Source organism: Heloderma suspectum, chromosome 2 (assembly GCF_057233095.1).
Source record: "Heloderma suspectum isolate Gila_16-S chromosome 2, 16-S_ref, whole genome shotgun sequence".
NCBI lineage: Eukaryota > Metazoa > Chordata > Lepidosauria > Squamata > Helodermatidae > Heloderma > Heloderma suspectum.
In genome coordinates, this window is record NC_139459.1 from 302,454,097 (window position 1) to 302,598,275 (window position 144,179).

The following is a 144,179-nucleotide window of genomic DNA, read 5'->3' on the forward strand; positions in this document are numbered from 1 at the left end:
GAAGGTCCCATTTATAAGCACTCTTTGAGTCTGATTGTGTAGCCAACTGTGGATCCACCGGATCGTTGTTTCATCTAGCCCACTTTGAGTTAGTTTGCTCATCAGGATATCATAGGGCACTTTGTCAAAAGCTTTGCTGAAGTCGAGGTATATGATGTCCACAGTATTCCCACAGTCCACAAGGGAGGTGACTTGATCAAAAAATGAGATCGGATTTGTCTGGCAGGATTTGTTCTTGACAAATCCATGTTGGCTTTGAGTAATCACTGCATTGTTTTCAAGGTGCTTCCAGATGGATTGCTTTATCATCTGCTCCAGAGTTTTCCCAGGGATTGATGTCAGACTAGCTGGTTTGTAGTTTCTAGGTTCCTCCTTTTTACCCTTTTTGAAGATAGGGACAACATTAGCCCTCCTCCAGTCATCTGGCACTTCCCCCGTCCTCCATGATTGCTCAAAGATAATAGACAGTGGTTCTGAGAGTTCTTCTGCCAGTTCCTTTATTACTCTAGGGTGCAGTTCATCTGGCCCTGGAGATTTAAACTCATTCAAAGAAATTAGGTGTTCCTTGACCATATACCTATCGATCTCAAGCTGCAATCCTGCCCCTTCAGCCTGTATTTTGCCTTTGCTGGGGGCTCATAGACCCTCTTTTGGGAGAAGACCGAGCCAAAGTAGAAATTGAGCACTTCTGCCTTTGTCATGTGTTATCATTTTGCCATCCTTATTTAATAGCTGAACCACCATTTCTTTCCTCTTATCTTTTACTATGCACGTAGTTGAAGAAAGCTTTTTTGTTGCTTTTAGCATCCCTTGCTAACCTCAGCTCGTTCTCAGCTTTAGCCTTCCTGACACCATCCCTGCAAGTCTGTGCTACCTGCCTGTACTCTTCCTTTGTTGCTTGGCCTGCCTTCCACTTCCTATATGTGTCCTTTTTTGTTTTCAGGTCATCCCTAAGCTTTTTGTGAAGGCACATTGGCTTCTTCTGTTGTCTTCCCCCTTTCTTCTTGTTGGAATTGTTTGTAATTGTGCCTTGAGAATTTCCTTTTTTAAAAGCTCCCACCCGTCTTGGACTCCTTTTCTCGTTAGAGTCGCTTACCATGGGACCTTACTGATCATTGTTCTGAGTTTATTAAAATCACCTTTCCTAAAATCCAGGGTACGCGTCTGGCTACACTCGGCTTTTGCTTCCTTTAGAACCATGAACTCAAGTATAACATGTTCACTTTCCCCCAGAGTTCCTGTAACTGCTACTTTATCCACTAAGTCATCTTTGTTGGTTAGGATCAAATCAAGGATAGCCAATCCTCTAGTTCCTTCCTCTACTTTCTGTAGGAGGAAGTTATCCACCACATAAGTCAGGAATTTCCTGGAGGGGCCATGTTTTGCAGAATTTGTCTCCCAACAAATATCGGAAAAATTGAAGTTCCCCATTACTACTACATCATGCTTCCTTTGGCTGTTTGCTTTTCAAAAGTTTCATCCTCGTCTTCTCCTTGATTGGGTGGCTGATAGTAGACTCTGACCACCATGTTCCTTTTAGTCTTTGCTCCATTTATTTTAACCCAGATGCTCTCAATGGGGCTACCAAGTTCATCCTCCTGTATTTCTGTGCAGAGATATGTATTTTTCACATATAGTGCAACCCTGCCTCCCTTTCTGTTCCTCCTGTTCTTTTTGAATAAGTTATATCCTTCAATTGCTGTATTCCAGTCATGAGAATCATCCTACCAAGTCTCAGTTATTTATTTTTTATTTATTATTAAATTTATTAATCGCCCATCTGGCTGGTTTTTCCCATACTCGGGGCATTAGTATATAGACATCAAAGACCATGTGCTTCATGGTCTGGCTTTCTTCCAACGTGTTTGTGAAGACTATTATTAGGCACTATCAGAGCTGTTCTCTCCATTGCAGTGCATGCGCCTACGTCCATTACATCTCCCTTCCCCGTAGGATTCAGTTTAAAGCCCTCCTGATGAAGTTCTCATGCTGTGGCCAAACACATTCTTCCCATCCTTTGTGAGGTGCAACCTGTCCCTTGCCAACAGCCCATCTTCCAGGAAGTATAGCCTGTGGTCCCAGAATCCAAATCTCTCTCGTCAGCACCACCTTCGTAGCCAGTCATTCACCCGGAGTATTTTTCGTTCCCTTTCTATCCCTCTTCTAACTACTGGAAGGATGGATGAGAAAACTATCTGGGCCCCAAAAGTTCTTGAGTTTCCTTCCCGAAGCTTCAAAGTCTGACGTGATTTCTTCATAGCTCCGCTTGGCAGTATCATTTGTTCCCACATGGATGAGAAGAAAGTCAGCGGGCTTTATGAGTGCAGGCAACCCTTCAGTCACGTCTCTAATCTGTCCTCCTAGGAGACAGCATACCTGGCGAGTCCACAGGTCTTTGCAACAAAAGAAGACACCAATTTGCTGATGCTAATTTATATGTATAGATGCAAATGTAGAAATATTATTATAATTTAAACAGAAATACAGTAGTACATCTCACCATAGTGTGGAAGACTGTGACCAGGTGACCTGTGTGGCTTGCTCAGTCTGCTGTGCAGGTGCTGTTGATGGGCAACTTCAAGGCCCAGCTCCTCCTTCTGATGGTTCTTTATCTTTAAACTGGACTTGGACTGGACAGCCCTTCAAATAGAGGATGCCTTCAAAACAGAGGACAGACCTCTGGCAATTGGTCAAATAGAGGGCTGTACTCTGTAAAAGAGGACACATGGCCATCCTAGCTGGCTGTGGTAATATTGTGCTTCAGTTTATTGGCCCTTATTAGATGAGGGCCAATAAACTGAAGCACAATCTGACCAAAATTATTTCAGGCAAGATTTATTCCTGTTAGTGGGTGGTTCGTCTGTCCAGGTGAGTGCTGTTCAACCTGTTCTGGAAGGGGTTGCACTCCCCCAAAGGATCAAGTCTATAGCTTGTGAGTATTTGTAGGTCCTTTTTTCGTCATTAGAGACACAAGTGTCCTCTGTGGCATGGAGCACCTTTTAACAGCCGAGGCTGGTATGCCAACCACAGCCCTACATGGACAGAGGACAGCCTGGTTTCAGTGATCCATGCCCTGATAACCTCCCATTTAGATTGCTGCAAGGTGCTGTATGTGGGACTGCCCTTGAAGATGATCCAGAAGCATCCAGTTGTATTGGGTATTGACTGGCACTGGGAGGGATCATCATGTCATGGCAGTATTGTATTATTTTCACTGGCTTCCAGTTCGTTTCTGGGCCCAGTTCAAAGTGCTGGTGTTAACCTATAAGGCCCTTCACGGAGTGCCTCTTCCTATATATTCCTTCCTACTCAAGCCCTGTAATTATCATCGGAGGCCCTGCGCATGTTGAGGCACAACGGGTGGCTACTCAGGAGTGGGCCTTTTCAGTAGTAGCCCCCCCTTTTGGGAATACCCTCCCCAGTGAGGCCTGCTTGGTAACTACTTTGTTCCTCTTTTGGCACCAGGCAAAGACCATTTATTCTCTCAAACTTTTAAACCTCTGTATCCTTGAGCAGCTATGTTGTGTAAGTAGTTTTATCTCTGTGATATTTTTAGATCTTCTTGTGATGCCCACTTTAGCTTTTGATGCTTTTAACTGATTGTCTTATTATGCTGCTTTCGATTGGATTTCTTTGGATTTTGGATTTTATTTGTGTTTCTATTGTATGTCATCCTGTGAGCTATTAGCTATAGGGCGACTACAACATCTTAGAAATAAATAAACGGACAACAATATACATGGGGCTTCCACCTTGTCAACCTTAAAACAGAATGATCTTTCCTCTCACAACTTCACCTGTCTGTTAGGCTACGGATGTTTCTAAATTGAAATAATTAGCATTTGCAAACATACACATCCTACGAAAGCTATGTTACATGAAACAGGAAAGAAGTCCTTCTTTCTCCATGGACAACATCATGTTCATAAGGGGGACACTTGGGTAAAGATGTGAAGTCAACCCATGTCCAGGAGCCTCAGCCAATCACACTGGACAAACTTGCCTCCAACCACTCTGGAGAGGCGAGATACAACTTTATTAAACCAATAAACAAACAAACAAATAATAGGAGCTTGTCTTTCCTAAAATGTGTGAAGTGCTTCTAAGAGTGATAAGAATCCTTCATTCACACTCTAGAGCAGGAGTGGTCAATGTGTGACCCTCCAGAGGTTGTTGGACATCAGCCCACTCCAACATTGGGGGCGGGGGATCTCCACGGCGACAGGTTTAGTTCACTCCCCACTTTGCTGCGGTTTTTACTGGAGTCGAATCTGCTCCATCTAGGGACACACAGGGCTTGAAACCCCGGATTATCCCAAAGCTCACATGGGGCTCTCTGCAGGTCACATGGCAGTTTAATGCAAATTGTTTGGGTGGCTACTGGGTGGAGTGTCATCCACATCATCATTTAGAGAGCCTGTTCCCTCCCGCCCTGGCTCACCTTGTTCCACCCCTTCTGCTTTCTCTGGCCAGTGTGTGTGTTAGTGCCCCCTGCCTCCCCATCCTATGTCCGGCCCTCCCCTTCCCAATTTTAAAATTTATTTTCCCTCTAAAATGCAATAGCACAATAGTGACAGGCCTAAATGCTCAGACCCATTGATTTCATTTTACTTGGGTTGCTGGAACCATCAGGTAGAGTAGTTCTTTCCTGGGGAAGAACTTTACCCATTCCCCTTTGTTTCCCCAGTGGAAGTAGTTTTTCGCACTCCCATTGAGAAAATCCCCAGGAGCGCAGCAGCGACCCCTCACATTGCCACAGTAGTGGGGACACTCAATTACTTTAGATAGCCTGCTTTCAATCTTTAACATATCCTGCCCTTCAGTGCATGTTTTCTCAGGAGTAAGAAATAAATCTTGCTCCCCTGCAGTGAAAGGGCTAAAGGGTAACTTTGGTAACTCACCCTAAAGTGCTCTTTCACTTCTCTAATGCTCTCTTAGATCACTATTGTGAGGTTGTGCTTCTTTGATGTTCTGTAGTTTCTCTGCTGTTATGTAAAGTCTCTTCTTTGCTTGATTGCAGTAATGATCTTTCCTTCTCATTGTGAGCAGGGAGAAGGACAAAGGAGTGGTGGAAGCAATAGGCAAAAGTGCACACATGGGAAAAATGGGGTGGGGAGCAATAACTCTGCAGCAGATTGCTGGTATGTCGTGAAATTGGGATGGGAGAGCTCTCAAGAACTTTCAGATGTTGCACTGGAGGACTGGGGATTTTGGTTTCTTCAGGGAAATCTGCACACAGGGAAAATTAGTTGCTGTCCATTCATAATGTAGTAGCAGTGGGGAGCCTGCGAGCAGGGAGAAGGAGAAAGGGAGCAGCGACTCCTTACATTACTACAGTAGTGGGGATACTCAATCATTTTAGGTAACCTGCTTTTAATCTTTAACATACCCCCCTTTCTGTGCATGTTTACTCAGAAGTAAGAAATAAATCTCACTCCCCTGCAGTGAAAGGGTTAAAAGCTAACTTCAGTAATTTGCCCTAAAGTGCTCTTTCATGACTCCCATGCTCTCTTAAAATGCTATTGTGAGGTTGTGCTTCTTTGATGTTCTGAACTTCTGTTATGTAAAATCCTTTCTCTGCTTGATCACTTTATCGCAGTAATGTCTCATTGTGAGCAGGGCAAAGGAGAAAGGGAGAAAGGGGGTGGGTGGGAAACAAGCCTCACTCATTGGTCTCCCCACCTTTTTTTCTCTAGGTCCACCCACCCCATGTTGTTGTTGTTCAGTCGTTCAGTTGTGTCCGACTCTTCGTGACCCCATGGACCATAGCACACCAGGCCTTCCTGTCCTCCGCTGTCTCCCAGCGTGTGCTCAAGTTCATATTCATTGCATCGGTGATGCTATCTAGCCATCTCATCCTCTGCTGTCCCCTTCTCCTTTTGCCTTCAATCTTTCCCAGCATCAGGGTCTTTTCCAGGGAGTTTTCTCTTCGCCTTAGGTAGCCAAAATATTTGAGTTTCAGCTTCAGTATCTGTCCTTCCAATGAGCACTCAGGGTTGATTTCTTTTAGGATTGACTGATTTGACCTCCTTGCAGTCCAGGGGACTCATAAGAGTCTTCTCCAGCACCACAGTTCGAAAGCATCAATTCTTCGGCGCTCAGCCTTCCTTATAGTCCAGCTCTCACAGCCATATGTTGATACTGGGAAAACCACAGCTTTGATTATACGAATCTTTGTCGGCAAGGTGATGTCTCTGCTTCTTACTATGCTGTCTAGGTTTGCCATAGCTTTCCTCCCAAGGAGCAAGCGTCTTTTAATTTCATGGCTACAGTCACCGTCTGCGGTGATTTTGGAGCCCAAGAAAATAAAATCCGTCTCTGCTGCCATTTCCTCCCCTTCTATATGCCAGGAAGTGATGGGGCCAGATGCCATGATCTTCGTTTTTTTAATGTTGAGATCCTCTTCACTTTCTGCCATTAGGGTGGTATCATCTGCGTATCTGAAGTTGTTGATAATTCTCCCGGCAATCTTAATTCCGACCTGTGATTCATCCAACCCAGCATTTCTCTTGATGTACTCTGCATATAAGTTAAATAAGCAGGGCGACAATATACAGCCTTGTCGTACTCCTTTCCCAATTTTGAACCAATCGGTTGTTCCATGTCCGGTTCTTACTGTTGCTTCTTGACCCTCGTACAGGTTTCTCAGGAGACAGGTAAGGTGGTCTGGTACTCCCATCACTTTAAGAATTTGCCACAGTTTGTTGTGATCCACACAATCAAAGGCTTTAGCATGGTCAATGAAGCAGAAATAGACGTTTTTCTGGAATTCTCTTGCTTTCTCCATGATCCAGCGAATGTTGGCGATTTGATCTCTCGTTCCTCTGCCTCTTCGGAACCCAGCTTGTACTTCCGGTAGTTCTCGGTTCACATACTGCTGAAGCCTAGCTTGTAGGATTTTGTGCATAACCTTGCTGGCATGTGAATTGAGCGCAATTGTGTGGTAGTTTGAACACTCTTTGGCATTGCCCTTCTTTGGAATTGGAATGTAAACTGACCTTTTCCAGTCTTGTGGCCACTGTTGAGTGTTCCAAATTTGTTGGCATATTGAGTGCAGCACTTTAACAGCATCATCTTTTAGGATTTTAAATAGCTCAGCTGGAATACTGTCATCTCTGCTAGCTTTGTTGTTAGTAATGCTTCCTAAGGCCCACTTGACTTCACTCTCTAGGATGTCCAGCTGAAGTTCAGTGACCGCACTATCATGGCTATCAGGGACATTCAGATCTTTCCTGTATAGTTCTTCTGTGTATTCTTTCCACCTCTTCTTAATCTCATCTGCTTCTGTTAGGTCCCTGCCTTCTTTGTCCTTTATCATGCCCGTCTTTGCACAAAACGTTCCCTTGATATCTCCGATTTTCTTGAAGAGATCTCTAGTCTTTCCCATTCTATTGTTTTCCCTGATTTCTTTTCATTGTTCATTTAAGAAGGCCTTCTTGTCTTTCCTTGCTATTCTCTGGAAATCTGCATTCAGTGGGATATATCTTCCCCTTTCTCCCTTGCTTTTCGCTTCCCTTCTTTCCTCAGCTACTTGTAAAGCCTGATCAGACAGCCACTTTGCTTTCTTGCATTTCTTTTTCTTTGGGATGGATTGAGTTGCTGCCTCCTGAATAATGTTACAGACCTCCGTCCATAGTTCCTCAGGCACTCTGTCTATCAGGTCTAATCCCTTAAATCTATTAGTCACCTCCACTGTATATTCATAAGGGATATGATTGAGGTCATACCTGAATGGTTTAGTGGTTTTCCCTACGTTCTTCAATTTAAGCCAAAATTTTGCAAGAAGAAGCTCATGATCTGAGCCACAGTCAGCTCCAGGTCTTGTTTTTACTGACTGTATAGAGCTTCTCCATCTTTGGCTGTAAAGTACATAATCAATCTGATTTTGATGTTGACCATCTGGTGATGTCCATGTGTAGAGTCGCCTCTTGTGCTGTTGGAAATGAGTGTTTGCTATGATCAGCGTGTTCTCTTGGCAAAACTCTATTAGCCTTTGTCCTGCTTCATTTTGTACACCAAGGCCATGCTTGCCTGTTATACCGGTGATTTCTTGACTTCCTGCTTTAGCATTCCAATCCCCTATGATGAAGAGGACATCTTTTTTTGGTGTTAGTTCCAGAAGGTGTTGTAGGTCTTCATAGAACCGATCAACCTCAGCTTCTTCGGCCTCAGTGGTTGGGGCATAGACTTGAATTACTGTGATGTTGAATGGTTTGCCTTGGATTCGTACTGAGATCATTCTATCATTTTTGAGATTGTACCCCAGTACTGCTTTTCCCACCCTTTTGTTGACTATGAGTGCTACTCCATTTCTTCTAAGGGATTCTTGCCCACAGTAGTAGATATAATGGTCACCTGAATTAAATTCACCCATGCTTGTCCATTTTAGTTCGCTGATTCCCAAGATGTTGATGTTCAGTCTTGCCATCTCATGTTTGACCACCTCCAATTTACCTTAATTCATTGATCTTACATTCCAGGTTCCGAAACAATATTGTTCTTTACAGCATCAGACTTTCTTTTCACCACCAGACACATCCACAGCTGAGTGTCCTTTCGGCTTTGGCCCAGCCGCTTCACTCTTTCTGGCGCTACTTGGAAATTCCCTCTGCTCTTCCCCAGTAGTATATTGGACACCTTCCGACCCGAGGGGCTCATCTTCCGGCGTCATATCTTTTAGCCTTGTGATACATTCCATGGGGTTTTCTTGGCAAGAATACTGGAGTGGGTTGCCATTTCCTTCTCCAGTGGACCACATTTTGTCAGAACTCTCCACCATGACCTGTCCATCTTGGGTGGCCCTGCACGGCATAGCTTATGGCTTCACTGAGTTACGAAAGCCCCTTCACCACAACAAGGCAGTGATCCATGAAGGGGCCACCCACCCCATACCCCACTTTTAAATAACCCCACTTCCCCCAGGTGGCTGTGGTTGGTGAACCTGGAGCACTTACTTCGGGTTCACGATGTAGCAGCAATGCACTATTTTGATGTCGCGTTTTTACATGGTATCAGTTTAAGAGGATTTTTTTAAAAAAGTTAGAGGCTGCCAAGCAGAGCACATCTATACTTTGGGGGGGATAGCCTCCAGAGGTTGGTGGAAGGCAAGATGAAGTTAATACCATGAGGTAGCTTAGAACTCCTGAAGGGCCAGCTGCAAAATGGCGGAAATATCGGGGAAACACTGGGGGAACACCCCTTGCCCAGGGTCAGTGAGATCACAGCCTGGTGGAAGACACACCGCTGGGCAGGGCTATCATGCTGAAGTAAATTGGTACACACTACAACAGAAGCGCAGACAAGCTGGATTAAGGAAAACAATCTGACTAAAAGTAGTCTCAGAAAAAACGGTTTTTCTGCGAAAATCTCCGAGATGGCTCCAGGTTGGCCATGATGTCATGTGCCCCGAATTACCTCCAAATGCAGCCAGCTCGCAAGTGAATCCCCTGTGGAGACACTCCTCTGGAGGGCCACAGATGGCCCACCCTGGCTCTAGACAAATATGCCCACAGATCTGAGTCTCACTTGGTTTTCACAGAGTTATTTCTCCTAGTTAATCCTTTTCATGAAGTTATTAAGGGCCTAGCCTAAGGAAAGAAGAAAGACACGGCACTAGGACTGCTGTATGTAACACTGTCCTTGAAAAAGGAGCCAATCAGTTAAGGTCAGTGGATTACTCCATCTTTTTCTCCCTTGAAAATAAAAAAGATCGTATGCTTTAAAATAGTGGCTTCCAAAGCTGCATAGACTTGGGAAGGTGGGGCTGGGTAGGGTGGGAAGCTATTCCTCTGGACTAGCATGTTTCTTCACCTGATGGGTTTAGCAGGGTTAACTAGGCAGACAAAGGAACAGAGGATTTCCGGTTGCTTAATGACGTTGATGGTAAAGACTGCAGTTGCAATATCCCTGCCCTGATGACCCCACTGGGTCCTCTTTGTCGACTGCCTTTGCATATTACTTGCAATCCAGCCACTTGATTTCCATTGAGAATTTTTGCTAGGGGACGTGTTGTCTTTCCCACCACCATTTGAACACAGCAACAACGTTGTCTAGCTTAAGATCTCAACAGGCATTTCACAAGTTGCTCTTGAGATCTCAGCTAACTTTTTTTTCCCCATTTCCAATTTTCCGGTCCTAAAAAGTTTGCTCTGCTGGAGCCATTGGTTCCACTTCCTTGCTCATTCCTAACAAACTCTTCCTGCTCCGTGATGGCAGGAGTTCTCTGGCATGTACAGACTCCTGGGAGGCTGGGATTTCCTTTCCTGAAAGCCGAATTCTGCTCTTCTCTATTGACATAGGATGTCTGTGTAACTAATTATCATTAGGCTCTGCACCGTGATAGGACTGTACAAATTGCTAATAAATGGAGCTGGGAATACATGGGCATTCATGCAAAGCTCTGTGATGAACCCATTCCCACATTACTGAGTTTCCTGAGCAAAATTGGAGCTACTGAAGTAAACAGAACGCAATTAGCAAAGCCTCTTTGCTCAGAAAAGTTCTCCTAAAACTAGATGCTTTTTAGTTACAGAAGAGGAGAATGACAGATACACCTAAATTCTAGCCATCCTTCTGGAGAACTAGAAGGGCAAAGCGTGACCCAAGTACAGTTCAGCTATGAGAATTAATGGAGTAAATCTAAAATTCCAGAACTTAAATCTAAGCTTGAAAGTGGCTCTTGAACCTCAATAATAATCTAAAATCCAAAGGAAAAACAAAACCTGTAAGTGAACTGGTGATTTTCGAGGGCAAAAATCCAGCATTTCTCCATCTTTTGGATTCATTATTTCAGATTACCCTATGAAGGACATTAACTTAATGGGACTCATTCATTTCAAGATGTGCTCACCTGTTTCGGATCCTCATTATCTTCAAAGGGGCAAAATATTTACAAATTCGGACCAGATCATGAGTAGAATCTTAGATTAATAGAGGAGTCAGCTCTTAATCTAATGGAGGATAGCCACTTATTAGAACTGAGGGATAAGAGAGGTTGGCAGGTTTGTGCACATCAAGAGTACAAAAATGGACAGATAAGAGTTACAGTTCCAGGAACATGACCTGTTTTTTGCTCAGCATGACCTGACTTGCTCTTTTCTTCTTCCTCTCTGGGTAGACCCAGATATGAGTCTGAGGAATCCCCTCCCTATCCCTTGGAAGTTTTGTACATGAATCAGGTTTATCCCCATTGTATTATCCACATCTGTGAAAAGCCACTCCATGAGATCTAGGACAGAGCAAAAAGTGGCCTCCCAAAATTCTCCGCCATGCAACCATCATGACAGGGTCACTCCTACCCCACCGTTGGACCACCTATCATGTCACCCAAATACTAAATCAAGGGTATGTCCCGGTCAACAGCTGGTTGGCCACTGTGTGAATGGAATGCTGGACTAGATGGACCCTTGGTCTGATGTGGCTGCAAAAAAGGCAAATGCTATTTTGGGCTGCATTAAGAGAAGCATAGCTTCCAAATCCTGGGAAGTACTAGTTCCCCTCTACTCAGCACTGGTTTGGCCTCATCTGGAGTACTGTGTCCAGTTCTGGGCACCACACTTTAAGAAGGATGCAGACAAACTGGAGAGGGTTCAGAGGAGGGCAACAAAGATGACCAGGGGACTGGAAACAAAGCCCTATGAAGAGAGACTGAAAGAACTGGGCATGTTTAGCCTTGAGAAGAGAAGACTGAGGGGAGATATGAGAGCGCTCTTGAAGTACTTGAAAGGTTGTCACAGAGAGGAAGGCCAGGATCTCTTCTCGATCATGCCAGAATGCAGGACATGGAATAATGGGCTCAAGTTACAGGAAGCCAGATTCCAGCTGAACACCAGGAAAAATTTCCTGACTGTTAGAGCAATACGACAATGGAACCAATGACCTAGGGAGGTGGTGGGCTCTCCCACACTGGAGGCGTTTAAGACGAGGCTGGACAGCCATCTGTCAGGGATGCTCTGACTGGGATTCCTGCATTGAGCAGCGGGTTGGACTTGATGGTCTTATGGGCCCCTTCCAACCCTAATATTCTATGATGCTATGATTCGCTGATCCAACATGGCTCTTCTTATGTTCCTACATTTTTCTGTTCCTGCTCTGTGTGTTGGGGCTGTGGCAACTTGAGACAGCCCCTTGGTTGTCATGGAGGCTATGAAGTCCTGAGCTGGACCAGAGGCAGCATCAGCATGGATGCTGAAGTCACCAAGGAGCACCCGGTTCCTCCAACACCATACTTGAGACCGTACTGGCAAGCTTGGTCAGAGAGGCCTCAGGGCAGCAGGGTGGATGTACATCAGCTGCATCCCCAGTCTGTCTCTCTGGCCCAACATCAGATGCAGGTGCTGGAGTCCAGCTCCTGGACAAAATCATTTCCTGATGATGGAGATGGATGGAAGTAAGATGTGCTGGGACATAGTTCAGACCTTTATAGTTATGGTCCTACAGCTTTCTGTAGCATGGGATCTGCAAGCTTTTGAGAAATCTGTCAAAACATTTCTTTTTAGACAAGCTTTTTCTAATGTTTCATAACTGGGATAACTGATGGCTCGGGTTTCTATTAAATACATAGAGTAAAAAGGTAAAGGTGTCCCCAACCAGTCGTATCCGACTCTAGGATGCGGTGCTCATCTCCATTTCTAAGCTGAAGAGCCAGCGCTGTCCGAAGATGATTCCGTGGCCATGTGGCCGGCATGACTGAACACCGAGGTGCACGGAAAGCTGTTACCTTTCCCGCCGAGGTGGTACCTATTTATCTACTTGCAATTTCTTGCTTTCGAACTGCTAGGTTGGCAGAAGCTGGGACTGAAGATGGGAGCTCACTCCGTCACGCAGCACTCGGGTCTCGAACTGCTGACCTGCCGACCTTCCAGTCTGCAGTTCAGCATCTTAACCACTAAGCCACCACGGCCCCAAAATACATAGAGTACCTTACGATTTAAAAAAAAAAAATGTTGTTTTCTTGTACTTTCTTGTGCCTTGTATAGATGAAAGGCAAGGTGCAAAGACATGTCTACAAGTCTGTGCAGTCTTATGGTCTAGAGACTTGTTTTTTTCAATGAAAGCTGAGATTTTCTGAACGCTATATGCAGCATCCATTGAACACACAGTTATCTGTGCCTTCTTCAGTTCTTGGTAGGCAGAAACACAACTGGACTTTTCTCTACCTATACAATACATGTTCCTCATTGAAGCATATCGCCTCCCCACCCCCACCCCTTATCCTGAACAGTGAGCAATCTAGTCACCGCCTGAGCTGCCAGGTCAGCCGAAGGGCTCTAGCAAAGCCAGAAGTATTCCAGGCACGCTGCAGGAAGAGCGATTCAGGTTTCCACTGCTTAGGAATGCTGCTGCAGCCCCGCCAGCTTTGGCTTTTGTACCGCGAACTTCCTGAAGTACCGATACACACTTCCTGCTTCGCTTCCTGTCTCTCTCTCTCCACCCCCACCCCTGCTCCCCCATGCCATTCTCCTCTGTGTAGCCAAGGCCGGAGTCTTACTGGAAACACTGAGCTTTCTCTGAAGCTTTCAGCACCAGGCCAACATTTCCACTTGGCATCTGGCTGGAGTTCCCAGCCTCCTCTTAAAGAAACCGTTCCTATTATTATTATCATCATCATCATCATTTTAAATGCAGGAGGAGAGAGTGTTTTACAGAAACAACTGCGGACATATATACCTGCACAGCACACCTACGCTGATTCTAGCAGAGCAAAAAAAAAAATCTAATCAGTGCAATGTTTCGTGCAATGTTGGTCTTCAAATCTGGCTCGAAGCTACACCTTCTGGCCTGGACTTCCATCCTTTACTCTCAGCTGTCAGGGAAGGTTGTTGTTATACAACAGTAAGGGAAAGTCACTCCGGGTGCAATCCTATGCATGTTTAGACAGAGAAAAGGCCTACAACTCCCAGCAATGCTGGGAGTTGTAGGCCTTTTCTCTGTCTAAACATGCATAGGATTGCGCCCTCAGTCCACCATCTCAAGCACACTGCCATGTTAATTATGTGGCTGAGTTTCTGAGTCGAGCCTCAGCTCAGAGGAAGACTTGGATCAACCCTGGGAATTTGCCCCCCAAACCATGCATGTTCTCAGACCCAATTTTTAAAATTCAGCGTCTCAGGGCGCTTGCACACGGGCCCTTTCCCTGGTATTTCACGCCACGCACTCACACATTCCTTGCCTCGACTCCAGATGACAAGTCTTCCAAACTGTGCTTTTTCTGTTGCCCTGATTTTGCGCTTAGAGTGCTGGCTCCTAGCCATGGTTGGGGCTTGCGTCGCAGCTGCAGCGCATGCCTCCACACCAGGAGAGTGTTATGGTCTCACCTGGTGCGGAGGAGTAGCTCGTGATATGCGTGGGGACAGCGGGCGCCTCCCGATGGGGGTCTTAGTGCCAACAGTCCATAGCCACTGTGCAGCTATTCCGTATTTTCTTTATGTATTTTTCTAGTAAAACGTAAAGGTGGATGAAGTGGTGGGGACAGAAGGGAGGGCTACGAATTGAAGATGGCAGCCTCTGGACCACCCATAAAATTATGTGAATGAGGCACGGCAATAGCACAATAAAAGCCTCCTCTGGAAGCCGTCAGTGTGTAACTTCAGCTTTCTCTGTTGCCTGCCTGCACCTTCATCGCTACTTGCTCTGCAACAGAGTCCCGTCTACTGTCACCTAGAGCTTCACCACATCATGCTAAAATCCCGCATCGTTACTGAGGCCTCTGCTTCTGGATTCTTTGCAGGTTTAACATTGGCTCCTTCGCATGGGGCGGACACAAGCTTCCTTGGGGTGGGGGGAATCGGGAGGGGTGGTGCCGGGAGAGGAAGGCCCACTGCATGGCACGGGCAGGTCGGTGTGTCTGCCATCACCCCACACAGGACACGCTGCAGCATGGAGGAATCTCGAGAAGGCGGCACCCCGAAGGTGGGCGGGGGAGGCGTGTTTTCTATATGTTGTATTATACAGCCACTAGTTGGCGCTGCTAATACAGCAGATTATCTCTGTGCCCTTTCAAAGCGGGATAAATGAGGAAAAGCACGTGAGGCGTCCTGGAGGTTGACGTCGTCGTCTAAAGGACCCACAAACTTCCATGAGTGGCCAATCACAAGCATGCAATAAATCACTCATGTAAAGAAGGTCCTAGTCTACTGCTAGCATTCTGGCCATTTTTTCTTCCTAAAAGCACACCTGTGCATAAACGTTGTTTTTTCTTTTAAACCAGGGATTGCTGTGGTTGGCTGTACTGGCGGCAGTCGTGGAAATGGGGTTTTGTGGAGGAGTGAGATTTAGGATCATCCCAGACATTTGGGGGAAAGCGAAGATTTAATTCCAACATGCCCCAGCCACCGCAGTATTGATGTGTTCATGGAGGTTGCAAGGGAAATGGCCCCCTTTGGTCATAAACAGCAATAAAGTGATGCTCCAAGGCAATGGCCCTTTTCAGACCATCACCTGCATAGACCGAAACTGCAGGGCGGAGGGTGTGTGTGTGTGTGTGTGTGTGTGTGAGGAGAGCAGAATTGTGCCCACTGCCCCCCTGGCCCCAATCCCTGTGCATGTGCTTGCCCTGCTCCTAACTTCCATGAAGACGGTTTGAAAGGTATACAGCTGTATGTGTGTAAGGTCATGCCACTGGGGGCTCTGGGTGGTGCAGGATTTCTGATTGTGCGATGAGGTGATGAATGTACAGCTGTCTGTTCGCAGAAGCCCCTTTCGGACCTCCAGCTGAATGTGCGGGGCCAACAGGCACAATCTGGCTTCCCCTTCACGCATCCAGTCTACAAGTGAGTAGGGTATCCGAGACCGGCTGGGGTGTGCAGGGAGAGGCTTGCAGGGTTCTGAAACATAACAAACATTCCAGGAACAATACATGGGCTTCCAGAGGAGACTTTTGTCATGAAATTGCTCCGTTCACAGAATTTTACAGGTAGGGGATGGGGCGGGGGTTCCTGAAATGGTGGCCTTCCATTTGTAACCCTCCTGCATTTTCTCACTGCTTCTTCCATCTTTTTTTATTTCCACAGAAAATCTGTGGAGGAAGAGACAGAATAACTGCACAGTTTCTTTGGCCTGATGGCGCTAGGAGCCTTCAGTCTGGAAGCACCCTAAGGACTACCTGGTTTTAACTGTGAGCAGCTATGTTGGATCCTTTGAGGGGATGCAAGTGTCCAGCTTGAACGTAAGTCTAGAAACCTGAAATTCACCTGGCTACTGATGCTGCTGGAGCTCTGAGCAGGACACCCCAAGGAAGCCTTTCATGCACCATCTCCTAAACACAGAGCCAAGCTTGAAGATTAAATTTTTATTCATTTTATTTATGTATACAACTTTCAAGGAACCCAAGGTGGCTTACATGATCCTCCTCCTCTCCATTTTATCCTCACAACAACCCTGTGAGGTAGGTTAGGCTGAGAGAACCACAAAGTCACCCAGTGAACTTCATGGCAGAGGGGGACTAGAACCCAGGTCTCCTGAATCCCAGCTCAGCTTTCTGACCACTACACTACACTGGCTCTCACTTACACACTTACAACCATGCTAGTTGAAAAAGCGCAAAGCAAGTTAACAAAGCACAGGTAGGCCCTCCTTGGCCTAAAGCAGCATCGGTCACCAAAGCTACAACAATGACCTACTCTCCAGGCCTGTTTCTTGCCAGCCAGCTTCAGAGCTCAACATGGTTGCTCTCTGCCCAAATTCAAAACTGCCTCTTTCCCCACATTTGCTTAGCGCACGTGCACGCACACACGCACACCCTCCCAGGCAGAAAACAATAATCATTCTCCAGTCGCACCTTGGCAGGTAGGTTGAGTTGCGTTACTAGCTAGACTTGATTGCCTATTTCTTAGTAGTCTTTTAAAAAAAAAACCTCTTTATTTTAGTTATTTTTCTTTTAGACAACAGTTGCAATGAAGAACACAGCAGCCCATCATGAGCAAAAGGGACACTTGCATGTAATAACTAGAAACTTTGAAAACATAACAAAAGGGCTATAAAGAGCTAGATACAGATCAAGGGATTAAGTATAATTGTAACAATTTGTAATGTGTCATTCAAAAGGGGTAACACTACTCTAAACCCAGATAATTTAGCAGTAGTCTAGTCGGGGAAGACTGATGGAAATCTTATCTGGATGTTTGTATTTCCACTCTGCAGAATCTACTTTGGATAAGAAAAGAAACCACTTTTCCAAGAAATTGTCAGTTATATTTGGGGTTGGATATCCCTGCTGGCTGAGTAGATACCTTGTTCATGGGAAATACTTCCCAAGTGGCCACATCAAAACAAAAAGGGACATTTTGAATAGCGGGACAGCACGGGCCCTGACACGACAGTGCCGTTCAAATCTGCAGCAGATCCTGCTTTTACAATGAACCCCAGATCAGCTCAGGATCCACAACAGAGCCCAGATTTGTAAGGTGGCAGGCAATGCCACTCCTGGGGGCTGGGAGATCTGAAGGAAGGGGAAGAGCCTCATCCCAAGCCCTGCTGGGCCCACACCAGCAGGATGCAAGGGAGGGAGGACGTTGTGTGGGGCTTCCCCCCTCTGTTTAGTTTTTGCTTTCCTTGATGATTTTCCTCCCATCGGAACCAATGAGAGGGAAATAACATATGCTAACTACAGGGTTGGCATATATCCCCCCCCGCCATGTTGGGGGCATGTCTGAGGACCTGGAGGGCTTTGGATCCTGTGGATCCCTGTATCTACCCATTATGCACTTCCTGACCCACCCCCTTGCTGCATCTGCCAATGCTGGAACTCCGCCAGAGAGGCTGGGGCCACAAACATTTCCTTGGGGACTGGGAGGGGGCATCTGAGGTGCGGACCCCCCCCTCCAAGGGTGGGCCTTTCTCTCCTTCCTTGGAGGGGAAATATGAGCTACCTAGTGGCCCCTGGAACACCCTCCAAGAAGCCATAGGATTGTTCCCTTAGATATTATTAAATGGATGCTTGCATTTATTTAAAACATTTATATCCCACTTTTCTACCTGGGGGGCAGGGAGGGGGGAGGGCAGTCACATCAATTTCAAACACTGCCATATAATAAAACAGATTTTAAGTAAAATACTAGGACTGCAAATATTCAAATATACAAGACACCAATACCATCAAAACGAACGTACATTCCTCCCTAAAGTCTAGGAGGCCAGAACACAGATTAACCTTAAGCTCCTGGGAGAGGGCACTCCACCAAGCCAGGGCAACCCGTAAAAAAGCACTGCTCCTTCCTGTTAACAATTGGACATCCCCAAAAGAGGATACCCAGTGCGAGACTTTCAGTGAAGATCCAGTGCAGTTGGCATAGCCTGCCTACAAACTCCCCCCAGCAGGCATGCTGTGGCATTCTGTGTTAGCTGCCTCTTCCAAACCATCTTCAAGAGCAGCCCCACATAGAGTGCACTGCAGTAGCCAATCTATGAAGGAACAAAGGCATGGATAACTGTTGTATGGTTACAGCTGTCTGCACAGAGATGGAGCCGGTATTTCAGATGTAACAGATAAAAAACTCTCCTGGTTTCTAGTGATGGGTGAACTCCCCTTGAGTCAGTTTCCACTCACATTGACCTAGTTTGCATGAGATGACAGCCCACCATGGTTTAATTTAACTGCAGGGGCTCTCACGTTGTTCTGGGCACCCACAGGCACCATTCTTGCATGGCACCTGTAGGCGTCCAGCTTGCCATGGCTTGTTGTGTCATGTGAACCCTGTCAGTAGGGATTGTTAGAAGGTTAGACAACTCTCAGATAATCCATGGCTTGTCTTAGGGTTATTCGAGGGTGCTGTAACCGCCAAACAACCCCTGCCGCATGGGTTTGCACGATATGACAGGCCACGGCAAGCCAGGTGCCTGATATGACACAACAGCTCCCACGGGCAAGTTAAGCCACGATGGGCTGTCATGCTGTGTGAACGTTTACTTTGTGTGACCTCTCCTTGCAAGCCAAAAAACGCAAGATGAAACAAAATTCACCTGGAGTCTGAGTGCTCACAAGAAAAGATAATAAAGGGTGGATTAGAACATGCCCTCTTCCCCACACATGCCACTTCCTGAACTTTTAGTCCAGGGGTGGCAAACCTTTTCCAGCTGAGGGGTGGAATCCCACTTTGGAAGGGTTTCAGGGGCACATTCCAGCACTGGGTGGGGCTAAGGACACCAGACAGGACCAAGGACAGAGGTGAGACACCAACAATTTGGGTATTTTCCCACCAAGCATAGAAAACACAGATCAGTTCTAAGCAAGCCTGCATGGACATGCGCTCCAGTGCAACAGTTCTCCTGCCTGCAGAAACAACACTCAGTGCTATGCAGGGTTTGTAAAGATTAATTACCTTTAGATCCCCTCTTCTCTCCCATCACAGGTCAGAGACAACAGCAGAAGAAGGTGTGGGCAAGACAGGGAATTCCTGGGAATCACATCCAGCTCACTGGCCAGAGGTTTCCCATCTCTGCCTTAGTCGCAGCACCACGCTTCCTCCTTTCCTCTCCTCTCCAACATACCCACCAGTGGGGCAGCAGCGTGGTGTCTTTCTCCACCTGCTTCTTCAAGAGCAACAGTGCATCAAGGAGGACACCCAAGTTATATACCTGCTCCAGTAAAGCAACACATACACCCCAGTGCGGTGCCCATGGGCACTATGGTGACCACAGAGACCTCCAACAGCACTCATGAAGGGGTCCCCAACATGGCATCTGTGGGCACCCGCAAAACTTTTTTTTTTAAATGGCCCTTAAGAAAAAATACGTATATGGATGATATATATCCATAGCAATGAATACATATGAAATCCATACAACTTTCTAGGAATTATACATTGGCTTCAACAAAAGCTGACTAACTATCCAAATAAGTATCCATTTGAAGGTGGTGCCTATATGCCACCTGTTCAGATATGGAAAGCATTGTAAGGTCCTCAGTCCATTGCATTATAGGAGTTGGGTGTTTATGCTTCCAGTGTCCTAATATCACCCTTTTAGCTGTCAAAAGGGCATGGAGAATCCATTTACACTGACCATTTGTTTGTTCCCATGAAGCAGGTAAATAATTTAAAAGAATATATACATCAGTGAATATTAAAGACTGTTCCAGTACAAATTATATCTGTGTAATAACCTCCTCCCAATAAGAAGCAACGCCTGGACATTGCCAAAACATACGTTTAAAAGAAGCATTCACTGTATTGCATGGCCTGCAATTAGCCAAATTAGACATCCCTTATTCAAGAGACGTTGTGGTGTCCAACAGACATAAAACAAACATTTGTGTTGAATAAGATGTAGCCTGGGATCCATAGACGCAACAGGTAGATGCCAAAGTGGCGATCCACTGATTAGGCCTTTTCTGGTGGTGCCCACAGCAGTTTCTCCAATTCCCAGATGTGTCCACAGATCCAAACAGGTTGGGGGCCCCTGACAGACACCACTGTAGATGACATTACCCTAGACCTCCTGGCTGCCCTGTCAGCATAATTTCTAATTTATCTGGATACAACCTCAGCTTTTAACCTTCATCCACCTGACTACAGCTTCCAGACATTGAGTCAGAACAGTGACAGCTTCTCCCACTTAAAGAAATATAGAACTGCATGTCATCAGCATATCAATGATGCCCAAAGCTCTGGATGATCTCTCTCAAGAGCTTTATATCCAAACAAATTTAATATATTAAATAATATAGGTGATAAGACAGTCATCTGTCTTTGCAGGGGAGGGGGAAGGGGTGTCAATGGAAAATATTAAATGAGACATATTTTCAGCCAAACCAGAACTACATCGAAAGTCCAAAAGAACCTCAAGGCCCTGGGCTGGATCTAGACTCCGCTATACTTAGAGAAGACCCACTGAAATCTGGCTCCAACCCCCTGTGTTTACATTACTGACTGATAGATTAATGTTACCTTTGAAAGGCAAAATGTTAAACACTTCTCAAAGAGAAATGAATGGAAAGCTCAGGAAAGTGATGAAGATCCCGCCAAAGATACGACCCTCAAAGCAAAGCAAACCAGCTGAACGTGGATCTTCTTCTGAGATGCTTTCTGCACACAAAACAGAGTGTTGTGAGGCTCGTAATATCTTGCTTTTTAATTTGGAGCCTTGAAACTGGGCAGCTGAGATTGAAACTTTCCCTACATAAGTACACTTTGGAGATTCTCTCCCATTGGATCTTTTTTTTAAATAGTCGTAGTGGTGGTGGTGGTAGTAGTAGTAATAATAATAATAATTTTAAAAACCAAACCTATGCCTCTTTTGGCCCTGCATTCTGCTTTGCAAAACTGAGCACCAGCCCTGCATCTTAACTGAGTTTGGTCATATCCTCTCCTGAAGCTGAGCCTCTATCCTGCTTCTCCCTGACTGTTGTGAGTTCTTTAAATAACTCTTTTATTGGTTGGTTGGTTGGTTTATTGTTAACCACCCTGAACAACCCAACAATAAACCACTGGTTCTCAAGGTGGATTGTTCGAGAAAAATAAGCCACACTACATGGTTAACAAGCCACCCTGTGGAAAATGTCCTGGGTTCAGACAACACACTAACCCATTGTCCAACAAACACGGTTCAACAACAACCCACAACACGCTAATGTGAGTTAGTGTGTTGTGCAAACTCAGACTATATCACATGGGTTCTCTAATAGTGGCTTCCTCTCCTAAATTTGGTCAAATCCTGAAAAGACTTGTAGTTGAAATTTATACTGACTTTTAGCATGGCATTTTAACATGGGACTGGTCCTTGTTTTCATGGTCCTAGGACTCTGTCTCACCAGTCCTGTTCCAGTGTGGATGTTAAACAATTGTGGGTGAGCAAATTTTTAGTTACAGGCTAAATAAACAATAAAGCTGTCATACAAGACTGACCCCTGCAAGGGTTCACATTATTGAGAGGACTGGGACATTTGTTCGTGGATTTGCAATGAAACTGAAAACCAGCTACCTCTCACATTAAATTAATTTTTAGAAGACAACAGCATGGATGGCCAAAATAGGCCAAATTACGGTGTGCAATATGCAGTGAATAGACCTACATGGGTCAAAGTGAGTTGGCCCCCCAAAAACCTTCTCTCCCCTGCAATCATAATTATTATTTTGTGATTTGGTGTCTGATTCTCACAAGTGTAACAGATGCTAGTAATGGCATGGTGGCATTTATGTCTCAGCAGACTTTACAGGATTTAATATGTCTGCAGAGGCTGAAATAAACTGAAGGTGACTCAAGGGAAATGGGTGTTGTGGGGAAGGAGCCGCTGCACAAGGAATGGCAATGAAGGGATTTCTGTAAGTGAAGTGCAGAGAGGGCAGGCGATGGGGATTTTGAGCTACAGGTTCAGGCCTTCCTTTGCAACTACAAAATGGTCCAGCAACATCAAGACTGGCTTTGAAGTTGAAAGGTATGATTTTGGCAGGTAGGAGATGTGCCATTTAAAACAGGGGTAGGTAACCTGGTGCCCTCCAGCTGTTTTGGGCTACAACTCCCATAAGCCTCAGCCAGCATGGTCGATGGTCAGGAATCTGGGGAGTAGCAGTCCAAAACATCTGAAGTGGAACAGGTTGCCTACCCCTGATTTAGAATGACTGGAAAGCAATGGAACCACCAGGTTTATCCACCATCCGCTACAATTCCAAACTGTCTTCTTCTTTTCTAAACTAAGAAGCCCCCAGTGTTTCAGCCTTTTCTTGCAGGGAAGGTGCTGTCACCCCTTGATCATTTCGTACATCTTCTGTACTTTCTCTAGAGCTATGACATCCTGTTTCCGATGGGGCTACCCGAACTGCACACCGTCTTCCAAATGCAGCTGCATCATGGAGTCCTATCAAGACACGGTAATACTGGCAGATTTATTTTCAATCCCTTACTAACAATTCCTCACTTCTGTGTCTTATCTTTATTTCATTCCCTATTCCTATGAGTGGATTTAACCACAGAGCGACCACCCACGGCTGCTCCTTTAATCCATGGGCTAACCAGCCGGGCACCATAAACGCTAACACCGTAAGTGGTAATGAAGGCCAGTTTCTCCAGCTGAAGGAGCATAGGGTATACTGCCTATATCAGTATTAAGCCACTGTAAGTGTCACGATATCCCCTCAAGAATTCTGGGAATTGGACTTTGGTGTGGTGCTGAAATGGCCTGGTAACGATCCAGGCCCCTCCCCACATCACCTCGCAGAACCACAATTCCCAGGGTTCCCTGGAAAAAATGCGAGATTTAAAACCAGTTTAAGTCTGTAGTGTAGACATATGATCTGAAAACTGTGTGGTTAACTTCTTTTTTCTTTTTCCTTCAGTGACCAGCTATGAACATGTTATAGACAAAATCAAAATCATGATTTAACTGATTAATGGATTAAAAAGCCCTTTTGCTTTATTAAAAGGGGTGTCCCATTTTACCAGTCAGAAGATTTTAAAATGTATTGCTTTTAATAAAGGTCCTTGCAAAAACTGGATGGCAGCCACTACTTTGAGGAGACCTTTTCTCTTCACTCATACACAGGAGGAAATATCTCTTCTAAAGTAATACACAAGGTGTGTGTAATAATCTAAAAACAAAGTATGCTTTTTGCTCCAGAACAAATGCTTTACTCATATGCACATTGGACTGACTATTTGATCAAACAGTCAACTAAAGCTCATATGTTTAAATGACTAAGGGTGCAATCCTATGCATGTTTAGACAGAAAAAAGTCCTACAACTGGGAGTTGTAGGACTTTTTTTTCCTGTCTAAACGTGCATAGAATTGCGCCCTAATGTCCTTTAGATTGGATGGCAGCCCTCCAAATCAGAGAATCACAGAGCAGGATGGGACCAACACGCTGTCACAACCTTATACAAAAGGCCATCTTGTCCACCAGCCTCCCACTGAACCAGCTGTGCTATCTCCCTAGACTGATTTATGTCCAATATTGTTATGTATATCACAATGGATCTCCTGTTAGATATTCCTCCTGGTCTCACTTCTCATTCTCAAACACAAAGGTAGAGGTTATATGCCCAGTTGTACGCATCAACCACAGTATCCGTCCACCAAATGGCAATACGGTTGTATGGATTAATTCTGTGTACCAAATGTTTGGCCCCAAAAGAAGCCCTCGGGGCTTTCCACTTCAGTGGAAACAAAAATCATGCCTGTTTAGGTATGAAATTCCAAGCAACACAAGAGGTATTATATTTAAACCTCTTCCTTTACAGCCTGAGGTCTCCCACATCTGAGTTGCTCCATAACTCATGCTCCATCCATCTTCTTTCCCATTCAAAATAATTTTACATGGCCATTTAAAAGTAAGCAAGTCAAATTTTGAACAGAGGGTCAAAAAAGAAGCGAGTAATGAAAAATGATCAAAGGCCGACCCCCCAAAAAGAATGGCAAATCATAAATGTCAATGGGGAGTTGTCATAAGCCACTCATGAAAGATCTAAGTGATGCACCCTGGGCCTCACACTCTTGTACAAGGGAATAAATGTAAGAGGGAAGCTTTCTGGAGGCCACAAAACTGGCATTGTCTTTGTGCGTGCCCTGTCAGCTGACAGCCGGACATATGACTGCAGCTGGAGTGATAGATGGGGGCTCAGAATTTCTCTCCCTGTCTCTCCAGTCTAACAGTGGTTTCCGTAAGTTAATGAAAGTTGCACAATACAGCTGCCAACTGCCATGCCGGATATATTTTGCAACCCAGGCTGCCATGCTACATGAGTAGGACAATATACCCAGAGACTTTGGAGGAAGCCATGAGGAAGTCCAGGTGCAAATTTTTTGAAAGGAAAATGTTTTAGAAGCCAGTTCACCCATTTGTATACAGCTGCTATGTGGACCAGCAGTTCTGAGTGATGACTGGATGCTCCAGATGTCCACAGCGAAGAGCCATATTTGATGGCTGATCTTCCCTACTGGTGAGGGAGAAGTCAGATCTGACTATAATCCTAGTGATGCTAGAAAAGAGAGCATGCCAGTGGTATGAACCATTGTGAGAAATAGCTGGCTGGGACAACTGGTAACACTTGTATTTTTCATCCATTGCTATGTCCTTCAAGAAGGATGTCCAGGAGCTCTGTAACACACCAGCCAAGTAAGTCTTTACTGGGTTCATTGTCTGGGTTCTGTCACCATGGAGGATACATCTGATGTTTTATTGCATTGATGGAAACATAGGCCATGACCACTCTCTGCCACCTTCTTAAGTGGGGGAACAGGAAAGGAACCTTGAATAAAGCAACAGACTCTCTTGTCCTCACATGCTGGAGAAAGCAATCTAAGACGTGTAGGGTTATATCTATCTGCTCAGCAACTTTGAAGTTAAAGTAGTATAGAGATTGAAGGTCATTTAGGAATTAAGCCTGTCACTCAGTTAAGTTCCATGTGTTTCAGTGTCTAGTGAATCTAAAGTATGATGGATTATCTTTGTGGGGAGGGAAGAGAGAAAGAAATGGGGATTTCATGGAAGATATATTTATATTAATGTCATTTGTGATGTGCTATATTTTTAAAACTCTACACATAATCAGAGAGCTTCGGCTCTGGGGCGGAATAGAAATGTAATTAAAAAAATCATAGTTATTAAAATAAATTATTTTAATGTATATAGCTCTGTCAATGTACATGGCATTTTATAGCATAAGCAATAACAACGTTCCCTGTCCCAAAGAGTTGACAGTCCAAATAAGTTTTAAAATAACTCTGCTCTTTCACAAATCTCAGGGAACAGAATGACAGCATAAATTAGGAACCCACAAAAATACTGATGATCTTCATCCACACATTCATTTCCTCCAAATATGCCACAGACAGAGAACATCAACAATCAGCTTTCACAGACCCCAGAGTATGAGAAGAGAAACCTATGGCCTATACAAATTGGTCTTTGTGGCATACCTCCTCATAGTTCTGTTTCATAGGCAATCCTCCCATTTCCAATTCATCTCTAATGGGACAGTATACCAAGGATTGTCTCCCAGAAGACATGGACAGCACCATCACCTTCCCGTCTTTGGAGCATCTCCTCCAATTCTGCAGTTATTCTGAGTTGCTTTTAAGCTGTGACATGACTTTCCAAAGAGATGAAGCAAATCAGTGCCAGTTCCATCATCCTGTTGTACTCTGGACATTCTGGATAAGTTCCTTCCAAGAGGGGGAAAATATGATAAATTTTTATCCCTGCAGTCATTAGATCACAAATCATTATTTGAGGCATATCTATAGTTAGATGGCTGCAATCTTGTACACAGTTACCTGGGAGTAAGTCCCACTGAATTCAGTGAGGATTACTTCTGAATAGACTTGCATAGGATTGCGCTATAAATGAGAAAGAGGTGGCGGGCAAGGGGGCTTGGATCCTAAGATAACTTAAAGAAATTCATGGAAGGAAAATTTCTTGTCCCCTCAGCTAACTCTTCCCTCCTGCAGCCACCTGTCCCCCCCAAGCCTCTCTGGAGGGTTGGGGACCCTTCCGAACAATGTGGGAAAGGGAGCCCCAGGATTATAGGATTTTTCAGATTCCCCTTCCAGAAGCCATAGGCAGTGCTACAAGTTTGGGAGGGGGACGAAGATCCAATCCCTCCCCATGCCCTCTTGCAGTCCCCATGGAAAGAACCATGTTAGTGGCTCCTGCTTTCTGATGTCGCAAAGGTTACATTGGATGACCTTGTATAAGTATAAAAGGGGGCAATCCAGTGGGCAGGGAGGGAGAGGCTAAGATCCGCAAAACCCTATGGCCTCTCCAGCCCCTCTCCCCTCCCTTCCCCTGGCAGCATGACTCCTCTAGCTGGGCTCAGTGGCTCAAAGTTAAAAAAAAAAAAGGGGGGTGGGGAGGACGGGGAGGTGAAAATCGCCTCCATTGCTCCTCCCATCCCGCAGGCAGCAGCCCAGCAAGGCCAGCAATCTTGGAAGCCTCCCACACCGCCTTGCCATGGCTCTAGTGGGAAATTCAGTAGCGAAGGGGACAGTCTTTTGCCTCTGCAGAAAGTGATTCAATTCACATTTAGACTATTGCAATGCAGTCTATGTGGGGCTACCCCTGAGGAGTGTCCAGAAGCTTCAACTGGTGTGAAGTGTGGCAGCTAGGCTGCTAACTGGTGCACAGGGCCTTATTACGCCTGTCCTGAAAGACCTGCACTGGTTGCCAGTTGCTTTCCCGGTGCTGGTGTTAACCTTTAGAACCCTAAAGGACTTAGGACTTGGCTGTCTAAGGGACTGCCAGTCTTGCTATGACCCTGTCCCGGTATTAAGATCTGCAGGAAAAGGCCCTTTTGAGGGTGCTGCTACCCACAGCACCCAATTTGTCAGGCACATATGAAAGGGCTTTCTCCTGCGTTGTGCCCAAACTGCGGAATGCGCTCCCTCAAGAACTATGGTTGTTGTCCTCCCCGCCCCCATGCTCTTGGTCTTCAGAAAGTGTGTAAAAACACATCTTTTCAACGTAGCCTTTTAAGTTATGTAGTTCTACTGTTTTTGCTGTTCTTGTTTTGTTTTATTGTTTTAAATTGTTGTACGCTGCCTTGATGGCTTTTTAGCAGATAAGGCAATGTATAAATGTTAATAAATAAATAAATTTGACCTAGCCTACACACATGGCGGGTGGCAATTTATTAAAAATCCATCCATCCATCCATCCATCCAACAGAAAAGGTAACACTTTAGAACCAATGAAAGTCTACCCTCATCCCAGCTATATACCCAGCCAAAATAATAAAAGCTAAGATAACCACTTGTGCATCACCAAAAGAGAGGGAATGTATCATCCAAAAAGAAGACAAAAGGGGACACAGTTTTGCATAAAATCGGCATATGCTATTCTATATGTTTAGATGCTAATGTAAAAATAACAACTATCATTTAAATAGAAATACAATACATTTCACAGTAGCAGGGAAGACGGTGACTGGGGGAGGGGGGTCTTCACGACAACAGAATGAGAAGCTCATTGGGGCACTATCTGGATTTTCATGGAATCAGCTTTGGTCTGTCAGGAACACACGAAGCAAGAAAAGCCAAGTGTTCAGTACCTTAAAAATACGGTTTTCAAGGGTCACACAGTGTTTGAAAAGAACATACTTCTGGGTGGGGTGGGGTGGGGGGAATAGAACAGAACATCATCAAACTGGCAGGGGCTGCTCAACCAATGTGAGAGGCTTATTCCCGGCCCATGTCCAGCCCACCCACCCCATTACTACATTATTATGAATGGAGAGAACTAATCTTTCCCCATGTGTGTAGATTTCCCCAAACAAGCCCAAATCTCCAGTGCAGCATCTGAAGGTTCCCTATGAGAACATCCCCACTGCAATTTCGCTGCATTCCAGCAAACTGTCATGGAGTTATCCCTCTCTCCCCTGTTCTCCAATGTGTGCCCTTTTCAATGAAGAAATCCAAATTACCAGTGCATCATCTGAAGGCTCCCTATGAGAGCATCTCCCCCCGCCCCAATTTTGCCATATTCGAGCAAACTGTTGTGGAGTTATTGCTTCCACCACCCCCTTTCTCTTTCTCTGGGCACTTTCTCCCAGCTTGCAATGACAGGCTCCCATGACCTTGCCAGATTGGAGAAATTACTTTACGTAACATCAAAGAAGTGACTTTACACAATATCGGAGATGCAATTTAACACAACAATGGAGATGCAAAGTAATGCAAACATCAGAGAAGTGCATCGTCATGGAGGCTAATTACTGGTGAAATGGGAGTGCAGGGCGATGCTGATGGCTGGAAAAGCTCAGTGAGGTCACGACCAAGTGAAAGACACACTCCTGGGCAGGGCTATCATGCCGAAGTAAACATGGAGGATAGGGGCACACAGCACCAGCAGTGCGGAGTGCCTGAGTTAAAGAAATAAAATGGAGTAAAAGTAGTCTCAGAAAATTCGGCTTTTCCACCAGAAATCTCCAGGTGGCTGCAGATTGGCCACTTCATCATCTGCCACGAACAACCTCGAAATGCTCCCAGTTTGCAGCACATCCCCCATGAGGCCAGCCCCCAGGTGACTACAGGCCTGCTCAGTGTGCTGTCCAGATGCTAACTGTTGTTGGGTGACGTCACAGCCCCTGCTCTCCTTTCTTCTTGTTCTTTATCTTTAAACCATTCTTGATCTGGACAGCCCTTCAAGTAGAGTACTGTCCTCTGTAAAATAAGACACATTCCCCACCCCCATCCCCCAGTTTCAGGTAGGTTGTCCATTCAAATATGTTAAGGTGCCATATGTTTACAGGTATATGAACTCTTCCCTTTAGTCATTTATTTTTAATCAGTAAAATAGCTGCAAAACTGAACTGGGGATTGGTGATGTCATGGGCTCTAGCCATTAGGTGCCCTTCACAGCCAGTTTTCCTCTAGTTCCAAATGAACCATGATGAAAACTTGGGGAACCTTTTTCAGAGCTTATCCTCTGTCAGAAAAAGTGATGTTTATACTGAATGCAGTGAGGATGTATTCGAAATGGCTGCACCATTCTCAAAATACGACATCTGCCTTGGTTACTGAAGTGTTGGGGGGTAGCTAGGGAGGTAGAGACATCACTGCATGAATAGCGCGTCTTCTGCAGCTGATTTTAACAGGTCCTTTCAGTTGTGGGCTCTGAAGATTTCTTCAGTCTGCAGTCAATGAATGGAGGGTAGAGAATTCTTTCGTGAGCGAAATGAAAGCCAAAGCAGCTGTTGCAGGGAGCCAACTATCCTAAGTGTCAGATAGGCTCAAGTGACTTCTGAGACCTACCTGATTGCTGGATTTTCTGCTTTTCTTGAATTGCAACATCAGCAGCAGCCCTGTGGTCCTTGCGCACTGCTCGCTTGACACGGACTGGCTTACGCGCTGCAGCTGGTAAATGCGAGACCACAGTAACACAGCATACAGTTCAATCCCTGCTACAGATATTTGCCTTGTAGGCTTCAATTTTAAGAAGTGGAATCTGAGCATTCCCTCCTCCCCCGCTTTTTAAAATCCACAGCTAGCTCTCAGGTTTGTGCAGAACAGTAAAGGAGGCAAAATTACTGAGTAGCATTATATTTAACTTGCCTATTGCAGCCTCCAGAGCCTTCCCTTGATTCTTGACCCCTAGTCATTCTGCTCACTGCTGACCCTTGCGGAGAGGCCTGCAAAGCCCAAATCTATAGGAACATGCTTAGCTCTGTATAAATTTAGCCTTTCAGCTCCTTCACACTTTTAAACAGCTTCTAGCCATATGGGATGCTCATTTACCCAGAATGCGATGTCCTGTGGTTCTTGAGGGTGGCATAATGATCCCCAGAATTCCCTTTTTTTGGTATGGAGTTCATGACGCCAGACCTCCCAGGGATTTGTTCATGTTGGGCTTGTCTGGGAGCAGCATGCCTTGCATTGGGCCCTGCTTGGATTAGTCAGCTCATCGTTCCTTGAATAACGCAAGCAAGCAAGCAGGCAAGCAGGCAAGCAAGCAAATAAATAAATAAGGTTAAACACTGGTGGTGCCAGGTGGGCTGTATTCATTCCAAGAGTTGAAGGGTTCATCCAGACTGTAGCTTCCACAGATGCAGTACAGCTGAACATAGGGGAAGTGAACAAAATGGGTACCTCGGAAAAGCAAGTGCTTTCCTTTAGTCTCATATCTTACAGCAGCCTTCCCCACTCTGGTGCTCTCCAGATATGCTGGACTACAGCTCCCATAATTCCCAGCCAGCATGGTCAAGGCCTGGTGACAATCATTGTCACCCCAAACCTAGTGCCATGGGCACATGTAGATTGGAAAAGGAGGTGGGGATCAGCACAGAACGAAGCGGTGGCTGGTGATGGACGGGTGCGGACTGCCAAGGCTGAATGTGCACTCCCTGCTCATTTAAAAACAAAGTAGATAAAGTAAATAAAGTAAAGCAGCAGCAGCAGATGGGTGATGGGAATTATTTGGTAAAGATGCCTCCTGTTAGAAAGGCAGTTTAGCAGAGAAGAAAGAAAGGCAGAGCAGAGCAGAATGAGTGTTTACCAGTCTCACATGCACACAAGGCTAAAAACAAAAAGAGACCACACCCTTCTTGTAGTGAGGAAAAGGTTAAATGGTTTACTCACAATTTCTTGCATAAAAGATGCAGGTACAACAGAGGGTTTTAAAAGCAGTCTGTTCAGTCCATTTCTTAGTGTTCTATAACACTGGCAGGAGTGAGAGACAGCAAACACACCTCCCAGCAATGGAGGAAGTCAGAGAGAGAGAGAGAGAGGAAGGGGAGGAGCAGGAAACCACACTGTAGGCTACGCAGATCCTAAGGCTAGCTAGGCCCAAATTCCCCATGCATTAACTAGCTAACTGCAACACTGCCCCCTTCCTGTACCTTGCAGATGAGGTTGCAATATTCCCAACAACAGGAAAGAGAGCTGTCGCCATCTTTGGCATCTCCGCTTGCTGCTGCTTTCACCAGCTGGACTGGGTCAGGCTTGGCCACTCCTTCCCCCACTCAGAGGCTGCTGGAACCAACTGGGCCATTTGCTTGGGTGGGCAGTTGGTGTCATCTGCCTCCCCCCCCCCCCCCGGCCCGAACCTTTCTGGCTGTGGTGGGAATGATGCTGTCAGATTCCAGCAAAGTGCCAGGAGGCCAAGACCTCATCCCATCCGGTCAGCAAGGTTTGGCTGCAGCTGTTTCCTGCGGGTTGAAGTGCCAGGCTATTTCCTGAAGGCTTGCCATGACCTATTCTTGATGTCTGAGCAGCCCACGGTAGTAGATTCATCAGCTCTGGGTATGGTGTTGTCATCTGCACCCCACCCCCAGCTTTAGTGACCAGCTAGAGTGGCCATGTGTCCTTCTTTACCGAGGACAGTCCTCTATTTGAAGGTGTCCGCTGTCCAAATGGCTGGCCAGTCCTAGTCAGTTTAAAAAGAAAGAACCCTAAGAAGGTAGAAGGTAAGTTGCCCATGTTAGCACCTGGAGAGCAGCCTGAGTGAGCAGACAGGCACACAGGACATCTGTGGGTCACAGTCTTCTCCAGTAGAGAGGGGATGTATTGTATTTCTGTTTAAATCCTAATGAGTATTTCTAAACTTGCATCTATACATAGCATTTTACAAATGTCATGCAAATCTCTGTGCTGTTTGTGCTCTTTTGGCAATGCAGAAGTCGCCAACCTACTTTCCATGCCCCAGGTTTCTGCTAGGCCTGAGAAGGTAGCGGTCACACCTGATAAGGTCAATAATCAGCTGCATTACAGCCACTCCCTAGAAGATGTTTCCGATTGTTAATGAAATATGTAGCTAAGGGGGCTTGCAGGTGGAGGACTCCTAGTGCTACCACTTCAGAAGCCATTGTGTGCAGCTATTCCATCTTCTTCGCCTTGGTGGATTTTCTGCTGCAAGAAAAATGACAGAAGAAGAGGAGGGAAAACACAGGAGGGCTACAGCTGTAAGACAACAATGACATCTCCCCAACCCCTGCCAGTAAAATTCCATGAATGAGGCATGGTGAGCGCACACTACAAGCCTGATCTGGAAGCGCCCTAAGATCTAGTGCTTGAATTTGCTTTTGTCCTCATCTCTTTAAATCCCCTTTCCTTTTGTGACATCTTTTAGATCGTAAACTTCGGGTAGGGACTGTCTTATACTGAGCTTTGTAATCTGCTCTGGGAGTCTCCTGGCCTCTTGGGGGTGAAGTTTCACACTGTATGCATACAGCAGCTTTTCCCAACCTGGTGACTGCAACTCCCATCAGCCTCAGCCAGCAGGACAATGGAAGTGGTAGCCCAACCCATTGGGGGGTGCTGGGATGGGGAAGGCTGCCGTATACAGTATGCATACAGTTTGCTGTTTGTAGAATTGGCCAGGGGGAGGATTTGGGAGAGGCAGTTCTAGCCCAAAGGTGGTGCAGGCAGCGGCTGTTAGCACTGAGGGACGCCAGGTGAAGGTACTTCTATTCCCTGTTTCAGTTGCCCTATGTGTAAACCTCACAACAGTGTCAAAAGACCTAGTTTGCTATTAAAAAATAGAAGCAGCATTATTTTGGATGAAATAGGTAATTCAGTATACAGTATAAAAATTAAATGTGGCATTTTCAGATAGGGAAGGGAACCCGAGAAAACTGTTTAGTTGTTCGATCATTCACACAGTGTTCCAATTACCCCACGGGCCTGTCTGTCTGGCTAGGCCTGTGCCCTCTGCCCTGCAGGAATTGCTGTTCTCTTTCCCCTTCTTCCTCCACGGGCAGCAGACAGGGCAAAACTAATAATCTAGATGCAGATTTAAAGTGATCCTGATTAGGGAAACCCCTAGCCCCTTAAGAGAGCAGATTCTTGCACTGTTCTGCCTTGTAATCCAATAGGCTCTCTCGCCCTTTGCAGGAAAACAACAATAACCAAACCTGCCTTAGGGCACAGGCATATATGTCTTGCCATGTCAGGAAGTTAAATGTGTTTTAATGAGTATTTTGACACACTTTGCTTTGATTTTACTAATGTTACCAAGGTAGCTGTGAGAAAATGCTTCATCCTTCCTCTCACCGCTGGGTTCTCATTTGTGTAGACTTGCTGCATGCCCAACACTTTCTAGAAAAGAATCTGAGATTTGTGTGCCTGTGTGCATATATATATATATATACAGACACACAATAGGGTGGCCACATATAAATTGTGAAAAATGAAAACATGCATCACCAAAGAGATGACGTAAGAAGGCTCATATTTGCATAAATATTGCATATGCTAATATATATGTAAATATGCCAATTGTGATGTAATTACTATAAGCTAAATAGAAATACAATACATCTCACCATACTCAGAAAGACCGTGACCAGGTGACCTAAAGGTCACTGTTGATGGGAGAACTCAAGGGTCCTGCTCTCCTTTCTTCTTGTTCTTTATCTTTAAACCAGCCTTTGACTGGACAGCTCTTCAAGCAAAGGGCTGTGCTCTGACAACCCGTCAAGCAAAGGACTGACCTTCATCAAGTAGGGGCACAGAGCCACCCACATTATTTTCCACCTTCTAGGGTTGCCAGCAAGAGAGGGCAGGGCCTCTGCACCTTTCATACTTATGGAGAACAGGGAATTGCAGCAGGTATAAACTGGCCACGCAAGCTACAGCTGCTGAAATTCCCTCTTCAGCACAATTACTAAAGCGGCAAGAGCCCCATCTTCTTTTGCATCCGACCACCCTACCACTCTGTCCCTGAGGGTGAAAGTTGATCATTTACAGCTTGATCAGGGAACTCTGTGATGCACAAAACCCAAAACAAAATTAGCATTCTGAAAAGGGGGGAAAAAAGCAGTGGAGACTGGTGGCTCTATGGCAGAAAGCGAAGAGGATCTAAAGAGCCTCTTGTTGAGGGTGAAAGAGGAAAGTGCAAAAGCTGGTTTGAAACTCAACATTAAAAAAACAAAGATCATGGCATCTGGCCCCATCACTTCCTGGCATATAGAAGGGGAAGAAATGGAAGCAGTGACAGATTTTACTTTCTTGGGCTCCAAGATCACTGCAGACGGTGACTGTAGCCATGAAATTAAAAGACGCTTGCTCCTTGGGAGGAAAGCTATGGCACACCTAGACAGCATAGTAAGAAGCAGAGACATCACCTTGCCGACAAAGGTCCGTCTAATCAAAGCTATGGTTTTCCCAGTAGTAATGTTTGGCTGTGAGAGCTGGACTATAAGGAAGGCTGAGCGCTGAAGAATTGATGCTTTCGAACTGTGGTGCTGGAGAAGACTCTTACGAGTCCCCTGGACTGCAAGGAGGTCAAATCAGTCCATCCTAAAGGAAATCAACCCGGAGTGCTCATTGGAAGGACAGATACTGAAGCTGAAGCTCAAATATTTTGGCCACCTAATGTGAAGAGAAAACTCCCTGGAAAAGACCCTGATGCTGGGAAAGACTGAAGGCAAAAGGAGAAGGGGACGGCAGAGGATGAGATGGCTAGATAGCATCACGGATGCAATGAATATGAACTTGAGCACACTCCGGGAGAGAGCGCAGGACAGGAAGGCCTGGCGTGCTATGGTCCATGGGGTCACGAAGAGTCGGACACGACTGAACGACTGAACAACAACAACAACAACAATAAATCCATTCTGGGCCTCAGATAGAATGAGTCAGAACTCTAAAGGAGCTATCCAAAGTGCTGAACCCAATGTCCGAAATGGGCCCAGCACCTTGGATAGCTCCTTTAGCATTCTGTCTGGTTCTGACTAAAACCCAGAATGGATTTACAGCCCTGCCGAAATCGAAGCCACCAGTCTCCACTGAAACAAGGGATATCTGCACCGCCAGGAGAGGCTCCGGAGACCAGTTTCATGGGCATGTTGTCTACTGCTGACCAGCCACTGGATGGACAGGGAGCGGGGGAGGGGAGCCTTCCTCGCAGATGACTGAACCTAAACAGGCTGCTGGAGTCTCGCCACGTCTGCCGGGCTGCAGGCTCCCCACTCTTGACTTACACAACCTCCTTTTTCGTCAGATCCTCCAACTCCCCAGCACTTTAAATGTGGCTTCTTGTACTGACCTTGGGGTTAAAGCAGAAGCCAGTGGCTCCATCTAGCCATTTGTGCTCCCCTCCCAGGCTGAGGCCGGTTGCTTGCAGTCCGGCCTTACCCCTCTTTCCAAGGTCGCTCTCTCACTGGGGTTTTCCGTTGTTATTTCCAACTCTGCTTTCTGTGACGGAATCTCTCATCTCCCCTGAGCGGAGGAGAGAAGAACTCAATTTGAAAGCGTCAGCACGATGACATGAGCATGTTATTAACTTCCTGAAGTTTCAGAAACGCCACTCCATTTGGCTCCAAAACAGCAACCTGTATCCTCCCAGCAGCCATCGCTACGCACTCAACTCTGGCTTGCATGGAAAGAACGGGCTGTTGTGTGTGTCATACAATTCCCACTGTATGCACAAACCCTGCACAAACCCTGCACAACTTTTGGACTGGTTAAGCTGCCCATACGGTGTAGCTTAAGCTTTCTCAAATAATTTCGTAATCATCACTTGGTGCCTGGCATGCACTCTTAAAATAAAGGCATGGTCAGCAAAGGGTTGCAGTTATAACTCAACCAGTTGCCAAGATCTTCTGCTGCTTGGGCAGAACAGTAAATGCCCCCCCCCCCCCTTAAGTCAAGGCACATAATAACCAAGACTAGCCTAGTTATTTTGTCACCAGAGGCAGAAAATCCCATAAAAAGGGATTTGTGCATCCTCTCCCTAAAAATACAACTAGGGTGCAATCCTAGGCATGTTTAGACAGAAAAAAGTCCTACAGCTCCCACTATTCCCCAGCCAGCATGGCTGGGTGAAGAATGCTGAGAATTGTGGGACTTTTTCCTGTCTAAACATGCCTAGGATTGCACCTTTAAATAACTAACAACTTGTTGCCCTTCATGACACCCAAATCGTGAGGTGGGCATCTCACTCTGCCTAATGGTAGGGGTGGTCCTGCCAGTGCCAGCGACGTCAGGGCTTGTGGAGAGGCGATCTTGGTGGCTGTTCCTCACTTAAGAAAGGAAGGCAAGAGCTGAGGCCTCAGGGTAGAAGCAGAAACACATATAATTTGGTAGCCTGTGTCACATCTTCTCCCTCTGTAATATATAGTGAAAACCTGCTTTCCTTATGCTGTGCATTGTCTACTCCCAGCATGCACCATCATCAGCGGCAGCTAATGAGATGGTATAGGAAATGGGATGGAGAAACTCAGTGCAGTGATATTAGGACCTAGTACATTAGATATTAGAACCCAGGTACATTTTTACTACATCTTATGGAGGAAGGTAACTTGACAGGGGGCTGCTGTTCCTGTCAACTGCCCCATGTTTATCAAAACATGTCTTGGGCAGGCCCTGGCAACTGCTTTAGCTATAACTGCAACCCCTTGCTGACTATGCCTTAATTTAGAGAGGACATTCCCTCACTTTGCAGGAATTGGCTGGGCCAGCCCTACCAGTTAGGCAGTGGCAGGTGGCAGCTGATTTGGGTGTCATGGAAGGCCGCAAGTTATTTAATTTATTACTACTGTATTCTTAGGGAGTGTTCAGCCTTTAGTGTTACAATTTTGTGCAATGCTTTGGACACATTTTAGCCCCTCCAAGAGCCCAATGAGCAAAGTACTAGCACCTAGGTGCAACTTTTAACATCCGCAGGGGATGTTTAAGCACGTTAGTGCAACTAGGCCAACAATATAGACCCGAAAATATAAGCATGCACACACGGACACAAAGAACAGCTTTTAAAAAATACATAAAAATTAAAAAGAGCTTAGATGTAAAACCCCCCCCCCCCCATCCCCACAATTTCCCTGATGGTATGAAATCAGTTAGTGTGTGGAAAGAGAAATCCGTATAAATGTATAACACTTCAAATTCACAAATTCTGCTTATAAATCTGACAGTTGCCTAAAGGTTACACACACACACATTTTCGTGAGCTTAATATATATCAATACCAAACTTTACATTACAGGTAATTTCCCGCTGTTTGTTCGTTTATCTAAAACCATTTATATCTTACACATCTTCTATATATATAAAAGTCAAAAATTGTGTGTGGGTTTGTAGGTTTGTGGCTGGCTGCAGGGCCGTCTGTAAGACAGGGCCTAAGGGGGAGTTGCCCTGGGCCTAATCACACTGCAGGGGCCACTGAGCCCGCCATTTGGGCCCTAGAGTTGCTGCCACGTTTAGTTCACATTCTCACTTGCCGGAGTGTATGACAGGAGTCACTGGGTTACATTATTACTTTGTTTATACTTTCCCTTACTAACAAGTACACCCTCTCAATCATGGTACAGGCCAGGTTTCTGATTTCAGCTACCAGTCATCCTATTGGCTATCTTTCATTCTATTGGTCTCTCTCCCATTCACTCTGACTTCCTTCACCTTGGATTGGCTGGCTGCCGTTTGTTCCCTCCCCTTTACTCATGGTTTCTTTTCTGACTGTGGAGGGCACTTTGTTTCTCTCCCCTGTTCCTGCAATATCCAGCAAGGAAGCCTCTGTTGAACATTTTAATAGTGGTATGAGATTCAGTGCGGATTATATTGTAGTAGTGCTTACAGATTCAGTCTCTTGCATTTTTAGTAGTGGTTTTTATTCGATCTGCGCATTATAATTGCTGTGCTTATTTAATCAAGTCTGGTGGATTCAACTTGTCACTATCTTATGGGGCCTTTCTGAGAAGCGTAAACCTACCTTAATGTGTTTCTAACAAATAGTGCCTATGACAGAATTACATCCCGGGCAACGCCGGGTATATCAGCTACTTTTATATAAAATGAATGCTACAGACACAATCTAGTCAAAGTTAATTTCCTTTTAATTTCTGTTGATTTCAATTGGAAAGTTAAGGAGTCTCTCCTACTTAAACCAATGAGGCTTTAACAGCACAATCCTATGCATGTTTACTCAGAAGTAAGTCCTACTGAGTTCCATGGGGCTTATTCCAGAAAGGTGTGAATAGGATTGCAGCCTTAAATGTTTAACTTTGGCTCGATCATGCCTTAAATGGTTTTCAATAACCTAAAATAATCTGGTTAATCAAATCACATAACAATAATCCAAAAACAACACCATCGCATAATACCTTAACATTATTTGCATTATAGTTAAATATTAAGCATGTGTATCATAATCCCAGTCTGTTATTTTATTTTAATAATCCCAATAAATAAAAAGGAGTCTTCCCTTTCAATCAGTGTATCCCTATTTGATCTACCTGAATTCACTCTTATGGAATATATTAATTTAATTTAAGCCCTGGATGTAGTAAATCCTGCAGCAAAGAGAACGGATTTAGGGGAAGAGAATCTACATTGTGTGCAGCCAAAGTTACTTGTTCTTAAATACATGGAGTTCAACGGGAGAGTTAAGCATGAGCTTAAATATCTCCCATGGAAATCAATGGGACAAAAGTGCTTTGTTTTGGCTGGATTGTGCCCACAGTTGTTGTTGTTGTTGTTGTTGTTTTGAAACAGTGAAGACTGTGCATTAAGAAAATGGAGTCTCCTACACTTCTCTGATGAGAGGTGCTGTTTATATGTATTTGGTTTATTGTGGCTCCCTTAAGGCCCAGTTTCCCACTCTTATGCTTGACGTACATCATGCCACATTTGTAAGCTATTTTTTGTTGTTGTTTTAGGGGCGGGGGGTGGGGTGGGGATCGCGCAATTCTAAACCGGAGCCTTGGATTATAAAGCAGTTTTCCTTTTCTTCCCTCTTTTTTAAAAACTACAGCTGAACTAATTTGATGAAAGGGAAAAATAAAATGCAAGCCAGACTAAACACCCAAAGTTCCTACCTACGACCAGCACTCGGGCTCTTGCAGGCCAAAGTCAACACATGTCAATTCTTAACATGACAGGACTTTTAAAAGGAGGTTTGAGTGCTGAACATGAAGCGGCTGGAAAACATTATTAATGGATTCTGTCAATTAAAGGCTGGCAAGTCAAGTTTTTACAAAGGGCTGTGCTTTTTTCCTTCTTCTTCTTTAAAGTTGGTGGAGGAATGATTTATGAGCTATTTGTTTATGGTGGGGACACACAACACTGTTCCGGGGCTAGTGCACCCTTGTATTAGAGGGAAAGGTGCCTCTGTGTGCGCGCGCGCCTGAGAGCCGATTCACACAAACACTCTGCTCGTGAGTCCTTTGTTTTTCCCTCCTGCTCCTGGTGGAAGGGGTCATGAATTGAATTGGAAGAGAGACTGGTTTTCTCACCACCACCACCACTGCCACCACCAGGCCTGGCAGAGTCGGCACCCCAGGCAGCTGACAGGGCTCCAAATCCCTAGCAGGGCCACTGTCATTCTGGGCCCCTGAATGTGTGATTTACCCGATGATGGGAGTTGTGGGTGGCCATTTTTAATTTCCCACAATGCCCTTGATGTAGCATCAGTCTGGGGCGTTGTGGGAAATTTAAAAAGAGGAGGGACCCACCAGAAGAGAGCCCACCAGAAGGCACTTTGCCAAGCACCCTCTCAAGCATGGAGCCAGCCCTCAGTGCCAGCTCCAGGATTTTGACAGCTCTTGGGCAAGACACCCTCAACGGGCCCCTCCCTCAGTGCATCCATCTACTTTCTCACTGCCCTTGTCTCCAGCTGCTCTTGCTCCCCATCCTCTTTCTCATCGTTGCTTCCACTTGCTTGCTTGACAGGCAGAGAGAGCCAGCGAGCAAGTCGGCAGGGGCATCTCCTGGTCCTCCTTCTCCGCACCGATGGTGAAGAGGAGGAGCAACACCAAGGGGCTCCTGTCAGTGGGCCCATGCTGGGGTGTGGGCCCTTGGCAGCTGCCTGGCCATGCCTACCCTTGACACCATCCCTGCAGGCCTGACTACCGATACACGTTTAGAAAGCTTGTGTGGTTGCAAAATCGCATCACTGCTTGCAGTTTATGGAGCCCCTTTTCCATGAGCGGGGGAGCAGCTGTTCACAAGTAATGGTACTGGACCTAAATCTCGAGGATGGAAACTACATAAGGAACAAGAGATTGATGGATGGGCTAGGGATCTGTGACAAAGAAGGTACCGTGGGCTCGCATGGCTATGGTTCCCAGCCAGGGGAAGTTCTCTGGGGACAGTGGAATCCATTTCAAACATGCTTAAATTTATCTGGGTCCATCAGGCCACGCTGTTAAACGCAAGTGGCTTTTAAATATTATTTTTAAATTTCATTTCTTTAAGAAATGTATATGCTGAACCCAGGGTGGTTTACAACAATTAAAATAACAAGCTACAATAATACAGGACTGTAATCTTTTTTTAAAATAAACTTTAAAATGTTTAAACAGCAGAATGAAAAATTCAACCAAAGTATTTAGAATACTTAGAGAGCAGCCCTGTGGCTTTTCAGACTTAATCTGCAGAACCATAGGATGGTGTGGATTCCCACCCCCAAGGCCACCGACACAGCGATAATCCCGGGAGCGGAATTATGCGTCTGGATTCTTCTGCCCCACCCCTCACAGCGGCTGAGGAAAGAACCACGGCAGTGCCTCTTCCGAGGTTGGAACCTGTCCGTTCTCTTCCAAGGTGAGAGGAAGACAAGGGGTTGTTCCAGTGGGTGGGGAGGGGAGGCATGGGTCCAGTGGATCCACAAACCTCTTCGTTGTCCATCCCTGCCCTCTTGAGGGTGAGAGGGGCTTAGAGGCCTCCATCCTCCTCCTGCACTGCCTGGCTGTTGCTAGCAGGGCTTTGGATAGATGGGGGGCTTGGGAATTGGAGCCCTCTGGCTATATCTTTAGGATTGCTCCCTTAAGATAACAGCTAAAAAATAACACAGCTAAAAAGCCTGAGAGAATATTTTAAAACGTTTTTGCCTGACTCCTAAAAGTTAACAAAATAAGTGCAAACTTCCTTGGGGAGGGAGTCCCACAGAAGGAGCACGGCAGTCAAAAACACCCTTTCCTGGGTTGCTGCCTACCTTACTCTTGGCAACAGAAGCACCAGGGGGAAATATTGGCCCAGGACTTTGGGATATGGGCAGACTGATATAGGAGTAGGTGTTCTTTTCAAACAATCAGGTATTTTTGCACATTAAGTGCACATTTGTTTCTCACAGTGATAGGTCATTTTTTAATTTATGTTATTTGCAGCCACCTTTTTAATCACCGTGATTTTGATTACAGAAAGGCAGCATATAAATACCCAGTTTTTGTATCTAAAAATCCCCCCCTTTCAGTGCTCTAAAACTCTTTGTTGTTTTTATTTTATTTTTAATTCTCTGATAATTCCCTTCTCTTCTGGAGTGCACATTCAGCTGGTTTGATGAAAAAGTGAGGTCAATAGTAGCACGGCTAACCTCCAGCCAATAACTCCTCTGGGGCAGGGCCGCAGGTCAGAGGTGGAGCATGCGCTTTGCATGCAGATGGTCCCAGGTTCAGTCCATGATCTCCAGCCTAAACTGGGCTGGGCAGCCATAATCTGGTGGGGGCTGGAGCCCCGCCCAGCCCTCTGCGGTCTGTGTGATGTCGGGGCATGGTGATGCCCCCTGATGTCAAAAGGGTGGGGCCACGCACCCTGATGTCATTTGGTTCCCAGGGGTTGTGCCAGAAGGATCGTCCTCTGGCTGCAGCCACAAACACGGCTTCCCCTGCCCTGCTCCTTCTCCCTCTGGGAGAGAAGATCCAGGGCAAGCAAAGCCTTTGGTTCATCCTCCTGACACAGCTGCCCGGAGTTAGTTTTGCCTGCCCCACGTCTTCTGCCCCAGCCACCGCTCCTCAATCCCCTTCTTATATCTTACTGGAGATGACAAGGGCCTCCTCAACAAGCCCCCATTAGCCTCCAGGCCAGGGGGCGGAGCTTGGGGAGTGGCCAGCAGAGAAGCCCAAGTCTCCATAGGCTGGATCAGGCCCTCAGGCTAGAGGGTGCTTTCCCTCTGAGCTAAAGGATCTCAGGTAGCAGTGATGGACCCAGGAGAATCACTGCCGGTCAGAATAGGCCATCCTTCCCCAATCTCCAGATGTGTTGGACTATAACCCCCATCATCCCCAGCTAGCATGGCCAGTGGTGGGGATTATGGGAGTTGTTGTCTCTCACACATCCGGTAGGCTCTGGGTTCAGGAATGCTGGAATACATGGGAGCTTCCCAGCGCTTCCAGGGAGAAGGCATCGTACGGCTATTTCATCTTTTCTTTCTTAACCTAGTATCTGCGGTAAGAGAAAAGACAGAAGGAGCTGTGGGAAAACATGGGAGGGTGGTTACGAGTTGAAGACAATGATGTCTGGACCCCCTGATAATATTACATGACTGAAGCAGGGTGATGGCAGCACCGTAAACATCTGGAAGCACCCCTGGTGTAAGGCAGCTTCCTATATGAGTTATGTGGATAAGCTACTGTGCTATCATCACTGAAAGGCAGGACTTTTTCTGAAAAGCTGAGCAAAATAAAACTGCCCTTGAAACATAGGGTGCTTCCAGATGGATGCTTCTTAATAAAAAGCATAATAAAAAAGCATTGTGCAGTTCTTCTCTTTTCTTCCTTACCAGTTTTTTTCTGGTGAGTTAAAAAAGGAAGACGTGGTGGGAAAACATGGGAGGGCTACAAGTGGAAGACAATGGTGTCTGGACACACACGCTCACCCTCGTAAAATGCCGTGAATGAGGCAGGGGGATGGCGAGATAAAAGCCTCATCTGGAAGCAGCCATTCTTCAACTGACTGGGCAGAAAGAGAAATGGGGCTGCCTCCCACTGGGGGGCCCTCCCCTCTTCACCTCTGGTGCAGCCCTGGGGATGAGGTTTGAAGCTTCTGCTTACATTTTAGTAACCACAGTTTAGTCCATTGTCTGAACCATAAGCTGTAGTTTGCTATTTTTCAGAAAGTTTCCTGCTGTTGCTGTTTTATTGTGTTCTTACTCTGTTTATTGTGGTTTTATCGCTTTTAATACTGCTTTGGCTTTTAATATGTGTTTTGTTGTTGTATGCTGCCTTGGGAAGGCTCCTGACCTGAAAGGCAGCCAAGAAATATTTTAAATAAATAAATAAATTTTAGCTGTGGTTCATGGAAACAAGCCAGCTTCATCAACTATGGTTTGAAGTTGACTTGTTTCCACTAAGCATAATTAAAATTAACTACTGTTTGTCCAGATTCAGACAACATGGCAAGCTGTGGTTCATCTAAAACCAAAGCCAAAACATCCTATCTCTTCCTTGTGGCTGTGCCAGAGGGGAGGGGAAGGCTAGTCTTGTTCTCGTAATGCTAAACTATGGTTTATGCTATAGTTTAGCATTATGTCCTAACCAGGCAGTTGGTCATAGAATCATAGAATAGTAGGGTTGGAAGGGGCCTACAAGGCCATCGAGTCCAACTCCCTGCTCAATGCAGGAACCGAAGTCAGAGCATCCCCGACAGATGGCTGTCCAGCCTTGTCTTGAAGGCCGCCAGTGTGGGAGGGTCCATCACCTCCCTAGGTCATTGGTTCCATTGTCGTATTGCTCTAACACTCAGGAAGTTTTTCCTGATGTTCAGCCGGTATCTGGCTTCCTGTAACTTCAGCCCATGATTCCGTGTCCTGCACTCTGGGATGATCAAGAAGAGATCCTGGCCTTCCTCTCTGTGACAACCTTTCAAGTACTTGAAGAGTGCTATCATATCTCCCCTCAATCTTCTCTTCTCAAGGCTAAACATGCCCAGTTCTTTCCGTCTCTCTTCATAGGGCTTTGTTTCCAGTCCCCTGAACATCTTTGTTGCCCTCCTCTGAACCCTCTCCAGTTTGTCTGCATCCTTCTTCAAGTGTGGTGCCCAGAACTGGACACAGTACTCCAGATGAGGCCTAACCAGTGCTGAGTAGAGGGGAACTAGTACTTCCCGGGATTTGGAAGCTATGCTTCTATTAATGCAGCCCAAAAGAGCATTTGCCTTTTTTGCAGCCACATCACATTGTTGGCTCATATTCAGCTTGTGATCGACAACAATTCCCAGATCCTTCTCGCTTGTAGTGTTGTTGAGCCACGTATCCCCCATCTTGTAACTGTGCATTTGGTTTCTTTCTCCTAGGTGCAGAACTTGGCATTTATCCCTATTAAATGTCATTCTGTTGTTTTCTGCCCAGCGCTCCAGTCTATCCAGATCACTTTGAATTTTGTTTCTGTCTTCCAAAGTATTCGCTATCCCACCCAATTTTGTGTCATCTGCAGATTTGATCAGCATTCCCTGCACCTCCTCCTCCAAATCATTCATAAAAATGTTGAAGAGCACTGGGCCCAGGACTGAGCCCTGCGGTACCCCATTCGTTACCTCTCCCCAGTTTGAGAAGGTCCCATTGAGAAGCACTCTTTGAGTCCGATTCTGTAGCCAACTGTGGATCCACCGGATCATTGTTTCATCTATACCACTTTGAGCTAGTTTGCTCATCAGGATATCATGGGGCACTTTGTCGAAAGCTTTGCTGAAGTCGAGGTATATGATGTCTACAGCATTCTCACAGTCCACAAGGGAGGTTACTTGATCAAAAAATGGGATCGGATTTGTCCGGCAGGACTTGTTTTTGACAAATCCAGGTTGGCTTCGAGTAATCACTGCATTGTTGTCAAGGTGCTTCCGGATGGATTGCTTTATGATCTGCTCCAGAATGTTCCCAGGGATTGATGTCAGACTGACTGGTCTGTAGTTTCCAGGTTCCTCCTTTTTACCCTTTTTGAAGAGAGGGACAACATTAGCCCTCCTCCAGTCATCTGGCACTTCCCCCGTCCTCCATGATTGCTCAAAGAGAATAGACAGCGGTTCTGAGAGTTCTTCTGCCAGTTCCTTTATTACTCTAGGATGCAGTTCATCTGGCACTGAAGATTTGAACTCGTTCAATGTAATTAGGTGTTCCTTGACCATATGCCTGTCGATCTCAAGCTGCAATCCTGCCCCTTCAGCCTGTACTTCGCCTTTATCCTGGTCAAAGGGAAGAGTTCAAGGGAAAAGAACATCATTATACTTCCTATACCTATTTTATTTATTACATTTATACCTCACTTTTCCTCCAAGAAGCTCCAGGCAGCATACATGGATTTCTCTCTCCTCACACCCTATTTTACCCTTAAAACACCCCTGTGAGGTAGGTTAGGCTGAAAGATGGCAACTGGCTCAGGGTCACCCAGTGAACTTTATGACTGAATAGGGAATTGATCCTGGGTCTCCTTAATCCTAGTCCAAAGTTCTAACCATTAAACTTAGAAGGGTCATGGCTCAAAGCACCCCTGGTGTAAGCCAGCTTCCTGTATGAGTTATGTGGATAAGCTACTGTGCTATCATCACTGAAAGGCAGGACTTCTGCTGAAAAGCTGAGCAAAATAAAACTGCCCTCGAAACAGGGTGCTTCCAGATGGACGGCTCCTAGCATTTAATAAAAAGCATAATAAAAAAGCAATGGTAGAGCCCTTGCCTCACATGCAGAAGGTCCCAGGTTTGATCCCCAGCATCTCCAGGTAGGCCTGGAAAAACTCCTGCCTGAAACCATGGAGAGCTGCTGCTGCCAGTCAGCGCTGACAATACTGGGCTAGATGGACCCAGGGTCTGGCTCAATATAAGGCGGCTTCCTATGTTCCCAAGGTTTTGAAGCACAGTCTATGGTGCACATTCAGTTTCCATGGGGCGTTGTCTGTTTAAACATCTAACCACAGGGTCTCAAAAACGTATTTGCAAGGAAAATACTGCCTGCTGAAACCCAGGAACCTAATGCTTTCTCAGATGAGCTATTTCAACCTAGACTGCAATCCTGCACAGACCTACTTGGAAGACCTTTGGAACTTAGTGGAACTTACCTCTGTTCTGAGTAAACAATCAGGCTGCAGGGCTTCTGATGCAATCCTTCCTCATTTGCATCAGCTAGCTTTGCCTTCTCAAGATGACAACCTGGCTAGCTGGCCTGACTCAGTTGACAGGCCTGTCTTGTCTTGAAGCTGCCTTATCAGAGAGCATCAGTGTCAGTCATAGCATTTATTGAGCCAAGCCTCCTTTTCCAATGACTTGCCTGTTGCATTTGAAATGGATCTTCCGGGTTGTAGCTGGTGGGGCGAGGAAGCATGGGTGGTGACACTCTTATCAAATCTATAGATACATTACATCATGGCCGTGAACTGGGCATGTTTTTCTTTAAAAGTAGCCAATTTAGGTGTAAAAAGAATGATATATCATCTATACCTGTATCTATATCTATGAATGATACCTCCAATCTGAAAGTGTGTACTCTACTGGACAGTTTGTGTTGGATCCAGACTTAGTCATAGTTAGGGAGTTTCTAGACAAGGCTTTTAACCCACCACTTGACCACTGCTTCTGTTTCCGGATTCCATTGTGGGATTAAGATTGGATATCTATACACTGTTTTTTTCAGGGCGTTTCCTTCTCTGCCTTTCTATATGTTCTGTTACATAGCTTCTAGGTGACGCTGTGGCAGAATTGTGCAACTGTGCTAGCATTTCGTTCCACCATTCCCCCAAATGCTGGATTTTCCCCAGTCAACTCCCCACCCCTCAATAATGCTTGGAAAGCACGGGAGAGCCCCTGGGGGATTACAGCTTTGTCTAAAACACCCACAAAATTGAGGAATGGCAAATGCATAATAAAAGCCTCATCTAGAAATACTCTTAGGACTTTTCTATGTGAGGCTTTTAACTGGCACCTTTACTGAGGCTTCTGCTTCTGGATTCTTTGCAGGATTAAGATCTGCTCCTTTACATGTGTTTTTTTTCCTGGGGTTTTCTTTCTCTGCCATTCTTTACGTTCCATTACACAACCACTAGGTGGCACTGTGGTATAGTGGGATTGCACAAATACATGATGCTTTTATAAAGCCATGGAGGGGGGGGAAACGTGATAATGGTTGCAAAGCATGGGAGAGGCTCTGGAGGATGACGACATTGTGTAAAGGATCTGTAAACTACCATGAGTGAGGAATCGCGAGTGCACAATAAAAAGAAAGGCTCTGTAGAAAGTTGAGTAGACCCAACTTGAAATCTAACTTCAATCCTATTGTTTTCAATGTGTCTACTATAAGTATGACTTAGGGCTCCTTCTCACCAGGCTTTTATCCTGCCATTGAGATTGCTCCTTCAAGGAAGTTTGCTGGGTCTTTACATGATGCAGTAAACCTGCCGTGACCCTCCTGCGCTAAATGCCCTTTGTTCCGTTTTTAAATAGATCGCAGATAATGAGCTGCTGTTTTGTTCCTCTATCCCGTTTTGTTCCGCTTCAGTTTCCTCTGTCAAAAGAAGTAAAGCAGCAAGAAGAGGTGCAAGATCAATGACAGATAATGGAAGACTCGGGGGGGGGGGGAGAAAGGGGAAGGAGAAAAGGAAGCACATGTAAAAGGAGTCAGTTGTGATCCTGCATTTAAAATGGAAGCAGAAAGCCCTGTTTTAAATGCAGGATTTTAGGCTGGTGTAGAAATGACCTAAGTCTGGTTGCAACTTTTCTTTGTTATGATTACATGCTGGGGCTCAAGCCTACCTGGAGGTCACACTCATTTGACCTATATGCCTTAACCCCATGTATGCAAGGACTGTTGTAGTTACTTTCAGAGTGGCTTTGGACATTATGCATTGAGTGGGAGGGGAGGGAACAAGAAGAAGTGGAAACAGCTCACATTTTCAGTTCCTGGGGCTTCTCTGTCCTATACAAAATAGAACTTTCGCATCTCTCCTCCCATCCCACAAGCAAAGTGAAGGGAACAGGAAGTACTGGGCATTTGCATTTCCTGTTCCCCTGCATTCCATAACATCTGAAGTGTCTCTCCATGATGCGGGGATTGTCCGCCTCTGCACACGATGAGAGGCACTGTCTTCTTTAATATTATGGTGATGTTCTAGGCCTGAGCCCCATCAGTCCAAACAGAGCATTTATATCCCGTCTTCCTGGGATATATAATCAGCCACCACACTTTTGCCCACAGCTCCAAAATTCCATCTTCAGGGTGGCTGTGGCAAAGCATTCTCGGCGAAAGGTCCACAAGGAATCTCTTCTGCTTTAGCCTTGTTGTTGTTCAGTCGTTCAGTCGTGTCCGACTCTTCGTGACGCCATGGACCATAGCATGCCAGACCTTCCTGTCTTCTGCTCTCTCCCGGAGCGTGCTCAAGTCCATATTCATTGCATCAGTGATGCTGTCTAGCCATCTCATCCTCTGCTGTCCCTTTCTCCTTTTGCCTTCAGTCTTTCCCAGCATCAGGGTCTTTTCCAGAGAGTTTTCTCTTCGCATTAGGTGGCCAAACTAATTAGGGGCCTTCCTCTTTAGTCTGGTTCCTGCTGTTTTGTAGCGATCACTAACCTCAGTTGTCTAAATGGCTGCTTCCAGATGGAGGGGTCCTATCACTAACGGTCAGAAGGCATTCTGTAGCTATTCCATCTTTACTTTCATAACAGATTTTCCACAGGAAGAAAAAAGATGGAAGATGGTAGGAAAATATAGGAGGATTACAAGTGGATGACAATGACGTCTGGACCCCCTGTAAAATTCTGTGAATGGGGCAAGGTGATGGCCCTATAAAAACCTTATCTGGAAGCATCTCACAGTTTTTAATCCAATTTAAAGAGGAATAACTTGTTGCAGGGCAGGTGGGGAGAGGCGGGACAGCTGGAAGAAAAGGAACAACCCAGATAACGACTGCATCCTCCTGTATCTCCTGCCCTACATACAGCAGCAGATCACTTAAAATAAAATAGACACACTCTAAAACAGATGATTAGAAGTTGACCAAGTTTGAAATAAGCCCAGGGGGTCAGTCATGTGAATCACCTCTTTGTGGAATGAATTACTATTTTGGAAACTTAGTGAAGACGGAAGCAATTATATCTTTAAATTCTCAGGAATATTTCTTGTCAAAGGGATCCCTTTTTTCCTGTCTCTATCCCCCACCCCCCGAAGTATCTTTTTACTTTAAAAATGGAAGTAAAAGAACCAGTGAACCTCAGTCGGCATCTTTAGATAAAGCTAGCCCATACACATAATACACACAAGGAACTGATTTGAAGCCGAATGGGGAAATTGCACACACACACATACACAGAGCGCTTTGGGCCTTTGTACCACAAGGACAAGTAGCTGGCAATGTTGTGAGCTGGAAGTTATTGTTGGCACAGAAAACCCCTGTTTGCAGAAAAGAAAGGTGGGTAAAGGGGAAGGAAACATTCCATGAAATGGGCATCAAGGCAAAATTGCTTTCCCCTGAAGAAAAGGAAACATCAGGAAATGCCTGGTCTCAGAAATTCAGAGGGAAACGCAATTTGCCTACCAAAAATAAAAGGCACAGTAAGTGAAGATTGACTCTAGAGAGGAAGTCATTGCTCATTTCTTCTTCAACACCTCCAATGACTAAATAAACATCAGTTCTGCAGCTCTTTGTTTTCCTCAGCTTTGTCCCCTACAGGCTTGCTTCGTGCCTATAAAACTCTTGTTTGTTGTATATGTCTTCCAGTGAGTTAAACTTTATGGCTAGGAGGAGGAAGATACACTTGAAACAGACATTCTACGCAGCTATTTTCCTGTCTGAGGGAGGATAAAAAGTCATTACTCTCAGTTCTGGAATGATCTGCAGTTGGTTTCACTGGGAAGCTTGGCACTACAGTTGAATCTTCCACTGGGCACTTAGGGCTTATCCACACAACCTTTCTTGTGGAAAAGCCACCCTGACATGACTTTTCCCCTCAGTTTTTGTGCAGCAAGGATGTCTCGTGCACTCACATTTTATAGTGATGTTCAGGATATCGGAACTTGCAGTCTTACTGTCTGAGGTCATTTGCAGAAGGCTACTTCACCACATGAAAACTGAAGGGAAAATTTGCCTTGTGGGCACCTCTGTCTCAAATGCTGTCATGTGAAGGAGTGGGACTAGGTATCACAGAAGACACTGAGCTGCCATCACTCTGCATCTCTTTTCCTCTCTTCCTCATTACCTGTCATTTAACACAACATGTGACGTGACATCGTTGCACTGTGCAGCACCCCAACCTCGTTTCATGTCAGTCATTGTCAGTGGCAGGGTCATAGCAACTCACGGCACACTGGTGTCAGGTCACGTGTTGTATTAAGTGAAATGTTAGGAGGAAATGGGGAGGAAGAGGCAGCAGCTCCATGTCTCGTGTAGTGTCCAGCTCTGCCCAGAATCAACCCTAAATCTCACTTTGCAACTACCATTGCTAAACTGGCAAACTCCATCAAAGAAGACACATCCAGTGATCCTTCTGACATGAAATTCAGTAGTGAAGAGAACATTGTTTTGCTTCTGTTGAAAGTGACTCAATTATCTTTAGTTTTTTTTTTAATTATTTTTTTTCCTAGCCTGCCCTTTCTCAAAGGCACATGGTCGGTAGCAATTTGTTAAAAATCTGTCTGTCTGTCTTGTCTACCTACCTACCTATCAAAACAGAAGAGTATTGTAATGCTTTACAAACAATGAAAGCCTTGCCTGATGCCGACTCACTCGCAGCTACTCAAACCTAGCCAAAATAATAAAGCAGACTGCTTGCATATCACCAAAAAAGCAGAGAAAAGACAATACAGATTTCCATAAAATTGGCATAAGCGAATGTATACGGAGATGCAAATTTGGAAAGAATTACTATAATTAAAATAGAACTACAATACATCTCACCATAGTGGGGAAACTGTGACCTGGATGACCCATGTGCCTGCTCTATATGCTGTCCAGGTGTTAACAGTTGATAGGGTGGCCATGTATCCTGTTTTATAGAGGACAGTCCTCTTTTTCAAGGTCTGTCCAGTCCAAGTCTGGTTTAAAGCTAAAGAGCCATAAGAAGCCAAGAGAACAGGGGCCTTAAAGCTGCCGATCAAATTGGCCAGCAGACTGAGCAGATGCATAGGTCATCTGCTCACCATCTTCCCCACTGTGGTGAGATGTTACGGTATTTCTATTTAAATTATAGCAATTATTTCTCATTTGCTTCCATACATATAAAATAGTATATGCAAATGTTATGCAAATCTGTGTCTTCTTTCACCCTCTTTGTTGGGAATGCATAAGTGGCCACTCTGCCTGTTGATGGGTGGCTACTCCAAGGCCCCTGCTCTCCCTTCTTCTGGTTCTTTATCTTTAGGTTGGACTTGGTCTGGAAAGCCCTTTAAATAGCAAAGACTTCAAATAGAGGTCTGTCCTCGCTAATGTAGGACACATGGACACCCCATGCATAATTTGTGACCCACCAAGCTGAATGCAGTCAACCAGTCATGAATTGGGCACTGCCATGTGATGTGCTTGACAACATTCTTCTTCCTCCAATGTTTTTGCAGTCCTAGGTAGTCAACAAAAACAGGTTTATTTTGCCTCTGTTGGGCTGTGTTCAGCTTGGTCAGTCACTCACGATAGGTTATGCTGGCTTCTAATAAAGTTTTCTATTATTTCTGGAAGATGCTTATACTTGACCAGAGGTGGAGAGGCAGGGAGCCCAAAGGATTACAAGGAGCTTCTGGGCACCCAGTGGAGCTTCTGAGCCCCCGATTCTGACTGTAGCCCATCAGACAAGCCACTTCTGAAACTCAGGGGATCTGGGGGAAGCAAAAGGAGAGAGAGAGAAAAAGAGGAAGTTCTAGAACATGGTGGTAGAGGGAGGGCTTGTGCAAGCTGCAAGGGTTCTTGGTTTTTTGGAAAGTCTACTAGGAAGATATGGCACAGTTGAGGGCAGCTATTGGTAACAGCTCTCTGTATGTCTTCAGAACTGGCTTTAGGGTAGGCATCACTGGGCACTTGCCAAGGCCCACACTCATGCAGGCCCACTGCATCCTGTGCCTCCTGCTGCTCCTCCTTGCTGTCACAGCTGCCCATTCACCTGTCTTCTCTGAGATGCAAGCAGCAAAAGGAGTGAGAAGGTGAAGCAGCACCCACTCCTTGCTTTCTGCTCTCCCTCTGAGCAGTTGTGCCCAGGGGGAGAAGGCTATTGAATGGGGAGCAGTGACAGTGGCAAAGAGGAGGTGGGCCCACTCAGAGAAGAAGGGGTCACTGAAGAGATCTTGCCCAACACGCCTCCCCCCCCCCCGCCCAAGCCAGCACTGTGTGCCCTTGCAGCCTTTATTTGGTACATAAATCTGAAAGGATGCCTCTTACAGATCATGCTGGGGGCATGTGTCAAAACAAAGGGAGCCCTTTTCACAGAGCGAGTGCCAGTCTGAACAGTTCAGAAGTTTTTTTGATGGCAACCGACGCCTTGCACATCGCTTCCAGACACCACTTTATTGGTGGCTTTCAGTTGACACAACTCCTAACTAGCCTGCTGTAGCCAGGCCGCAGTTGTCTCTGCAGGCAGCTGCCTTGTGAAGAGACTGAGAAAACAAAAACAAAAATGAAAAACTTCAAACAATGGAAGTGCCTTGTTTAAAGTCAATAGTTACTGCTTGTTCGTTTTGAGCAATCACTTAAATCATTAGCTCCTGGTGGTTGCTAGCAAAGCCCATTCTCCTCAGCTCTGTAGCGGGTGAGTAATGGTGTCAGGACAGTGCCGGGCTGGCATTCCACAGGACAAAAGCAAGGTAGCTCTTGCTGGGGTGGGTGAAAACAGCAAGGGAAATATGAACACACAGAAACTAGTATGATTTATGGATCTGTATTAAGCACATTATTAAGCAGGGTTGGAGTTTAATAATTCAATGGGGCGGGAAGGGGAGTGAACAACTTCATTGTTGAGGAAAACATTTAGGATCTCTCTCCTGCCAAACACAAATCAACGTGTTAGTCTTTAAGGTGCCACAAGATTCTTTGTTGTTCTGTTGCAATAAACTAACGTGGCACTGTACTCCAGGAAATCTTCTAACTGTGTGACCCGGGATGCTTCCAGATGAGGCTTTCATTGCGCTATCACCCTGCCCCATTCACGGATGTTTACAGGGGCCCAGACATCATTGTCTTCTACTTGTGACCTTCCTGTGTTTTCTTACAGCTTCTTCCATCTTTTCCCTTAATGCAGAAAATCCATCAAGGAGAAAGCACTTAGGGGAAGGGCTGTCGCTCAGTGATAGAACCCATGTTTTGCATGCAGAAGGTTACAGGTTCAATCCTTGGCATCTCCAGGTAGGGCTGGAAAAAACTCTGCCTGAAACCCTGGAGAGCTACTCAGGGCCAGCCCTCCTGTGAGGCAGGATGAATCCCTTGCTCAGGTGGCGGAGTGGGAGGGGTACTGGATCACACAGCCCTCCGATGGGAGTGGCCCCGCTGCTGCCACCACACCAGCCCCACTTGCCCACTGCAGGACAGCAGCATGCAGGGCTCCTGGGAGGAGCAGCCCCCCACCCCCGATCTCACTCTGAGCCCTCTGAGATCGGGTGGGCAGGCTCTCTGGAGAGGCCACCCGCTTGGCCTCTTGCTTTGGAGAGGGCTCAGAGCGAGAGATCAGGCAGATGGGTTCTCTGGATTCTTATGAGATTAATGAGAGCAACATATTACCAGTGGCTTTCCCCTCTCTTAGCGACACTTTGAAATTTGGGACTTCAGTCCTGAGGTTAAGATCAGCAAGTCTCCAAACAGGAAAATGGCTTAGTGGCAACTGTTAGTTCATTGAAATCTCCCAGGGGAGTGCCATGCACTTAACGTGTGTTATGAAGGGTTGATAAGCGACCATTTTGTGCAGGCAGGCTTTGCGGTGAATGCAAGTATGTGTTTGCTCTCCATCTCTTCCAGGCTTCCAGGAGGGACCTGGAAGAAGAGAACCGCTGTGGTCCTCTGCGTTACTGGGGTGATAACAGATGTGCAACCATTCAAACTGTCTCGAGCACATGGCCAGAGGTTTTTAAAATTTATTTTATTGCAGTTCCATGTGGTACCAGCTCTGCCTGTGGAGTTAGTCCCCCAGTTCTTTTATACCAGATGAACGTGCGTAGCGACCTTAAGCTCAGTCAGATCATTGGTCCATCCAGCAGCCTTGTCCACTCTGACTGGCAGTAGCTGCCCAGAGACTCAGCCAGAGGTCTTTCCCAGCCCTGCTGCCTGACGTCCTTTAATGGTGGAGTTTCCAACATGGTACCTGTAGGCACTATTGTACCCACAGATACCTCTTTTGGCGCCTACCAGGCTCCCTGCTCCTCCTGATTCTTCTTCTATTCCTTAAGAAAAACTTCTTTAAAACAAACCTGGAAGGCTAGCATGCTGCAAAGTGATGGGCTACCCTCCAGTGCCATCTTTGAGGTCAAAAGAGTGTTTTGGATCTCAGACCCCCCCCATTTCTGCCTTGTACTTAGGTTCTTGAACAAGTTATTTTTCTTTTAGTCTTACCAGTTTGCCTCCTGGGAAAGGAGCGTTTTGCCCACCATGGTAGCCAGTTTATGAATGGCCAAGCGTCGCCACCTGCGTGGCAGCCATTTTGTGACAGTGCCCACTACACTCTCTCAAAATTCCAAATGTCCCCACTGACCCAGAAAAAATGGGGACCACTGCTTTAACTGGAGATGCCAGGGATTTAACCTGGAACTTTGTGCCCCCAAAAGCATGAGTTCTACCGCAGAGCTATGGCCACTCCCTAAATGACATTGCTTGACTTGGAGTGGCTGGAGACAAGGTCTGTGTTTTGCTGAAAAGGGTGGGAGAGTATTATGGCACTTAGGTATGTCATACAAGGGAAACTAGGCAGCAGCTTGAGATATGCAATATGCAGAACTTGCATTGACAGAGTAATACAATGCATGTTTACTCAGAAGTAAGGGCTTCTCCACACAGAGCTTTTATCCTGCTATTGGGATTGGTTACTCACGGAGGTTTGCAGGTCCTTTAGATGATGTCGTTAACCTCCAGGGCATCTCCCGCACTAAATGACCTTTAATCCATTTTTAAAAGATCAGAGATAACAAGCTATCAAATTACACAGCTCCAGTTCCACTTGAGTTGCCTTGTGAAAACAGGAAAAGCCGCAATAAGAGGAGCTAGACCACAGCGCCATCTAGCGGCTGTATAATGAAACCTATGGAAGACTCAGATAAGAGAGGAAAGGGGTGGGGGGAAGGAGGCATGTGTAAAGGGAGTCCAATGTGATCCTGCATTTAAAACAGAAGCAGAGAGCCCCATTTTAAATGCGGGATTGTAGGCTGGTGTAGAGATGCTCTAAGTCCCCTTACGTTCAGTGGAGCTTACTTCCCAGTAAGTGTGCATAGGACTGCAGCCTAAATAAAACAAAGAAAAGAAACAAGCAATGAGATATTTTATTATCATTATGTTAAGATAAATACACATAGAGCCAGAAGCAGAGGTAATGCTAAATGGGGCTTGAGAAGTAGCGAGATCTCATGGCCTGGTTTGGTCATAACATTAAACAATGATTTGACGTTACATGCGTGAAGTTTGGTTCAAGTGCTTACCCCCACCTTCTCCTCTTCCAGTGCGGCTATGAGGAGATCAAAAGCTTTCAATTTCAATTAATTGCAGTTTTATCATTCTGTCCAAACAGTACACTGTAGTTAAACTTAATATCATTTATTGAAACAAGCCAGCCTCATGAACTATGATTTGATGTTAGCTCAGTTCAGTAAACCATAGTTAAGACTAACCACAGTTTGCCCAGATTCAGATATAATGCTAAACCAGGGACAGGCAATCTCTTTTGGTCCAGGGACCACATGATATCAAAGCCCCTCTTCTCCCATGACATCACTGGCAAAGCCCCACCCACTTCCACCCCTCCCCATGCAGAGAGAGGCACTGAACTCCATGCTTCTCTCTGCATGGAGAAGGTGACTTGGCCTACACTTCCAGGAGCTGGACCCTGCAAGCACCAGCTGAGTCAGGCACCTTCTTCTTAAATTATGAGCTGTCTTGTTCTATTACTTTTTAATCAAATATTATTTAACTTTGTTTCTTATACTTGCATTTCAGATATGTTTGCCTCATGCCTAATGACCAGCTACCTTAGGTAAAAGGGGTATATTCAATAAGGGGGTGTAGATTTCTGGTGGCAGTGGAAATGAATTGTGGGATAACCTATGTGGGATAACCTCCACATATTGGTGTTGGTAGCGGTGGAGAGAGAAGGGGTGATTCTCCACAATTGGTAGCTACAGCAGTGGGATTGCCCTAGGGCAGAGGATCCCATCTAAGGTGTCTCCTCACAGTGCTCAAGGGGTTGGGGTTTCCCCCCAACCTAACAGTGTATTCTCTGTATTCGTGATATATGAAAAACACCCCAGGGCCTGGTTTTCATATAACAATCCAGAGTAGGCCAGTTCACATGATCACTGTGTGCGGGCAGCCATTTTGAATATCCAACACCTTGTGCGGTTTGCCATAGTTTGTTGTGCCGTTCGAACTGGGGCAGCAGGGGTTGTTTGAGTGTTAAACAGCCCTCAAATAATCCTGCAACAGACCATGGGTGTTTAACCCTCAAACAACCCCTGCTGCCCTAGTTTGGATGACACAGCAAGCCATGGTTGGGGCTTGAATAGGTAACCTGGTGCCTATGGGCACTGTGGCTCATTGTGGCTTAAATAAGCCATGGTGGGCTGCAGTGATCATGTGAACCAGGTCAGTATGGGCCTGGAGCCAAAAGTGATGAACCTATCCTGAGGGCATATGCAATGGAGGAGGCAAGAAAAGAAGACTTCAGGGCCTGCTCCAGGTGGACATTCCCTCCCCACACAGGGCCATCTACCATCAACTGCCTGTGGGAATAGATGACAGGAAGTAGATGAGAATGACACTGGACACCTGATCCTGTTCCAGCTGGACTCTCCTCACCCCAGGGCCACCTTCCACCAACTGTCCTGAGGAAAGGATCCAGATTATTTTAAAATTGTTAATATGGTTTATTGTGATTTTATTATTTTTATGTTACTTCTAAGCTGCCTTGGTAGGATTTGTATCCAGAAAGACAGCATATAAATAATGGTAATAAACAAGTAATTAAAAAACTATTTATAATACTTATATGTGCTTTATATAATAACATTTTTTTATTTTTATTTTTTTTCATTTCTATACTGCCCAATAGCCGAAGCTCTCTGGGCGGTTCACATTGCTAAGCAGTTTACACTAAAATGCATATGTAATACTGAAGGAGCGCCTTCTCCTATATGTTCCCGCACAATTGTGAAGATCATTTTTGTGGGCTCTTCTCTGGGTGTCACTGCCCACAATGGTGTGATGGGTGGCTACCGGGGAAAGAGCCTTCTCTGAAATGCCTCCCCCTCTGTCCCCGTCTATGGAATGCCCTTCCCAGGGAGATCCGCCTGGCATCTTCATTGTATGCATTTAGACACAAGGTTAAGACCTTCCTCTTAAGCAGGCATTTAATCTTTAATCTGTAGCGTGATTATTAATTTTACTGTTGGCTTCTCAATGTTTTCAATATTTAATATTGTATTTTGATACTTCCATTGTATGTTTCTGGTTACTTTGCTTTTTGGTTTTATGACTGTAGACCACAGCAAGGGCATTTGCCACTTGGGCAGCATACAAATCTAGTAAGTAAATAGGACAATATTTGCCACCTTGAGACTCAGGGAACTTGAAGCCTGCCTCAGGGCTCACCTCAAAGCAGAGAGGAAGGGCTCATGTAGGACGAGAGGCTCTATCAACTCTGCTGGAGCCAGACTTCTTAGGACTTTATCATTCCAAACAAGCATCTTGACTTGTGTGTGAAAGCTAACTAGCAGCTAGCACATTTTCTAAACACGTTTAAGCACGTCAGTGTTATTTAGTATTTGCCTATCAATGTCCCCTCCCTTGCGGCCACTTCTGATGCATCCGTTACAAACCAAATGTACTGGTGAAACAAATGATTTTCCTAACTTCATTGGGTCATCAGACTTATCATCCAGTAGCATTCCTGACCTGCTTCAATCAACTCCATCTAAAAATGAAGGAAGGTCTTGGCTTGACAGCTATAATGAGACTATTCCAGAATTTTACTCTACTGATTCTGAGAAAGCATGCAGTTCAGTTCCACGCTATCACACAGCCATAGCTCTTTTAGGATTGCCAACTTTTTTCTTTTTTTTAAATACTATTATTATTAGGGCAATGAAACAGTATCTTAAAATAAGCACAAGCTTATTTATATGTATAGATGCAAATCTAGAAATAAGTGTTATAGTCTAAATAGAAATACAGTCCGTCTCACCATAGTGTGGAAGACTGTGAAGAGGTGGCCTGTGTGCCTTGGTCGGTCTGCTGCCAGGTGCTGTGGATGGGCGACTTCAAGGCACAGCTCTTCCTTCTGATGGCTCTTCATCTTTAAACCAGACTTGGGCTGGATAGCCCTTCAAATATGGGTGCTTTCAAAGCAGAGGATAGTCCTCTGGCAGCTGTTCAAATAGAGGACTATCCCCTGTAAAAGAGGACACATGGCCACCCCTAAGTCCTCAACGCTGGAGTCAGAGGAGGAAGCCAAGTGACCACCCAGCCCTAGGGAACGTTGGTACCAAAAGATGCAGGCACAGGCGACCTCCTGTTGGCAAAGCACATGCTTGAGGACCCAGGAAAATAAGTCCCCAGGAGTAAGAGGACTCCTCAGAAGTAGGACAGCTCCTCAAGAGTAGGGGACTCCTCAGCAGTACGAAGCCTGGTGGACTGGGTTAAATATTGCAGGGGGGGTGGGGCTCTGGAGAGCAGACTAGATAAGCTTTCAGTTCCAGTCTGTTCCAGTGCTGGAACAACACAGATCCTATGCACTCACGCACACACACCTTGCCCCAGCCATATGTTCAGGACAGGGTCTCTCCAAACAGAGAGCTCCTTGCAATACCAATCAAAAGACATTGTGCAGCAATTCTGCCTTTCCCTCCTTAATGGATTTTCTATGGTATGAAAAAGACAGAAGAAACAGTGAGACAACATGGGAGGGTTATGAACAGAAGATGAATGTGGCAGGGGGCTGGCACTACAAAAGGCTTGTTTGGAAGCACCCTGGCAAACTGTGCCATATAGAAGATGAAACGCTAAAATGTGGCCATTTGTTTTCCCCTTCCAATATTTGAATGAGCAATGGAATGAGGGAGGGGAATTTGTGGTCAGCCACAAGCACACCCATACTTGCAGAATGAGATGTGTATTTACATGTTTGCGAATGCATCTATATGTACTTTAGTTCATTACTCCCTGGGGGCATATTCTGATCAGTGGGAAGGGAAATGTTAATGTGAAGCTCAGATTCAAGTGCACACCTTTCTTTCTAAAGCTATCTTGGCTCTGGTTTTCTTTTCTGTAATAGATAATAAAAAGTAAAACATTAAAGATAACATTACCTTCTAACAATGGTAGCATTCATTTATTAAACTCTAAATTCACTATCCTCAAAAAGGCATCCTTATTGAGGGTTTGCTATTATGTACATTGATTTAAATTTAATTGATAAATACATGATTTACCAGTTAAAAGCCAGGTAATTAATCAACTCTTTCTTTTTTTTACAATGGATGGAAAGCTGAAATTTAGTACATGCATAGTCCAACATGCCTTGATACCAAGAAAATCTGAAAACAGGCAATTTTTACTTCTCTTTCTCAAAGATTGGGCCATGAAATCTGCTTTATAACTGCAGGTGGAGCAAGCCAATGCACAGATGGCAAGGAGTGTTGGGTGCTGAGCATTCTGCCTTCACACACTGGAAGCTCCCCAGATTATAGTAAAGGAGATTTGCAGAGCAGCCAAGAACATATCTAAAATTGGGACTAACCACACACGCATGGGACTTCCTTCTTCATAAACTTAAATAATCCCCAGATTTTGGGGGAGGGGGATTTCTAGAGGCAATCAGGATAGTGTCAGAATGAAAGCTGTATTTACTGTTACATGTTGCTTTTTTATTATTTACTTGTTTGTTTCTAAAATGTCTCAGTTGCTTTCCTTGCCTCACGGCTCTTGTCGCTCACAATAATTGGAAATATAACACAGAACAACAAAGCAAATAACATAAAAATGTAGCCATTTCAATCATACTAGCTCAACCAACAGAGGCCCACAAAATCAAGTCAAATCCAACTCAAAATTAGGGACATAGGAAGCTGCCTTATAGTACGCCCATCTAGCCCTGGACTAGTGTCTGCCCTGACTAGCAGAGCTCTCTGGGATCTTCAAAAGAGGCCGTTCCGATTGACTGCTACATTATCCTTTTAAAAACTGGAAATGTCAGGAATTGAATTTGAACCCGGGATCTTCTGCATGCAAAGTGCATGCTCTGCCACTGAGTTTTGGTCCCTCTCTCATACCCGCCTAACCCCGGCTGTTGAATGCCACCCCGCACAGTCACAACGTACTTCTGGAAGGTATTCAATGAACAGACCTCTAGGGAAGGGTATCCTACCATTGTGGGGAAGCTAGTGATGATTCCTCTGCCTGTATCATTCAGATAGTACAGTCAAGATGACACCCTCAGTTGGTCATGAAGGTTATGCTAGAACAGGTTACTCCTGGAGAGAGCGGAGGACAGGAAGGCCTGGCGTGCTATGGTCCATGGGGGTCACGAAGAGTCAGACACGACTTAACAACTGAACAACAACCAGCCTGGCTCCAGTTATCCATGCTCTGGTAGCCTCCTGGTTGGATTACTGCAATGCGTTCTACATGGGGCTACCTTTGATGACAGCTCAGAACTTGTTAGTTCAAAGCTTCTAACCAGGACTGGCCGATGTGATCATGTGCTGCCAGTGCGTTGTCCATGGCTTCCAGTCCATTTCCAAGCCCCGGGCAAAGTATTGTTTTTGACCTTTAAAGCCCCAATGGCTTGGGACCACAGCATGACTTCAGATATGTACCTTCCATATGTACCTGTTTAGAGCCTTCTGTCATCTCCAGAGGCCCTCCAAGTGCCTCCATTGAAGGAAGTGAGATGGGTGGCTACCAGAGAGAGGGCTTTTTTGGTTGTGGCACCCCATTTATGGAATGTCCCTCCCCAGGGAGGCTCCCCAGGCACCTAGATTGTTATTTTTCAGCACCAGCAAATACCTTTCCCTCCAGGCATTTTTTAGTTTAGATTTTAGGTTTCATGGCTGTTTATTTCTGTGCTTTGTATTGTATCATATTCGCCTTTTGTAATCTGCTCAGACTACACTTGTTATTGGGTGGATTAAAAATATAATAAAACAAACCAATGGAGGTTCCCGAGGTGTCACAGGCTCAAGCAGTTCAGAGCTTCATGCTGTCAAATCAGTGAGTGCCTTGACTTGCATCCAGATGTCAGAACACAAGGAGGAGCCTGCGCTGATAGACCAGTTCTGAGTCATCTGCCACTCAGGTTTATATGATGCCCCCAGGTTCTAGTACTGTGAAAGAGGGAGAAAATGGCTCTCTGTCCAAACCATGGATAGAGCACTGGTATAAAGGGTATTCTGCAACTCCACCCCCATGAGATGAGCCATCATTTCTTTTGCCGGCTGAAACTTGCTGATGGTCTTCAATGCCACCCCACATTCAGCACTGCAGCCTACTCTCCCCCAGTTACGTTCATCTAGTGCCAAGCTGACAAAGGCACAAGTGACAGCTGCCGGGTCCTGAGTGAATGGAAGGTGTGTGGCAGCCTTCTCACAAGGAAGAGTTTGTGGGAGGCACACTTGGTTGGCCACCATTGCAGTCTGGGCTTCTGGGCACAGCTGTGGATCCAGAAGCATCCCAAGGCAGTGAAGCCGAGAGACTGGAGGAAGCTCCTTCTCAAGTACGGTGGGTGTCTCAAGTGCCCCCCCCCCAATTTGGTTACTTGTATTACTGCTACTGAATTTATATAGTTGTGATTTTATGTTGAATCAGTGCAGTGCTTCCTTGAACAGAAACCTCCTGCATGTATGTCCAGACAGAGGACTTTTTCCTGTGTTCAACCCATCTTTCAAAGTAAATTAGTTTTCATCCCACCAATAACCAGCACTAGCCAGTTGTTCAGCGAGTGGACATACCAACAGTCTTCCACACATGCATGCAGCCTACTGCTGCACACAAAGATCTGAGGATCAGGGAAAGGAGAATAAAGATTCTTACAAAAGGAAGCCCCCCCCCCGATTACCTTCACTCTCTTATCTGGCACCAGCCCTGCTCACTCACCCATTACACATCAAGCCTAGTTTGGACTGGATAAAATAACCCAGTATGCCCACCAGCCCTGGTAACTGGAGCTGGAGGAAGGATTCAGTAGTTGTCTTCAACAAATGGTAGAGCATATGCTTTGCATGTGCAAGGTTGAAACCTGAGGCTACAACCCTATGTACATTTACCTCGGGGTAATGCCATTGAACATAGTGGCTGTGTTCACAAAGAAGTCAAGAAAATTTGACTTCTTTGTTCACAAAGAAGTCAAGAAGTCTGGAAAATCGCTCCAAAACAAGCAAGGATTTGAAGATGAAGAACAAGCCCTGTTTGTGATTATGGAGGGAGTGATGAAGCAAGATAGTGCTCTTCAAGTCCTTGAAAGGTTGTCACAGAGAGGAAGGCCAGGATCTCTTCTCGATCATCTCAGAGTGCAGGACATGGAATCATGGGCTCAAGTTACAGGAAGCCAGATTCTGCCTGAACATCAGGAAAAACTCCTGACTGTTAGAGCAATACAACAATGGAACCAGTGACTTAGGGAGGCAGTGGGCTCTCCCACAGTGGAGGCATTCAAGATGAGGCTGGACAGCCATCTGTCAGGGATGCTGACAGAATGGTGAGGAGCAAAGTGGGAACAAATGGGATTGTTCATAATAAGCCAAGATCCTCTGGAATCCTGGCTTATTGTTCTGTGCAAATGTGGCCAGTCGGACTTTGTTCCCAGTAAGTATACGTAGGATTGCACTGCAAGGTAGAACCCAAATGGTGTCCCCCTCATCAATTAATATGACGCAAAATTCATTAGGAAGGGGGAAAAAACTGTGCAAGCCTCATGCAATGACTATAAGATGTACAAGAGTTGCCCATGTGCAGTTCCTGCTGATTTAAGTGTGGCTTGCATATGAGAATTTCCCAGAGGTTGGATTGGGCTGCATGGGTTGTAGTCACAATATCTAGAAAAGGATATTGTGCAACTGGGAAAGGTTCAGAAACAGGCCACCAAAATGAACAAGGGGCTAGAGCAGCCTTCCTCAAACTGGTACCCTTCAGATGTGTTGGACATCTGCTTCACAGAGTGCATGTTTTGTACAACCTTCATTCATTTTATTTATACCTACTGAAGATCGAGGTACCTAATCCTTACTCAGCTTTGCATTTCTATATGCTTCTTGATAATGGTGGCGGCGCTGGGGGGTTGGGGCTTTTTTTGCCACTTGATGGGTTGAGCATCTCAGCTGTAGTGGTAGAGGCAGCTGATTCCTTTAAAGGGTTGGGTTGTATCTCTATGTTGGATGACTACAAGTGGGTTTATGATCTGGGGAAACCAGTTATAGTTTGATGTGATCTCAGCTACATCCTCACAATATGCAAATTATTCCCAAATGAAAGGTTGGGCATAATCTAATTTATTTATTTATTGGGTTCGGGGGACAACTAGTGCGTGGGTCACCAAATTTTTGGTAGTATGTATTGAAGACATGCACTCAGTGGTGTTGATAGGGCTTCATGAGTGAATCCCGGGTTCGAATCCCTACTCATTACTGAAGCTCACTAGCTGACCTTGGGTCAGTCAGCATCTCTCTCCCTAACCAACTTCACAGGGCGGTTGTGAAGATAAAATGGCAGGGACCATGTACACCACCCTGAGCTCCTTAGAGGAAGGGTGGGATATAAATGGATTGAATACATGAATGAATATTAACTCAAGGAATTTGCTGCCACAAAGTGTGATGACAGCCATCAGCTTAGATGGCTTTAAAAGGAAATTAGACAAATTCATAGAGGATAAGGCTATCAATGGCTGCTAGTCCTGATGGCTGTATGCTACCTCCAAGATCAGAGGCAGTGAGTAGGTCTGGGTGCCACACCATAGTTAGTCAAGGGTTATTTAAACCACAACAAGCCACAGCAATCTAAAACTTTAAAACAGACCATGGGTTATGCGAGGGTTCGCCAGGTTCACATGACACCACAATCTCCGAGTTGGGGTTGCATATTCAAAATGGTGGCTGCACAGGCTGTCTTGTCATGCAAACAGCTTATGTATGTCTTGGAAATCCCAGTTGCTGGGGAACATGAGTGTGTGTGCAGGGGGTGCTCTTGCCCTCAAGTCCTGCTTGTGGGCTTCCCATGGACATCTGGTTGGCCAGAGTGGGAAACAGGATGCTGGATGAGATAGGTCCTTGGTCTGAGGGCTTTTCTACACGAGGCTGTTAATCCACTCTTTCTACTTTTGGTTTCATCACAGAAATAAGATCTGAGCACTATATGAAGAGTGTTTCCTATCCTGATTTTCTGCTACATAACCTCTAGGTGGAGCTGTGCTGTGGCAGAATAGCACAAGTACAAAAGTGGAAAAAGTGCTTTCTTTCACTTTCACAATAATACTGCATTTTCCCTGTTCTAAAAAAAAACTCACCAAAAGTGCTCTTTAAAAACAAAGCAAAACTGGAGGGTCATGATATAATCTCAAGAACCTGTAAACAACCATGAACACACAATAAATGCCTTATGTAGAAAAGCTCTGAACCAGCAGGGCTCTTTTATGTTCTTCAGTGTTTGTATCCCGGGGTGGGCAGAAGGTAGCTCAGGATCTCTGGTAGATCTCTGGATGTTTCACTGTAGGTCAACAAGGATGTCTAAGTCCCAATTATTTAATGATAGCACAAAAAAGACTCCCCCACACCAGCTTAGAATATACACTGAAATGAAGAAAGCTTGGAGTAACCAGGAGTGGATTTTTGTGTGGAAGGACTGGGAGCATTATTCAGTTCTGGTACTCAAAACAAATTCCTGGGCTCAGAATTCTTTAATTGTAAGTGTATGTCTTCTATACCAGGCTCTGGTTAAAGGATCTCAAGATTCTAGTAAAAAAACAAAGTCAATTCTGAAAGCCTAAAATCTGCCCAACCCCACTGTGTCCCACTCTACTGCTTTTAACAGCACCCAAACTGTGCCTTCTAAGGAGCCCTGTAAGGATGTAAAGATGCCATAACCCACCTTCCAAACCAGGTCTTCAGGATCTCGGGGAAATGAGAGCCACATATGCAAAGTATGTTCTTCTACATAACTTGAGCAAAGGGTGATGTTTAGGCATAATCTTACTGTCACGGTAAAGTGGCGGTAAGATTTTGTTTGTACAAAAAAGAAATAATTACAAATCTGAAACCCAGCTGTGATAGCTCATGTCACAAGTGCTCCTGAACATACTCAGAATCTTAACTTGTCTGCTCCATAGTAAAACTAAAACAAATAAAACACCCCAACAACCATCTTTCTATTTTGGAAATGCCAGTATCTGTGCAAGTCTAACCAGTAGGTGGCGCTCCCCACCTGCAAATCAGACTTAACCCAATTATATGTTCAATATCACTAGAAATCATTGGTGTGGATAGAGATAAATGGGTAATGCACCACCTATGTAACAATAGGGTGTTTTTTTTTTTAAAAAAAAAATCGAACTTTTCATCAGCTGCTAATCATGATTTTTTAATGCTTTGCTTTGCATTTTCTGGGGAATAAAACCTCAGGGGAGCCCACTCTTTTGTGGAAAATGAAAGGGCATTACAAAAAATGAATGTACATGGATTCTAAATATTTCAGGTTGTATGACTTTGTGTTTGACCTTAGCAGAAGATGAACTAATCCTGCAATATAATAGACTTTCATAGAGATATGGAAAATGGCTGCTTTTTTATCTCCGTTGCCATGGGAACCATCAAGGAGAAGGCCTAGCTGAGATGCAATAGAAGGTTATTAAATGTGCGCTTGTGTATATTGGAAAAATACAGCTTTTTGTCATCCTGTGTCACTCATAGGTCTTTAATACGTAATGTTTAGGTTATTAATAAACGAACACAGGTCCATTTTTAGAGGGAACAACTGTGAATGTAGCTGTAAAAAAAATTAGTACAAGTAGAACATTTGCAAAAACTCTTTTAATAGGGGCAGAACTGTGCATTTGGGATTTTCTTTCTTTTCTTTTTTTAGCCACTGCAATTTTGCTCCAGTTCTCCCCAAGTTTCCCTCTAACTAAAGCAAAGAAAGACATGCAGCCAGCCCCACTATTTAAAAGAAAAGTAGCACCTCACTTTCCTTTTGGGGGTAGGATCTAGGCTGTCTTTTACATCCATGTTTGCCTAGCCCTGAACTTGTAACATACTTATTCAGCCCTGATACGTTTGTGTTTTTGTTGAGCTTTGCTCTGAAATGGTGTGGGGGGTGAGTGGGTGGGGGACAACAGCACTATGGTAATTATTTATCAGCAGCAAGGTCTCATGATACAGTTAGCTTTTCTTTTCTTTTTGGTAAGTGCCCGATCAAATGAATCAATCTGGAAAGCAAAAACTAATGCAGGTGTTAGATTGTGGGGAAAGGGCATGGAATGCCTTTCTCCAGGTGTCAGGATGGCCACCATAATATTAACCTTTCCTTTAAAACCATCACTTTGTCAAAGGGCCTAGCCCAAGCAGGAGCTGCCCTTATATTATGAAGTGAACTTAGAGATGTCCTCCTTGATCCACCTCATTGACTTCCTAGTGGGGGCACTCAATTAAACCATCCAGGATTTCTGCCCAGGAGGAGCTTATACGCCCATCACATCCACAACACTGAGACCAAGTGGAAGCTGTCCAAGGCTATGGTACTGGCACACCCCGTGTTCAGCTGAACTGAGCTGGAGGGAAGGAGAGGATAAATTAAAGAACTGGGAGCCATCCTGTCCGGTGTAAACACCAGTGAACTGCGGCAGCAGAGCTTCTGTTTCAAGTCCCCTTCCACCGAAGGGGGAAAGAGTGACCAACCAGATCCACGAGGGGCTAATCTCAGCCGCTGGGAATCTGCGTCCTGCTAACTAAGGGGTCCACGTCAGCGGGGAGAAGCAGAGGCGTGAACCCCAGCAGCCACGGGCTCGGTCGTCCAGGTCTGATTCTTGAGGGGGGTGGGGAGAGGTGGCGCCGAGGTTAACGACGCAAAGCAGACTCCGAAGTCCGAGCAAACTCAGCGGCAGCGACGGAGCGAATCCGAGGGAGCCCCGTCCAGCGTGGACTCCCATGCGGCGACTCACCTGAGTCGCCTCGATGCTTCACGGCAGGGCGAGCGCCCCAGGCACGTAGCCCGTCCCCCCACCCCCGGCCGTCAACCAAGTGCCCTTCGCGCGTTGCCTGTGTCAACAGAAACGGGGCAGGCGACGGATTTGGGGGCGCCACTGGCCTGCTACCTGCCCCCAGATCATCTGATCCCTGATACATTGTAACAACGCGGGAGCCTTTCAAAGCAGGTCTGCCGGGGAGTTAACCCTTTTGCTTCCAGAATGGCGGGCGGGGGGAGGTAGGGGGGCAGATTTGGGGATCCTCTGCCAACTTTGAGAGAAGGGAGAGTTGGCGCCTGCGGACAGGCTTTGGGGGAAGGGGAATCAGCGAGCGGCAGCAACACCTCGGCTAGCTAGGGGTGGGAGGCAGACTCTTGCGGGGAGGGGGGGAACAGGAGCACATACACGTGGGACTAGGGGCTCCCCCCGCTCCCCCTGAAGAAACTTTCAGGTGTTCAGCACGTCCAAAACTGCTTTGGGAGCATCATCAGCTCCTCTCCCCAAACGTCTGGCAGGGGCCACAATCTCTCCCCCCGCCCCGCACACAAACTGTAATGCTGAGCATTTTCAAAGAATTAAGGAACAATTTATAGCTGATCCCTCTCTCCCACCCACCCCCCGCTCCTTCTTATGTTGCTTGACCATACAAACAAATCACCACACACACACGCTATCCATCACTTCTTGGATTTCTGTGAACACCCAGGAGCGCTTTTTAGATCAACATTTCTTAGTGAGATTTCCTCCGAAGATCGACCTCCGAGGTCTTGGTGGGGAAATGTTAAACAAGCCCCCCCCCCCTCGGAAAACTGCCTGTTTATATGTAGCCCCTCATGTATTTTTCCAGCGGCATCCTAGACCTCTGATCCTCGTCTCTGCCTGAGATGTTTAAGAGGAGAAATGCTGAAACCTCCAAGAAACGTCGCTGAAACTGTCAGCCTCGCACCGCGCGGGTCCACGTCAGGATCCCGTCCGATCCCGGCGATGCCACCCAGGCACGTGTGCACGCGCTGCCCCGGATCCCCCGCGCAACTCACACGCGCACCTACTTAAAGAGGCGCCATTCACGCATGCTATTAGTGCAAGCGAGGCGTCCACCCGGATAGATTTTTTGTTATTATTCCTCACCCCCCCCCCCGGGGCCCTTCCTTATTCCAGCCCCCCCCCCCCCCCCCGCCTATCTGCCGATCAAACGCGCGGGGATCTGCTCTGGTAAATGATGCATTAGATGCGGTGGCTGTATTTGTTGTGCGAGTTTTGAAAGGGTCCCGATAATCTGGAAGCGAGAGATAAGGAACAGCATTTATTCAGCAGCACTTTGGAACCAATTTTCAACCCTGTTCAACCCCATTCTCCTGCCGCCTCCAGGAGCCCAGGAGATAAGGATTGGACTATTCATTATCTTCACAAGGAACAAAGATTAGCTAGCAGAGATGAAAAATTACTCCTGGATAGTAATAATAAGGGAGAGAACCTCGGGAGCTGCTGAGCCCATATTCGCCAGGCTTCTGGGGCTGTGTGTGTGTGTATGTATATATATATATATATATATATATATATAACCATTTCATTCCAGATTTTTAAAAAAGGTATTGGGGAGGGTTAGGAAATATATATATATTTCCCCAATACCTTTTTTAAAAATCTGGAATGAAATGGTTGGGCTGCCTTAAAAAAAAATCTTACTCAGTGTCTATCATATTTTTCAAAATGTAGAATATGATTGTTACGCTGGGAGAAGGAGACGGCAAAAGGGATGGGTTTTCTTGTCTCTCCCCCCCCCCTTCTTTTTCTTTTCAGAGTTTAAAGATGACATCTTTAGTATGAAATCTAACCAGGGAAGCCAGGGAGAGTAAAACATCATTATTCTATAATGAGAGAATTAGGCGGGGAGGGGGTGTAAATGGGAGAGGTGGGGCGTGGAATGGAAAGTTGGTTGTTGTGGTATTTGGAGAAGGGATGTGTGTCCACCGAGATATTTGTGAGCAGCCCTACAAAGTTCCATCCCACCAGAAAGCACAGAATATTAAGATTGGTGCAGAAATAATAATAATAATAATAACAGCATCAACAATAACAATAATGCCAAAACACATCTTAACTACCAGCTTAAGCAAATACACCTCTCCAAGGTTTCTAGGTTCAAGTCCCACTGTGGATTAACAACACACACACACACACATTCGACTCCCCCCCCCAAAAAAACCCAAGGTTTTCAAATAATTCCATTCACACCAGATTGTTCAATTGAGAGAATTTTCTGGTATTCTCTTTCCTCAGATTCCAGTACCTGGAATGGCAAAAGGAGGGGAATTTAAAACATACTTGAATAAATCTGGTTATGTATCTCATCTCTTAGAATGAAGAGTGATACAGGAGGGTAATTAAACCAGTTACTTTGGCAATAGGCTGCTTCGGACTGATAAGAATTATCTGTGGCATATCAAGGGGCCCTTTCCCCTCCTGAACCATATCACAAAGACAGACAGAAAATGCCAGCAAAATGGGATCTCTCTCTCTCTCTCTCTCTCTCTCTCATTGCTATTGCTCTCCGGTGGTGTGTATGTATGTATGTGTGTGTGTGTGTATATATATATCTATATCTCCCACATACCATTATGATGATAATTCTTTTCCATTGAAACTCTCCCTCCCTCTTTCTTTTACCATATTTGTGAAGTTTTCCTGTTCATTATTACAAGTATAAAAATATTTAGCAATTTTACTTATAGGGACCTCAGGATAAAGATAGTAGGTTGCAATGCAGAGACAGTTTAAGGAGACACCCCTTGTATCTCATTGGAATAAATGGGTCCTGGACTGCACACTGCTTACTTGGTAGTGGATTGCACTGAAATCAATGGGACATATTCCTTCCCAGTAAACATGGTCAGGAAGGACTGGGGTGCTGGGCATTTCACTCTCTCATGGATATAAAAGTTGTTGTTAACATCCTTTGGCTTTGTCCATTCCTATGATGTTTTTCATCCTGATCCTCCTTGCATTAAAAGCCAAGCACAGAAGTGCATCCTTACTGTGAAATGGACAAAACAAATTATGTGATTGGCTGTGATCTGGAGGGTGGGGAGGAGGTGGAGGGGCAAGTGGGGCAAGTGTGGAAATAAAATAACAACAATAGCGATAATAATAATAAGCCAAAATCTTTAGAGCCCAACAAGAAAAATCAAAGCACAGGAACGATTCACCCAGCCTTTAAAGCCTACGCAGTGGAGTCTTTGACTTTCAGACATTCCCCCAACCTATTAGTTCCGGCTGACTTGCCTAATGGACCAAGAATTTATGAATTTCAAGATTCCTCCCCCCCCCCCCGCTTCTTTTTGCAACAATGGCTGACGGGGTGGTATCTGCCTTTTTCAACCCTCCACACGCGCGCACACGGAGAAACAGACACACACCTACTACTACAGGGCTGTGATGGGCTGAAGAAGTCCAGTTCAAAAGAAGTTAGGACAAGAATAGACCGCGCGGGTGGGGTGGGGGTGGGCTGTATGTAGAAGAAAGCGTGATAAAAAGAGGTGCAGACTTTTCTCTCCCCCAAGAGCAGGGAGGTGGATAGGGGAAATTGTGGCAATCTCCCGCCTCCCAATTTAAATCAATAAAAGGTTTTGGAATGAGAAGGAGGGGGTTCTGCAGACTTTGGTGATCCCCCCCTTCCTTGGGAGACTGGCGTCTTTGTGTTTGTCTGTCTGTCTGTCTGTCTTTCTGCGCGGGGGCTTGTTGGTTCATTTGAAAATATGAAAGTCAAGTCGCGTAGCCTGTGACAGCGAAGGCAACAAAAGGTGCAAGTAGCAGACAATGTGATGTGCTTGTACAGATATTGTAATGATGCAAATGAAGGCGAGGGGACGAGCTGCCTTATTATGTACATAAATACACACCCTGGCTCGCCGTGCCATCTTTGAATGCGGGGAGAAGGAGGGGAGGGGAGAACGAGCGAGCGAGCGAGCGAGCGAGGGACTGCGCGGCGCTGCCAGGTTGAAGGCGCGCTCCGCCCGCCCGCCCGCCCGCCTGGCAGTGGCAGCCCTTCTCCCGGCTGGCCGTGCCTCCTGCCCATTCATCAGCCCGCTCCGTGCCCCCTAGCGCTCCTCTCGAGCCAGATCCGCGGAGGGGAGCGCCGGGGCGGAGGCGAAAGGGCGGTCGCCCGCGCTCAGCGACTCCAGATGTGGCGGCGGCAGCAGAGCCGTGCCGCCCGAGCCCGCGAGGCGCCCCGGGGAGGCAGCAGCACCTATTGAAAGGGCCCCGCGCTCGCCAAAAAGACGGGGGGAGCGGGGCGGCACCTCCGCCGCCACCGGCAAGCCAGCCAGCCCGCTCGAGCAGGGCGAGGGCAGGGGACCAGGAGCCACAGAAGAGCGGAGCCCGACAAGACACCTGGGCGGGGAAAGGTAAGGGTATGACACAAGAAAGGGGGAAATGGGCGGTCGCGGAGGTTTTCGAGGGGGATCCGGGCACGTTGCGTTGCTGAGCCGTTGGCATCCCTTGAAGGGGGGCTGTGCCAGGGGGCTCGGGCCAGGGGGCTGAAGGATGCCCGACGCTTGGACAGGCACCTGGCGCCCTTAGGAGAGCGGGCGGGCGGGCGGGCATTGGGCTGTTTCTTTGTTCCTCTCTCTCTCACACACACTTTGCGGGAACGTAGAGAACATTTGCCTGGGGGGGGGGGCTTCTTCCCACAGCTTCCCACCCTGGGGACTTGTCTTTCTCAAGAGCAGCTATGAGCAGCTCCGGGTGTCCAAGGGAGAAAGACTGGCTGGGCGTGTGAAATAAACCAGCCTTGCCTTGCCGAGGAGACTTCGGAGTAGTAGGGAAGGGTTAGGGAAACCCGATCCCACTCACGCTTTTTTTCACCTCTTCTGGAAATGATGATGATGATGATTTTTTGAAAGCATCATTCCAGCAACAAGGAATTGGCAAGTTTGGAATATAATACCAAACTAAATGCAGGTTTTTCTTCCTCTCTCTCTCTCTCTCGAGAGAGAAATGACACATTCTCTCACTTATAAACCTGAGTGTGAATGTGTGTGTGTAAGCAATCAGGGACAAGGGTGCCCTGCTTCGAGTAAAGTAGATATTAATGGAAAACAGAATATGAAACAGACTTAGTTTTGATGTCTTTGAAGAGTAAATGTTTTCTCTCCTAAAAAAAATAGTTATTCGGGATATGAAAATGATTCAAGGGAAAAGCTGGAAATAGGAGGTGGTACGGTCATCATGTAGTTTATGTTGTAAGTGTGAGTGATTAAAGACACAGAGATGAAAGTGTCTTGGCTTTTTATAGAGCAGCGTGAAATGAGTTTCTAATTAACAGCGTCTTAAAATCAGAGGGAAAACGCAGCCTAAATTGAAACGCCCTTTACAGGCTGCGGTGGTGTGCAGGAAGGAAACTTCTCCCCCCACACCCCCGCCCTTTTTATACTTACAGTAGCATTTTACTGGGGAATCTGGAAACAAACAAACAAGGAAAGAAATCCTCAATCCACACCATTACGAAGCAATTGGTGTATCCAATATCAGTCCAACTTAAGTCCCATTCGTTTCAATGGGTCTGCTCTAAGTAGGACTAACGTTGGATACAGATCAATGCTTCCGATGGTGTGGGGGGTGGGGAATTTATTGTATTTTATTTGTCCCAGGGCAAGAAGAGAAAAAGCCATGAAGAATAACGAAGTGCCCAGTCCTTTCAGAAATTGTTCTTATAGCTACTAATATATATGTACACACACAATCACAAACCCAACGTTCCCCGATTTTGTGGGGCGGGGGGGGGAGGTTTGCATTTCAGCAGAGATAGAAATGGAGGAGGTGAGGAAAGAATCCCCCAACTCCTGTTTCATTTCTTCTCTTTCTCCCTACCCCTCCAAACAAACTCACATTTTCCCATTGTTCTGAGATTTGTGAATTTAAAAAAATGCGAGGATTTTTTTTGCGGGTTTTCCTCCTCCCCTGGAAACCCCCGCAGCAGCTCTGAAGCGCCCCCGTTTCTGTTGGTTCAACACCTGCCTGCCCAGGGATTCTTCTCTGTCCCAGTCCCGTGCAGAAGATTTACACAGCTTTGCATGTTTTAAAACTCTCCAAGCGACAAGCCTCTTCTCCCTTTTCTTTCTTTCTTTCTGTTCTTCCTACAGCCAGCTTTAAAAATAATTCTTTCTTCTCTCAACGTCCACCTTCTTCTGTTGTGGGACGCAGAGATGTGGCGAAAACCCCACCCCATGAGAAGAGCTGAATCACTTGGACGTGATTTCAGTAAGAATAGTGGAAGGATTTGATAGGCGCAGAGTTATTCCGCAGGACAAGAAGAAACTAAAACTAGAGTCACGTCTTTATCAAACGTAATGTTGAGTGGGTCTTAAACAGCCACGTTGTATGAGGAGGATTTGAGAGGAGAGGCATCACAGGTGTGGACAAAGCCACGGCTAACTAGTCACTTAAAAAAAACCTTTTCTTGTAAGCACAATCAAAATTATAACTTGACAATACAAACAAAACGTTTAACAATAACTAAAACATGCGAAAAAGGCTCACAATAAATGCAGGTGAAAAAGACTCAAATGCATGAATTTAAAAAAAGAATGAAAACACGCTAACGTGAGTAAAATTGATCTTTTCCTTTTTTTAGTCTCAGGTATATGAGATTTCTAAGCCTTACCTATTTGGCTACATTCCACAATAAACTTAAGTATTCATTCATAGAAGGCAATCCCGTAGACTTCTGTTTAGGACCTATTAACATTTGTGGAAAGATATTAGCATTATTCCTTACTTATCCATGGCTATAATCTTAAACACACTTACTAGAAAGTAAGTCCCGTTGAACGCAGTTACTACAGAGTAACATACATAGGATGGTGCCGCTCTGTTACTTGTCTCCTTCCATTTTTAGATAGCCTAAAAAAGTGCTGTTGGGTCCAGCCGTATATTATAACAAGCAATTATAACAACAACAACCACCACCCACCCCTTCTCACCCTTTAAACGATCCACGAATTTATGGTGATAAGTAGTTGCTGGGGCAAATGGTGTTTCTCTCTGTGCTGCAAAATGGTAGGATCGCTTTAGTCGCTCTTGATCTGTTTCTGAAACTGACCAAGTTCCTTTCTCCGCCTGGCTCGTTGGTGCAGCCTTAAGCCCAACCGGATGCTCTTGGAGAATCGAGTCAGAATTTTGCGTGGGAAACCAGGGTGGGTGGCTGAATAGATTCCGAGGAGAATTAAAATATTGACTCAGGGCATCAAACCTCCCAGGTTGTGCTGGCCCTTGTTGGATGGTAATTTATCACGGTTTATCATTCCAGAGGTATGGAAGTCCGAGCTCGAAAAACGTGGCTTTTGCAGATGGAAAATAGCATTTGTAAAGTGTGGTTAACAAACTAAGGTTATGATTATTATTTGATTCAGAAAGGAGTACGAAACGAGCCAGAAAGCTGGTGAGGCGGCAGAGACCTGGTTCAGGGGATGCGTTGGGGCGGGGGGCGGGCTGCTACTTAGTGACTGACAAATTGCAGGTTAACAAAATGTATTTACAAGCTGTCAGGTGCATCTGCCGGTCAGGATTTTTGAGAGAGTAAGGAGAATAGGTAGGACTGTCTTCAGCAAATGAGAAGCTAATTCAAAGGGAGGGAAAATTAAATAGAAATTAACGTGTTGCGGGAGATTGTGGAAGGCAACGGGAGTTTACAGATCCAGGAGGCTATTGCAGTCTTTCCCTCAAATATGGCTAAGTAGATGATGACTTATTCTCCTAGCCGTCTTGTTCCTTTCTCTGTTTTTTCTTGCTTTTAAAAAATGCAACTTAAACCTCGTAGTTAAGTGTCAACGGCATTGTTTTATAACCCTATTATCATCCATTCAAAGGTACTGCCATTACTGGGCATATTTTAAAAGAAAAGAAAGGGCAGAGGGTCACCGGAAAAAAGAAAAAAATCCAGCAGAGCACATGAAAGAAAGGCAACTTCTTGGTGTCAAGGAAAAGGCAGGAAGGCTGCTTGCTAGAAAGGATTGCCCTCGGAAGTGTGGCTCTAGGGAGGGATTTGGGAAAGCTATAGGCTCCATACAGGGTAGAGCGCCTCTGCCTCTTCTGCAGCCGGATTTACTGTCTCTTTGCCACATCAACTTCAATCTGGATGTGTACACCCGATCCCAGCCTATCTAAGATGTCGGGGAAGGGTCAAGGGGGAGAGGCAGTTATGGGGGGGGGGGACACCCACAGAGTTTGCTTTCAGCACTTCCTGTCCTCCCCCACGGTTTTCAATCAGCCTCCAGTCAGTTAAATTCAAATATGATCCTGGTATGAGATTGAGCAACATCGCACACGCCCGGCAATCCTGGGCTATACAGAGAAGGGGGGGGGGGGTCGTGGCATACAAAGTTGCAGTCATGGAAAGGGAATGTAGACAGAGCGAGGCTGCGATCCTCTGGGCTCTTTCCAGGGAGTAAGTCCCGCTGAATACAGTGGGACTGACTCCCAGTAAACACACGCAGATGACACTTCGGGGCTGCAAACTCAGGCACACTGCCTCCCTTACACGGCATGAGGCTTACTTCCGAGTAGACACACACATAGGACTGAGCCTCACAAACGAAAGTGTGTGTGTGTGGGGGGGGGAGTCTGGAATGTGTTTATGGGGGAAGGAGCAAAAATATAGAGGGCTGCAGTGTCCCCCTGACCTACGCCAACCCGTGATGTACAGCCCGCTCCCCTTCCCTTGTGGTCTGCCCCAGCAGGAGAGAAAATCTTTGGACCCAGCAGTGTGTGTGCGGGGGGGGGGGGCAAGTCTCTCTCTACCTGCAGCAGCAAACGGATTCTGGAGGAGCTGCCTCCCTGGACTGCTAACCCGGAAGACGAGAGACCGAGGGGTGGAGGGAGAGGGAGAGGGGGAGAGAGGGGGGGGGGAGAGAGAGAGAGAGAGAGAGAGAGAGAGAGAGGAGTGCGCGTGTGTGTTTCTGACGCCAGTTGTACGTGATTCTATTTCTGTACCTGACTTAGCCAGCTTGTGTTGGAACACTGAGAGGGGGTTGCAGCAGCAGCCTGGCCGTTCGCTGTGCCTGCTCACCCTCCTGCAGACCAGCTCGCAAGCTGCTCTTGGCTGCCACTCCTCCCTCCCTCCCTCCCTCCCCCTCCCAATATCTTCCCCTTCACCCGATGCTGCCATTGAGGAGCTGTCTGGTGCTGCCGCCGCTGCAGGAGTCAGGCGCCCTGGGAGACCAGCCTCAGTCGCTGTGAGTATACACATATAGGTGTGTGTGTGCGCGCGCGCGCGTGCATGTGTGTGTGTGTGTGTGTGTGTATTCTTTCCTTTGCTTCGCGGGAAGCCCGTTCCGTCCCCGACCTGCCTGCTGACCTGGTGTGAATCCACCTCTTTCTTCGGGGTGAATGAATGGGCTTCTCACTCTCGGCCCATCTTTCCTCTGGTTTGGGATTGCTGAGTGGCCACCCTGACATATAGGAGAGGGGAAAGGGGTTAGGGCCGGAGAAAGAAAGAAAGTCGGCGCGGCTGTTGCGCCTAAGCGAGCCAGAACTTCAGGCTGCCTTTGAAGTTTGGGATTCAGGCCAGCACAACAGCAACAAAAGAGTGGAGGGGCAGCGATTAGGGCCCCCCCGAACCGTGCGGGGAGAAGGCGAAGCCTCCGGCGAGGATGTTCCGAGCGTTAAAAGGGGCGAGCGCCGTTTCCCTCTTTCTTCTATGGGGCAGAAACGCGGCGGAGAGGTGGTTACTTGGTGCGCGTTCGGTGGACGGTGGTGGGAGAAAGATCTGTTGTTTCGGTTTTATTCTGCAGCGAGATGAAAAGGAAGCCTTTATAAACGGGGTGGGGGGCTAGAACAGGCGATTGGGGTGGGAAAAAATCTCAAAAGCGTGGCCGGCTGGACGTCTCTCTCTCGCGCACATACCAAACGGGAGAGGGAAAATCCGATAAGGCCGAGACGCAAAAGTTCGGGCGTGTTCGTGCCAGGAGCCCTGGGTGACAGGATATGTCTCTCATTCAGACAAGACGGGGAACGTAGCGGAGACAATTATGAACGTACTGCTAAGCTGGGCAGTGTAAGATCAGAGTCCAGGGTTACAGGAATGATTCGTGGATGTGGCTACTAACTTCCCGTTCATTCATTATTTTTAAGTCTCTGGAAATTGAGATAGATTAGGAGGGGGGGGGGTTGTCTCGGGAGAGAGGAAAAACCGAGCGTGTGTAAAAACAACAGTCTTTGTTCTGTCCGTTCAGAATGGATTTCTCTCTCCCCACCCCCGCGCCCCTTATCGTAGGCACAGGTGCCTTCCTACCTCCAAAGGCACAGCTAAGGTGTGTGTATGCATCGACAGAGTGAATCTGGCGTGGGGGTGGGAGGTATGGCATCACATGTCCATCAAAATAAAACAATGAAATGTGCGAGATTCAAATCAGGGGGATCTCTCTTCAGAGGCGAAATTGAAATTAAAGAGGGAGGATGAGTAGAAATGCATCTCTAATGTATTAAGATGAGACAATTTTTTTAAAAGAAAAGAAAGAACACCACAGTGTTGAAAAAGAATCTATGGAAAACGAAACTTTTGCGAGTCTTCATTCCCCGTCCTCAAATTCGAAATCTGCAAGAGTGTCAAAACTACCTGTCCACTGGTGTAACAGGGCAGCTGACAAGCTGGTAGTGGGAGGATATATAAATCCCCCCACCCCTCTCCTTGTCACGAACGCTCATACACACACCGTGTCGTCGAAAATGCAATCCATTTGTCCGAATCCATTTTAGGAACATAGTCTGGAGAGTGTATTGAAGCAGTCTCTTCACAGCCCTTTTGAGTCTGGCATCACGTCTAGAAAGCCTCCGCTAACGCCTATAGCCGTCTCTTAGACCCAATCTCGGATGGAGACGGCACGGGCAGATGCTTTGGCCCACGCAGAGAGTTCAGGGATTGGAGCCGGCTGGCTGCTGCTGCAGTGCCGCAGTCCGCTGCCCGTTCAAGCAGATTCTCTCCAGAGAGGACTTTAATAAAATTGACAGAATAGTTGTTTAACCAGCCGTGTGAAGCGAGCTGAATCTCAGCCCCAGAAAATTAGTTAAGCTGCTGCACCCGTGGTCCTTGTGCGGGTTAGTTTATGTTCCGATGGGTGAATTAATTAAATATGAGGCCCCCAACCTCTCTCTCTCTCTCTCTCTCTCACACACACACACACACACACACTCACTCGCGGAACAGAAGCACGGCTGCTTTACCTCCTTACTCTGAGTCGGCTGCAGTGATGCATTTAATAACAAGCCTACCCGAGAAAGCACAGAGCTACTCGGAGGAAAGAGTTTAGAAAGTAGAGACACGCAGATCACTCAAAGACGAGTTGGGGGCGGGGGGGGGCGGGGAGAGAAAGGCGTAAAGAGGGAGAATTCACAGCTCCTGCCGTGCCAAGGAGGCTCAAAGGAGGAATCCGATCTCTAGTCAATATCCAGGGGAGCCTGTCCCGTGTGCAAGAATGGCAGCAGGCGCCCTTGCTCATTTCCCTGTTAGTTAGCAAGAAGCATTCGAGAAGGAACTCGCCCCCCCCCCCGCCCCATTCCTCGTTCTGCCCTTCCTTAACCAGTTAAATCGCCTGGTTACTTATGCAGGACAAGCAAGATTTGGAATAGGGGCCGAGGCTGGGTAAGGGAGAAGAGATTGTATTAGGGCTCGCCCATGTGCTGGATTCAAAAGAAGGCGTTGGAGATCATCTGATCCGGAGCAGGGAAGAAACAAGGCACAAAGCCACCGGCCTCCGAATGCGAGGCTCTGTGACAAATGCAAAAATCCGAATATTGGCCATGCTGGTGGCGGCGGGCTTAAGAACAAAACACAGAACCTGGCTCTCCAGGAAAAGGGATCTTGCCGTGCGAAAAAGCTAAGGGTACTACAAACACACGCGCAAAATGAAATACAATTACAAACACTGAATGGTGACCACTAAGAATTGTGTGTGGGCGCGCGTGCGTGTTTTAACGGGGCTTTTTGCAGAGGGGTGCGTTTTACTCTCCTTGCTGCGGGATGACCTCCCCTTTCTGGGACGTATGTTCAATATTTCGAGGGAGAAGGGGTCGGTGAGTGGCTCGCGGTGGGGAAGTGGCAGGAGCCGGCTGCAGGGTAACTTGACACGCGGGCTTCAGGGGAGTTTCCTGGGCAGCCTTAGGGTCTCTCTCTCTCTCCATAAATCAAGCAGCTTGATTAATCTTTACAATTTGTCTTTTAAAACAAACAAGGGCGAATTATCAGCTCGTTAACTGCGATTTTATCACCTGCCTAAAACAAACAGCTCCCCGCCCCCTACCCCCCCCCCCAAAAGCGAAGCCTTGCTGAGTGTGGGCAGGGGCAATAATTAAAACGATGGTATTAATTAATAGTAAATCATTATGAATGTATTTATGCCAGTATTAGGAGAAAGGCGATGGGTGTATCAGGACGGGGTGCAACAATACAAGAGCTTTATATCTCATCATGTCTCAGAGGTGGGTCTCCGATTTGGCTGCTAGAATTGTTGGTAATTTCCAGCAGAAAATGTTTACTCGTTTATTAATTAAAAATATGCCCCATTGACCTTTTAAAAAACAAAACAAAACCAACACCATTGTCTAACCTTGGAAGGCTGGAAAGGGTCAGAGAATAAGTCTCCAAATCATCTTGAGTAACAAAATAGAAGCCCCTTTCCCCCTCTATCTTTTGCAGTTGGTTCTGGACAGTAAAATATTCCCAGCTGTGCAAAGATGCTTTTAAATATCGTTTTGTTGTAAATACAAGACATATATATATATATATATATTAGAGTAGGAGAAAACATTTACATTAAAGAGAAAGGGCCAGTCTTTTCCTCTTCCTCTCCCTCTCCTACCAATCCTGAAGTCCTAACCCTACGATATTGGTGGAAGATCCTATTTTCTATAGTTGCCTTGACACTGAACCGCCCACAACCCCTTGACCTTTGTTTGATTTTGGTATGCCTGTTCTTTACCCTCCATATTCCAAGGCGACAATTCCGGCTGGGTCCCTGCCTTGTGTTGTAGCACAGGAATTTTGTCTCTCCCCCCCCAACTCCTCAGAATTTTAACTCGGGACTTAAACTTCGTTGGGTAGGAGGCAGGACTTAGTTTTAGGAATCCTTCTTTCCTGGTTGCTGTTTTATTGTTTAGATCACACAGAGACATGGCCTAAAAGACTGTGCGCGTACGCGCGTGTGTATGTTTAAGCTCTGGGTTTGGATTAGAACCAGCAGCTTTCTTATAAACAAACAAACGGGAAGGAGTTGGGTTGTAGGAAGATCTGCGACCAGCCTGACCATAGTATACACTCGTGCTGGTGGTCACGATGATGTGCTGCTGCTCTCCAGAGCCAACTCTGTCCCTAGGCATACATTGACCCTGCAGGACAAGCGGCGCCTCCGAGACCCGAGGCCTCGCCTCTGCTGGGCAGGGTCTGCTACTGCTGCATGGAGATGTCTGTCTGTCTGTCCATCCATCTCGCGTCCCTTCTGGAGTCCTGCAGTGAGGAAGGGTAGCAGTGGCGCGCCACTAGCAGATCCGCCTGGCTCCTTTGCAGGCCCCATCTCCTCCCACCCTCCCTGCCAGAACACAGGGCTTGAAGCCGAGCGGGAGGTACAGCGCCTCGCCACGCCGGCTTCCCCTTGCCCGGATCACCCCGGCTCCCCTCTTGCTTCGAAACGGGCTCTCCCCTCCTCGGAACACAGTGGAGAGGAGGAAGCAGAGAGGGCTCTGGGTGGAAGGCATCCGGCAGCAGCAAGGCAAAACGAAAAAGGAAGAGTGGAGCGCGGGGTGGGTGGGGGTCAAGGGAAAGGAATTCAAGGAGGGCTCCCCCAGCTCCAGCCCGCCCCGCCGCCTCTGCATCTCCCCCTTCCCACTGCTGCGACGCGGGGCGGGATCCCCGCTGCGGAGCACAAGACGCGGAGAGGGCGCTGGGCTGTGCCTCCGCTGCGCCTTCCCGCCCCGGCCTTGTTGGAGAATCTGGGATTGTTTTGTCTGGATGGGAAGGTGACAGGCAGGCGACGGGCTGGGGGAGGGGGGGGAGGAGCGCGGCTTCGATGGAGGGGCGCAAGCGGGGACCCCCAGCTCCCCTGAGACCACCAGTCCGCTGCCGCTCGGGGAGAGAGAGAGGCTGAGCAGGGTGGGCATTCTGTGTGTGTGTGTGGGGGGGTCGGTATTATTAAAAAGTTCATTTCCTGGCGAATTTGGCAGCGGCGGGTGACGTCAGAAGCCCGGCGTCTCAGTGACTGGGGCCGCCTGGCTGGGGAGAAGGAGCCTCCTATTGCCCAATTACTGACTGTCAATCCTCCCCTCCCCCTACACAATAATCTGGGGTGGAGGAGCAGATGAGAGAGGCAGAGATTCCCCCCCCCCCCGCGAATTCCCACTAAGGATGCTAAATCTGATGATCATCATGTAATTTCCATCTCACACATCCTAGCCGCCCATCCTCAAACATTTTGCCTTCAGGTGAGAAGAAGGAATTGCTGGTCTCTCTCTCTCTTTCACACACACCCAACAGGTATTCATGCTCTTGTGTTGTCGTTTACACCGGTCAACTACCCACAAATAGTGATGATGCAACTTGATCGCACACACCTCAAATCTTGTCTTACACTGCAAGGAAGAATTTATATCTCGAGCACTCTAGGAATGTCAGTCTGTTCATTATTCTCTCTCTCTCTCTCTCTCTCTCTCATACACACACACACACACACACACACACCACATAAGGTTGTGCCCTAGAATGGTGTGTGTGTGTGTGTGTGTGTGTGTAGGCAGCAGTATCTCCATATATAACACTTGGAAGTGAATTTGGAATGTTACTCCTAAATACAGTTAAGAATGCAAAAGGTTCAAATGAAACTTCTGTTGCATCAAACGTGTAGGTAGTGCAGAAAGCCTTCCAGTTCTATAGCATTCTTCAGTTCTGGAAGGAGAACAAAGAAAGAAAGGAGTTCTGCAGGGGTTAAAAGCTTGCCATTTGTTGTTATCCCCTCTCCCCGCACAAATGCTAGCATCTGAAACATTGGGAACCTTTCTTATTTGTCTCTGCCTGTTTCACCCACACATCTTGCATATATGGCTACTTCACAAAGTAGTATCACACACACACACACACACACACACACACTAAGTCCTCCCCTCCACGCTTAGACCAAGTGGTTGTACAAATGGATCACAACTCCTCCAACAAGTGGAGCCAAATGAAGCCCCACCACCTATTCTCTTCTATGGCCTGGATCCCAGGAAGTGTCAGTTGACACAAAAAAAGAAATGCCTGGAACATCAAAGTGCCTGGGTCAACGGTAAAATGGCTTGTACGTTTCCTTCCCTCGCCCCTAATACTGTCACACTGCTAATGGTGATTTTCACTCTTGGAAGTGCAGGAAGGTATGTCCTTCCCTCTTTACTTTTGGATGATTGTATCTATTCTTCCATAGAGTGGGAGAATATAAAATAAAATCAACCTATTATTCTAAATCAGTGTTTTAAAAGGGAGATAGCATTAGGAGGGGAAAATAGGGGTCTGACACCATTACCCTACTTAATGTAACTAACACACACACATCCGGCCCCAATATACACACTTTTAAAAACCTTCCCAGGTCTAGGTTAAGTTTTTCTTAAGGCAAGGGGCAGTTCAATGTGGACATTCAAAACGTAATAAATTAATTAACTCCAGGATTTTTTTTTTTAAAACCTGTTGATTGGAACCGAGTTCATTTATCTTCCAGTCCTAAACACAGGAGGCTGGGGAAGAAAGATTCGGTGGCAGCACGGCTATTTGGCTAAAAGATATTCCCTCAGTAGTGGCAAAAGGACTAACATTACCACCTGGAGAGGTTCCTTCAACTCGATTTCTCAGCGAACGGGTGTCCTAAGTTACTTCTCTCTGCCCCCCTGCCCCGCACTGCAGTTCTCCAACTCTTTGAAGGAAAATAGAATATGGAGGGGGATGGGGAAAAGGTTCGTCCCACAACTCTGCCTTGGAACATTGTCTTTTCAGAGTGGCTAATGCCCAGTGACAACTGAGTAGCTCAAGGTGTCAAAGGAAGAAAGATCTCCTGGGCATTTGAAATAATGGCCCGGTTGAATATAGTGCGCTGTAATTTCCGCCTAAACATGCATAAGATTGCGCGGGACATAATCTCTCGACTATGATTATGAAGAGAGCCATAATCGCTCATAAATAAGCATATCAGATCAAAGGCGTTGTATGACTTGACTAAAGTAATTAGCAGACAACAGCCTACAAGAAAAAAAGAAAGTGAAATATACTTGCTTTTGGTGCCTTTGAGGAGCAAATTCTTTTTTGTTTACTACCAGAAAAGGAAAAAGCGATTTTAGAGATTAAAAAGCCATTCAGGGAGACTGGAAAGAAGAGTTGGGACGGTCATTTGCCGCTTATATTGTAGATTTCTGTGCGTGAGCGCGTGTGCGTGCGTGCCTGTTATTAAAGACAACAAAGATGAAAGTGCCCTGACTTTACAGAGCAGCGCGAGGCGAGTTTCTGATTAACTGTATCTTAAAATTATACGGAAAATGACGCTTCTGTTCCTAAACTGATGTACACTTCACTTTACATGTTGCTGCTGTAAGCTCTGTTCAAGAAGGAAGAAAACACCTCCCGATTACGGCTAGAATTGCGATAGCATTTTGCTGAGGACTCTGAAGAAAGTCGCGGGGGGGCGGAGGGCGGAAATGAGTCGAGAATCAGTAAGGCCCTATTAGCCTCTATTGAAATGCACTGGAACTACTGGGCATGCTTTAAAAGTGGGGGGGGGGGACAGGGGACCAAAATAAATAAATAACCCACCAGGGCAAAAGCACATGGAAGACAACTCTCTTGGTGTCAAGGGGTGGGGGGTGGGGAGCAGGAAGGTTAGGTAAAAAAAGAACTGTGGTTTTTGAGCAGTTATGGGAAGCTATAAGCTCTACATTTGCTATAGCTATAGGCAAACCCCCTGTCTATCTGAGTGTCCATGTGTTCTTGCGCCTTTGGCTGCTCGGCAACCAAATTTAATATCTCTCTGCCACTCTCAGCACCAGCCTAGGCCTGGATACATGCGCCTATCTCGGATGCTGGGAAAGGGTCAAGAGGAGGCAGCACATTGGTGTGGGGGGAGGGAAGCTGATCTTACATTCAGAACTTCCTGCCCTCCCTTAACTCAAGTCAGTTCAATTCGAATACGGGCCTGATACGATTGTGCGGTGTAATGAAGAATCAGAAATCACAGACCTCCTTCAGCCACCGATCTTAAGAGAATGCACATTAAGGCTGCAGCCCTAAACACACTCCGTTGGGGATGAGGTCCATTGAACACAGCGGGTTTTACTTCCGAGTACGCACACGCAGGTAGAATTGGGCTGCGCGAAAGTGAAGGGGTGGGGAAGTCTGAAGTGCATGGGGGGCGGGAGAACAAAACTATAGGGGGTGCATGCAGCATCCCCCTACACTGCGAAGTCATCTACGTCCCCTTCCCCTCCTTCGCCTGCACTAAGGAAAGTAGTAGACGTCGAGAACGTGCTTCTTTCTCAGTCTCCTTACAGCAGCAGCAGGGCTCTCTGGCGAGTCTCTGCCTGGACGCTAAGTAGTGGCGAGCGGGGGTAGGGCGATGGTGTGCGTCTTTCTAGCGCCAGGTACAAGGGCTTCCATTTCTTTACCTGCTTTGGCCAGTGTGAGAGAGGTTCCTGCAGCCACCGTGCCACCCGGTCAGCAGTCAGCCGAGTTTTAAAGGCGGTTCACTGTGAAGAACACTGCGCGCGCGTGTTATTCTGAGCACAGGTGCCTGCCTCCACCAGCACAAATGAACCGACGCTGGGGGGGGGGGGGGCTCACCGCAACAATATGGCATCACCTGGCATCACCTGTCCATCGGTTTAAAGCAAGTTGAGCAGCAAGTCCCAAATCAGGGGTGGAAATCTCTCTTCGAAATCATAATTGCAGGGGGGAAAGTGTTTGTGTGTGTAGCATTATAATGTACGTGAAATTGTATCTATTCTGTATTAAAATGGAAGGATTAAAAATAACCTCAGTCCTGAAAACAGAGATAACTTAGGGAGATCATAACTTTTACAACCCAGAAGGCTTGTCCGAAGTACAGGTATTCTGTGTTGAAGAGATAAATCTGCAAGAATATCTCCTAATCTAGATGTCCATTGGCATTACGAGTTTAGAAAGTAGAGACACGCAGATCACTCAAAGACGAGTTGGGGGCGGGGGGGGGCGGGGAGAGAAAGGCGTAAAGAGGGAGAATTCACAGCTCCTGCCGTGCCAAGGAGGCTCAAAGGAGGAATCCGATCTCTAGTCAATATCCAGGGGAGCCTGTCCCGTGTGCAAGAATGGCAGCAGGCGCCCTTGCTCATTTCCCTGTTAGTTAGCAAGAAGCATTCGAGAAGGAACTCGCCCCCCCCCCCCCGCCCCATTCCTCGTTCTGCCCTTCCTTAACCAGTTAAATCGCCTGGTTACTTATGCAGGACAAGCAAGATTTGGAATAGGGGCCGAGGCTGGGTAAGGGAGAAGAGATTGTATTAGGGCTCGCCCATGTGCTGGATTCAAAAGAAGGCTTTGGAGATCATCTGATCCGGAGCAGGGAAGAAACAAGGCACAAAGCCACCGGCCTCCGAATGCGAGGCTCTGTGACAAATGCAAAAATCCGAATATTGGCCATGCTGGTGGCGGTGGGCTTAAGAACAAAATACAGAACCTGGCTCTCCAGGAAAAGGGATTTTGTCGTGTGAAAAAGCTAAGTTCACTACAAATAAAATAAAATACAGTTAGAAATACTGAATGGTAGAAGGGGAAATGTAACCACTAAATAGCTTGTGTTCTAAATAGTGAGATTGTTTCTGTTTTTTGTTTGTTCATTTTGAAAAATGTTTTTGAAAAGTCTCTGTGTTTTAATCTACAATCGATGTTTTGTGGGGTAATTGGAGAATTTTCTTTTACTGGAAAGTGTTAAATGTTGTTAAGGAGACAAGAGCTGCTGAGCAAGCAGCGAGTTCTCTCTAGCCACCCAGCTGGCCGGTGGCAGGAGCTGTTTCAAACGGCAGACTTGAAAGCTTCGGTAGGTTCAAACGAACAGAAATAGGTTCTTAAAAAAAAATTAAAAAACCCAAACAACAACATAGTTATGATATACAGAGAGTAAAAACACATCAAGATTTTGAATACGATTGGTCCTGGTAGACTGATAGATGACTGGTCCTGGCAGATTGTTTTATATCCCATAAGGAATGAAAACTACATACAATCATATCTGTGGTTTTCTTGAGATTCCTCTGGACTTGTAAATATCCCGACTTCATACTCAACAGGGACTTCTAAATATTACCTTCGCTAGAGGTGATTCCCCCCCCCCCCAATTAAACTCTCCGGAAAGACTCATACCTTCAGTATAGAGTACAGATGCAGTGGTTTCTTTTGTTTTAATCAAAATACCAAATTTAAGAAAATTCAGAGTGAAAGGATATATTCTGACTAATCTATACTTCTAACCCAGAATTACTTCCAAATCAATTTACATGGGAATTGTCATTAAAAAACAACACAAAAATTTGTGCTAAAGGAATTTGATATTTTTAATTAACCTGAACTTTCAAACGTCTAAATCTGTGAATTCAAAGACATATTGCTTCCTTTTAAATGTTGTATATTAGGGTTTTTTTTTTCCCCTTAACAAACATGACTTGATTCTAAGAAAAATGCCACAGCAGGTGCAATCCTGAATGTATTTACTTCTAAGAACTCAAATCTTTTTGTGGCTAGTTATTGTGAAGTAACTGGGATTCAGGAGGACTACAGTTATGGGGAATGAAGTAATAATACTAACGTTAATAACCAAACCACTGAAATGAAGAGGAAAGAAAATGGGCAAGCACAATCAGAAATAAATCTATCCCTATTTTTAAAATGTTTTGATTCAAATTCACACATACTCGGATTAACACCCACTTCCGTTTTATTTGCAATGGTTTTCAAGCATTCCAAAAAATGCTTTTCTGGATCTCTAAGACCTGGCCCATCTAATACTCCTCCTCCTCTTCCTCCTCCTCTAATTATTACCTGATTTTTTTAAAAAAAAAAACACGCTATTTTTACCCTTATTTTAAAATTCTGAGTCGAGAAGCTTTCTTGTCCTTAACAAATGGTATCCCTCCCCTTTAAAATTGTGCATATTTTGTGACACACCCCTTGTCCCTCCACTCTCTCTCTTCCCGGCACTCAGTCAAGTACCCTCCCCAAGTGGTTTACTGCCCACTGCAGACGGACCCCCCCCCCCAATCTTTGGTATGGGCCAAGCTTTACATTTAATGAAGTACACACTTTTCACCAACAAACAATCTTCCTCTCTAGTACAGAACACTCTTGATTAATAACGAAAAAGCTTGAGTGGGCAGAACTTATGAGTTATGTGCTGCGGGGAGTTGAACGTATGAAAAGCAATGGAGGAGAGCAACGGAGAGCGTGTGCGCGCGCGGGAGGGGCTGAGAGTCGTTCTCTTTGGCGGGTTCAGCGCTTTTTCGCTGTTTGGATGAGGGGGAATGTGGATTTTCTGGGGCCAATCGCAAGGCTAGGCTGGACGCCGAGCTGCTGATTGGCTGGGCGGAGGTTCTTAGCCTGTGCGTAGCCCCTAGTTCATGTCTACTGAACTGAGTCCAGCTGGCGCCAGAGCTGACATAGGATGCTTTGGGGATGTTACAAAAAAGGCCAGAATAAGTGGCGCTTGCCATCTGAGTAACAGCCTCCATCCAATCCTCCTCGCTCGCTCGCTCTCCTTCGCCTCTCCCTCACTCACTCTTTTCTGCATTTCCATCCTCCAAACAATCATCCGTCACCCCCACCCCCCGTTTACAACCTCATAAAGAAACTTTTCAAACATTTGGAGTTTGATTCTGTCTGCTTGGAAGAGGTCTCTGTAAGTATGTTTGTTAGATGAACGAGGATGGGGTGGGGTGGGGTAGAGGGGATGAGAAAAAGACGACTGGGTTTATTCCTCAGGATAAAATGCTTTCGAACTGCTTTTTTTTTAACGCCTTTATAATATTGGTGTTTTTCTTTTTTATCTCAGTTTGAGCCCCCTTTACAAACCCCACGTAGATCAAAGGGCTGTTTCCCTTTCCCCTTTTATTACGATTAGAGGAAAGTCGTTTATTGAAAACTGTAGAAAAGTTGATGCTATTTTTGTACAGAGAAAATAGCCATTAAAAATATGTAGGGGCAACTAGTAGAAGAATGAAGATTCTGAGGAGAGGGGGATTCCCCCGCCCATGTTTCTGAGGACAGTTTTTGCAGAACCTTATCTGTTGACTTCTAGCGTGTATTCTTTGGACTACATCTTCAAAAGGCATGTAAAGTACTAACCGTTCCTTCCTTCTTACAGGTGGTGATCCCAGGTGTGTGGCAGGAGCCTCTCTCCACAACTTCCCTGTTTTTAAAAAGAGGGACACACGGTTACTTTTGTTTCTCTTCCGAGGCCAACCCTAGCCGCTTTTGAGATCTCTACCGTTTAAAACCGAACCAAGTTAAACCAAACCAAAACGGTTTGGGGTCGGAGGGAGGGCTTTAGGGGTGGAGTGGGGAAGAAACCCACAGGAATGGAGGTAGCCACGGACCAGCCACGCTGGATGGCCCATCACGCCGTACTGAACGGGCAGCATCCGGAGACTCATCATCCGGGACTGGCGCATAACTATATGGAGCCGGCGCAGCTCCTACCTCCGGACGAAGTGGATGTCTTCTTCAATCATCTGGACTCCCAGGGCAACCCGTACTATGCCAACTCAGCCCATGCCAGAGCCAGAGTTTCCTACAGCCAGGCTCACGGTAAATCCCCCCCACCCCCTCTTGCTTTCCGTATCTGCCTCGGATTCCTGCTGATCTTAGCGGAGAAGGGACGAAAGCTTCTGGCAAAGGAGCAGTAGTAGAGGAGGGCGACCGGGGTAGGTTTAATCCTAGAAAAACCTTGGCATACAGGTTGGGTGGGTGGGTGTTTGGAGTGGGGCGGGGGGCGAATAGGAAAGGGAAGCGGCGTCTTCGTGCGCGGAGGGGGAGGAGGTTGTAGCTACAAATCTATTTCGCAGGCACAAGACAGGGGCCATTTCCCGGATATGAAATCTAACCCAATTTGAAACACTTTTAAAATTCTGGGTCAGCCTGCATACTTGAAAGGGGGGGGGGGGAGATGTCACGCTTTTCTTTTTCTTTTTTTGGGGGTAGAGACAACTTTAAAAGATAAACGTCATTGCAAGCAAGGACGCGCACACACTCCACGGAGACATTGGTTTAAATTCATTCTGCTTAATAGGATTCCTCTGTTGGGAGGTGTGTGTGCCTTGCTCCAAGCCTGTTTGGGAAGCGCGCAAAGGGGAGAATCCCAACGCCTTGCCCACCCCACCTCGTGTGCCATTCCTGGTGGCCGTCTGCTTCCATGTCCAAAGTGTTCTTTCTCCCTGGCTGTAGGAAGGTGGGGTTGGAGTTGCCTGCCTGGCGCTGCTTTCATTCGTTTGCCCCGAGTCAAGGGGTGGAGGCAGCGAAGTGGCTTCCCAACTGCTCCAAAACACGGGGGCCGCCGAGAATGTGTTACGTTTGTGCAATTTTCTGCCCCAATCCCCCCTGATTTCCAGAACAGGACGCGGGTGGCTTTTTTGTTGTTGTTCTTCACCGTTGATCTTGTAGCTTTTTAAAGAAAAGTGTTAGATTGTGTGGTGTGATGAATCGCAGCCAGGGCTCAAGCCCGCTTATGGTGGCGGCCTGGGTTGTCCGTGTAACACTCTTTGGAAGAGCGCCTTTCCTCGGGCCTTGAAACGCCTGTTAATGGCTGCTGCTTGAAGCAGAAATGCGTATTCGTGGTCAAGGGGCGACCAGGCTCACTCCATGTTAGCTTGGGGACGGGCGGGTCAAAGGCGATGCCATCTCGCCCTCCACCAGGCCCCGCCAAAGTGGGCGCGAAGGATTGGGGGGGTTCCGGAGAGTGGAAGCGAGCGCACGTCTTGCCACAGGCCTTGGTCTTCCTGACTGGCGCCCTTTCCTCGTCCACAGCCCGTCTGACCGGGAGCCAAATGTGCCGGCCCCACTTGCTCCACAGCCCCGGCCTGCCCTGGCTGGACAGCGGCAAGGCGGCGCTCTCGGCGGCCCACCATCACAACCCGTGGACCGTGAACCCTTTCACCAAGGGGCCCTTGCACCCTTCCGCGGCCGGCGCGCCTCCCGGCGCCATCTCCGTGTACCCCGGCGGCGGCAGCTCCGCGTCGAGCGCGGCCTCCGCCTCGTCCCTCACGCCGGCCTCGCACTCGGGCTCGCACCTCTTCGGCTTCCCGCCCACGCCGCCCAAGGAAGTCTCGCCGGACCCCAACGCCAGCAGCAGCGCCGCCTCGCCCGCCTCGGCCTCGGCCGGCGGCGGCAGGCAGGACGACAAGGAGCCGCTCAAATACCAGGTGGCCCTGGCCGACGGCATGAAGATGGAGAGCGCCAGCCCGCTGCGCAGCAGCCTCGCCGCCTCCATGGGCGCGCAGCCCGCCACGCACCACCCCATCCCCACCTACCCATCCTACGTGCCCGCCGCCCACGACTACGGCGGCAGCCTCTTCCACCCGGGCAGCTTCCTCGGGGGGCCCGCCTCCAGCTTCACGCCCAAGCAGAGGAGCAAGGCCAGGTCCTGCTCAGGTAAGGCCCTTCTCCGCCCACCCCGCCGAGCTCGTCCGGGCTCTAGCAAAGGGGCGGGTGGCGGCTGCGTAGGTGGAGGGGGGAGAGAGACCTGGCGGCGAGAGTTCTGTGCGTATTTTGGAACAGACATTGTCTCTGTAGGGGGATTTGTGACATTCACGCCATATGTCAACATAAGGACTGGGAAGTACTTTCTAGTCCGAGCATACCCACAACAGTGCTTTTAGCGGCCTTAGGTATATGTTATGGAAAAGCAGGGTATAAATGTAGTAAGTATGTAAATAAGGAAACCAATTTAATACTACCACTACTAATACGTAATGATAATACCCAGGGGATTAGGAGATACCTTGAGGAACGTATTGTGTTTAACTTCTATTCTGAATGTAGTGTTCAAGATTTATGCCAGGTCACTTATGAAATAAGAATTCTAAAATATATGGTATTCTGATAAAGATCTATACATGTGCAAAATAATAATGTTAATAGAGGTATGTGGGGGATTGCTTTGCATGATGTATTCTATTCCAAATCACAAGGGCTAACGCGCCACACACACACACACACACACACACTGGACTAATTAGTTGAAATTTAAATAGTGTTTTGTTTTTTAAAAGTTAAACATATGCTGAAATTCTGGTCTCTAGTCACATCAAATTTATTCAGCATAAATTTACCAATTCCTTGATTTTTTTAACTGCATAAATCAAAACAGTTTAGAAGCACTGTTGTATGTATGAACATACATTAAAAGCTGGAACATTAAATTACCCCCCCCCAAAAAACACAACCCCCTTCTTAAACACCCTGATCTTGTGCATGAAGGGTGGCTAAATATGTGAAGGAGTAGGTAAATGATCTGGATTAAGTGATTTTGAGTGTCATGGGACACTTTTTTAAAATGCTCAGACCTCAATGGAGTCACACTGCTGAGTTTCAGTGAGAAAATGTAACCAAACTGAACTTATTCGTACATTTTATGAGGATGGGGGAGCGGCTTGGAACAGCAGGGGCATCTCTAGCTTTCAAAAGTTTAGTTTGCTATTGCTAATTGGTTGAAGACAAGCTGTCTCTTCCTTCAAGTTCCAGCCACTAGTCTCTGCAGCATTCGGTCACTGCTGGGCCCCAGGGATGCAGTAATCCGTTAAATAAAAAAAAAAAACACAACTTGCTGACCTGAATTATGCAAATAGGGGTTTATATTGGAAAATCTCTTAATGCAGCTACATAAAGGCCTAGGCCAGCTGTATTCACTGGAAATGCCTGGCAAGTTCCTGTATCCCTTTGCCTTCTTTTGAGGGATCTCCGGTGAGTTGCTTTTGTTAACTTGCCATGAAGTTCATCTTTATTAAGCAGTGCAATTTGCAAAGAACTAACTGTTCAGGACTAAAATTTACAAGGGCATTTTCCTAAAACTTCCAGAGTGCCTTATTTCCTTCAGATCATACAAAGAGCAAAAGTTCAAATATAGTTTACATACCAGTGCTGGCTACTAAGGTACCTTGTAAATACTAATTTAAATGAATCCAATAAAACTGGGGGAGGGAATAAGTGCCACTTATCTTAACTCCTCCTATTAGTTACACAAGAAACATTAATATTTGCTTGTCTTGACGTTAACCTATAAAATTTTCAAGCCAAAGAGGATCTTTTTACCTCAGTTCCTTTTAAACACATTCCGTTTTAATGAATAATATTCTCATAAATTCAACACCCTGTATTTTGCTACATTAATGTAATTTTGCTACATGAATACTTCATGCTTTTAAAAACCTTTCCTTGGAGACAGTGTATGTGTGTGTAGGTGGGTGGAATTTAATGTGACTGTAAAGAAAAAATAAAACAAGATATACATGCATACACACATCTCTTTTCAAAGTGGCTAGTAATTCAGAAACATGACCTCTTTTATGAGCATTGCAACAAAAATATCACATGTTTTTATTACCTCAAGATCCCCAGTTCAAATCACGCCCTTTAGAGAGAGACAGGGAGAGGGAGGGAGGGAGGCAAAGAGAAATCACACTTTGCCCCATACCTGGAATACTGTTGTATCCAACACAGAGAAGAAAATAATTTTTTAAAAATTATTTAAAATTTAGTGCTACTTCTGTAAATTTTTCTGAACTGAAGAAACAAGTCACTTTAGAAAATAACGTCTCAATCTACCCTGTCCCCATGGCCCAATATCCCTTGCCCTCCTTTCCTGCAGTATAAGGCTTTTTATTAGATGGGAGTTTTCTGAAGTTTTGTAATGGAGAGCCTGTCCTCTAGATGGAACTGGGGAGAGTTCGTGACCATTTAATGTTTTTGTAGGAAAAGCAAGACTCACGACAAGGCGACTCCTGCAGCTTCCTGCCCAAGGAGGGACAAAAGCTAGGAACTCAGCTTCACAGAGTTCCCTCATTTTTCACTCCAGCCTGTACTGTTTAAAAACCACCCACTCCATAGATTAAAGGAGACATCGACACAGCTGAACTCGGCATGGCCTGCTCGAGTTACTGGCCAAAGTGTATTTCCTCTGCATTAAATAGTGAATGATTTGCATAAACTAGGCTAAAAGAATTTCCTATATTAACCAGACTTGCCCTCAAACTTTTAGTAAATATCCTCCCCACCTCTCCTGCCCCCCCCCCGCCCCCCAAGGAACAAACAGGCATATATCAATCAGAGTCTTTTAAGAGTCAGGCAATCTATAACAATGTACAGCCGGTAGATATGGATGTGAGTAAGCTAGCAACAAAGAGCACACCATCAATTAGAACGTTCTTATGAAACTAAAATGCAGAAACAAAATTGTATGATTCAAGAACACCTTTAAGAAGCATTCTTCCTCCCAAATGATATATGAAAAACCCGTGTTGAATTATTTAGGATCTATCAGACCTAAATACTCTCAGCAAACTCTCAGCTCTATTTTAGAGAGTATAACATTCACAGGAACAAAAAAGTTTGGGGTTGTGGGTGGAGGGTATTGTCATTTTTGTCTAGTTGACAGTTCTCAATTGGTAATGCAATCTATACAGTTGTTGGAGTTCCTACTTATTTTTCTTAGGAGTTATTGAGGGATGAGGGGAGGAAAGAACAGCCTACAATACAGTGTGGCTGTAGAGCTGCAGTAGACTGTAGAAAAGTGGAACAGAATATTTTCTGTCACGTTATGATTAAAATGATGCAAGTTCTATTAGACATACTATTCTGATCACTGTGTAAGAAATTGCTGTTTGAAAACTGTCACACTAAAGATCTCCTGGAGAATTTAGACCTTTATTGCATGCACTACAGATGTTGTCGCTGATGTCTCTCTCCCCCACTACCCCATTTTTAAATATATTGAATAATGTGCTGTTTTGATTTCTGGAATCTGCCTAAAAGGACAATGCAAAAAGCTTTTGTGAATTTGTTTTTAAAGAAAGAAATCCGGTTTCTTCGTGTTTCCATTTAGAAGGCAGAGAGTGTGTCAACTGTGGAGCTACTGCCACCCCTCTCTGGAGAAGAGACGGTACCGGGCATTACCTGTGTAACGCCTGCGGGCTCTACCACAAAATGAACGGTCAAAACCGACCTCTCATTAAACCTAAACGGAGACTGGTAGGTGTCTCTTTCTCTACCAGGTTCGGGGCTAAATGTTTTAATGGGACCACACACACACACAGATACAAGTATGATGGACAGAGGGCAGCTTGAGCCACCTCTGTGCTTCAGAGCCTTCATGGAATCTAGACGTTGTGCTGTACATAAGATCCAAGTCACTCAGAGGTCACAGCATAGCCTAGGGGCGGATTTCAGAGGGTCCACCCATAGCAATTTACATGCCCAGATATAGAACGATAGCAATTTAGCATGTCGATATGTATATATGTGTGTGTGTATATATATATATATACATATATACACACACACACACACACACTTGGCATATGAATAGAGCTTTTTCAAATACATTATTTTATAGTAACCCTTACAACAATCCTGCAAGGTGGGTCAGTTATATTATTCCCATTGTACAGATGGGGAGGGGGAACTGAGGCTGAGCAAGGGAACCGAGGCTGAAGACCACCTAGTGAGTTGATAGCAAAGGGAAGGCTCAAGCCAGGGAGTTTCTCAGTTTGTAGCTCAGTTACTTAGCAAGTATGCTGGTCTCAAGCTTGCATGCTTGCATTCTCTCTCTGTATTTATTTTCTCTGAATCTCTGCCTGTTTGAAGGTATGTGACCAATTATGCCTGTCTGTTTGTTCCTGTGGCTGTATTTTGTCCCTTTTATCCAGAAAGGGCCGCTTTAATTCATTTGACCTCTTGGACAGTTCAGAAGTATGCTGGAACTGAAAGTGTTAGTCATATACAGCTTCTCAGCCCAGAAATACAAAAAAAGTGATGCAAAGCAGAAAGTGTGAAAAACAACCCACTTTTAAATGTAAAAATCAGATTAGTCAAAGCCGTTGCTATCTGCTCAGTTAATTATTTTGATAAAGTAATTTTGCAGTCATAGATTCCATGGCAAAACTAACATTAGCCCTCTTTTTGGGCAATCCTCTAATTGCCCTTTTAAAGAGTTGATTATTTTTCCATGGAGTCACCTATACTTTGTATTTTCATTTGAGTGATTAAAAAAAAAAAAAATTCTAAGCTCCTGGTAGTAGTTTCCTATCCGGATATCTGTACTCTGAAGATAAGGAAACTTTGTGTATCTGTTTCCTGACTCTAAAAGCTTTAAAGAGTTTCTATAGGCAAGCCATGCCAGTCAGGCTGTCTGTTTTGAAATTGCAAATACGCTCCACTTTACAAATACTGGTTAAAAAAGAAATACTAAGAATAATAAATATTTTTCTTTTTTAGAGCAATATGATTTATGGGGGTGGAGGTGAGTGTCTAAAACTCTCCTTGCCATTTTGGGGGCTTTTTTTTTTTTTTGCAAGAGTGGGAATGCTGAGGCAGAGGGAGCAACCTTAATGATCTAATGCTGGGACAGGATACAGAGGATTTCGGCTGTGAGTCAGAATTTCAACAGGGCAAGCTTCTTAATGACTTGCTTTCCTTCTGAAGTGACTGACATGTCTAGAAAAATGTTAAGACAACAGTGTAACATTATAGTCTCTCGCAGGATGAACTCCATGTCCAGACTAAATGGGACAGGCCATAGTGTTAAGCGGCAGAGTCTAGTATCAATAAACCATCTCAAATATGCAAACAAAACTCTCTGCTTTCAAATGTTTGGTAGGAGACTCCAAGTTCTTAACTCACCATCCGGGCATTTGTGGGAGCAAGTTTCTAGAGTTTGTGTTTTGTTTTTATTGTTGGATCCAGGAATGTGGGCAGGATCTTCTAAATTTCAGAACTGATCAATACTATAACCCGTAAATGCTAGAAAGACCCCCACCACTATTGTCTAGTAATAACAAGATAAATTTTAAAAGTATTCTGGGGAAAGGGGTTCTTAGTGCTGTCCTGCCAATAACAGGTTAACGCTGTGATGGGCTTCTGAGTAAAGCCTTTCAAGGCACAAGTCAGCTGATGGGAAGAGTAGGGGCAGGGGGATGCATTGAACTTTCCTACTTCCTTCCCCAACATCTAATAATCAGCCAGAAGTCCCTCCCAATGGTGAGCTACTACTGGGGTACCATTACTGTGTCCAGGTATCCCCTTTCTCATTTGAGCTGATCAGAGCTGTGAGAGAATTCTACTGTCAAGCCTCCACAACTCTGTGAGGGGACCAGGGGCAGACATTTGGGCTTCTGCTGTGTTTGCCGTGTAGGTATGTGGATCAACCCCAGTACATTCAAGATTTAAGTAGGAGAGGGGCTGTAGCTCAGTGGTAGAGCAAATGCTTTGCATGCAGAAGGTCACAGGCTCAATTCCAGCCATCTTTATTTTTTGTTTTTTTTAAAAAGGATTATTTTGTATGTGGTGTGAAAAATCTCTGCCAGAGATCCTGGAGAGCCAACACCCATTCAGAGCAGACTGGGGTACATGAACCTGCCATAAGGCTGCTTCTTATAAGGAGTTTCTGAAAACAGGCTCAGTTAATGGAATAGAATTGGAATCAGGGCTAGCCCAAGATATTTTGGTGCCTGATGCAAAAACATTCAAGTGGTACCCCTCCCCTTCCACTACCATGCGCTTGCACATAGTGTTCTCTCATTTCAATTGGACTTGTGCAGGAGAAGTTCCTGATGGATTGTGTACCAGGGGTCAGATGTGACTATTTCCTTCTTTCTCCTTAAGGGTGCCCCACATTCTGCTACCTGAAGCAGCTGCTTTACTTTCCCTCATGGTGGGTCAGCTCCAGTTATAATGAATTTTTAAAGGGTCCTGCTCTACTTTGGCTGTGTGTGTGTTTGTGTTTTAAGTGCTTACCAGCTAGAGTCTTGCGATTTAAGTATATTAGGTTGAATCCAGACTAAGTGAGTCACACTTTAATCCTATGAAATCAGTGGGACTTAAGAAGTAGCCGAAGTTGTAAAAATAAATAAATGTCTATGCATCTTTGCAACTTCTCTACTCTTGAGATCTAGCATGAAAGAAAAACATTGTGAGACTTGTGATGAAATGGTGAGCACCAGAAACACAATCACCAGCTTTTTAGTTTATGCTGAAACATAGCAAAAGTTTGGAGAATCAAATGTTCATTGTGCATAGTCAAAATGGTTGGGCCATTCATCCTCATATTTAGGATGCTCCTAACCATTAGTCTTCTTGAAACCGAGACCAGATGAAATAGAGTAGTATTAGCACTCTGTGTAAGTGCTTCCTGTAGTCTAAAAAATATGGAACCCTGGTCTAGCCTATATAGGGGTGTAGATTGTTGCTTACGGCACCATTTGGTGGCTGCTTCAAAAACCAGAAGGGAATTGGGCCTGTAGAAATTAGATCAATGTCACAGGTTAAACCATAAGGAGCTGAAGTGGTACATATCCCATTTGCTTTGAAGGCATTATAACATTCATTGAACTTTCTGAGGATCAGATTGTCCATGCTTTATTCATATATGGGGGGGAAAGCCCACCAAATATCCCTACTACACTCACCAGACTGCACCAAACAGTGTGTACTGAAAATATTTCCTGGAGCAGGATACCTTTGAACCCTTTGTATGAAGGATTCTTTCCTAAACGAGAGGGTACATTTCCCCCCCCACTTCTAAGAACTTCTGAAATGACCCCATTGTTTTCAGGGTTATGGGTCACTCAGCCAAGTGCCAATCTAGGAAAAAATGCTGTTTTGTTTCAGTGTAAAACTTACTTGCTTTCATGCTGAGGAGCTAAGAAGAGGTTTTTTCCCCCCCTCCATAATGCCAAGCAAAATTAAACAGTTCCTATTGGAATCCACAGGAGTTTTGCCATAGACCAGTATAGCCTGGGCTTGGTTCATAAATATTTAAGCTGTACAAAACTTCAGTCTGTCCATCCTCATTCAGCTTACTAAATCTTTAGCAAATCATGAGGGCTAGCTTCATTTTCATTGCTTTAATACACAGTTGCTTGCCAAATGCATGTTTAAGCGAAAGCTATGATAAATACTGCAGCCATCTATCACTGAAGTCCTAAGATTTACTGTACTAGCTTCTTCACAAGTACCTAGGGTGCTATTCCGGTGCAGCATTACATATCCTGATGTTACAGCTATCTTGCAGGTAGATTAGTTGGCCCAGGTGTTTAGGGGCAGTGTGTTAAGTAGAGCAATGAGTTTGAACTTACTTGTTGCCTAAATACACAAAACCCTTAAGTTACGAACTATAAGCAAATGAATTGTTTTTGTTCTGGTTAGCAGTAAAAGCACTCTTGCAGCATTTAACACATGGACAAGAGAACAGTACAAACTTGTTTATTCAAGTGACGTAGATGATCAGAAATGTGGATAATTGGCATTTGTACAGGGCTACATTTACATTGTGCTTCATGTAAAGGCAGAATGCCTTCATTAAAAGAGTGTGGAAATTCTAGGATTTGTGATGTATCTTAAGCTGACTGACTGGTATAAAAATGTTAACAAAGAGTAAATAAAAAGGGGGTTCAGGGCAATGAGGGCTTGGGATAATTGTTTACTTTTCTATAAGTTTCTGTATCTGGATACTGGGTTTACAGGCCAAACTAGACATCATGAGGCAGGCACCCCCATGTGTCTGCCCCATTCACATACAAAGCAAGAGTATGTAGGAGCATTACATGAAAAGGAGCATGCCAGGGAACTGCTTCACTGCTTTAAGCAATTTCCTCCCAGTCTGGCTCTGATGCCGGAAGTGAGCCAGGCTGGGAGAAAATTGCTTAAAGCAATGGAGTGCAGTGAGGTAAGGCAAAGGAGATGGGTTCACTCTGTTTCCCCAAGAGTTCCTTTTCATGCAAAGGGTAGCTCCTCCCTTTATATGTGACTGTGGCAAACACATGGATAACATGCATGTGGCTGCCCCATCTACTTTGACACTTAGACAAGTCGTCATGTAATTTTAAACACCAGGCTCCATGTATGTCCAGAGTTCCATGTGCATTTTGATTTACCCATGGAACTCTTTTTATGCAGAGGTGGGATTTCCCATGCATTTTCTTGGAAAAGCAGCTACACATGCACAGGATGGACAGAGGCCAAGCACGGAGGCTGAAAATGCACCTTGGATTTCCCACACCAGTAAGGAAGTGCTGGGATGCCAATGAGCATATATTCAGTTTCACTTTTGAGCTATGGGTCTGAATGCTTTCAGAAATCAAAATATCTCATATCAGCTACCAAACATGTTTGAAGGGTAGGAGTAACAAAATGAAACCAGTCTGTTTCACAGACTGGTTCTTGGACACATATCACTGTGTTCAGGTTGGTATTTTCTAAAGGGAATGTATAAATGCCAGCAAAAACAAGGGTGGGGAAGAAATGGGGAAATCGATTGTTTTTTGTGGGGGCAAGTTCTCATTTATTTAATAAAAATCTTGCTTTTTAACATTAATATTAGCCTGTACACTGACTACTAAAAGCGCAGCTTCTTCAACATATCTTTTTCTCTTTAATTAGTCAGCAGCCAGGAGAGCAGGAACTTGTTGTGCCAATTGCCAGACAACCACCACCACCTTATGGCGACGTAATGCAAATGGGGACCCAGTCTGTAATGCCTGTGGACTTTACTATAAATTGCACAATGTGAGTATTTGCTTGCCGTATGTTCTTCTTTTTGCCTGCTTGCTTAGCTGGGATTGATGCCTTAACTGCATGGCGTCCACTAGCCCCTGTATTCATTGCAGAGAGTCTTTTTTCTTTTTAAAAAGCTCTTTAAGGTTCCCCTGGGAGGTCATAGCCATTCTATGTTGGCATAGTGATGCCGGGTTCAGTGACATTACAATGTATTAGCTTGGCTTCTAAAGCATGGGTAATTTAGGCAAAATAGAGTTACAACTCTTGGTTATAACTAGGGCATGTTTGGTTCTCTGCCTCTCCAAAAATTCAGAGGACATTTCAAATAGATTAATATAAAGGTTAATTCCCAGTAGGGTATCTTTATAAAAGTTTGTTGGTTTTTCTTTCTTATTTTAAATGAAAGCTTATAAAAAGCCTAGGTCAGTTTCAAGGGGGAAACATCTGATATATTTGAACATACGAATAGTGTAAGATGACAGTTTTCTGCTTAAAATCCCTGGTCCAGATTTAGAAGCAAATCTGAGCAGTGTGCACTGCATTTTTGAAAGTGTGTGTGTGTGAGAGTGAAAATGAAGTTTAAAGGGTAAGGCCAGGGAAAGGAAGAGTGGAAGTTGCCAAAATCAGTCCAGCTTGCTTTTTATGTCTGAGGTTTTTCAGTGTGGTTTCATTAAACAAATCAAATTTATAAACAAAATCTGCAGGGAGAGAGAGAGCCATGGAGTGGGGTTGTTTTTTGTTTTTGGCCTGAAAATGATTTCTGTCCAGGAAACACTCAGGGGCTGTTCAAATATTTTTATTTTTGCACAGGAAGGTCATTTTACTTGCATGAGCCTGATTTTCTCATTTCTTGCAGGTGAACAGGCCTCTGACCATGAAGAAGGAAGGGATTCAGACCAGAAATAGGAAAATGTCCAACAAGTCCAAGAAGAGCAAGAAAGGCTCTGAGTGTTTTGAGGAACTTTCCAAGTGCATGCAAGAGAAGTCTTCTCCTTTCAGTGCTGCTGCCCTTGCTAGTCACATGACACCTATGGGGCACTTGCCACCTTTCAGCCACTCCGGACACATCCTACCAACACCTACCCCCATTCACCCATCTTCCAGCATCTCATTTGGACATCCACATCCATCCAGCATGGTCACAGCCATGGGATAGAATCTGAAGATCCTAACAGACTTCAAACACTGGGCTTTGCCTAAGATGACAGCAAGGAAAGTTTCTGCCCAGAAGAGAGAATGTAGGGAAGGAAGGAAGGAAGGAAGGAAGGAAGGAAGGAAGGAAGGAAGGAAAAAGGGGATCTCATTCCAGTGTGGTTCAACTCCTAGTGCTATACTAAAACTTTGTAATGATGGGTCTTCTGCAGAAATGCTTAATGGTGCCTGTTATGCACTTTGCCCCCTCAGGTAAAAGGAGAAAGAGGAACTCACCTGTTTGATATGATAAACCTGCTGGTCCCAGCAGAAAGTAAAGGTGGCTGAAGCAGTAGAAGAAGCTGGAGCCAGCTTTCCTTTCTCTTTGTTAATTACTGTGAATATTGTAAAGAGATTAGCAACCTCTTGATGCAGAGGAAGCTCAGTGGTAGCTGCCCATGCTGGATTTCTATCACAGACTTTGGTTTTGGGGGAGGAAAAAATGGACAACTTTATAAAAAATCTACTTTTTAAGAAAAGAAATCAGACACAGAAAAAGTCATTATTTATTTTGCTCTTGTGTTCCAGAAAGAGCTTCAAAACTCTTGCATGTATTTGTGGATCTTTTATTTTATTTTTATTTTGTTTAAAGAAACCCATCCTAGTAGAATACAGGTTTTTTAATTATTATTATTGGTTAATGGCCACATTTTTGATTCTGTTTATTGCTGTTAGATTTTGTAAAAAATCTACTAGGAACTGGGATGTGTGTGTGTGTGAGAAAGGGAAACATTTAGCTCTGACATAAGTTACAACAGCCTCAAGGTGCGGCTTATTTTGACATAATTTCTGCATTCTTTTCTTCACTGTGAAGATCTTTGTTCAAAAGCACAGCATCCTACAAGAAGACAGATACACTGGACAAATGGCTAAAAGGTTTTCCACAGGGAACAGTCCTGCACTGGCTGAAGGGCAAAATACAGGGAGTCAGTATGACTTTCCCATTGTACTTATCTGAGCATCTAGATGGCTGTAAGGCATGGTAGCAGGGTAGTTGCCCTAGCTACCAAATTGCCCTAGCTACCCATGGCCCCTCTCCCTTGCTTTCTCCCAATGCCAGTCTCTGCACTGACTCACCATGCAGCCTCCCATAATTGTTTGCATTGCTTTAAACCAGCTGGCTGGGGATGATGGGAGTTGTAGTCCAACACACCTGGAGGGGGCCCAGTCGAGGTAGGCTGCTTTAGACAGCCCTTCCTGAGCCTTCATCCACCATGTTCCATGAGACTGCACCTGCTCCATCCACCTAGCTCCATAACCTTGAATTGCTCATTGTCCTGTACCCCCTGGTCTCCTGGTCAGTGTGGGGTTCCCCCTCTGCTTCTGTCACTACTCCCTTCTGTGCCTCCTTCCCCCCGTCTTCCCTCCCAATCTGAGAAAAGCACGAACTCAAGCCCTTCTATAGCTCAGGCTGCTGTGCTGAAAATCTCCATCCCGTACTAGGACCCAGGGATCTGAAAACCACTCCCTTCAAGGCATAATCCCTAAGCATTTCTGCTGTTCAGTCTCCAGTCATTCTGGTGGTTCTTGTGCAAGAGTGCCTGTTATATGTGAATACAGGCAGTTTAAGGATATAATGGGCTGGCTTACACATATCCAGTTTATTGGTCCATCCTGCCCAGTACTGTCCGGTTGGTGGTGGCAGCAGCTGGTCTCCTAGGTCTCAGGCAAGGATTTTTTTTTTTCTTTGCTTTTCTGAGATTGTTTAACAGCAGGTGCCAAGTCTTGAAACTTTGGGACCGTTGACATGCAAAGTATATATACTGCTGTATAACCGTATGCCTTCCTCCAGTGGATTGGGTTTAACATACAATACCAGTTCAGGGGAGGAGCAAGAAACCCCTTTTAAGCTGAACAACACTGAAAGGATCCATCGTGGTGGTTTTGTTTTGTCTTATCTGTTTCATTAGCAGGTGTTGCCAAAGATACAAGAAATGTCACATAGTTAATCTCCTATACTGTCCAATAATGTCCAAGCAGAGCTGCAGTCTGTAGGCATGCATGTCATAGCAAGTTTCCTATTTGGGAAAAGGTGAAGTGCAGAAAGTATGTGAAGATCTACAAGACAAAGAGAGTGGTAGCCATTTTCAGAATCTTCCTGTAGTTCAGATGTGGCAACAGCAACTGAGCAAGGGAAGGTGATCTGCTAATGGGGAGAACAGGAGTATGCTGGTTGTTTCCTATAGCACATATGTTTTTATTTTTAAAGAAAATCACAAGTGTTGAGAAAAAAAGTTGTCTCCCATTCTGAAACCATATTGTACGTAAAAAACTGAAAATAAAGCTCTTGCCAGTGTGAAGTGTATTCTCTTGATTGTTATGATCACAAGGTCCAGTATAACATATGATGTACATATTTAGCTATATTTCTGATGGAAAAAAATGCCCCTATGAGCAGAGGGGTTTGATAATGTAAACCGCATAAGCTTAACTCTGTGACAAGCTTTTTATTGTTTTTCTTTAATTTTTTTAATCAAGCCAATTGTATCTTAACTGCAAAAGTCTGCTTAAAGCAAAAACAAAGGTGTACGTCATTTTGTTTTTTCCCCTAAATATGTAATTCAGCTATTTGATAAAGACCAAAAGACCAAGCATCCAAAAGAAAACTTTCCTCCCTTTTCTGGTCTCTGTAGACATATATAGCTGCACTTTGTGAAGAAGTAGAAATAATCACATACCAAAAGCGAAACAAACAAATGAAAGAGAAATTCTGCCTGGGAGAAAGCATATTTTCAATTGACCAAGGTGGCAATTATTTACTCCTTTCCCTTTATTTGGGTGTGTGTGTGAAAGGGAAGAGGGACTTGATAAAAAATATGGTACAGCAATACATGATTTGTAACCAATTCAAATTCCTTTGGGAGTGGGAGGGTGAGTGAATGAGGGAGTTTATGACGTTAGGGAGCAAATCCACCCAGCGCTACTGCTGCTGCTGCACAGCCTCTGTTTGTCTTACGGGGCTGAGCCCTGCACAAGCCCCACTTTTAGGAGAGGAGGCTGCTCATCAGGAGTGCTTGCTGGGCCAGGGTCCATAGTTGACAAAGTGCAATATATTGTCAGTCACTGCAGCCTAGAAGAACCGCAGTCAGGATTTAAATTATTTTGTACTAGTATCAGCATAAAGATTTGGCAGTATTTTCTGTTTGGTTTTTTTTTAATTTTGCTTCAGTTTTGGATTAGTGAACTAAGTTATTGTTAATTATGTACAACATGTTTATATATTGTCTGTAAAAAAAGTGTATGCTTCCCTCATATTCCTTCAAGGTGAATACTGCTAAGAATAATAATAAAAAATACCCCCTTTTTTGTGAAAGTGGTTTTTGCTCCACTTTATGCGATCGATGTTGCTTGGGCAGTGTGCTACATTAATGATTCCTAGGGGATGATGGGTTTCTGGAGTCATATAGGTAGGGATTAGGTGTTTATGATGGTAATGAATAGGAATCAATGGGAGTTTTACTCCTGGAGCAAGGCTGAGATCCAAAGAGCTCTTTGGGAAGCAAGAGAAAATCGCATCCACCTCAGCACTGAGCTGCCCTGAATTTTTCCCCTCCCCTAGAGCTTCTTGGGCAGATGTTCCCAAGAATAAACATTTGGAGGGCAGCTTCTTGACTGGCAGAGGGTGCTGCAATTTGAAGGAGGTGGTTCAGAAGACCCATGGCACAGTCCCCCACCTCTCCACCCCCCCCACCTCTCCACCCCCCACACACTATATGCTCCTTTGGATCCAAGCCCAGAGGTCAGAACCAATTCGCTGTTCCCTGCCAAAGAAATATTGCAATGGTGGCGAGGGCCCCTTCTTACTACAATGGCAAATTTGAGTTTGCCAGTGTGTGTACATGAGGTGGGAAGCTGTGGCCAAGTCCTCTGGCCCTGGCATGCGTAGCTATGTGATATTCTGAGCTGAAAAACATGAACTAGTCCCATGCATGCATTATGTTTTTAGGTATGCCTACAAAATGTTGAATGGATGCACTTTAAAATGAAATGTATGAAGCAGCCCTCAATATTGTTACTAAAAAAAGTTTGGAAACCTATGGAATGATTGACATTTGTGCTTATTGGCTTAAACCAATGCTGGTTTTACATTTGCATTCTGAACCATAGTTTAGAATTCAGCACACATGTGCAGCTCTACCAACACCATGGGATTTTACAATGCAACATAAATGTCTAACTGTTGAGATTTAACTATTAATGAGCTTTAACAGTTACGCAAGAGCAGTAATATAGTCTCAGCGCAGTGATATTTAATGCAGACTGATTTGCATGTGTCCAGGACTTGATAAAGTAGATCTTATTCCATTGATTTCAGTGGCATTTAAGTGTACTTCACTTTCTCTGGATTGTATCCCTAGGATGAAATCCAAAGAAACGGAGCTCAGCTAGGGCTTAATCATATTCAAGTAGTTTAAGGCCCTTTGGGGTTTCAGTTCTCTCAGCTTTCTTGGGCTGAAAGCCTTGGCATCAATGATGCAGCTGTGGAGGCCCAGTTTCACCTCTTGCCTCCACGTTTATTTCAGAAAATTTCTTTGCCACTTTTCATTTTTTCAAATATCTCAGTGGGTCACAAAAAGTCATTATGAAATACAATCACACTAATAAAACAATAGAATATTGCATTAAAATAACCAAGAGTAGCTGGCAATGCTTAGCAATCAGGAAAACCCCGGGGCAAAGAGATACGGTTTTATTAATCAGCAGAAACACTCCACACTAAAAGCCTGCGATCATATGTGACTGTAGTGTTTGCAAATAACTCCCAATTTCCCCCCAAAGCAGCTCAATACTAAAAATATAAATAGAAGAATTATCCATAAGAGTTATAAATAAGAAATATATATAAGTAAATATAAGAGGCCAAGGGGAAAATGAGATCGATATAGAAGTTGTTTCCAAAGTTAGTGAGATCAAGAAGCATTTTTCATCCTTTAAATTTTTCTTCAGCACTGCTTCTGGCTGTGCTGCTATTTAGACTCACCACACAGATATTGGCAAAGAATAAACAAAGGTTCTTCCTTAGAATTATCTCTCTATTTGTCTGAATAATATAGAGGCAAATGCCAGTTAACTTTACAGCACAATAGTATGCATATCTATTCAGAAGCCTATCCCCTCGGGGTCAGTGAGACTCTCCAGAAAGTGTGTATAGGATTGCAACTTTAAATGATCACCCAAAGACCACATATGTGCTTATAAAACCTGATCAGTCCTTATTCACTGATGCTTTGTATGCTCAGTACTGCATCCCAGAATATTTGCATGATGCCTACTTTCTTACTTCATTCAAATCCCTCCTCAAGACCCACCTTTCTCACAACCCTGTAGTTTCCACACTGTACTGTAATCAAGCCTATAACTAGGCCCAAGGGTGCGTACCTGAAATAATTGCACATTCTTCCCATCTTTAACCCTGCTTTCCTTTCTCTCCCCTTCCTCTGTTGTCCCCACTACCACCTTGTTGAATTTTAGCTTATAAGCCCCTCAGGGCAGGGGACTGTCCTTTGATACCCTGTAAAGCACCATGAATACTGATATGCACACCCACACACGCGCGCGCGCGCGCGCGCATGCACACACACACACACACACACACGACCACCTAAGACATTTTGCTGCCTGAGGTGAAGGACAGCATCCCTTCCCCAGTCCATGTACAGAAACTGGACTGGTCCAGGACAGTTGTGTGACATACACAGCTCTGCCCAAAAACAAGAGAGCAACAGTCCAGGAGTTCAGGGGGAACAGCTTGGAGGCTGCCACCACTGTCCCTCCCCAGCATCTGCTGGAGCCCAAGGCAGTCATCTCACTCTGCCTAATGGTAGAGCCAGCCTGTGATTAGGGCTCCTATTTGTGGAATATCATCTACTTGGCTATGGTGATATGATTATGAGAGGTCAGTTTGGAGGAGGGCAACAGACATGATACATTATTTAGAATGCAGTAACAAAGGCAAGAAAAGTTGTTTTGATAGATTGAAGTCATGATCCAAACCTTCAGTCCATGTTTTATGGACTACAAACCCAACTGAAATTTAAATATAAAGCTTGCATGCACCAAAAGGTGACCACATTCCAGACCCCAACACTAGTGCTGCCACGATTTTTCTGATGGCTCCTCACTAGCAAAAAGTCGTATATATCTCATCTGGATCATTGCAATGTGTAACGTAATATGCAGGGTTTAGATATGTTTGATCCAAACTACCCATTTCATGTGTCTTCTGTCCTTAGAATAGGAGTCAACAACTGGAAGTTCCTACTGGGCCCAATCTGCCCCCCTCTGGAACGTTAACTGGGCTCTTAACTACAGCCTAAAGGCAAAAAGAGCTGTAGAGAACATGCCATCTTTGGCTAGAGAATGTGCCACATTAGGGGTGAAGAGTGATGTGCAGGCTCACCACCCCTCAGTCATTTCCCTGATATTTCAGGGAAACTAGTTGCATTAGGATCTATGACTGACATTTCTAAGGAAGAATCCACCTTTTTGCATGTGTTTTTGCAGCGCCTTGAGGCTCTTGGTCTTGGTCTAGCATGGACGGTGAGGCCAAATGTAGTCTTGTGTGGTAGACAGGGCTAAATTTATGCTATGTCCCATTATCTAGGGCAGAGTCCCCAGAACCTGATTTCAACTGCCAGTGCTAAACTCTGGAACATGTAACCAAATACCTATGCAGAGTGTCTTTCCCTCTCACCACTCAAAAACTACACCCAGTGTCCACAGCTAGGAGCATGCAGAAGGCTGATTCCAAGCTCAGAGGGAATCACTTCTGGGCAAGTTTGCGTCCTGAGAAAAGCCAGTTTAGAGATTAACTGCTGGACATGTAAAATGTCCCACAATCTCAGCAGAAGCCATCAATTGCTACAACCACACTGCTAAATAAAACGAAACAATCTTTGTCTTCATAGCCTTATCATTTGTGGAAAATGAAGCTGTCTTTCTGTAACCTGAATATTGTGTTTGTCTGAAGTTATTTTATATAGCATCTGGAAAATCAACAACTAGGAAGGAATAACAACTGAGTCAGTGTCTGAAATGTAATTGTAAAGGTAAAGCACAGAGGATGTATCAATCAGGGTTGCTTATGTATTTGCTTATTTTCAAGAAGGTTTTATCTACTTATTTATTTCAATGTATATGCTGCTTTTTTGCACTCAAAAAGTGAACTTACTAAAAAGCAGCAGAACAACATCCCCCCAATAAAAAGATATCATGAACCTACAATAAAATTAACCAAACACCATCCACTTCATAAAACAGCTGATAAAACTGATAGCAACAACACAGAGAGAAGGATGATAAGCCGAGAGGTAAGAAAAGGCTTGGAGGAAGAGATGAGATACGTTTTCTCCCATCATCTCAAGACTGCAGCAGAACAGGTCTGTTGGATTTCTTTTGGGGAGGGAGTTCCATAATGCTTGCCCACCACTAAACATGCTCTGTTCTTAGTAGAGGGCAACTTCATTGCTGAGAGTGATGGAACTTGAAGCAGTGACTTGGCTTCATCTTAACTCACATGGGTGGGGCTGATACATATGGGGGAAAGCGCTCCCCAGGGTATTCCAGACCCAGACCATTTAGGGTGTTATAGGTCTACATTCATTTCAAGTCATTTTCTTAGCAAACACTGAGAAGATTGCTCACTGGTGGAGAGTCCTGACATTACTTGTCTTTGGAGCCTGTTTCTGGGATTAATGTTTTAAACTGTGCTTAATTGTCATGTCTTTAAGGCCACATCAAACACCTAGAAGATTAGGATACAAGAGGCAGCGTTTGATGTCAAAATACAGGGGAAAATAGATTAAGAGTAACGGAAAATGCTCTACCTTTTTAGATTTTTTTTGGCTGAGGCTTTTAATACTTAAAAAAAAAAAGGACGCCTTTTTAAATGGTAGTGTTTTCTAAAATTAATTGCTCTCATCCACCATCCCTCCCCCAAATTCCACTGTTATCTACTGTGGCTTGAAAGAGTTAATGCAGTCTCTCTTTGATGGTAAAATAATTCATGCAAACTTAAGTTATCTGGGTGACCTACAGATGGCCACATGAGAATTTTGTTATTTACTTCCTTGTCTACTATGTACCACTAATAGCTAGAAAACTAGACAAAAGTCTTCAAGAAACAATAAAAAATCTTTACACAGTACAGAGTATCTAAATCAAGGACAAATACATGCTGGGGTATGCTGTGAGACTTTTTTCTGTCTAAACATGCATAGGACTTCACCTTAAATTAATTTTATATTGGCAAAAGGTGTGAGATTTTGTTAGTCCTGAAGAAATTTAAAAGAAACAACAATATTGTAGGATGGTCAATAGTCAGACCAACTTCCTGTGAATACTAACCCTAACCTGGAGAATGACAAAGGAATGTAGTCATTCAATTCTTGGCCTTTCCTTTAAGAGTATTACAGAGGGGGCAATTAGTGCTGACATCAAGGGTAGCTTTGGGGAGATAAACAAGTCAAACAGCACCTCCACAAGGGTGCATTCAGACAAACAACTAAAATGGTGACGCCACCAAAGTGTAATTTGCGTATGTTACAGTGAATGTGAATACTATGACATGTTCACAGATAAGTAGTGACATCACAGCTCACCATCTTCTGTCATTTCAAAAAGCAAGAGTAGCCATGCTGGCCAAACAAAAAATTCCGAAAGAAAATATCCAAAATTGATATTGCCAAAATACTTTTATTACTGGCATTACAGTGATGTGTCATTTCAAAGGAATTCCAAGAGGTGCTGAATTGCATCTCCCTACTTTGAATATGAAAGTTTGTCACAGCATTCAGACAAACATCACAAAAACAAAGTCCTATACATATATAGGTCTGGTTCACCTAAGAGAAATTAGGGATAAGAGAAGGGCTTACCTCGTTAGTGCTGGCAAGGGACATCCCAGCATTAACAAGGGAAATGCTGGGTGGAGTCCGCACAGCTCTGTAGGCTGTACTGGAAGCAGCTGTGGGCCACATATGGGCCACGGGTTGTGCACCCCTGGCCTAAAGGCAGTTTCCATGTGAATGCCTTGGGAGTGTGAAGGGCTGTTACCTGGTTCGCAGCTCAGAAGCAGTTGTGCGGAGCCCATATTTGTGAGAATCAGAACCTCCACATGAGGGTTGTTCACATGGCTCCTGTAACCAACTGCAGTGGTTCGAAAAAAGGTGCTACCATTACATAAATCCTGGCTACCTGAGAGGTGACCCTCATATAGTGGCATGGGTTCTCAGAAATGGTGTCTTCAACTTGGAACAACGGTTCGGTCCTAATGGGACCATTATATGCGTGTGCATGTGTGTAAGCACACACACACAGATCATCCCAGAGTATTTTACTTGGGCTTAGACCAGATTTAGTCATAGTTAGAGCAGACCCATTGGAATCAATAGGACTTGACTTAGTCATGACGTTTCACTGATTTCAATAAGTCTACTCTGAATATGACAGTTAACCTGGTTTGAACAACGTGGCATGTCTGCATATCCAAGCGCCACTCGGGGATTGTCATGTTGTGTGAACTCAGCAAGTGTGTTATACCGTTATCATAACTATTTGTGCCCATTGATGTCATGTGTACCAACAGTTGTGATAACAGTATGATAACGGTATAACTGCTATGTGTTGATTCAGCCCTGGAGTTGCAGCTTTGGCCATTTCAGCTTGACCTCAGGAACATTCTCAGATCCTGCTTCTGCATCTTTTTACGATTTGGGGCAGCATTTTAACTGCGGCATAATGGCAGTAATGAATTTATTTTATTTGGGGGCATAAAAGAGTAAAGAACGCTGGTTAGTTGATTAAGCTTATCTTTTCTCTCTCAATCAAGTTTCACTTCTGTGTTGATTTCAACCCAGAAAATCCCAGATCCACAGGCTGCACCAAGAACTAGTCTTCCCAGAAGAAAAACACAAACTTTGTTCCTCTTTACAAACAACAATTCTGGGCCAGCTCTTCAAAACAGAAGTGCTGTGGAGAGGGCCTTCATCCCCTTCTTTCTTCTCAGTATTCCCTGACCTTTGGGGTTCTCCACTCCTGCCATGTCTGGCCCCTTAACTTCTCACCAGCATTTCAAGTTCTATCTTGAAGGATCTGGCTCTTTAAGCACTCCCTCAGGGCAAGTTCCTGGGAAAGGTATCCTGTACATTTGACAGATCCTGGGGCATTTTGGCTGGGAGAGATAAGGCTCCTCAGTAAGTCCATGGCCTCCAGGCCTCAGACCATTGCTCTGGATATGGAATCACACAGGCTTTCTATAATGTAACATTAATAATGTAAAATCAAAGAGCCTGTTCCACCGGATGTGTTCAGATTCCTATGCTTCTGTAAATGTCTTAAGACTTACAGGATAAGGTGACTCATCAGTTCACAGAGTACATTTAGGATTGCCACCTTTTATCGAATAAAGCTCCTGTGCCTTTACCAGCTGCATGCCACAGAATAATCCAACAGATACAGCATCACTGCTGGAGGAAGTAGCATGTTGTGTTTCTACTCATCATGCAGATGCAAAAGGCACAGCAAAAAATGTGACATCTCCTAAGTGTATTATGTCCTTCAACTGACTAATGTTCCAGAAGAAGCTTGCATTTATTCACTGCTATTAGTCTGCTTTCAAGCAAAGCAATATATGCAACAAGACCAGTATCCTGACCAACAGTTTCCAAAGGGACTTTTCTTTATCCTAAATGTTGAATTCCTTGTAACAATATACAGCAGCCTTCCCCAACTTGGTGCCCTCCAAATATTTTGGACGACAACTCCCATTAGCCTCAATCAGCATGGCCAACGGCTAGGTATAATGGGAGTTGTCATCCAAAACATCTGGAGGGCACCAGGTTGGGGAAGGCTGGTCTATGATGATCTCTAGACAACCATCATGAGCAGCAACAGAGGACCTATTACATCATTTGAATAGGCCTTCCATGATCCATCCCCCTCCTTTTGTTAACACTTAAATGCCAGATGAAGTTTGCAGCAAATGAAATCAAAGCCTCCTCACAGGCACAGATTGTCTAAATACAGAAAACAGGAAGTGAGTAACCTCTGACAGGAAATAGTTCATCTGATGGAGGCCAAGACCCAAGGTCCAGTGCCTTTAAGAACTGCTTGGAGCAAAGCCAGGCAATGGGGGAGGGGAAGAGATCTACCTCACTGGACACTTGGGGTTTCACAAAAGGGAAAGGCTTTTGTGAAGCCTTTCCATAGTTTGTGGAAAGGCTTCTTAATTACTTCTCTCTGTTATGGTTAAGACACAACTTTTTAAAAAAGGAGGGGATGAGATTAACAGTTTTCAAAAATGAAAAATAGGCATCTCTTTTATTAAAAACCAAAGAGATGAGGAAAAAAGAAAAGATAGCTACGATAGGACTAAGCGCTTATTGCTTCCTATAGCGGTAATAAAAACCAAAACAATAGCAACAGCTTTGCTCAAGCGTTTCCAGGATGCAAGGGTGGAAAGTTTTGGATTTATTTATTTATATAATCAAGACTGAATATCTATTTCTTAGGCAGATACATAGCAGCTTTCCACCCCTTCATTAGGATATATGCACACCAGACCTACACTGTGAAAAATCAAACCAGGCTAGAGTGGAACAATGCTAATAAAGCTCCCATGAACACCCTTGTGGTAGCTTCGTGACCTGGACCAGAACTGTTTGACTTGAACTTAGGTTTATATTCCAGATTCTGGCCTCCTTTAGCTACAGGTGGTGACAAACAGGAACACTCGTACAATCTGGTTTACTTTTCTTCTCTACCACTTGATTATAACTGAATATATTTTGATACTCATCACTTACACACCTGCTGTAGCGACTGTTGTTGTTGTTGTTGTTCAGTCGTTCAGTCGTGTCCGACTCTTCGTGACCCCATGGACCATAGCACGCCAGGCCTTCCTGTCCTGCGCTCTCTCCCGGAGCGTGCTCAAGTTCATATTCATTGCATCAGTGATGCTATCTAGCCATCTCATCCTCTGCCGTCCCCTTCTCCTTTTGCCTTCAGTCTTTCCCAGCATCAGGGTCTTTTCCAGGGAGTTTTCTCTTCGCATTAGGTGGCCAAAATATTGGAGCTTCAGCTTCATTATCTGTCCTTCCAATGAGCACTCAGGGTTGATTTCCTTTAGGATGGACTGATTTGACCTCCTTGCAGTCCAGGGGACTCGTAAGAGTCTTCTCCAGCACCACAGTTCGAAAGCATCAATTCTTCGGTGCTCAGCCTTCCTTATAGTCCAGCTCTCACAGCCATACATTACTACTGGGAAAACCATAGCTTTGATTAGACGGACCTTTGTCAGCAAGGTGATGTCTCTGCTTCTTACTATGCTGTCTAGGTTTGCCATAGCTTTCCTCCCAAGGAGCAAGCGTCTTTTAATTTCATGGCTACAGTCACCGTCTGCGGTGATCTTGGAGCCCAAGAAAGTTAAATCTGTCACTGCTTCCATTTCTTCCCCTTCTATATGCCAGGAAGTTATAGGGCCAGATGACATGATCTTAGTTTTTTTAATGTTGAGTTTCAAACCAGCTTTTGCACTCTCCTCTTTCACCCTCAACAAGAGGCTCTTGAGATCCTCTTCACTTTCTGCCATTAGGGTGGTATCGTCTGCATATTGGAGGTTGTTGATAATTCTCCCGGCAATCTTAATTCCGACCTGTGATTCATCCAACCCCGCATTTCTCATGATGTACTCTGCATATAAGTTAAATAAGCAGGGTGACAATATGCAGCCTTGTCGTACTCCTTTCCCAATTTTGAACCAATCGGTTGTTCCATCTCTGGTTCTTACTGTTGTTTCTTGACCCTCGTACAGGTTTCTCAGGAGACAGGTAAGGTGGTCTGGTACTCCCATCACTTTAAGAATTTGCCACAGTTTGTTGTGATCCACACAATCAAAGGCTTTAGCGTAGTCAATGAAGCAGAGATAGACGTTTTTCTGGAATTCTCTTGCTTTCTCCATGATCCAGCGAATGTTGGCGATTTGATCTCTAGTTCCTCTGCCTCTTCGAAACCCAGCTTGTACTTCCGGTAGTTCTCGGTTCGCATACTGCTGAAGCCTAGCTTGTAGGATTTTGAGCATCACCTTGCTGGCATGTGAAATGAGCGCAATTGTGCGGTAGTTTGAACACTCTTTGGCGTTGCCCTTCTTTGGAATTGGAATGTAAACTGACCTTTTCCAGTCTTGTGGCCACTGTTGAGTGTTCCAGATTTGTTGGCATATTGAGTGCAGCACTTTAACAGCATCATCTTTTAGGATTTTAAATAGCTCGGCTGGAATACTGTCATCTCCGCTAGCTTTGTTGTTACTAATGCTTCCTAAGGCCCACTTGACTTCACTCTCGAGGATGTCCGGCTCAAGTTCAGTGACCGCACTATCATGGCTATCAGGGACATTCAGATCTTTCCTGTATAGTTCTTCTGTGTATTCTTGCCACCTCTTCTTAATCTCATCTGCTTCTGTTAGGTCCCTGCCTTCTTTGTCCTTTATCATGCCCGTCTTTGCACAAAACGTTCCCTTGAGATCTCCAATTTTCTTGAAAAGATCTCTAGTCTTTCCCATTCTGTTGTTTTCCTCGATTTCTTTGCATTGTTCATTTAAGAAGGCCTTCTTGTCTCTCCTTGCTATTCTCTGGAACTCTGCATTCAGTTGGGTATATCTTCCCCTTTCTCCCTTGCTTTTCGCTTCCCTTCTTTCGTGAGCTACTTGTAAAGCCTCATCAGACAGCCACTTTGCTTTCTTGCATTTCTTTTTCTTTGGGACGGATTGAGTTGCTGCCTCCTGAACAATGTTACGGACCTCCGTCCATAGTTCCTCAGGCACTCTGTCTATCAGGTCTAATCCCTGAAATCTATTCCTCACCTCCACTGTATATTCATCAGGGATATGATTTAGGTCATACCTGAACGGTTTAGTGGTTTTCCCGACGTTCTTCAATTTAAGCCGAAATTTTGCAAGAAGCAGCTCATGATCTGAGCCACAGTCAGCTCCAGGTCTTGTTTTTACTGACTGTATGGAGCTTCTCCATCTTTGGCTGCAAAGGACATAATCAATCTGATTTCGATATTGACCATCTGGTGACATCCATGTGTAGCAGAGTCGCCTCTTGTGCTGTTGGAAAAGAGTGTTTGCTATGATCCGCATGTTCTCTTGGCAAAACTCTATTAGCTTTTGTCCTGCTTCATTTTGTACACCAAGGCCATGCCTGCCTGTTATCCCGGTGATTTCTTGACTTCCTACTTTAGCATTCCAATCCCCTATGATGAAGAGGACATCTTTTTTTGGTGTTAGTTCTAGAAGGTGTTGTAGGTCTTCATAGAACCGATCAACCTCAGCTTCTTCGGCCTCAGTGGTTGGGGCATAGACTTGAATTACTGTGATGTTGAATGGTTTGCCTTGGATTCGTACTGAGATCATTCTATCATTTTTAAGATTGTACCCCAGTACTGCTTTTCCCACCCTTTTGTTGACTATGAGTGCTACTCCATTTCTTCTAAGGGATTCTTGCCCACAGTAGTAGATATGATGGTCACCTGAATTAAATTCGCCCATGCCTGTCTGAATTAAATTCGCCCATGCCTGTCCATTTTAGTTCGCTGATTCCCAAGATGTCAATGTTCAATCTTGCCATCTCATGTTTGACCACCTCCAGCTTACCTTGATTCATTGATCTGACATTCCAGGTTCCTAAACAATATTGTTCTTTACAGCATCGGATTTTCTTTTCACTGCCAGACACATCCACAGCTGAGTGTCCTTTCGGCTTTGGCCCAGCCGCTTCACTCTTTCTGGCGCTACTTGGAAATACCCTCTGCTCTTCCCCAGTAGTATATTGGACACCTTCCGACCTGAGGGGCTCATCTTCCGGCATCATATCTTTTAGCCTTGTGATACGTTCCATGGGGTTTTCTTGGCAAGAATACTGGAGTGGGTTGCCATTTCCTTCTCCAGTGGACCACATTTTGTCAGAACTCTCTGCCATGACCTGTCCGTCTTGGGTGGCCCTGCATGGCATAGCTTATGGCTTCACTGAGTTACGCAAGCCCCTTCGCCACAACAAGGCAGGTTAAATGAAAACACATATCGGGAATGTCAGCTGGAAAATGGAGGCGACTCTATGACTCACATGACAAAGTCTGCAGCCAACCTCTTCTCTGAGCTTTTGCTGGGTTGTCCTTTAATTACACATGAAATGGATAATCATCAGTTGCTTGGGTCCACAGAAAGGGGTAGCTCAAGCTGACCAACCGGTTGGCACTACCATGCAGGTGTGCTACACAGGCTAATTAATTTGTTCTGGCTATTTGCCCACAGGAGAGCGCTCAAATGAAGTGGAGGGGAGCAGGGGGAGGTATGTTCATTTCCAAATAGGCAAGGATGGGCAGGCAGAATCCTTGGACATTTGAGAATGGAATACCTGGGTGATTTCATTTGTGAATGGGATGACACATGACAGTCAAAACAGGTTGGGGCCTACAATATGAGAGAAGAGAAAGAGGGATGGGCAATATGAAAAGGTTGGAACAGGACCCTAAGAAAGGCCCTCAGCCTCCTGGGGAGGTGGCTGAACTGGGAGGCTTCTAATCCACCGCACAGAGGGATAACCTAGCCATGGTAACCCACGCACTGATAACCTCATTTCTTGAGTTCTGTAATGCACTGTAAGCAGAGCTGCCCTTATGCGTTGTCTGGAAGCTGCAGCTAGTGCAGAATGCAGCAGCGAGGTTGTTCTTATCCACTGCCATATAACACTGTTGCCGAAAGAACTGCACTGGTTGCCAGTTTGCTACTGGGCAGGGTTAAGATTTTGGTATTAATCTATAAAGCCCTAAACAACTTGAGACCAAGATACCTGAGAGAATGCCTTCTCTGGCTGCTGTGATCACCTTCAGGGGCCCTCCTGGTTGTACACATTCTGCAGATATCCATACCCCCCCCTTCCCAGAAATAAAACATGTTGTAGTTTTATTACTACTCTGTTGTAGTCTAGCCGCATGTTGATGATGCCTGTTATCATTTTTTAGTTTATGGCCTACAAATTTGTTATATAATAGTAGCTATAATGTATATTTATATTGTAGTCTTATTGTTGTACACCACCATGTTGTACATGACTGATGGTATAGGAATAAATAAATAGGGTTGTCATTTTTCTCGCCCCTCCCCTGCTCTCTATTTCGGCTCTTGTGCCTTCAACAGGTGTATGACAGGCAAAACAGTAACAAGAGTAGCCTTTCCTGTTATGCAGCTATTATTCCAGGACTCAAACATGGCTTTGGCACCATGCTAACACCCTGGCTCAAATGAGCACCACCAGGTTATCACCACTTGCATCTTTGTAATTTTGGCATAAATCGGGGTGGGTTGGTTTTTTGTTTTGTTTTTTTAAAGCCTACTTTATTCTGTGGTTGTGTTCTTTTTAAGCACTGCCGAATGGCAAATCTTATCTGCAGGAGTGGGAGTTCTCTGGTTAGAAATCCTTTCTCAGATTGGGGGTGGGGGGTATTTACCCTTCCCTATCATTTTATCCCCCCCCCTTTTGTCCTCAAGTGGGCATGGGTTTTCCCATTGGAATGAGAAAAAAGGACAGGACCAGATTTCATTAAAACAGCCTGACCACTGAAAGGACACCCACATGCTTCCCTGGACTGTGGGATAGTACGCTTGTCTTGATTCACTGGCAAGTGAATAATAGAACCAGCCGATCCAAGGTTTTAGAAAAGGAGGAGATTCAACTGGCAGGAGCTGCAGCTGGCTTTGCAACAATATGATTGCCAGGATGGCAGAGCCAGCTGTTAGTTATGTTTGATATATTGCTGTGATGCTCTTCTCTTTGCAATAAGTACCTGTAGCTTTTCTCATCTGACCCCTTTTCAGTTTCACTGAAGCTGTTATTTCCACCTGCATTTTGTGTAAAACAAATGAAGCACAGCCTGGCTGGGGTTTTTGGCATTTTTTAATTGCTCTTTGACCTGCTGCCAGGAAAGCAGGGGCATGGCTGAGATTGGGGTCTTTGTTTTGTTTTGTCCTGCCCTTTAGCTTCCCCCTCCCCCGCACACACATCTCCTTCTGTAGTTGTATGCACACCTTAGGTGAATAGACAGATTTTTATTTTAATTAATTAATTAATTAATTAATTATTACATTTATATCCTGCCCTTTTTCCTCTTGCAAGGAACCCAAGGTGGCTTACATAGTCCTCCTTCTCTCCATTTTATCCTCGCAACAAGTGAGGTACCTGTGAGGTAGGTTAGGCTGAGAGTCAACGACTGGCCCACAGTCACCCAGAGAGCTTCATGGCCGAGTGGGTACTAGAACCTGGATCTCCAGAGTCCCAGTCCAACACTCTAACCACTACACCACACTGGCTTTTGCACTGAAGTCTTCCCTGACATTGCCAAAACAATGATGGGCTTTGCCCTTTTTTCACCTTAGGTTGGGCATGTACCCAGGAACAGCCAGGGCTAAATAATTAATATCTTCTGCAAGAATAGATCATTCAAATGCTCACTGGAAAAGAGAAGTCTTGTTCAAGTGGCAATGGAATACCAGCAAATTCGGAGACAGCCTGACCACTTTAGGCAGGGAGTTCCACACACTGAATACTACAACAGAAAAGGTCCATATTATTATAAAGATAGCACAGCCCAACCCATATAGCCATATTTGCTCTTCTAACTTTTACAGTGCAATCCTATATATACACTTTCCTGGGAGTAGGCTCCATTGAAAACAATGAGACTCAATTTTGAATAGACAGGGATAGACTTGCATTGTTAAACATATCTTCAAAATATCTTCAAAAGTGATTCTGTTTTAATAGTCACTATAGCAGTGGCCCTATTAAAACCACTAAACCGTTCAGGTATGACCTAAATCATATCCCTTATGAATATACAGTGGAGGTGAGGAATAGATTTAAGGGATTAGACCTGATAGACAGAGTGCCTGAGGAACTATGAACGGAGGTCCGTAACATTGTTCAGGAGGAAGCAACTCAATCCATCCCAAAGAAAAAGAAATGCAAGAAAGCAAAGTGGCTGTCTGATCAGGCTTTACAAGTAGCTGAGGAAAGAAGGGAAGCAAAAAGCAAGCGAGAAAGGGGAAGATATATCCAACTGAATGCAGAGTTCCAGAGAATAGCAAGGAGAGACAAGAAGGCCTTCTTAAATGAACAATGCAAAGAAATCGAGGAAAACAACAGAATGGGAAAGACTAGAGATCTTTTCAAGAAAATTGGAGATCTCAAGGGAACGTTTTGTGCAAAGACGGGCATGATAAAGGACAAAGAAGGCAGGGACCTAACAGAAGCAGATGAGATTAAGAAGAGCTGGCAAGAATATACAGAAGAACTATACAGGAAAGATCTGAATGTCCCTGATAGCCATGATAGTGTGGTCACTGAACTTCAGCCAGACATCCTCGAGAGTGAAGTCAAGTGGGCCTTAGGAAGCATTACTAACAACAAAGCTAGCAGAGATGACATTATTCCAGCAGAGCTATTTAAAATCCTAAAAGATGATGCTGTTAAAGTGCTGCACTCAATATGCCAACAAATCTGGAACACTCAACAGTGGCCACAAGACTGGAAAAGGTCAGTTTACATTCCAATTCCAAAGAAGGGCAATGCCAAAGAGTGTTCAAACTACCATACAATTGCGCTCAATTCACATGCCAGCAAGGTAATGCTCAAAATCCTACAAGCTAGGCTTCAGCAGTATGCGAACCGAGAACTACCGGAAGTACAAGCTGGGTTTCGAAGAGGCAGAGGAACTAGAGATCAAATCGCCAACATTCGCTGGATCATGGAGAAAGCAAGAGAATTCCAGAAAAACGTCTTTTTCTGCTTCATTGACTATGCTAAAGCCTTTGATTGTGTGGATCACAACAAACTGTGGCAAATTCTGAAAGAGATGGGAGTACCAGACCACCTTACCTGTCTCCTGAGAAACCTGTATGAGGGTCAAGAAGCAACAGTAAGAATCAGACATGGCACAACCGATTGGTTCAAAATTGGGAAAGGAGTACGACAAGGCTGCATATTGTCGCCCTGCTTATTTAACTTATATGCAGAGTACATCATGAGAAATGCCGGGTTGGATGAATCACAGGTCGGATTTAAAATTGCCAGGAGAATTATCAACAACCTCAGATACGCAGATGATACCACCCTAATGGCAGAAAGCGAAGAGGATCTAAGGAACCTCTTGTTGAGGGTGAAAGAGGAGAGTGCAAAAGCTGGTTTGAAACTCAACATTAAAAAAACGAAGATCATGGCATCTGGCCCCATCACTTCCTGGCATATGGAAGGGGAAGAAATGGAAGCAGTGACAGATTGTATTTTCTTGGGCTCCAAGATAACTGCAGACGGTGACTGTAGCCATGAAATTAAAAGACGCTTACTCCTTGGGAGGAAAGCTATGGCAAACTTAGACAGCATAGTAAGAAGCAGAGACATCACCTTGCCGACAAAGGTCCAACTAATCAAAGCTATGGTTTTCCCAGTAGTAACATATGGCTGTGAGAGCTGGACTATAAGGAAGGCTGAGCGCCGAAGAATTGATGCTTTCGAACTGTGGTGCTGGAGAAGACTCTTACGAGTCCCCTGGACTGCAAGGAGGTCAAATCAGTCCATCCTAAAGGAAATCAACCCTGACTGCTCATTGGAAGGACAGATACTGAAGCTGAAGCTCAAATATTTTGGCCACCTAATGCGAAGAGAAAACTCCCTGGAAAAGACCCTGATGCTGGGAAAGACTGAAGGCAAAAGGAGAAGGGGATGGCAGAGGATGAGATGGCTAGATAGCATCACGGATGCAATGAATATGAACTTGAGCACGCTCCGTGAGAGAGCGCAGGACAGGAAGGCCTGGCGTGCTATGGTCCATGGGGTCACGAAGAGTCGGACACGACTGAATGACTGAACAACAACAATAGCAGTGGTCCTCAACCTTTTCAGAATTGGGATCCACCTTTAGCCCAAACATACAATTGGAGACCTACTTATTTTTTTTTTTTACCATATATTTGTATGGTGGTAGTGCTACTGTTTTGATCCAGCTTAGGCCAGGCTGTGACCCAGAGGTGGGTCCCGACTCACCAGTTGATGTCCAATGAGCTATAGCATCCCTTTAGTTGCAGGGTCTTAGCAAGGCAGCCAAATGTGTAGCCTGTGCCCCTAGCTACCTTTGTCAGGACTCAGGAGACGTACAGCATCATTTGAGAGGCACTGGCACACATTCATTCATACATTTTATCCTCTTTCAGTGAAGGGCTTTCACCCTCATGCTGTCCAAGAGCAGCTATGCCCAGGAGATTCCAGTGTTTCAGCTCCAAAGGTGGACTTGTGGTACCTACGACTACACTTTTTTTCTCCATTCATATTTTAAGTGGGTGGAGTGCCCAGAACGGAGTGGAATAATTAAGTTAAGGGGAGACAAAAAGGATGGCAATTTTAGTTCTCTTTCTCCTCAGTCCACAATGAAACTATTTTCTTTTTATGTGATAGTCCAGCAGGGAAGGCAGGGTGGGGAGAGAAAACAGAATGGAATATTGGATGGATGATGTGAGCTCCTCTTCTGCTTTCTGGGAAATCAGTATTACTATTTGAGAAGCCTCCTTCCTTTTACATAGCAGTAATCCAAGAGGCTCAACAGAACCAAAAACAAAGCAAAAAACCCCTCTTGACAATTGTATTCTACAAAAATGAAGGAAATCCACATTGGTGACATGCTTATTTGTCCAGGTGAGGGCTTTTTAGTCTTTGTAACCAAAACAATGGGACAAAGAAGTGGGCTATTTATTGTCATCTCCACCCATCCAATTACCTTATGTAGCTGCAGGGCTTCTGCTCCTCCACCTGCCCCCCCCATCACCTTAAAGCAGCAAAGGCAGCAGAAGGAAAGACTTGATGATAAAAAGCAGAAGGAGCCCAGTCAACTAATGTGGAAAACCTCCCCACTTGCTTGCATGTCTTTCTAGTCACAAATACATTTTTAAAAGAAATCCTATGTTTTGCATGAGCATCTATAAACAGAAACAATAAGGACTAATTTTTTGGCTTTTGTGTTTTTATTGGAGTTACACTTAGTCATGCAAAGCATGGTGGAGTATGTCTCTCATAAAAGACTTTCAGCATGATCTGGTGGGACACCTGGGAGGTGCAGCTGTAAAAGTTAACCTCCCACCAATCAGCTCTTTGGCAGACCAGTGGAGAGGAGGGCTGGATCCAGCCCCCATCCCCCCCGCCCGGCAAATAGCTGATCACCAGGATTTTTGGCTTTTGTTTTTCCCTTTTTTTAAAGGTTCCTTCTATGCTGCTGGCTCTGGCATGGGAACTGCAGCCCCATAGGGAGGGGCCGTAGCTCAATGGCAGGGCCCCTGCTTTGCATGCAGAAGGTCCCAGGTTCAATCCCCGTCATCTCCAGGTAAGGCTGGAAAAATTCCTGCCTGAAACCCTGGACAGCAACTGCCAGTCACTGTCGACAATATTGGACAAGATGGACCAATGGTCTGACTCTGTATACGGCAGCTTCCTATGTTCCACCTGTTCACACACGACTCCCCATCGAGCTAGGGATATGTACATGTAGGCCATGGCTTCCTAATCATAGAATAACAGGGTTGGAAGGGGCCTATAAGACCATCGAGTCCAATCTCACACTAGCTGAAAAGTCATAAATAAAATGTTATATCCGCATATTTCTGAAGAACATTTCAGCACTCATTTTGAAGTCAACCAAAGCACAAGCATTTCCAGGAGTAAGGGCGTATCCACACAGGAGCTTTAGGAAGGAGTTCCTTCCTAAAGGAGCACTTTAATGCTCATTGAGAAATATACATCAGGTGGGGGTGGGTGGAGAGTCAATAGGTCCCACTGTTGTGTAGGATTTGAGGCAAGTAGGATGATCAGGTGCAACAGACAGCTCTTTAAAATGTGGGTGGAAGAGGGAATTTCAGCTAGTGTGAGATCTGTTTTCACATGACAAGCTGCACATGCCTAAATACCAATTCTATTCAAATACTATAGTTACAGGAGCTCTGCCACTCTACTTATGCATAATGGTTCCCTGTATGGGCTGAGCCACTTGCAATATCTCTACAGTTTCTACAGATGAGAGCCCTGCGCAGATGTTCAGTCTGTGTAGACGTCTACGCATGGGTGGTGGTGGAGGGGGTTGTTCATGATCATGCCTGTTGGCCCCACTACTTTGCCATGCCCATCCTCCTTCAAGTCCCATCTGTACAGGGGTTTACGCACATGCATGCCAACATTCAATCTGTATTCTACAAAAATGGAAGTTACAGGTTATGCATACAGAGTCTAGGCAGACTGAGATTATGCATGTAGGTTCCTGTCCAGTTGGAACCTTCAGTGTGTGGAGACTGAGTGTGGAGTGTGGCAGGGCTAGCAAGTTTGATCCCAAACCTTACCACCATCTGGACAGGTCTGTTCAGATGATGTGCCTGCCTAGCAGTGGTGTAGTGGAGCCAGGAGGCACAGGGTCAAAGCAGTGAGACTGTTTGATTAGCAGCGATAATGACACCAATGGCTTCCCTGTTCCCTCTGAGCTTAGCTGCAATCCTCACAGTAGCTGTGGGGTGGGGGGAATGGATTTTCCCAGGAACAATATCATTGTGAGCTATCCCTATTGTAATGCAAAGTATTTTGGGGTGGCTGTTTTATTGATATGGATCAACACATCTGCCTGCATTTTTGGAGACATCGGGGAGGGGGGGCATGGCTAAGGAAACTCTCATGATCAGTGGCTGTACTTTAAAACGTACAGGTACAGCACTCTGCAGGAATGCACACAACAATCAGCATATAGTTCTGTGAATGACGTGCAACTACTTCAGGGAGTAGTTGCACGTCATTCAACATGTCCAGTCCCAACAATAAAAACATGTGCATGTGGGCCCTGAAATCTTAGCATGAATGAACCCGAAAGCTGGGATATTCCAGACCTCCTGGATGCTCACTTGGATGTCTATACAGTTTTGGGTATCTATAGCAGTGTTATTCTGAGGATAAAATGTACACTGCCCTAAGCAACTTGAAAGAAATGATGGGGTACAAATGTACCACATAAATAAATAACAACGAGAGAGAGAGAGAGAGAGAGAGAACCAGGAAATTTAAATGATGCAATAATTAAGTAAAATGAGAGTAGAAAGAGGAGGAAGAGGGGGAAAACACAGAAATAAGAATGCACAAGAGACAGCTCCAGGATCTATGTAGATCAAAAAGAAAAGTTGCCCTGGAATTGAACAGGAGAGGCAACTAAACAAGAATATTCAGTCAGTCAGGGCTTGCAGGTGAAGATAAGGGCAAGGGAAAAATGCAGAATGAGTTAATTATAGCCAAAGGGATTAAAGGGAATAAGTGGTCTTTTACAAATATATGTGGGGAAACAGAAGAATTAGGCAGAAGGGTAGTCCCGGTCAGAGGAGAGGATGAACAGACTGAGTCAAGATGGACATGGGATTCTCAGTGTAACATCCACATTTGGGCAATACCTTTGTTAAGACCAACCGAAATGGATAGTTTCAGTTTATTAGTCCTCGACCAGTCCATTACCGCGCCCAGACACTGATTCAGAACAGCCACCGCCTCACCTAGATTTGATGAAAAGGGGAGATAGAGGTGAATGTCATCCACATATAGATGACACCTCAGTCCCCACCTCCCGGATAACCTCCCCAGCGGTTTCATGTAGATGTTAAACAGCACTGGGGCAGGGGGTAAAATAGAGCTCTGTGGAACCCATAGCATAGCTGCCATTTTAAAAACCCTGATAGCAACAATGATATTAAAAGCTTAGTGATCTTATTATTGTGAAAATGGGCTTGAAAATGTGACTCACGAGATTGGATCCTCTGATAATACGTTTTACAAGAATAAATATGTTGATTCCTAAGACATACAGGCTGGGTTCACACTATCAACATGGCTTATTTAAATATTTAAGTCCACTGTGGCTTATTTAATTATTAAAAAATTGGATTCAAAATGTTTCAGATGGTACATGAATATAACTCTCTAAAATAAGACTCAGAAACCATCAGGCATAAAGACAGACACTGCAAAATATTATCCCAGGTCTATCTAAAATACAACCTAAGGCAGCCTTCCCCAACCTGATGCCCTCCGGGTATGTTGGACTGCAACTCCCATCATTCCTAGCCAACATGACCAATGCTGGTTGGGAATTACAGGAATTTCAGACAAACATGTCTGGAAGGCACCAGGCTGGGGCAGGCTGATGTAAGGCCAACCTACAACTGTTGACCTTAAACACAATTCCATTTTGTGTTTTGGGGAGGATTTGTGTAAGTGTATATCATTCTCCCAGTGAGTCAGGTCTAAGTGAACCTGAGGTGTGGGAGATGCCTCTTCCTGGAAAGCACCCCCAGGACAACACATCTGGAATGCAACTGACTGCCCCACCTCTGCAGTTAAGTTACTCCCCAAACATGCACATTTCTTGCAGACTATATTCTCTGATCACCCAATTTATAAAAAGCAGGAGGGCCAAAGTTCACCATTCCAGAGATGCCCCTTTAGCCAAATCCAGTTGTGTCAAGGGCCTTGTCATATGCTTTGGCAGTAATGTGAGAATAGCCAGCTAATCTGACCTTGGGGGAAAATTCCTTCCTACCCCCAAATATGTTGATCAGCTAGCCCCTCCTGTCTGATAAGCCTCCTAGGGTCATATTGTCTTAAACATTTTAGTACTACTTGTCTTGACCAACAGCTTGTCTCTATGGTCACCTCTGACACAGGCAGGCAGGGCTTCCAAAGGGAATCTCTCTTAAATCACTAGGCTAAAATCAGGTTAAAATCCATGATAAAATTCTGTTTCTCTATCTGTTAAATAATAAATTCATCACCAACAACCAATACAAACCCATTATTTATAAAACTTATGGTCTTTAACTGCTCATTATCACGGTAAGAGGCTTGTTATTTCTGTGGGTCTGTCTGTCTGTCTTTCTTTCTGCATTGGCAGTCTTGCTCGGTTAGTTAGCATGATCTGAATAATGCCATCTTCTCTTGAACCCACACCTCAGGCCACTCCCTACATGTCTGGCCCTCAAGCCTCAACAAGGCACGGGCAGCTATTGTCATGGGAATCAGGTGCCAGTACGTCTGTCTCTGTCTCCATTTAGCAGAGGGGATAATGTTACTCCCCAAAGTGACAATGAGGGGTTGGGAACATATCTGGGCTGAGGGTCTTTTGTTCTCCCCTTTCACCTGAAAATGTGTCTCTTTTCACCCCTGCCACCTTCTTATGCATTTTTTCATTCTGTCCTTCCTTCCCTCTACCCCCCACCTCTCTACTGAAGGCTTTCTGAAATAGGTAGATTTTGCACCCAATAAAAAAGTAATATTCTGCTTCATCTTCTATTGAATTGTTCTGTCCTACCTCAAGAATAGTTGTGGGATAGTTTCATTTTGTTTGTTTTTAAAAGAAAAAAACAGAACTGTATAGTAACATCCAACATGAGCTCCACAATATGACATCCTCAATAAGAATAGCTGTTTAATACACCATCATCATAATACGTAGCACTCTGGAGTGTTCACTGTGCTTCATCATGCTTGTTTTCTCATTCATCCTTATGGCACTCCTGTTAATGCAGGTCAGGATTATTACCCAAGGGTGGGCAGAAAGAAAATCTCCTGATGTTTTGGACTTCAGTTCCCAGCATTCCTGACCATTGACCGAGCTGGCAGGGGCTTCTGGAAGGTGAATTTTCTCAACCAAACTTTCATGTTCAGAATCATGGATTTCCTTGCACGTGTATACATTCTTTACATAGAATACTTCTTCATCTTTCCTGTTTGGTCTATTCTTTTTGAATAAGTTATATCCTTCAAACCCTACATTCCATCACAAGCCTCATCCCACCAGGTTTAAATAATACCTATTAAATCATATTTGCCTTCCTGTATTATGATTTCAAGTTCATCCTGTTTTATTTACCATACTTTGTGCATTGGCATAATAGAAACATTGGAAATCATGGGTTATGCACCCTGACCACTTACTTACAAATTCTTCTTGCATATCAGTGGGTACCTGCACAACTGTCCTGATTACTCCCATCCTCCTGTCGCAGTACATGGCGTCATACTGTCATTTAGGATTTCACTGCCCTCCCTCACAGGATTTAGTTCAATGTCCTCCTGAACAGGTTTGTGAGACTCCTGTCAAAAACCATTCTCCCCATGAGGGGCAACCCATCTCCCACCAGAAGTCCCTCATCACAGAAGCACAGATTACAGTCCAAGAATGTACACTGACAGTTCCATATGTGTAACTAGTCATTCGCTTCCAGTATTCATCTCTCTCTTCCTAGGCCACAACCTTCCACAAGAATGAGCGATGAACATACCACCTGTGCCTCAACCTCATTCACCTTCCTACCCAGAGTCTCATAGTCACTTGGAATATATTCCAAGCCATCTTTGGCAGTAAAGTTTGTTCCCACATGAATCAGCAGGAAGGGATAGTAGGTTCCATGAGTCTTGGCAAGCTTCCCATCACATCCTGGATACATGCACCAGGGAGACTACATACTTCCCATGATGACTGGCCAGAATGGCACACTGCTGTCTCTGCCCCTCTCTGTAGGGAGTCACCAACTTCTATCACCTCTTCTTCCTCCTCCTCCTCCTCCTCCTCTGGGCAACCTCAGGATTCCTTCCATTAACAGAGGCTTCCAAGTCCTCCTTCATGCTCTGTGAAGCCTGGGACAGCTGTTCTTGTTCAAGTGGTGCAGAATCGTATATCTAAGGAGGCTCTAGAACCAATAGCACAGTTCCAATGACACAGAATTCTTCTTGACTACCTTGCTCCTGTGTGAGATGTTCTTCAGTGTGCCTGCCTCCTGCTTCTGGTTTTCTTCCTCTTCCTTAGAAATTGTCCCTTCCTGTGGTCCTTTTAGAAGCGCTTCAGCTGTTCTGTCCAGAATCCTTCATCATCTCTGATAACCGAGGTGTGGCTAGACACACTTCAAGGCCTTGTACCTTCCTTACTAGCAGGGATACCAGCTTGCCCTTGTGGCGGGCATAGTTATGTACAGCCTCAGGCAGGAAAACAAACATCAGACAGGCTTTGCAGCAGGTCACCACAGCAGCTCCCTTGCTGGTCATCTTGCTCCATGCTCTGTAAGTGCTGATGCAACCTACCCGGACCCCCTATCATACTTCCCCACTGAACCCTCATATAAAACTCCCTGTTTGCTGTTCCTATTCACTCACTCTAGATCACGAGCTCCCTGTGATTGGCAGAGCTGTGTAGCCGCTGGGCCCATTTCCAAATAGCTCATTGGCTCACCTCAAGCAGCAGAAGCCCCTCCCACCAGGACCACATGTCAGGACACACAGCAGAAGCTCCTCTCACTAGAACAGGGGTGCAGGACCTCAGGACTGGGGTCCAAATCTGGCCTTCCTCGGTTTCAAACCTCCGGGGTTCCTTAGATGGCCATGCCCTCTCCCCTTGCTCCACCCCTTTCCCGCAGCCACTGATCATTTGGTAGTTTCTCAGCTTTTGTGCAGTTTTCTTCCTATTCTAAAAGGTTGAAATGCCTCTCCTAAGGCTTAGCTACTGGCACTAATACGTTTAAGCTACAATATGCTGGTATTTTTTGTATTTTGGCCCTGTTCCTTTTGCCTTCACCCCGCCTCCCCCCCGGAATGCAGCCCCTGAAAGCTTCTTCAAATTGGAATTTGGTCCTTGGGCTGAAAGAGGTTCAACATTTCTGGTCTAGGACAGGGGTGGGCAGAAAGTAGAACTCCAGAGGTCTGATCTTCAACTCACAGAATTCCTGGCCATTGCCCATGCTGACAGGGGCTTCTGGAAGTTGAAGTCCAAAACCTCTGGACATCTACCTTCTGTCCACCCCGGTCTAGAACATGTACCAGGGCTCACAGCAGCAGCCCCTCTTTGCCTCTTCCGTCACTCCCACATTCAATTCCTTGTCTGCTGCTCCTGTTTACTCACTCTGGATCAAGCAGACTTTACCCTAAAGCATCGTAGGAACACTCACCTGACACAAATCGAGGCCTACACTTGTTTTATTCTTTTGCCAAGCTTCCTCTTTATCACTCAGCTAAAACTGGCAGTATTACAGAAGTTTCTGCTTCCCCTGTACTAGGGATCAGCAACTGGGAGCCCTGGGACCAAATCTGGGCCCTTGAAGGTTGCTGATTGGTTGGCAGCCTAGAAATACAGGAGGGATATGGTGGGACCAGTGACTGTGCCAATAGAACGTGTCAGAAAGCCACTTTGGAGGGTGGAGATTGAGAAGGGACAGGGTGAGTCAAAGCTCCAAAATATCATTCTGACAAAACTAAGTAAATGGAAGTGGGCCGTGGCTCAGTGGTAGACCACATGCCTTGTATGCAGAAAGTCCCAGGTCCCATCCCTGACATCTCCTGGTACTGCTGGAAAAATTCCTGCTGGAAACCCTGGAGAGCTGCTGCCAGTCAGTGTCAACGAAACTAGGCTGGATGACTCAGTATAAGGCAGCTAACCATGTTCCTAGTTGCTGACCGGGGCCCTATACTCTCCTGTGTGGTCCAGTCCTGCAGAGGAACATTTCAGGAGTCTCTTTGATTTCTCATCCTCTGGATGACACCTGTCATGTAGCTTCTCAAAGCGTGACTGCCCCCCTTCCCTGGTTACTCCCCACAAGCATCATTACAAGAGCTGACCAATATTTCTCATCGCTTTTGACCATTGCCTTTATTTCTGAGCAACTCTCTGAGGAACAGGTTTGCGAGCTTAACAAGAAGAGGCATTGGGAAGAGGCTGAAAGGACCCAAGCCAAGAACCATCAAAGCTCCAAGCAGCAGCAGCAGCAGGAGCAACGGAAGGCAGTGCTTTGAATAATCTCATGAATCAAGCATGACATTATCTAGAGTGAAATGCCTGGGAAGGGGTTTCCCATGTACTCCTCTGACCTGAAAGGTTGAATCTACAGGGACCTTTAAAGGCTTTTTTTTTTAATGCAAAAGACAAAAGCTAAATCAGAAGGAAATGATATTTTATTTAACCTTGGCGTCAGGGGAGCTGGTGACAGGATCACAAGAGATAATACCCTGGGATTGAGAACAGATAACTCAGCAACATATGGGGCTCTCACTAAAGCAGCAGACGTCCCACCAAGAAGCCAATTTCCCCCACCCACACTTGCTTCTTTGACATGCTGTCTCTCACTTTCAAAGAGTGAGCGGAAGGTCTCACAGAATACACACTGCTGCAGTGGTGGCTGGAAGGAACAAGTCTGTCTATTTAAAAAATGACAGTGGGACTGCAATGCTTTGAGGAAGCAAGGAATACACCTTTGGGAAAAGTTTGTTTTTCTCACTGACTGCATTTACAGATTAGGAGCCAAAGGCTGCGCTCCTGTAGGGGACTGGGTTGCAAATGCTAACATTTCTTATGGCAGGAATCATCACCCCAAGTGGATCTTCTAGAATAGCCTTCCCCAACCCGGTGCCCTCCAGATTTTTGGATTTCAACTTCCACCAGCCAGCATGGCCAATGGTCAGGAATCCTGGGAGTTGTAGTCCACAACATCTGGACTACAGATCTGGGAAGGCTGTTTTCAGACTAGCTGCATACCCTCCAGTTGCATGGCACACACAGTCTACATATTATATTTTGACTACCCTCCCTTCAAAGAGTAGCGGGGAGCCTATATGTTTCATTCTCACAACAACCCTGTGAGGTAGTTTAGGCTGAGAGATAGTTAACTAGTCCAAGGCCAGTTACCCATGCAGCTCTATGGCCACGGGGATTTGAACTTTGGTTGCCCTAGTCGGACATTTAACCTTACAACACAATGGCCCTAATTCTGCTGCACATGATGCAGCAGGGAATGAGGGTGAAGAATCCTGAGGTGGTAGACTGTACCACTTCAAACCAGAGCTGGGGGATCACATTTTGGAATGTTTCCCTACATTAAAAAAAAAAAAAGTTCACTGCAAGTAGAAAACTATCACAGCAGGAGTAGGCTGGCTAAACTTTTCTCCCTTGGGTGGTAGGGTGATTTTTTGTGTACGTCTTTTTTTGCAGGGAGCTTTAAAAACAACAACAGCAGCAGCAACAACACGCATGCACACATGCACGCAAAGCATTAAAAATGCAATTCTCCCTACCCGCAGTCTCAAGTGGTACATTCTACCACTTCAGGATTCTGTCACCTCATTCTGTTCCATGTGTAGATCACGCCTTGGTTTAGCATAATTGAGCATACCTGGAAGCACAGCCCTGTGGAAGTAAGCAACTGTTCCTCCAGGACTGCTGGGATCAGACTCCCAGCAGAGGAAGGGCACATCTAATCCCCTGAACAAGTACTATGTGGTTATGCCCCGTCTCTGTTATATATCTGCCATACTTATACTCTCACTGTGTATACCTGCTTGGTTAGGGGTTGCATTACAATTATATCCAGTACTGGATCACACCTGCCAACCAGTACATCTTCGTACAATAATGTTTTTCTTACACCTATGCCTATTTGGCTGACAAAATATAGGTTACCTTGGGAATTGGATCTCACTAAATCACTAGTGTTTAGAGCTTATTCTGTTTAATTTATGAAAGGGATTTATATCCCGTCATTCTGTCATAGGGACATCTAAGGCAGATTAAAAACACACACACACACACAATAAAACACATCAATGAATCAATAACAAAATAAAACTAGACTGAAAACACCTGGCAGAGCAGATAAAATATCCACCCACCCCAGAAACCCACCTACAACGAACCCAGATTAAAAACTTAAGAGATCTCAGCAAGTTATTAAGGCTTGCTGGAACAGAAAGGTTTTTAACCTTGACCAAAATGACATCAAGGTGGGAGCCAGCCAAATCTCTTGGACAGGGCTGGCCAAAGACATTTTGCTACCTGAGACAAAGGACAAGATGCCAACCAGACTGCCAGTTGAAACTGGCCACAGGAAAGCATCCTCCACCACATCCGAGGGCTGTGGGCTGACTTTGGGGGCACAGGCCAGGTGGCATGGCAAGGTTCTGTCTTCCAACTGTCACTCCCTGCCCCTGGCACCTGCTGCCTGAGGCAGGCAGCTGCTCCACTCTGCCTAATGGTAGGGCCAGCTCTAATGGTGGGGTTAAGCACACAACCATCTGCTGCTTTTCCACACAAAACTGCCCTCTACCAAAGGTGCTTTCCTTAACAAAGAAAATACGTTGGCGCAATGTCACATTCATTTGTCTCAAATGCACAGTATAATTCCAAAGTTTGAAATTTGAAATATTTTAGGCTTTTGGGAGTGATAAGTGATAATAAAAGTGTATGTGCGTAATCTTCTCTTATTTCCCTCCATAATTTGAACAAGGAGTAGTACGGAAGGGGCAAGTAAAACAATGCATATTTATGTTATCAGTAAATATTAACATGTTAATGTCAAGGCCAATTGTAAACATACAGAAATACTACTTTACTTTAAAATCCCCCCAAATACCAATGCTTAATAACTGCTCTTATTTTAATACCCACAGTAATAAGGTATGTTTTCTTGCAATCACCGCCCACAGGGGCGCTCTGTCCATATATTCTACGGTGGGGTTGTAGAGGCACAATTTCCCCTTATTCTTTAAGACAGTGACACAAGAAGGTAGGATGAGGAAGAAGAAACGCTGTGGCAATTAAAACAACAGCAAAGAAACACTTGACAGAATGTGCCCACTCAAAAAGGACAGAAGCATATTACCATGTCCCTTATAATGTATAAATATTCAATTTACCTAAGCCAAGCAGTTTGGGGCTTAAGATTCAGGTAATTCTCCACAGCTAGGCCTGATCTCCACGGCAACCAACTGTGGAGGTGAAGAAGAAACTCAGAAGCCCACAAACAAAAACAAAATACCTCACTGAGCATGTGTGGAAAAAGGTGCCCCTGCTTTCTATACTTAAAAGGCCCATGCTACAGGGTTGCATGTGCATTTACTGTGTAAATATTTATTGTATAAATATGTGTTTCCAGAATTGTAGGGCAATAGACCCCCCATGGAAATGACTTTCTCCTTTGATTTGCTTGGTTCAGGATGGTGAATCCTTACTTTCCTGCAAAAAATACTGAATGGTGATCTGTAGGCCACAGAAAACCAGTAGACAGGCCATACAAAATTAACTGGGCACACAGGGGAATCACCTTGGAGCCAGTGGTGGCGGTGGTGTAGTGGTTAGAATGTCAGCCTACAACTGGGGAGTCTCAGGTTCGGATCCCACTCAGCCATGAAGTTCACTAACAGTGCAATCCTGTACATGACTATTCAGAAGTAAGTAGGGTGGCCACTTTGGCATTGCCAAAAAAGAGGAAATGCATCACCAAAAAAGAGAACAAAAGAAGATACTGATTTGTATATTTGTGTTTGTGAATGTAGATGTGTAGATCCAAAGTTAGAAATCATTACTATAATGTAAATAGAAATAAAATACATCTCAGCATAGTGGGGAAGTCAGTGACCAGGTGACCTGTATGCCTGCTCCATCTACTGTCCAGGCACTAACCGTTGATGGGCATTTTAAGACCCTTGCTCTCCCTTCTCAGGATTCTTTCTCTTTAATAGTTTGGAAACTTCAGCTGATCCAAAATAGGGCAGTGAGACTGTTAATGGGGACTGGCCAACATGATTATATTATGCCAGTTCTTTTCCATCCACGCTGGCTGCCAGTCAATTTCCGACCCCAATTCAAATGCTGGTATTAGCATTCAAAGCCCTAAATGGTTTGGGGCCACATTACCTGAAGGATTGTCTCCTCCCATATGTACCTTCTCAGACCCTAAGATCAGCTTCAGCGGTCCTTCTCCAGGAGCACCTGCCAAAGGAAATGAAGTGGGTGGCTACTAAGAAGAGGGTTTTTTCTGATGTGGCACCCCAGTTGTGGAATGAACTTCCCACAACTTGCCTAGTACCTATGTTGTGCTCTTTTCAGTGGCAGGTGAAGACCTTTTTATTCGCCCAGGCATTTTAGTCTTTCAGTTTCTGTTGTTTAAAATCTGTTACTGTATTTTAAACCTTTGCACTGCTGCTAGGTTTTATTTTTGTTTTTTATCTTATATTGTAGTTTTGAACTTTTAAAATACCATGTTGTATTTTATGGTTTTAATTGTTGTGAACCTCCCAGAGAGCTTTTGCTGTTGGGTGGTATAGAAATGTAATAAAATAAATAAATTTAAACTGGTCTTGGACAGGACAGCCTTTCAAACAGAGGATTATCTTTATGCCACATTTAGTTGAATGGGACTTACTCCCAGATAATTATATATGAGCCTGACTGATCTTGGCCCAGCCACTATCTCTTAATATAACCTACCTCATAGGGATGTTGTATGATAAACAGGGAGTGGAAGAACCATGTGTGCCACCCTGAGTTCTTTGGAGGAAGGCAAAGTATAAAGAAAGAAAGATAGATCGATAAGATTGTTTTGTTTGTTTATTGTGAGCTGCCTTGAGCACTGTGAATGCTGGGATAAAAATCTTCTTAATAAATAAATAATATTAAGTAAATTTCAACTATCCTTAAATCAGCAATAGGATATAATTGCATTTCTTTCTATCTGCATATCACATATGTGGTAGGTAATGGCATATGGGTACATCCAGTTGTGTAATCGGCTTTCCACACTATATCTTATAAGAACAAAAACGTAAGTAGAGCCCTGCTGGACTAAACCAAGGGCCTATCTAGCCTAGTATTCTGTTCCCACAGTAGCCAGTCAGATGCCCATGGGAAGCCTTCCCGCTGCTGTTCTCCAGCAACTGCTATTCAGAAGAATGCTACCTCTGATCTTGGAGGTAGCATCTAGCCACCATGACTAGTAGTCATCGATAGCTTTACCATTATTGAATTTGTCTAATCCCCTTTTAAAACCTTCTAAGTTGATGGCCATCACTACACTGTGAGGAAGCAAATTCCATTGTTTAATTCCATCATCCTACCCTGGAAATGTTTGATACATTTTCAGCTCTGAGCAGATAAATGGATAAGTATCAGTTTTTGCATGCTGCAAATCTTGAGGACATGGAGATTGGTGTGGAGCATGACCCTTCCAGTCCAAACAGGCCCTTCAGATTTTCCACTGCCACCAAACCTGTTTGACTGAATTGCAGGTTAAAAAGGCATGGCATTCTGTGATTTTTGAGCTTTAGGGAGCATGTCCTTTCCCTTAATGAAATACCCTGCTCATTCCATTTGTAAAGAAACCAAAGACTCCTCAGGTTTATGATCAAGTTGTAAAGATTTTATTTACCCCATATTTCCTGCTGGGTTATTTATGAGGCATTTTGTCAGGCCTCATAAACCTGCCTAGTAAAACATATTTTCTTACAACAAAAATAAAGTCGTTTGTGCAAAACATCTTGGGACCACAGAGGGCAGACCTGATGGGATACACACACGTTCAGACATTGTGGACGGGGGCCCACCCCACTGCCCTTAGTTGGGTCCCATTATTTAATTATAGTTTAAAAGACTGACAGTGCAATCCTATGCACATCTACCCTGAGGTAAGTCCTGTGGTGTTCAATAGGACTTGCTTCCAGGTAAGTAGGTATAGGATTGCAAACATTTACTTGGGAGTAAGTCCATTGAATTCAATGGGCTTTACTTTTAAGAAGGCATTAAAAGATTGCACTGTTAATCCTGCTCAGATTGATGGTTCTGGAAAATAATCTGTAAAAGTGAAAGTGGTCATCCATGTAGCTGCTGCTGCTAAATGGGATTACAGAAGAGTTTAGTCCATACTGGTGTAACCAGAACATTTCAGCAAACTTCAGTTCCAGGGGTATTTCCCCCATCTTCAAGGGATCATGGTACATGTCTGGCTCTCAAAAACCACAACAACAGCCCCCCAAAAGAAAAAAGGACAGGATTTAAGGATATGAAGCCTGTAAGCCTAAACATACCTATTTGGGAGTAGCTCCACTGAACTGAAGTGCACATTGGACTTCCTTTTGGATAAACATACATATGATTAAGTGGTTAATGCTGTGACTTGGATTGTCAAAAATGTCCAGCTCCATCTTAACCAAGTTTACTTGAAATTAAGTCCCTACTTATTTCAATGGGAGTTATTTCCATTGCAGTCCTTATCCCATTTACTTCAGACTGAGCCAACTTCTTCTCATAACTAGTTTGTTCTTTGCATCAGGTTCTGTGTGGATGAGGGGCTTTGGTGGGGGCGGGGGCAGAATGCCCTGCACTGATGTCTAACTAAAAGTTTCACAAAAAGCAAAGGTAGCCATGTTGTCCATAAGTAAAATTCCCAAATATCATAGTGAAATACCTTTATTAAGCCAACCAAAAGCTCACAAAAAATGTGCAAGATTTCGAGATCTCTTCATCAGGCAAGATGATTCACCAAGTCAGATTGTTTCTCCTTCCCCTATTCCCCTTGCACTGCTCTTTATAACATCTTGCCTGATTAAGAGATCTGAAGATCTTGAAAACTTGCACATCTTTTGTGATCTTTTAGTTGGCCTAACTAAAAGTTGTGATCCTCCCCTTTCAGTTTAATCTCTTGAGATGACTAGTATAAAATCCTGAACGGTGTAATTTCAGTGCCTTCAAATCCTGCCAGCTTGTCACTCGTTAGAATAGCTGGTTCCTGTGTTCCAAATTTGGCATCAATCTTATGTCAGAAGAAGAAGGGGGCTTCGATTGAGGCTGATAAGCAAATCAAAGAAGTCAAGTGTAAGTAATGATTCGCAGTGGGTCTCTTCACATTGCCAGAAGTCAAATTACTCCTATCAGATGAGCAAGAAGAAGGGAAAAAGAAAAGGGGACAAAGCTGAGCCTTCGTCCTTTCTGTAGCAGACTGTGCGGTTTTACTACTGTTCCCTTCACTGCCAAATGGCATCAACGGCCAAGTCCTTCCCATTGGCACAAAGATGCCAGTTGTTGTGAAGCCAGATAAAGACCCTCCGCTGGGCAAGGTCCTTCAGCAATTATATTTAATTTGGAAGAAACACAGCAAAGCCTTGGGCCTTCTTGCTGCATTAGGAGAAGATGGCATGCAAAAACTGTTCATTTTTAGTGGATTTCATATAAATAGGATTTGTGGTTCTGAAACAGTTTAGGGGAGATGCCATCCTTCCTCTGCTTTCTTTCTCAGAACCAGTTTGTGCGTTCAGAATCCTTGATGAAAAGCCAGCCTGGTTGTCGGCTTTCCCTCAAATCTGAGTTCCTTTTACTGCCTGTGCATGTAGGGTGGCCATGTGTTCCTCTTTTACAGAGGACAGTCCTCTGTCCTCTGTTAAAGAGGACAGGTGTCCTCTGCTCTGTTTGAAGGGCTGCCCTGTGCAGTTCTGATTTAAAGATAAAGAATCAGAAGAATGAGATGGGTCTTGAAGTTGCCTATCAACAGCTTCTAGACACAGATAGAGCAAAGCAGGCACACAGGTCACCTGGTCACAATCTTCCACACTATGGTGAGATGTACTGTATTTCTATTTAAATTATAATAATTATTAAATAAATTTGCATCTGTACATATATATTAGTATATGCAAATGTTATGCAAATTGGTGTCCCCTTTTGACCTCTTTTTTGGCAATACATTTCCTCTTTTGGGGGGGATTCATAAGGTTTCGTAGAATGCTTTCTTGTAGAATGCTTTCTTGCCGGTCTGGTATTCCTACAGGTTTCCCTACAGCCTAAGGAAGCTATTTTCTATTATCACAAAGTTGAGACCTTAACAAGAACTCCATGCAGATCCTCTGTAGGAAAGATGAACGTGTGGTGAGGTGGGAGCAGGATCACACTTGCTGGCCTCACCCTGACCTCCTCAGGTGAATTGGCTTTTCTGCACAGAACATGTGTGTGCACAATCTGTATGCACATATGCTAGGGTGGCCACTGATACATTGCTGCAAAAGAGGGCCAAAGTAGACACAAGTTTGCAGAAAATTTCCATATGCTCATTTATAAGTAGAGATGCAACTTTAGACATAATGAGTTGGATCCAGATTTATATTGGATCAACTACACTGGTAGAAATGGACTTCCCTGTCCCTCCTTCAACAGCAGCCTCTCAGCCCCCTGAAAATGCTCCACAGGGAATCAGGAGATCCTGCTGAATGGGGTGAGCTGTGGTGCATGTTTGGGGTGGTGGTGGTCCCCAAATATCAGCTGGAGGAACCTTCCACAAGCAGAGCTCTTCTTCTCATGGAAGGCCCTTTTCTCTTGTGGAAGGCAGATCAGAATCTAACCCAGTTACTATAATGGGAATAGAAAACAATCCATAGCATCAAATGGGAAAGACTGGGAACAGGTGACCTGTGTGCCTGCTCAGTTAGTGCTCCAGGCACTGTTGAAGGGCAGCTTCAAGGCCCCGGCTAGTCTTCCTTCTTCTGGTTAGTTATCTTTATCATGGACTTGGACTGGGCAGCCCTTCAACTAGGGGATACCTTCAATCAGAGATTGTCCTCTGACAGCCCTTCAAATGGAGGACTGTCCTCTGTAAAGTTGGACACATGGCCACCCTAGCAGAAGCTTTGTCTGTACCCTGCAAAGAAGTTGGTGTCATTCTTTGTACAATAGCAGCAAGATTAGTTTGTGCATCTTCCCATTCCATTCTTTAAAAATACACACTCAAAAAACATTTAAGCCTCTAGATTCTCAAGCAACATATAGAGACTGCATAGATTTTGAAAATCTAAATCCCTGGATTAGTTTTGTTTCCTAGAAACAGAAGCTGAAATTTCTCTTCTTTCAGTATCAGTAACACCAGTTATTCTCCTGAAGAGTTCTCATCAACAATACCAATGCTATATTCTCAAAGCTGTTCTTAAAGAAAACACTTTTAAAAAAGCCATTTTATTTAGTTTTGTTGGCAGTTACATAAAAATGTAAAGAATGCAGCCAGTAAAAACAACAACACACCATTAAATCCACAGCACAAGCTTGTTGGAGCTTCCTTAATATATATTTACAGTACAGAAAGTGACTGCTTTCCTGCATTGCAGAATGCTTAGGGAACGCTCATTTTACCACTTAGCAATTGCTGAAGACTGGACAACTGAGTGTGACAAAGAATAAATTTGATAATGGGCAGATTAGAGCACCCTTGTCCTTAGTAGTGGCTGCTGAATTTATTACCTTCAGGGAACCCTTTCCACATCAATTTAACTGCTGAGCAGGAACTGTGGTGCAAAGGATTCTGGGACATGTCCTAGGTAGTAAAGCCAGCTCACATGGGAATACCACTCCAGCCTATTGGGCTTCGGTGTTGTTCCATCTGAACTGAAACTGGACCTAGGTCCAATATCAGGGGTTGGCATTTTCAAACATTTGCTAGAGTGACTATGTGCCCTCTTTTACAAAAGTGCTGTTTTTGGTTTCTGGGGTGGCTTGTTAACCACGGCAACAAGCCACCCTTGCCGGGTTTGCACAACACGGCAAGCCGCACTGGCAAAAATAATTATGCAAATCCCCCTGGCACTTGCAGTGGGAGAAATAAGGCACCGTGGCTTATTTCCCCTGCCATGATTGTGAGAATCAGGCCAGTATCCATACAGAGATACGTCAGTGCATCATAATGTACAATGATGGTGAATCACATTTTCCTTGGTTCACCGTGTAATCTTACAACAGCAGGAATTATTGATTCAATTTTTATCCCACCCTTCTTGCAAGGAGCTCAGGGCAACATCCATGGTTCTTTCCCCCTTGTTTTAGTCTTGCAACTACCCTGTGAGGTAGATTAGACAAAAATAGTGACTAGCCCATGGAGCTTCATATCTGAGTTGAGATTTGAATACAGGTCTCACCAAGTCTTAATTTGTCACTCAAACCATTACACCACAAGATTTTCACAGCCACTGACTCCCAAAAACATTAGATGTCAATTATACAACTAATGTCTGGGAATTTATTTATTTATTGTTTACTTCCTAAGGACATGAATGGGAAAAAGAATTAGCCCTCTGAATGGTAGACAGAATGAAAATTTTAAAAATGTGTTGCTTTGTTTCCTTATTCAGAACATTTTTCATTTATTGTGTACCATTTGACCTTTCCTATCTTAGCATAGCATCCTAGGTAGACAAATCGAGAAACAAACTGAGGACATTTGAATGACTGAGGCAATAAGGCGGCTCATAAACTCTACAGCTTTTCCCCACTGTCATGTAACTAACTCATAATTGTATTGGGTGTCAATAAGATGCCAGGAAAGGTAAACAGTTGTCAGACAGATTTTCACAGATCTAGTTGACTGGACCAAGGATGCTTTGTCACGCAGTGTCATTTTTAATGTGGGAGTTCACGCAGTATAATTGTGACGGCGATTGCTCCAGACTTCATGGTTTCATTAAAAACCTGGCTACAGCCTTGCAATTAGTGAGAGCCTTAAATAACACCGATGGTAATTGTATAAAAAACACAATAAAAATACTGGTCAAAGGCTGGCTAAGAAAAGCAGAACATTTCAAAGCTTGTAGCAAGCCAATCACAGCAGTATGTTTTGGCAATGTTTCTTTAGTCAAGAAGTTGCAACTTCGTAAGCCAAATTCTGCTTTCATCTTTGATTCCATAGGTCTCAAGGGGCATTTTTCCCCCACATTGGATGTATTTGTGCTAAAGTTACTTCTGGTTTACTAGTAAGTGGAAGTGGCCTCATCACTGTCATGCGCATAGTTCCCAAGTGGAAAACAATTCAGTATTACATGTCTGTCTGTCTGTCTGTCTGTCTGTCTGTCTTTCTTTCTTTCTTTCTTTCTTTCTTATATTTATTAATACGTCCATCCATACAAAAATAGAATCATAATAATAGTACCCCAAACAAGTTCCTGAGTTGGGTGAGTAGGGAAGAGGCAGAAGAACTGCCGAATCCAAAGGTCTGCGAGGCTTGTGTGAGCCAGAGCAAAGGAGAGGAATGGATTTTTCGTCTACCCCACTTTTTCCCTTTATATTATTATAACTTATTTATTTTCAGAATTTCCTTCCCATTGCAGGCAGTAGGTCAGCAACAGAACTATAATATGAACTACATCAGCCTTCCCCAACCTAGTGCCCTTGAAATGTGCTGGACTACAACTACCATTGTCCCCAGGGATGATGTGAGTTCTAGTCCAATACATCGGGAGGCCACCCAGTTGGGGAAGGCTGAACTACATTATAACAATCTGGCAGTAATTGTGATCGTACCACTTGTTCTGGTTTACTTCCATTCCAAAATGGGTGCCATTTTTCTAATAATAAACTAGCAGATTTTTATCCTACACTACCATATTTGTTTGCCTGCTGTGATTTTACACATTTAAGTTTATATATCACGCTTTTCTACAACAATCCAGTGTTGTATTCAATTCAGCTGAAAAATCTAGCAGTAGGTAGAGGAATTCCAGGGGAACTAGTGTTAAAAGAGTAGACTGTTCCAGGACTCAGCAACTATTTATGTGCTCTTGGACAGAAACAATTGGCTATTGCCAACATATCTGTATCACTTACAGTCTGCACAGTAGGAGGATTCTATTCCTTAAGTAACTGCATTTCTCAAAACTTGTTTCCATTACAGCAAAGACTTCAAAGAAGGACTGTTTGGGGCATTCCTTTATATCAACACAGATTTGTCAAGATTTGTGGCATGGTCACTTGTGAATGGATAGGTGTGGCAACTGTATCTTACATTTTCTATATCCTACCTTTCTGGTCCTGAAAGATGCTCACCAAATAAAGACATTCAAATGATCATAGAGAGATATATTAGTAGAAAATACAATAAAATTATGAAACCAGCACCCAGTCAGTAAAAATACTAATCTCATCTCAAATGCCTCGTGGAATGTTATACCTATCTTTTTAAAAAGCCCAGTAGACTAGGCTTGGCTTCTTCTTCCATAAACAATACTCTAGTAGGAAATATTGTAGCCACCAAACAAATGTCCAGCAGAGGAGGCACCTGGAGTGCATTTGGTGAGAACGCAAGACAGGGCCTTCTCGGTGGTTGCTCCCAAGCTCTGGAACTCCTTGCCAAGGGACGCTTGTCCATCCCCTTCTCTGATGACCTGCCCACAGGGAAATATGTTTTATTTAGGCTTTTGGCCTTGTAAGCTGACTGTCATGGCCTCTGTAAATGTCACAACTCCTAGAATACCTTACTTTGTTCTGGAATAACTCCTTTATAAAAGAGGAGGTTGTCAGACTGGGTGAGCTTCATCATAGATCTCGAACACAGCATTTAAGAGAGAGACTCAAACCATGGGAGAGGACTGGAGCCAGGATAGTAGCATCTTACCAGCTCCACCATGCCTTTAACAGCAGCCCTGGCACCATCACCCTGTCAAGCTGGATACACAGAAGCCTTGGCGGTGTTCAGTTCAGGCCGGCATCCAGCTGGCCATCTCTTCAGCTCCAGGGAAGCCTGAGAGTGACTCTAAGCTCTGACTGTCTCTTCAGTCAGGCACTAAAATATCCTCTCCAGTTTGTGCTAATGTTACATGGGCTTCAATCTGGCAGGGTCTGGCATCTTTTCAGGAGGAATTAGAAGAAGGTAGCTCCTCCACCACACAAAGTAGATCCAAAATCCTCGCAAAAGGCAGAGCCAGAGTGACTGGGGCTGTTCGCATGACGCTCCGCAGCTCAGCAGGGCTTATTAAACAAGCTACGAGAGCTGCCGTGCAGGCGGGCACCACCATCCTGATGAATATTCAACCCAGCCAGCAGGGGTTATGCAAGAGGGAAACAACCCTCGCATAACCCTAGATCTGGGTTGTTTAACCCTTGCATAGCCCAAGCAAGCCAGGTTCACATGACATGACAACCCCCGGTTGGGGTTTGAATATTCAGGATGGCACCTATGGGTGCTGCAGCTCATCATGGTTTAAATAAGCCATGATGAGCCATGGTGTGTTGTGTAAACCCAGTCGTTGAGTCCAAGCCTGGCTTGAGGAAATTCTGAGTCAGTAGGCCAATTATTTTTGCAATCTTATCAGTACCAAGTGGGTGATACAGGTTATTCATTCCACATACCTGGAATCACGTTTGATTTCCCAAGTTCATCAGATCTGGTCCCCATTTATAGCTGAGTGGACATGAAATGGCTCCCTGGGGTGCAAATATGCAAGTACTCTCAACCCACAGCCTTCAAGGTGCTCCTTAGCAAGGGAGGTCCAAATTTTGGGCGACAGGGGATCCTACTAAAAACTCATTAAATTAGTTATTGTAATAGGTCTAAGAAAGGGCAAACTGACTTGTCAAACTTCCTGTCAAGGGATGTGAAGATGTCCACTAATATGTCCATGTTTTTAAAAGAATTTAAGGCATTCCTGGAGATTAGGACTGTTCCTTGCTATTAGCCCAGTTAATAATGGAATGCATTCAAATGCTTGGTTTGTCTTTCACCAGGTATGTCGAATCTCCTTCAGCCTGAGGGCTGGGTTCAATTTCAGAGAAGCTGGGGGGGGGGATGTTCCAGTGGTGGGCGGGGCTGAATGCAAAAGAGGAGGGGAAAACATACAAAAAATGCCAGCATTTTTTAGCTTAGAGCTATTATTGTGTTTATTTATTAGTAATACTTATATACCACTTAATGTAATAAAATCCCTAAGCTCTTACTGCCAGTAGCTAAGCCTTGGGAGGGCATTTCAACCTTTAAGAATGAGGGAAAATATGCAAAAGCCAGAAAACCATCAAACAATCAGCGGTCAGGGGAAGAGGGTGTGGCCAAGGGAAGGGGGTGTGGCCAAGGGAAGGGGTGTGGCCATCTGGGGAATCCCAGAGAGCTGGGTTGGGGCCCCAGGTGGGCGGGATTTGGCCCAAGGGCCTGTGGTTCAACA

General features: G+C 45.0%; 1 protein-coding gene and 1 long non-coding RNA gene across 5 annotated transcripts; one reads left to right on the top strand and one right to left on the bottom strand.

Moving 5' to 3' along the window:
- Positions 1 to 25,527: 25,527 nt before the first annotated feature.
- Positions 25,528 to 31,145, bottom strand: LOC146354908 (uncharacterized). The gene is made up of 4 exons (XR_014787435.1): positions 31,002 to 31,145; positions 29,679 to 29,780; positions 27,826 to 27,933; positions 25,528 to 26,093 (listed from the first exon to the last, which is right to left on the bottom strand). It is a non-coding gene; the product is annotated as an uncharacterized LOC146354908 (long non-coding RNA).
- A 36,363-nt stretch (positions 31,146 to 67,508) lies between these two features.
- GATA2 (GATA binding protein 2) lies at positions 67,509 to 105,346 on the top strand. 4 transcript variants are annotated; one of them, XM_084840156.1, is made up of 6 exons: positions 67,509 to 67,571; positions 88,766 to 89,208; positions 90,424 to 91,047; positions 94,463 to 94,641; positions 100,048 to 100,173; positions 101,021 to 105,346. In XM_084840156.1, the coding sequence occupies exons 2-6, from the start codon at positions 88,980 to 88,982 to the stop codon at positions 101,318 to 101,320; spliced, it is 1,458 nt and encodes a 485-aa protein (XP_084696282.1). In that variant the 5' UTR covers positions 67,509 to 67,571; positions 88,766 to 88,979; the 3' UTR covers positions 101,321 to 105,346. The 4 variants fall into 4 exon arrangements, with proteins under 4 accessions (XP_084696282.1, XP_084696281.1, XP_084696284.1 ...); XM_084840155.1 differs by lacking the exon at positions 67,509 to 67,571 and adding an exon at positions 71,322 to 71,785; XM_084840157.1 differs by lacking the exon at positions 67,509 to 67,571 and adding an exon at positions 87,937 to 88,300 and having other exon boundaries at positions 94,496 to 94,641.
- Positions 105,347 to 144,179: the final 38,833 nt, after the last annotated feature.

What these genes read in the sequence shown, in the direction of transcription:
- GATA2 (XM_084840156.1), top strand. Translation starts at nt 88,980, where the DNA reads ATGGAGGTAGCCACGGACCAGCCACGCTGGATGGCCCATCACGCCGTA. An exon ending in TTCCTACAGCCAGGCTCACG is followed by an intron (nt 89,209 to 90,423) that starts GTAAATCCCCCC and finishes CCTCGTCCACAG; the next exon opens with CCCGTCTGACCGGGAGCCAA. An exon ending in TTAAACCTAAACGGAGACTG is followed by an intron (nt 94,642 to 100,047) that starts GTAGGTGTCTCT and finishes CTCTTTAATTAG; the next exon opens with TCAGCAGCCAGGAGAGCAGG.